Source organism: Carcharhinus amblyrhynchos, unplaced genomic scaffold, assembly GCF_965287045.1.
Source record: "Carcharhinus amblyrhynchos unplaced genomic scaffold, sCarAmb.v2.hapA chromosome_274, whole genome shotgun sequence".
NCBI lineage: Eukaryota > Metazoa > Chordata > Chondrichthyes > Carcharhiniformes > Carcharhinidae > Carcharhinus > Carcharhinus amblyrhynchos.
The window spans coordinates 15,001-120,000 of record NW_027650014.1 but is presented as its reverse complement, the minus strand read 5'-3'; the positions used below and the strand labels follow the sequence as shown (position 1 = coordinate 120,000).

Here is a 105,000-nt window from a genome sequence, read left to right as displayed (position 1 = left end):
GAATGGACCTACCTTATATTAAGTTGATCTTTCGCTACACCCTATCTGTGACTGTAACACTACATTCTGCACCCTCTCATTTCTGTCTCTATGAACGGTATGCTTTGTCTGTATAGCGCACAAGAAACAATACTTTTCACTGTATCCCAATACACGTGACAGTAATAAATGAAACCCAGTCTCCTCCCACAGTCAAAAGATGTGGGCAGCACGGTGGCACAAGAGTTGGCACTCTGCCTCACAGTGCCAGGGATCCAGATTCACACTATCTGTGTGGAGTCTGCACATTATGCTTGTATCTGCATGGGTTTCCTCCAGGTGCTCCGGTTTCCTCCCACACTCCAAAGATGTGTAGGTTAGGGTGGATTGGCCATGCTAAATTGCCCCTTAGTGTCCAAAGATGTGCAGGTTAGGTGGATTGATTGGCTGTGCTAAATTGTCCCTTAGTGTCTAAAGATGTGTAGGTTAGGAGGATTGGCCATGCTAAATTGTCCCTTAGTGTCCAAAGATGTGCAGGTTAGGGTGGGTTGGCCATGCTAAATTGCCCCTTAGTGTCCAAAGATGTGTAGGTTAGGAGGATTGGCCATGCTAAATTGTCCCTTAGTGTCAGGGGGATTCGTAGGGTAAATGCATGGGGTTACAGGGATCGGGATTGTTGTTCCTGCAGGCTCAATGGGCCAAATGGCCTCCTCTTGCATTGTAGCGATTCTACAAAGTTCTATGAAATCAAATCATGCCACCCAACAGTGAAGTTACTGATGAACGAACTATTGACCTTGTCAAAGAGCCAACTGCGTGCAATTTTTTTTTATTGCCCGTTGCATTTTCTGAGCAAGTTTGGGAGGGACTTTCGGGCAGTTATAACTGGGCAGTATGTATGGGCAGGAGAGAAGATCTGCCACCAGGACCAAGGCCTCACTTACCAGTGGGTAGCGCTGGCAAAGGTGGCACCATCTGTTTGTTTTTTGAGTCCATTTTTTTCCGAGCCTTCCTTCAGCTAGAACGACAGAGTCATTACTCGGAACAGAGGTATCGAGCTAATCTGAGCTCATCAGACAACGTCAGCGTGGATCCATCAATGATCCGAGTGATATTTTTTGAGGCCTCGATTGTGCGTGAAGGTTATTTCTGTGCGCCTTTGAAAGGCATTTGAGATACAGATCAGTGTCAAAACGAAACCACAAATCAAAAAATGGTGTCCCAAAAGCAGCAGTTCTACCACAGTGATATCACACGGAACAGGCCACAAGTTGCTTCAGTGGAGTTTATTTCCCAGTAATCAGCACGGTGACGCAAAACATACAGCTGACTTCCTGCCTCGGAAATACTCGAGTCCCATCAAAGGAAACGAAAGATTGAACTCTGTAAGCTGGCAGCAATCAGATTTATCCCCTACTCACTTCAATGTATCACCCCAAGCGCTCAGGTCTGTTGGCAAGTGGACAGTTGTGTGTTTTTTTTTGAGTGGGACTGGCAGTCAAAAGCCAATCTTTCAATGAGCAATGGTCAATCCACCCTAACCTACACATCTTTGGACACTAAGGGACAATTTAGCATGGCCAATCCACCCTAACCTACACATCTTTGGACACTAAGGGACAATTTAGCATGGCCAATCCACCCTAACCTGCACATCTTTGGACACTAAGGGACAATTTAGCATGGCCAATCCCCCTAACGTACACATCTTTGGACACTAAGGGACAATTTAGCATGGCCAATCCACCTAACCTACACATCTTTGGACACTAAAGGGCAATTTAGCATGGCCAAACCACCCTAACCTACACATCTTTGGACACTAAGGGGCAATTTAGCATGGCCAATCCACCCTAACCTACACATCTTTGGACACTAAGGGACAATTTAGCATGGCCAATCCACCCTAACCTACACATCTTTGGACACTAAGGGACAATTTAGCATGGCCAATCCACCTAACCTACACATCTTTGGACACTAAGGGACAATTTAGCATGGCCAATCCACCTAACCTACACATCTTTGGACACTAAAGGGCAATTTAGCATGGCCAAACCACCCTAACCTACACATCTTTGGACACTAAGGGGCAATTTAGCATGGCCAATCCACCCTAACCTACACATCTTTGGACACTAAGGGACAATTTAGCATGGCCAATCCACCCTAACCTACACATCTTTGGACACTAAGGGACAATTTAGCATGGCCAATCCACCCTAACCTACACATCTTTGGACACTAAGGGGCAATTTACCATGGCCAATCCACCTAACCTGCACATCTTTGGACTCTGGGAGGAAACCGGAGCACTTGGAGGAAACCCACACAGACATGGGGAGAACATGCAGACTCCACACAGCCAGTGACCCAAGCTGGGAATTGAACCCAGGTCCGTGGCACCGTGAGGCAGCAATGCCAACCACGGTGCAACTGTGCCACCCTATTGGCTAACCTGAGGAGAGAAGGCGGTTGGTTATTAGTTTGGTGGAAATCAGGTTGAGGGGAATGGTGGTGGGTCTGGGAGGGGGGGGGGGGGCGGGTGGGTGGAGAGGAGTTGGACTGTGTCTACGGATAGAAACGAGGCCAGATCTCGGGCAAGGAGAAGCACGTGTACTGGTTGAGCTAATACAGGTCAGGTTTGTATTATTGGATGAATATCCTTCACTATTACCCGGACAGAAATGAAAATGTGGCATTGTAGGGGCTCTGGTGATCATGACACCCAGTGTGACTCAGGAGATGAGGGGGGAGGACAGGGCTGGCTGTCTCACTGCAGTCTGTCATGGGTTAAATGATTATTTACCAAGCGGTTCAATAATCTACAAAAAGATGGATCAGACAGGACTTAGCTGCTTGAAAGGATGAAGTTAAACAAGAGTTGAAGTGTAAAAGTACACATCCCACCCAGGCTCACAATGATCACTGTCCAGCAAGCCACATACAAATCCCAGCAGATTAAAAAGCTTTTCAAACAGGGCCACATCAGAGTCAAGGACTGCAATGACACTCATCTCTCACCTGAAAACATCAGTGAACCATACCTGCACTCCCCTTCCCCTTGTGTGCTCTGTCCTATGCCACTGGGATCGTGCACAGTGGCACTGCAAGGTTCAGCCAGAAAAGCTGGCACCTTCTGCCCGTGGTGGTTTGCCACCTGGGCACTCAAAGGCGATAGCTACGCCCATCTCATGGGCGGCATGGTGGCACAGTGGTTAGCACTGCTGCTTCACGGCACCAGGGACCCGAGCTCAATTCTCGGCTCGGGTCACTGTCTGTGCGGACTCTGCACGTTCTCCTTGTGTCTGCGTGGGATTCCCCCCGGCGCTCTGGTTTCCTCCCACAGTTTGAAAGATGTGCTGGTTAGATGGATTGGCCGTGCTAAATTCTCCCGTGGTGTACAAAGATGTGCAGGTTAGATGGATTGGCCATGCTAAATTGTCTCTTAATGTCCAATGATGTGTAGGTTAGGTGGATTGGCCATGCTAAATTGTCCCTTAGTGTCCAAAGATGTGCAGGTTAGGGTGGATTGGCCATGCTAAATTGTCCCTTAGTGTACCTGAACAGGAGGGTGGCAACTAGGGGATTTTCACAGCAACTTCATTGCAGTGTTAATGTAAGCTGACTTGTGACGCGAATAAATCAACTTTGAAGCTTGAAACAGAGGTGGAATCACAGATGCTGACGCCTGTGGATGCAGCATTCTCAATGCCCTGTTCACTCCGCACCATCGCTGGAACAAGCGCTTTCGCACTTCCCCGAGCGAGAGACGAAACAAAGCGAGTCAGCGACACGTCGCAATACTGCAGGAGATGTGGCTCGTCTGTGACGAGGATTGTTGTCTCACTTTCCCTATCATCCTTACATTTACACACATTGTATTCCTCAGAGCCAGAAACCAAAGGGTTAATGTGTTACATGCAGACAGCTCACTGTTGTTAGATCCTGCGTTTTACAATGCATTGAGATATGAGGGTCAAACAACAAGTTTTATGTAAGCTGTTGCAACATTGCAAAAACCCAAATGACAGCTGTGTTAACAATCTGGAATGTGTGCAGCGTCACTGGACTGATTTCCTCTCTTCGCAGCACACCTATTTTTAATTGCACGCTGAGTCACCACAGTATTACACGATCCTCAAACACTTTTGTCCCTGGCCTGTTCTCGGGAATGTGAGTTGTATGGCCACATGCCATACACACGGGTTGACGTGTGCGTGGGTGTGGACACATCGCCCGGACTCGCTTGTCAAGGATGAGCGCTTGAGTTACATCCAGGACAGTGCAACGAAATAAATCCCTCGGTGGGCCACATTTGATTGATACAATCCATTGAATCATGGAATCTCTACAGTACAGAAGGAGGCCATTTGGCCCATTGAGTCTCCACCGACCACAGCCCTACCCAGTGATGCCTCACTGTGCCAGGGATCCGGGTGTGATTCCTGGCCTTGGGTCGCTGTCTGTGTGGAGTTTGCACCTTCTCCCTGTGCCTGCGTGGGTTTCCTCTGGGTGCTCTGGTTTCCTCCCACAGTCCAAAGATGTGTAGGTTAGGTGGATTGGCCATGCTAAATTGTCCCTTAGTGTCCAAAGATGTGTAGGTTAGGGTGGATTGGCCATGCTAAATTGCCCCTTAGTGTCCAAAGATGTGTAGGTTAGGGTGGATTGGCCATGCTAAATTCTCCCTCAGTGTTACCCGAACAGGCACCAGAGTCTGGCAACTAGGGGAATTTCACAGTAACTTTGTTGCATTGTTAATGTAAGCCAACTTATGACACTAATAAATAAATCAACTTTAAACTTTCTTTCCATAACCTCACACATTTGCCCTGCTAATCCCCCTGACGCTAAGGCCAATTTAGCATGGCCAATCCACCTAACCTGCACATCTTTGGACACTAAGGGACAATTTAGCACGGCCAATCCACCCTAACCTATACATCTTTGGACACTAAGGGACAATTTAGCACGGCCAATCCACCCTAACCTATACATCTTTGGACACTAAGGGACAATTTAGCACGGCCAATCCACCCTAACCTATACATCTTTGGACACTAAGGGACAACTTAGCATGGCCAATCCACCTAACGTTTCGGACTGTGGGAGGAAACCGGAGCACCCGGAGGAACCTCACAGAGACACGGGGAGAATGTGCAGACTCTACATAGACAGTGACCCAAGCCGGGAATTGAACCTGCGTCCCTGGCGCTGTGAAGCAGCAGTGCCAACCACTGTGCCATCATGACACCCCCTCGATATCTGACATCAGGAGCCCACAGGTCTGATGGTCTCCTTTTAACCCGTTCTTGGTTGAGCAGGGGAGTTCCCATTGGTGTCCTGGTCAATGTTTATCCCTTAAACAACATCACTGAAGCAGATGATCTGCAAATGGTCACGTAGCTGTTTATGGGATCTTGCTGTGCGTACGTCAGCTGCCACATTTCCCACATAGCGACGGCGACTGCGCTGCCGTAAGGTGCTTTTGGGATCTTTCCAAAAATGCAAATCGTTCTTCCTTTCATGATAACTGCGTGCTTAGATCCCTCCTGAGGCAAGGCAGAAGCCAAATTCGATGCTCCTTCAGCAAAGCTTTCCGGAGGCGGGAAGGGGATTGGAATGAGATGCAGCTGCCAGCTTTTCAAGTTGAAACACTGCCTGGAAGAGGAAAAATGAGAAAAGAATCTTTCAAAAGCAATCCGTCCAAGCCAGCTGTCCTGGGGAGAGGGGTGGGAGGTGGTGGGGGGGGGGAGCATGGATGACTGCTTTCTCAAAGTAATCGAAACACTGCAGGGTTTGCTGGCTTGAGCTAAAACAGCACCCTCTCTTCAGAGTGGCACGGTGGGACAGTGGGTTAGCACTGCTGCCTCAGAGCGCCAGAGACCTGGGTTCGATTCCCGGCTCAGGTCACTGTCTGTGTGGAGTTTGCACATTCTCCCCGTCTCTGTGTGGGTTTCCTCCAGGTGCTCCGGTTTCCTCCCACAGTCCAAAGATGTGTAGGTTAGGGTGGATTGGCCGTGCTAAGTTGTCCCTTAGTGTCCAAAGATGTGTAGGTTAGGGTGGATTGGCCATGCTAAATTGCCCCTTAGTGTCCAAAGATGTGTAGGTTAGGTGGATTGGCCATGCTAAATTGTCCCTTAGTGCCCAAAGATGTGTAGGTTAGGTGGATTGGCCATGCTAAATTGTCCCTTAGTGTCCAAAGATGTGTAGGTTAGGTGGATTAGCCATGCTAAATTGTCCCTTAGTGTCCAAAGATGTGTAGGTTAGGGTGGATTGGCCATGCTAAATTGTCCCTTAGTGCCCAAAGATGTGTAGGTTAGGTGGATTGGCCATGCTAAATTGTCCCTTAGTGTCCAAAGATGTGTAGGTTAGGGGGATTGGCCATGCTAAATTGTCCCTTAGTGTCCAAAGATGTGCAGGTTAGGGTGGATTGGCCATGCTAAATTGCCCCTTAGTGTCCAAAGATGTGCAGGTTAGGTGGATTGGCCATGCTAAATTGTCCTTTAGTGTCCAAAGATGTGCAGGTTAGGGTGGATTGGCCATGTTAAATTGCCCCTTAGTGTCCAAAGATGTGTAGGTTAGGGTGGATTGGCCATGTTAAAATGTGTTTATTGGCCATGTTATTGGCCATGTTAAAACTGTGTGCAGTTTTGGTCGCCGTACTTACGCAAGAGAATACTGTGTGCAGTTTTGGTCGCCGTACTTACGCAAGGATATTTTGGCCTTGGAGGGAGTGCAGAGGAGGTTTACTAGGCTGATACCGGAGTTGAGGGGGTTGAGCTATGAGGAGAGGCTGAATAAACTAGGCTTGTACTCGTTAGAGTTTAGAAGAATGAGGGGAGATCTCATTGAGACATATAAGATGATGAATGGGATGGATAGGATAGAGGTGGAGAGACTCTTCCCGCTCAGAAAGGACAGTAGGACTAGGGGGCACAGCCTCAAGATAAAGGGGGTGCGGTTTAGAACGGAGTTGAGGAGGAACTTCTTCACTCAAAGGGTGGTGAATCTCTGGAATTCTCTGCCCGTTGAAGTGATGGAGGCTGCCTCGCTAAATATTTTTAAGACGCGGGTTGATGGGTTTTTGATAAGAGAGGGGATTAAGGGTTATGGGGAGAGGGCGGGAAAGTGGAACTGAGCCACGACAGATCAGCCATGATCTTATTGAATGGCGGGGCAGGCTCGAAGGGCTAGATGGCCTACTCCTGCTCCTATTTCTTATGTTCTTATGGAGGGGGTAGGGCAGGGAAGAGGGTTAGGTGGGATCCTCTGTCAGGGAGTCGGTGCAGACTCGATGGGCTGAATGGCCTCTTCCGAGATTTTGATTTTTTACTCCTTTGAAGGCATTTTTTTGAATGCAAGTTGTTGTGGGTAGTACAGTAAAGAGGACAGCCTTCCCCCAGAATCCCACTTCACTAAAATATCCCCCTGACGGGGTCTGGTACACGGGGTGGGATTTTCCAGCTCCCTCCACCTCATGACCAGAAAATCTCACCTGAGGTCGACGGACCTTTGTACGGTCTGTGTCCCGCTCCGCTACGATTCCTGAGGCGGGCGGGAATGGGAGAATTCCGGCCTGTGTTCGAAAGCCCTAGAGATCCTCTGGGGCTTGTTGGATTAAACCAGAAACGCACGCACGCTTTCCAGCTGTTCTGGTGTGCACCCAGGCTATTTAATCAATGTCAGAGGGACCGCAGCCCACAGGAAATCAATCCCATTTCCCTGGCAATAGATCTCCAAAATCCAGGAAATTGACAGGATGTGGGACGGTGAAACAATCTCAATGCAGTGCACGCGTGTGAGTGAGAGAATTTATAAGATTGCGTGCACGAGTGTGAGACAGCTGCTGGGATCCTACCACCCCCGCCTGCCACGGAAACGGAGCGGGCGAGGGGCGGACCACGGAACTGTCCGTCGATCTCAGGCGGGAACGTACAGTCTCGCCCGAGCGAGGTTGTAAAATCGTGAGCGCAAGTGGCAACTTGCGTTAGCTGCGTGGCCTTGCCCATTCAAATCCTCCAGCCCCCACTACCCTTCGCGATCACTGCGTTTCAGCAGCTGGATAAGGCTCACTGGCTCATTCAGAGCGATAGCTGAGAGACAACCACATTGTGTCTGGAGTCACATATACGCCAGGCCAGGTAAGGACGGCAGATTTCCTTCCCTAACGAGTGGCACAGTGGCACAAAGGGGGCACAGTGGTTCGCACTGCTGCCTCACAGCGCCAGCGACCCCCGGGTTCGATTCCCAGCTTGGATCGCTGTCTGTGCGGAATCTGTACGTTCTGATCCGTGTCTGCGCGGGTTTCCCCCGGGTGCTCCGGTTTCTTCCCCACAATGATCTTTTTGCCGAACCAATTAAACTAAATCAAATCAGCTGAGGGACAAGTTAAACGGGCAGCCCCCGAAAGGAAGGGAACCACCCGAAACAAAAAGCAAAGTGGAAAGGAAACTTAGGTTTCCTCCCACAGTCCAAAGATGTGTAGGTTAGGGTGGATTGGCCATGCTAAATTGTCCCTTAGTGTCCCAAAGATGTGTAGGTTAGGGTGGATTGGCCATGCTAAATTGCCCCTTAGTGTCCAAAGATGTGTAGGTTAGGGGGATTGGCCATGCTAAATTGTCCCTTAGTGTCCAAAGATGTGTAGGTTAGGGTGGATTGGCCATGCTAAATTGTCCCTTAGGGACCAAAGATGTGTAGGTTAGGGTGGATTGGCCATGCTAAATTGTCCCTTAGTGTCCAAAGATGTGTAGGTTAGGGTGGATTGGCCATGCTAAATTGTCCCTTAGTGTCCAAAGATGTGTAGGTTAGGGTGGATTGGCCATGCTAAATTGTCCCTTAGTGTCCAAAGATGTGTAGGTTAGGGTGGATTGGCCATGCTAAATTACCCCTCAGTGTAGGTTAGGTGGGAGGAACCCAGAGCACCCGGAGGAAACCCATGCAGACATGGGGAGAACGTGCAGACTCCACACAGATAGTGACCCAATCTGGGAATGGAACCTGAATCCCTGGCGCTGTGAGGCTGCAGTGCTAACCACTGTGCCACTGTGCCAATGTTCCTGAGACCGGGTTTGAAATCCCACCACAGCAACTGATGGAAGTTGAATTCAGTTAATAAATCTGCAATTGAGAAGTGAGTCTCAGTAATGGTAACAGGGACCATGGGGGGGGGGGGGGGGGGGGGGGCGGGTGTGGGGGGGGGGGGGCGGTGGGGTGGGTGGAACCCTGCTGTGCTTACCTGGTCTGCCTGACAGACCTGCAGGAATGTGGCTGACTCTTCATTCTGAAAAGGCCAGACATGACATTCTGTTGTAGCAAACCTGTTACAGAACGTAAAAAATAAAACTGAGTGGAATTTTACCAGCACGCCTGCTCGAGGTTCGTACGATCCCGCCCGAGGCCAACGGAGAATGCTGTTCTCCGAGCCTTGCCCACCTCCCGGAATCGGGGTGGGCATGCCGATAAAATTCCAGCCATCGATTTTAATACGGCAGCTCACTGTGACCTTCACAGGGACAATTCGGGATGGGCCCGAGTCAACGCTGCTTACAGCCCATGGAAGAATTGTTTCAGAGTCACATCTCGCTCGATAACCAACGAATCGCTTTTGAAATGTATACGATAAAGAATCTTTACAGTGCGGAAGGAGGCCATTCGTCCCATTGAGACTACAACGACCACAATCCCACCCAGGCCCCATCCCCGTAACTCCGAGTATTTCCCCTATGTCAAAATCCTGGAATTCCCTCCTGAACAGCATCGTGAGTCAACCCACAGCAGCCATTCATAAAGGCAGCTCACCACCACCTTCTCAAGGTGGTGGGCAGCATGATGGCACAGTGGGTCAGCACCGTTACCTCACAGTGCCAGGGACCCAGGTTTGATTCCAACCTAGGGTCCCTGTCTGTGTGGAGTCTGCACATTCTCCCCGTGTCTGCGTGGGTTTCCTCCGGGTGCTCCGGTTTCCTCCCACAGTCCGAAAGACGTGCTGGTTAGGGAGATTGGCCATGCTAAATACTCCCTCAGTGTACCCGAACAGGAGTGTGGCAACTAGGGGATTTTCACAGTAACTTCATTGCAGTGTTAATGTCAGCCAACTTGTGACTAATAAATAAACTTTAAACTTAAACTAAACGGCAACTCGGGATGGGCGATAAATGCTGGCCCACAAATCAATGAAACAAAATTCCCCTGACACAAAGGGACAATTTAGCATGGCCAATCAACCTAACTTACACATCTTTGGACTGTGAGAGACATCAGAGGACACCCACATAGACATGGGGAGAACATGCACACTCTGCACAGACAGTGACCTGAGGCTGGAATTGAACCCGGGTCCCTAGCACTGTGAGACAGCAGTGCTAACCACTGTGCCACCATAGTCACTGAACCAACCAACTCAAGAACAGCTTCTTCCCTGCTGCCGTCAGACTTTTGAAAGAACCTACCTTATATTAAGCTGATCTTTCTCTACACCCTATCTGTGGCTATAACACTGTTCTGAACCCTCTCCTTTCCTTCTCCCCTCTGTACTCTATGAATGGTATGCTTTGTCTGTATAGCGTGCAAGAAACAATACTTTTCACTGTATCCCAATACATGTGACAATAATAAATCAAATCAAATATTAAGCTGATCTTTCTCTACACCCTAGTTGTGACTGTAACACTATATTCTGCACCCTCTCCTTCTCTCTATGTACTCTATGAACAGTATGTCTTGTCTGTGTAGCAGGCTTGAAACAATATTTTTCATTGTATCCCAATAAATGTGACAATAATAAATCTAATCTATTATTAAGCTGATCTTTCTCTGCACCCTATCTGTAACTGTAACAGTATATTCTGCACCCTCTCCTTCTCTCCTATGTACTCTATGAACGGTATGCTTTGTCTGTGTAGCGCACAAGAAACAATACTTTTCACTGTATCCCAATACATGTGACAATAATAAATCAAATCAAATATTAAGTTGATCTTTCTCTACACCCGAACTATGACTGTAACGCTATATTCTGCACTCTCTCTTTCTCTCTATGTACTCTATGAACAGTATGTTTTGTCTGTATAGCAGGCAAGAAACAATACTTTTCACTGTATCCCAATACATGTGACAATAATAAACCAAATCAAATATTAAGCTGATCTTCTTCTGCACCCTATCTGTAACTGTAACACTATATTCTGCACTCTCTCCTTCTCTCTTTGTACTCTGTGAACAGTATGTTTTGTCTGTATAGCAGGCAAGAAACAATATTTTTCACTGTATACATGTGACAATAATAAATCTAATCTAATATTAAGTTGATCTTTCTCTGCACCCTATCTATAACTGTAACATTCCATTCTGCACCCTCTCCTGCTCTCCTATATACTCTATGAACGGTATGCTTTGTCTGTATAGCGCACAAGAAACAATACTTTTCACTGGATACATGTGAGAATAATAAATCTAATCTATAATGTTGAGCTGATCTTTCTCTACACCCTGTCTGTAACTGTAACACTATATTCTGCACACTCTCCTTTCCTTCTCCCCTATGTACTCTATGAACAGTATGTTTTGTCTGTATAGCAGGCAACGAACAATATATTTCACTGTACACATGTGACAATAATAAATCTAATGTAATATTAAGCTGATCTTTCTCTGCACCCTATCTGTGTCTGTAACACTCCATTCTGCACCCTCTCCCTCTCTCCTGTGTACTCTATGAATGGTATGCTTTGTTTGTACAGTGCAGAAGAAACAATATTTTTCAGTGGATACATGTGAGAATAATAAATCTAATCTAATATTAAGTCGATCTTTCTCTGCACCCTATCTATAACTAACACTACATTCCGCACCCTCTCCTCTATACTCTATGAATGGTATGCTTTGTCTGTACAGTGCATAAGAAACAATACTTTTCACCGGATACATGTGAGAATAATAAATCAAATCTATAATGTTGAGCTGATCTTTCTCTGCACCCTATCTGTAACTGTAACACTATATTCTGCACCCTCTCCTTCTCCCCTATATACTCTATGAACAGTATGTTTTGTCTGTATAGCAGGCAAGAAACAATACTTTTCACTGTATACATGTGACAATAATAAATCTAATTTAATATTAAGTTGATCTTTCTCTGCACCCTATCTGTGTCTGTGACACTCCATTCTGCACCCTCTCCCTCTCTCCTGTGTACTCTATGAATGGTATGCTTTGTCTGTACAGTGCACAAGAAACAATATTTTTCACTCGATACATGTGAGAATAATAAATCGAATCTAATATTAAGTTGATCTTTCTCTGCACCCTATCTGTAACTAACACTACATTCTGCACCCTCTCCTCTTCTAGGTACTCTATGAGCGGTATGCTTTGTTTGTATAGCGCACAAGAAACAATATTTTTCACTGGATACACGTGAGAATAATAAATCAAATCTATAATGTTGAGGTGATCTTTCTCTACACCCTGTCTGTGTCTGTAACACTATATTCTGCACCCTCTCCTATATACTCTATGAACGGTATGCTTTGTCTGTACAGTGCATAAGAAACAATACTTTTTACTGGATACATGTTAGAATAATAAATCGAATCTATAATGTTGAGCTGATCTGTCTCTACACCCTGTCTGTGACTAACACTACATTCTGCACCCTCTCCTCTTCTAGGTACTCTATGAACGGTATGCTTTGTCTGTATAGCGCACAAGAAACAATACTTTTCACTGGATACATGTGAGAATAATAAATCAAATCTATAATGTTGAGCTGATCTTTCCCTACACCCTGTCTGTGTCTGTAACACTATATTCTGCACCCTCGCCTATATACTCTATGAACGGTATGCTTTGTCTGTACAGTGCATAAGAAACAATACTTTTCACTGGATACATGTGAGAATAATAAATCGAATCTATAATGTAGAGCTGATCTTTCCCTACACCCTGTAGCTGTCACTGCACGATCTTGGCCGGGTATTTTTCAGCGAGCGCTGCCACTGGGAGGGTTCCGAGTCTATTTGAAATCATGGAAAGGTCAATGGTGCCGGCCCCGCCCCTCCGGGCAGGGAGGGCGGAGTGATTCCTTTTGGAGCGCGGAGTGTGTGAGACGGCTGCTGCTGCTGCTGAATTTGAAGCCAGTCTCACCTCCGCTGCATCTCAGGCAATGGCAAGCTGCAGGAATGGCTAAAAGCTACCCCTTCTATCTGGCCTTGCTGTTCCTCAATCTCAGCACCGGGGCCGGTAAGTGCTTGGGAAGTGTGTGTAGGGGGGGGGGAAGGTGAGGGAGGGGGGAGAGAGGAAGAGGGTTCTTGTTTTGTAAATGGAAGTGTTTATTCGCAACATGGCGTCTAGAATTGGATACAATGTTGTCACAAGGGGCTTAATTGTTTCTGTGGTAGAGTGATCCTAAATGAGAGAGAGATAGCCAGTGGATTTAACCTTTCCTACCACTAGTCTAACCCTGTGTTTCCCCCCCCCTTTCTATTTACCTCAGCTTACTTTCCCTTCCATTTCCTTCTTATATTTTCACCCCCCCCTTTTGTTGTTGTTGTTGTTTTGATTTCTGGGTCTTTCCAATGGTGGAAAGGGAGAGGTGGGGGGGATAATTTTAATCTATCTGTTTCCCCCCCCTCCCCCTCACACACAAACGTGACAGGTATTGAAACCCTGGCTTTTGTCTAGTGCCGCTTAAAAAGAAAAGCTTATCCAAAAATCAACACACGTGCAAAAAAAAACCCTTTTTCAGTGGCAGAATGGTCATAAATTTTGAATTGAATGAGTTTCGGAGGGCTCAAGGCAAAAGTGAGGCTTGCAGTAAACACATTGCTATATTAATCTTCTCCCTCCCCCTCTCTCTCTGTGTGTGTGTGGATTGAATTGGAATGTGTCCTGCTCTGACCCGCGATATTGTAACTTTCTATGGGGGAGATAGCTGGAAGTAATTGGCCCACCAACTTTCTCATCTATCTGCTTATAGTTGAAAGTGACCATCTTTTTAAATTATTTGTTCTGTTTACTAGCTGGTGAGTGGGTTACTGGAGCTGTATTTGATTTTTTTTTCTTTTGAGGACAGGGCAAGGGAGGTCATTACTGAGAAAGCAACCCATTCCACAGCTGCTTTCTCTCCAGAAACATTTCTTACCCTCCATTAGGAATGTTGAGGTCAGTTGCACCATCTCACTAAATGATCCAGAACAGACTGGACAAGAGTGGTGGTGTGTGTCACACACACACACAAGATGGTCTTGCCACTTAAGCTGATGTGACCTAATTTAATAGTGACTGCTCCACCAACAATGTTTTGGTGAGAGAAAGGGGAAAAGGATTCAAATCCCAACACAGTGGTCAGCACCAGGGATCTGGGTTTGATTCTGGCCTTGGGCGACTGTCTGTGTGGAATTTGCACATTCTCCCTGTATCTGCATGGGTTTCCTCCAGGTGCTCCGGTTTCATCCCACAGTCCAAAGATGTGTAGATTAGGGTGGATTGGCCATGCTAAATTGCCCCTTGATGTGCAGGTTAGGTGGATTGGCCATGTTATGTTGCTCCTTAGTGTCCAAAGATGTGTAGGTTAGGGGGATTAGTGGGGTAAATGTGTAGGGCTTGGGCAGGTTTCTATTGGAGAGTTGGTGCAGACCTGATGGGCCAAATGGCCTCCCGTGGAGATCCAAAGTCCAAACCTAAGAACATAAGAAATAGGAGCAGGAGTAGGCCATCTAGCCCCTCGAGCCTGCCCCGCCACTCAATAAGATCATGGCTGATCTGTCGTGGCTCAGTTCCACATTCCTGCCCTCTCCCCATAACCCTTAATCCTCTCCCTTATCAAAAACCTATCAACCCGCGTCTTAAAAATATTTAGCGAGGCAGCCTCCACCACTTCAACGGGCAGAGAATTCCAGAGATTCACCACCCTTTGAGTGAAGAAGTTCTTCCTCAACTCCATTCTAAACCGCCCCCCCCCCCCCCCTTTATTGAGGCTGTGCCCCCTAGTCCTACTGTCCTTTCTAAGCGGGAAGAGTCTCTCCACCTCTATCCTATCCATCCCATTCATCTTATACGTCTCAATGAGATCTCCCCTCATCCTTCTAAACTCTAACGAGTACAAGCCTAGTTTATTCAGCCTCTCCTCATAGCTCAACCCCCTCAACTCCGGCATCAGCCTAGTAAACCTCCTCTGCACTCCCTCCAAGGCCAAAATATCCTTGCGTAAGTGCAGCGACCAAAACTGCACACAGTACTCCAGCTGCGGCCTCACCAGTGCCCTATACAGCCGCAGCAAGACCTCCCTACTTTTATATTCAATCCCCCTCGCTATGAAGGCCAGCATCCCATTCGCCTTCCTGACCACCTGCTGCACCTGCAAGCTGGGTTTTTGCGACTCATGCACAAGGACCCCGAGGTCCCTCTGCACCGTCGCCTGCTGCAGTTTTTCGCCACGTAAGTAACAGTCCTTCCCACCATTATTCCTACCAAAGTGGACCACCTCACACTTGCCAACATTAAATTCCATTTGCCAGTTCCTGGCCCATTCGCCCAGCCTATCTAGATCCTTCTGCAGACTCTCCACACCCTCCGCGCAATTTGCCGTTCCACTGTTCAAGGTTCAGAGTCCACTTCAATATCGTTTGGGAATTTGGATTTTTAGTAGCAGGGGGTGAATAGCAGCTGAGTGGGAAGTCCTCCTCTCTCTTTCTCTCTTCCCCCCACCACCACCACCACCACCACCACCTCCCAGGTGCAAGTTGCAGCTTGGATGTAAATGCATGGCTGAGAACTACTCGTTGTGCAACTCCCTCACCTGATCCCATTTCCAGAACCCATTAGAGGTGGTGGTTTGTGGTTTCTTTGTGTGAAGACGATTAATATGAAAGACTTACAATTAAGAAGCTCCTTTTGCAGATTCAAGCTGGGATAGACCCAAAAGGACTTGTTTTTATATAGTGCCTTTTAGAATAGGAAATGTCCCCTCGATGCTTATAAGGAGTGCTTTTGTCCAAAATTTGACACGGAGATATTAGGACAGATGACCGGAAGCGAGAGTTAAACGCTGGCTTAACTGAGGTGCAGAGGTATAAAGATGCAACTCCAGTTTCTGAGACCCAGTGCAGAGGACACGGCTGCCAGTGGTTTAGGGAAAGAAATTGAGGATGCTAAAGTGGCCCGAATTGAAGGGGTGTAGGAGTCTCGGAGGGGTGTGGGGGCTGGAAGAGGTTGCGGGAGTCTCGGAGGGGTGTGGGGGCTGGAAGAGGTTGCGGGAGTCTCGGAGGGGTGTGGGGGCTGGAAGAGGTTGCGGGAGTCTCGGAGGGGTGTGGGGGCTGGAAGAGGTTACGGGAGTCTCGGAGGGGGTTGCAGGAGTCTGGGAGGGGTACGGGACTGGAGGGGGTTGCAGGAGTCTCGGAGGGGATTACAGAGATAGGGAGAGGTGTCGGAGGTTAGGGAAGGTTGTAGGGGGGCTGCAGGAGGTTGCAGAGATCGGGAGGGGTGTCAGAGGTTAGAGAGATGGGTTGGAGGAGGTTACATAGGGAGGGGTGGAGGGGGCTGGAGGAGGTTACAGAGATAGGGAGGGGCTAGAGGAGGTTAGAGATAGGGAGGGTGGGTATACGGAGTGGAGGAGGTTACAGAGATAGGGAGGGTGGGCATACGGAGTGGAGGAGGTTACAGAGATAGGGAGGCTGGGCATACGGGCTGGAGGAGGTTACAGAGATAGGGAGGCTGGGCATACGGGCTGGAGGAGGTTACAGAGATAGGGAGGCTGGGCATACGGGCTGGAGGAGGTTACAGAGATAGGGAGGCTGGGCATACGGGCTGGAGGAGGTTACAGAGATAGGGAGGCTGGGCATACGGGCTGGAGGAGGTTACAGAGATAGGGAGGCTGGGCATACGGGCTGGAGGAGGTTACAGAGATAGGGAGGCTGGGCATACGGGCTGGAGGAGGTTACAGAGATAGGGAGGCTGGGCATACGGGCTGGAGGAGGTTACAGAGATAGGGAGGCTGGGCATACGGGCTGGAGGAGGTTACAGAGATAGGGAGGCTGGGCATACGGGCTGGAGGAGGTTACAGAGATAGGGAGGCTGGGCATACGGGCTGGAGGAGGTTACAGAGATAGGGAGGCTGGGCATACGGGCTGGAGGAGGTTACAGAGATAGGGAGGCTGACCTGGGGAATGAATGTGTCAGCACTGCAGATATCGGTTTCCTGTTCCCGGAGCTGGCAGTGTGGGGAGTTCCTGCTCTTGGCGCTTGCTTCATATCCGTTCGCCTGTGAACTTGGCTCTGGATTTCACCACTCTCTCTCGGAAGCGTGATGCTATCTTCCCAATTCCCTTCACTTATCCTTTATCTTTCTCCTCCTGTCTCCTTGCCTGGAACACGCGAGGCATGCTGGGAAATGGCACTCTCAACCCAGTAGTGTAAGCACAGTGCTGAGGCCATTCGGTCCATTGTCTGTGCTGGCTCTGAAAGAGCTATCCAATTAGTCCCATTGCCCCTTTCCCACAGCCCTGCCGATTTGTCCTTTGCAAGTCTGAATCTCATGTCCTTTTGTATCTGCATTGGCCACCGTTTAACAGAAACTAGAAGGTGGCCATTCGGCCCTTCGAGCCTGCTCCGCCATTCATTTTGATCATGGCTGATCATCCAATTCAATATCCTGATTTTTTCCCCCCCTCCCCCTCATATCCCTCAATCCCTTTAGCCCCAAGAGCGATATCTAATTTCTTCCTGAAATCACACAACGTTTTGGCCTCAACTACTTTCTGTGGGAGTGAATTCCACACATTCCCCACCCTCTGGGTGAAGAAATTTCTCCTCACCTCAGTCCTAAAAGGTTTACCCCTTATCCTCAAACTATGACCCCTAGTTCTGGACTCCCCCCACCATCAGGAACATTCTTTCTGAATCTACCCTGTCTAACCCTGTTAGAATTTTATAAGTTTCTATGAGATTCCCTCTCACTGTTCCAGGTAAAATTCTCCCCCTTGTTGCTTTTTTTTGTTGGAAACTTCCTGGGGTCGGCATCACAGCTGAAATGGCACTTCTGAGTATCTTGGTTATTATTATCTTGGTCCGCCCCCTCAGTTCTCTGCTGTCGCTGGTGAATCCCACCCACCCGCTGTTTCAAGGCTGAGCCTTCAGGTTGGGAGGATGCAGTACCGTTCTGCCGGATGTTTTTGAGTAGTTCAAGAAGACGTTGTGTAAACATTTGATCTGTGTGCCATTATTCTTTGCTGAAGTCCTGGTGTTACCGAAGTGACAAGATTGTGTTATTTAATTGCTGAGGTAGCCAAGCCCTGCAGTCGCTTAACACTCTGGGATTCTGCCTGAATGAATGAGGCATTTGGATGGAAATTTCCCTCCTGCTGTTTGGTGAGAGGATCTAACCCCCCCCCTTAATATTTCAAACCAGTTGATGTCTCCTTTTCATAGAATCGTAGAAATTAGGGTGGCACAGTGGGTTAGCACTGCTGCCTCACAGCGCCAGGAACCTGGGTTCAATTCCCAGTTTGGGTCACTGTTTGTGTGGAGTCTGCATGTTCTCCCTGTGTCTGCGTGGGTTTCCTCCAGGTGCTCCGGTTTCTTCCCACACTCCAATACACGGGGTTACGGGATGGGGCCTGGCTGGTTCTTTGATTCAAATCCCTACGATGCAGAAGGAGGCCGTTCAGCCCATTAAGTCTGCACCTTTCCCTGGCCCACCCTGCCCTATCCTTGCAACAGCCACAAATTAACCATAGCTCATCCCACTAACCTAAACATCCTGGAATGTGAAGGGGCAATCCATCTACCCTGCACATTGTCGGATACTGAGGGGCAATTTAGCACGGGCAATCCACCCTAACCTGCACATCTTTGGACTATGGGAGGAAACTGGAGCGCCTGGAGGAAACCCACACAGACACAGGGAGAATTTGCAAACTCCAGACAGACAGTGACCCAGGCTGGCAATCAAACCCAAGTCCCTGGTGCTGTGAGGCAGCAGTGCTAATCACCGTGCTGTTGTTTCAAATGGGAACTGAGGGGAGGATGGTTGGTGCAGAATAGCATGTGAGAAGTTGTTGGAAAATTACTGGCAGTTGAAATGATGTTATTTTGGAAACTTCCAGTTCCTCCCCCTTTGACATTCATTTCTTTATTCTGGATCTGTACAGTGGGGGGGGGGGAGACTTGCATTTCTATAGCACCTGTCAATGTGTCAGGATCTCCCAAAAGAAGCACTTTCTGGCCAATGAGTTACTACTTGGAGTAAATTCAGCCCATTTGTGCACAGCAAGATCCCACAGACAGCAACGTGCTGATGCCCACGTCACTGACGTTGATCGAGGGTTGCAAGCCACAAATGATTCCCTCGCTCGTGGTCGTCAAGTTCCAGGAGTTTGTCTCGCATCTGCCTGTGAATATTGAGCCCCTGGGGGTGGGCGTAACGTCTTCTCTGAAAGATGGCGCCTCTGACGGTGTGGGACTCGAGTGTCCACCTCGCGTTTTGGCGCTCAGGCTTCCAGTGGGACAGTCGAGCCAGCAACCTTCTGACTCCAAAGTGAGTGCTGCCACAGCACGTGGAGGGGAATGAATAGGTCATTCATGAATAGGATAAGCCCTTTGTCATTGAGACCTAACTACACGGTTCAGTGCCCTGTGACAGGGTTCTGCTTTTGGATAGTTAGGAATCACCAAAGCAAGAATACACAAGTTGTAAACTTGACTCTCGGGTGCGTACAAGGATTTGATTTATTGTCACGTGTATTGGGATACAGTGAAAAGTATTTTTTCTTGCACGCTATACAGACAAAGCATACCGTTCATAGAGAAGGAAAGGAGAGGGTGCAGAATGTAGTGTTACAGTCATAGCCAGGGTGTAGAGAAAGATCAACTTAATATTTGATTTATTATTGTCACGTATTGGGATACAGTGAAAAGTATTGTTTCTTGCACGCTATTCAGACAAAGCATACCGTTCATAGGTTACTTACGGGAGAAGGAAAGGAAAAAGTGCAGAATTTTTTAAAGTTCATTTATTAATTACAAGTAAGGCTTACATTAACACTAATGAAGTTACTGTGAAATTCCCCTAGTTGCCACACTCTAATCCCTTTTTGGGTCAATGCACCTAACCCGCACATCTTTGGACTGTGGGAGGAAACCAGAGCACCCGGAGGAAACCCATGCAGACGTGGGGAGAACGTACAAACTTCATACAGACAGTGGCTCAAGCTGGGAATCGAACCCGGGTCCCTGGCGCTGTGAGGCAGCAGTGCCAACCACTGCTGCCCATAGTGTCACAGTTATAGCTGGGGTATAGAGAAAGATCAACTTAGTGTGAGGTAGGTCCATTCAAAAGTCTGACAGCAGCAGGGAAGAAGCTGTTCTTGAGTCGGTTGGTACGTGACCTCAGACTTTTGTATCCTTTTCCTGACAGAAGAAGGTGGGAGTGAGAATGTCCGGGGTCCTTAATTATGCTGGCTGCTTTTCCCCGTGGCAGCAGGAAGTGTAGACAGAGTCAACGGATGGGAGGCTGGTTTGCGTGATGGATTGGGCCAAGCCTTTGGTCATGAGGTAGATTTTAAAAGGAGCATCTTCAAGGAGTGGAGAGAAAGGTGGAGACGTTTGGGGAGGGCCTAGGTGACATGGCCCATGAGTGATTCACAAAGGGCTGGAATTGGAGGAACATCAAGATCCCAGGGGTTTGTTGGGCTGGTGAAGATTGTAGAGGTGGGGAGGTGAGAGGCTGTGGAAAGAGTCCAAGGATGAAAATTTTAAATCTAGGAATTACCCAGAGACTGCTTTGGTCAGGGCTAATAAATCTTGGCCCAAGTTTTGAGCTACAGATGGGAGGTGGATAGCGAGTCACGCCGCACAGAGACATTTCGGAGAGAAATTGCTTACCTGCGGTCAATGATATTCCCAATGGAAAAATGCCCAAGGTGGGAAACTGATTTAAACAAATTACACTCAAATTCTCCCAAATAGGGAAATCAAGCAAATACCAGTTGATCTGCTCACTGTTCCAGCCCCAAAGCGCTTTTCTACTTGATGTAGCAGCCAGCTCTCTTCCCGTTTACACCACTTTTTTTTAAAAAAGAAGCTTCAGTCAATACTCCCAACTGATTAGGCAGCGGAGAACCAATGGCCAAACCATCATGTTTTGATTTAGAATTGCTTAGTAATTCACTAGCTCTGCCTCTGGGCAAGCGACCTACAGACAACCCCGGATTCGGAGGGTGGATGGGGGACACGTTGTCACGAGTATGGGTGTGTGGCAGCATCTGATCTGGTCTCCAGACAGACTGAGAGAATCTGCAAAATCTGGGTGATGCCATAACTCGAGAGGTTATACCCATGGGAAAGTCAGAATAGCTGGAGGATCTTTTCTCCAGGGGGACAAAAAAAAGGTTGACTTTTTAAAAATTATGAAAGAATTGGATTGAGTAGATGGAGTGACCTGATAGAAGTCACCAAGATTACGAAGGGCGTGGACAGAGCTTTTTCCCAGCGTGGAACAGTCCATTACTAGAGGGCACAGGCTCAAGGGGCAAGGTTTAAAGGAGATGTATGAGGCAGATCTTTTACACAGAAGTGGTGGGTGCCTGGAACTCGCTGCCGGGGGAGATAGTGGAAGTGGATACAGTAGTGAGTTTGAAGGGGCATATTGACAAATATATGAATAGATGGGTCCCCGGAAGGATAGGGGGTTTAAGTTCAGACAGACAGCATGGCCGGTGCAGGCTTGGAGGGCGTATTCCTGTGCTGTAACTTTTTGTTTTCTTTGTGGGAGAGATTGGAACCCTCTTTCAGGTAGCAGGCCCTAAGAGGCCATTGGCAACCATGGGCGTCAATGGGATTGGTCCACGATTGTGCTTGGTCAAGTGCTGCAGCGGTTTGCCTTCTGCAATGTGGCCGAGCAGGGAACTCTCCCACTCTTACTGCCTGGGAAGGATTTACAAGCTGATAACCGTACTGTTTGGCCACGTTACAAACACCCCTTCTGTGTCCATTGAGCCCTGAAAGTGGGACTTGAACCAGAGTTAAAGACGCTACCCACCGCACCACATGAGCGGGAGTGAATCCAGGACTGGGGGAAGGGTCCTAAATACAAGATCATACAAACTAGAATTGGGAGTAGGCCATTCGGCCCTTCGAACCTGCTCCACCGTTCATCTGGATCACAGCTGATTGTCAAATTCAATATCCTGATTTCACATCCCGCCCCCCCCAATATCCCTTGATCCCTTTAGCCCCAAATTTTGGCCTCAACTACTTTCTCTGGGAGTGAATTCCACACATTCACCACCCTCTGGGTGAAGAAATTTCTCCTCACCTCAGTCCTAAAAGGTTTACCCCTTATCCTCAAACTATGACCCCTAGTTCTGGACCCCCCTCCCTCCCCCCCCCCTCCCCCCCCCTCCCCCCTCAACATTCTTTCTGAATCTACTCTGTCTAACCCTGTTAGAATTTTATAAATTTCTGTCAGATCCCTGCTCACTCTTGTGAACTCCAGCTTATATAATCCTAACCGACTCAGTCTCCTTTGGGGAATTATTTACCCAGAGCTTGGGGAATGTGCATTTCACTCCCAAAAGGTGTGCTTGAGGTGAAACTGGGTAAACAGAGGGAGAGGGGAACAGGTGGTTATGCAGGTAGGGTGAGGTGACATGGGTTGGGGAGGGACTAATGCAGGACCTAAATACTGGCGTGGATTAGATGGGTCAAAATGGGCTGCTGCTGTACAATTTATAGAATTCTATAAAATGACTCTCCATAAAGTGCAGCACGATAAAAGGTGCTTCCATAGGATACATGCCAGACCCAAAGTCAGCACTGTCATGGCCTAACCACTCATACCAGCTGCTGCACCAAGCATGATTCTGAAAAAAAAACTTCCGAGTGCCATTTCTCAACAAAACATTGAATCATTTCCCTGACCCCACCCCATCACAAAGCAGGAATCCAGAGCATCAGTGGCTCCATTGGTCAGGGACAGTGGGGTGGCACAGTGGTTAGCAATGTTGCCTCACAGCGCCAGGGACCCGGGTTCGATTCCAGCCTTGGGTCACTGTCTGTGCAGAGTCTCCACATTCTCCCCATGTCTGCGTGGGTTTCCTCCGGGTGCTCCAGTTTCCACCCACACTCCAAAGATGCACAGGTTATGTGGATTGACCATGCTAAATTGCCCTTGGTGTCCAAAGATGTGCAGATTAGGTGAGATTAGTGGGGTGGATGCATGGAATTGTGACGATAGGGTGCGAGGAGGACCTGGGTGGGATGCTCTGTTGGAGAGTCGGTACAGGCTCGATGGGCCAAATGGCTGCCTCCTGCACTGGAGGGATCCTACGAGAGGGCAGCAATTCGTCCCTTGAGGCATTGAGGAACAGGCTTGAAGACTCAATTGCCTAATCATACTTCCATTTCTTGTGGGAGGTCTGACGGGACAGTCGAGAGTGTGCGCCGAGGGGCCTGTTATGCGTGACTCCCTTGCTCCCCTTCACAATGCTGTTGTGGGAAGTTTTCCAATTCCCCTGGGGTTGTGGGGATGGGGAGGGGGGCAGTGACAAAGACAGTACCTCCAATAATGCAGCAGACAAGAGAGCTACCCATTGAGCCATGTGTACCAGCTTGCTGCAAGAACCATACCAGTCCTCCCTGCAAATCCATAGTCCACTATTTTTATGGGTTTACGACCCGCTTGCTGGGATGGGAGCCAGATGCTTGCGGAAGCGCAAATCCAATATGATATAGGGAGGGTGGGGGTGCGGGGGGGGGAGGAATTAATACATTTCCAAAGAAGTTATTCTGGACGCGAACACAATTATGGAAATATTGTGCATGAGTTTGAGAATATGTTCAGCCTGACCTCTGATGTGTGGGATCAGATTGGTATCAGATTGCTATCAGTTGCTTTTCCCATTAGTGCTTCAGCACCCAAGAACAGTTCCAAGGCATGCAGGCAAACGAGACTCAATGCCCTTGGTTGGTCTGACACCCAACACGTTTGAATTGCCTTCCGACACAAACGCTTCAAATGCCGCTTCTTATCCGATTTCAGCTGAATCAGAATTTCCAGTCCAAAAACTCAACTGCAGACAGGAGCTGTCCATCGTCGGACACAGTGCTGTCCAAATCTCATCCATCACCCGTGCCCTCGCTGACTTGCACTGGCTCCCCATCTCCTCAGACACTGCCTCGCAGCGCCAGGGACCAGGGTTCGATTCCCAGCTTGAGTCTGTGCAGAATCTGCGCATTCTCCCCGTGTCTGTGTTTTTCCTCCGGGGCTGCTACAGTTGGAAAGATGTGCAGGTTAGGTGAATTTGCTATGCTAAATATGTACTCTATGAACGGTATGCTTTGACTGTATAGTGTGCAAGAAACAATACTTTTCACTGTATCCCAATACACGTGACAATAAATCAAATGAAGTATTAAGTTGATCTTTCTCTACACCCTAGCTATGACTGTAACACTACATTCTGCACCCTCTGCTTTCCTTTTGTTCTCTATGAACGGTATGCTTTGTCTGTATAGCGTGCGAGGAACAATACTTTTCACTGTATCCCAATACGTATGACAATAGTAAATCAAATCAGATCCTCCTGCATGGTCCAGTTCTGTTCAGTGACGCTCCTGTCTTCTTGCTGTATTAGAAGTGTGAACATGTTGCTCGGTAAATTGTGCAAGAGGGTGCCCCCAGTCACTCAGCCCCCCGCAACACTCTTCTGCCTTTGGTCACCTGATACCTCTGTCCTTGCGATGTCCTACTTTCCCTTGTCAGTTGGAAAGCAAAGTGACATGCTAGGCTGAATAGATGAATTGTGTGCTGCACTTTGATCCCTTTACACGTCTGTCTTAGCGTGGAAGGAGCACTCTTTCTTCCAAAAAAAGTCTCTAATTCCTGAAAACCCAAGGGAGATGGAGTTGGGAACACTTTGTGAAGGAAAGCAGGCACTGGGCACTACGATCGCCCCACTCCTCTCGGTCTCTCTACCTTGCTTTCCTCCTTTCCGACCCTCCCAGAATGGCCAGGAGTCGAGCCAAGTCGGCAACAGAATTGTTCCCGGGATATTTTAAATCGGTCACGTCGTTGGTCATCTGTGAGTGCCGCAAAGGCTGAGAAAACCGCAACTGCCGTCGTCATGAGGCGTGGCCACGCGGTGACATCACATCCAGCACCGTGCCACCCACCCAACCAATCAAATTGCAACCTTAACCTAAAGGGGAAAGTCAGGAGGACTCAATTGGCTGAGATTTTAGCGGCAGGATCGGTAGGATTAAACACAGAAACTAGAAGCGGGAGGAGGCCATTCGGTCCTTCCAGCCTGCTCCACCATTCATTATGATCATGGCTCATCATTGAATTCAATATCCTGATTTCTTCTTCCTGCCTCTGCCTGCACCATATGACTTTACCCCCCAAGAGCGATATCTAATTTCTTCTTTTGGCCTCAACTACTTTCTGTGGGAGTGAATCCCACACATTCCCCACCCTCTGGGTGAAGAAATTTCTCCTCACCTCAGTCCTAAAAGGTTTACCCCTTATCCTCAAACCATGACCCCTAGTTCTGGACTCCCCCCACCATCAGGAACATTCTTTCTGAATCTACCCTGTCTAATCCTGTTAGAATTTTATAAGTTTACCCCTTATCCTCAAACTATAACCCCCTAGTTCTGGACTCCCCCCACCATCAGGAACATTCTTTCTGAATCTACCCTAACACTGTTAGAATTTTAAGTATTTGTGAGATCCCCGCTCGCTCTTCTAAAATCCAGTGAATATAATCCTAATAGATTTAGTGTCTCCTCGTGACATCCCCCTGGGGCCCAAGTCCAGTGTCTGAGTTGGTAACCCTACCTTTAAGCCATCCCTTAAATCCAACCTCTCTGACTGCACGTTTAGTTATCTGACTTGCAATCTCCTGTAGCTCACTGTTAAATTTTGTTTGGTTAGGCTCCTGTGAAGCACCTTGGAACATTTCATTCTGGTAAAGATGTTACTGAAGTGACTGTCCTGTGTCTTGTGCCAAACCGTTCTCTCAGAATGCACAAAAATAAAGGCAGCTGGATTGAGCAGTTCAAACCAAAATATTAGCGATGCCATGCGGGTGGCAAAGTGGTTAGCGCTGCTGCCTTATGGCGCCAGGGACCCGGGTTCAATTCCTGGCTTGGGTCACTGTCTGTGTGGAGTTTGCACGTTCTCCCCGTGTCTGTGTGGGTTTCCTCTGGGTGTTTCTGTTTCCTCCCACAGTCTGAAAGACGTGCTGGTTAGAGTGCATTGGGCTGTGCTAAATTCTCCCTCGGTGTAACCCAAACAGGAGTGTGGCTACTAAGGGATTTTCACAGTAACTTCATTGCAGTATTAATGTAAGCCTACTTGTGAAACTGATTACTAAACTAAAAAAGCTATCTGTGGGTTTTCTCCCACAGTCCAAAGATGTGCGGGTTAGGTGGATTGGCCCCGTTAAATTACCCCTTAGTGTCCAAAGATGTACAGGCAAAGGTCTTGAGGTCACGTTCCAACTGACTCAAGAACAGCTTCATGTCTGCTGCCATCGGACTTTGCTTTGTCTATATAACATGGAAGAAATCATACTTATTACTGTACACTAATACATGTGACAATACTAAATCAAATCACCAAGGTTAGATGGATTAGCCGTGCCTTAGTGTCTAAAGATGTGCAGGTTAGGTGGATTGCCTAAATTGCCCATTAACTGTCGGGGCTAGCAGGGTAGATGAGGGTTATGGGGGTAGGGCCTGGGAGGGATTGTGGTTGGTGCAGATTTGATGGGCCGAATGGCCTCTTCACTGTAGGGATTCTCTGATATGAACAAGTTAAATACACAACAGCTTTGGTTTGAGAATGTTTGAGGTGTGATCCTTTTATCTAAATGTGTATTCTGTCTCCTCGCCTGTCCCACGTGTATTGTCGGCTGGGGAGGGGGAAGGTTGATGTTTGGCGACTGGCTGATGAAAGTGCTGATTTTTTTTCTCTCTCTCTGGTTTTGCCTCCCCAGGCTATGTGCTGGAAGTTCTCACTTTGTGTGTGTGGTGGGTGTGTCTGGGGTAACTGGTTCTGAATGAAGTGCTGATTGTTTTCTGTGTGACCTTTTCAGACTAATACTCAGAGCTGTTGCTTTGTTGCGAGTTTAGGAGCCGTGAAAGGATTAAGCAAGTGACGGGCTACCAGAAGGGATCCAACGCCGAGCAAACAATCGGTGTCCTGTTTTCAGACGAGTCTTAAGTAGACGTCAATCCCGAGAGAGCCTCTTGGGTTTTTTGAGTTCTCACCTAATCCTGGATCAGTGCAGAATGAATCCAGATAAGAGAGAGGGGGAAGGAGAGCAGTTTGCGTCAGCAATGTACACCTTGTGTAACTCCAAGTTAATTCTGGCCCATTCTGAAATTCTGACAACTTGTGACAATGATTTAAAAAATCTCATACTCGGCTCACCCTCTCTTTCTCTCTCGCCTCTTCCAGCCCTGTGAGATCTCTGCACTCCTCTAATTCTGGCCTCTTCTGCGTCGCTGATTTTTATTGTTTCAACGCTCCACCATTAGCAGCCGTGCTTCTAGCTGCTCTGGAAATCGCTCCCCAAACCTATCCACCTCTCCTTGTTTAAGATGTTCCTTAAAAACTCTTGCACCAAAAACCTTTGGTCACTGGTTTGTGTCTCTCTGTCTTTCAGTGTCTATTTATATCATTTGATTTATTATTGTCACATGTATTGGGATATGGTGAAAAGTATTGTTTCTTGCAAGCTAAATAGACAAAGTTTACCGTTCATAGAGTACATAGGGTAGAAGGAAAGGAGAGAGTGCAGAATGTAGTGTTACAGTCATAGCTAGGGTGTAGAGAAAGATCAGCTTAATATTTGATTTATTATTGTCACATGTATTGGGATACAGTGAAAAGTATTGTTTCTTGCATGCGTTACAGATAAAGCATACCGTTCATAGAGAAGGAAAGGGGAGAGTGCAGAGTGTAGTGTTACAGTCATAGCTAGGGTGTAGAGAAAGATCAGCTTAATATAAGGAGGTCCATTCAAAAGTCTGACAGCAGCAGGGAAGAAGCTGTTCTTGAGTTGGTTGGTACATGACTTTTGTACCTTTTTCCCGATGGAAGAGAGAATGTCTGGGGTGCGTGGGGTCCTTAATTATGCTGCCTGCTTCTCCGAGGTGGAGGGATGTGTAGACGGTCAATGGATGGGAGGCTGGTTTGCGTGATGGACTGGGCTACGTTCACGACCTTTTGTAGTTTCTTGCGGTCTTGGTCAGAGCAGGAGCCCATACCAAGCTGTGATACAACCAGAAAGAATGCTTTCTATGGTGCATCTGTAAAATTTGGTGAGAGCCTTAGCTGACATGCCAAATTTCCTTAGTCTTCTGAGAAAGTAGAGGCATTGGTGGGCTTTCTTAACTATAGTGTTGGCATGGGGGGGATCAGGACAGGTTGTTGGTGATCTGGACACCGAAAAACTTGGAGCTCTCGACCCTTTCTACGTTGTTCCCGTTGATGAAGACGGGCATGTTCTCCTCTAGGCTTCCTGAAGAACTGTAGGGCACTTTTAGTTTGCTGATAATGTCAGATAAATGCAAACTCTCTTGTGACTGAGTTCTAGTGCGTCAGTAAATTTATCTCACTCACCCATGCAGACAGGAGCAGAACAGGCGCTGAGGTGTGGCGGCTAGGGATTTTCACAGTAACTTCATTGCAGTGTTAATGTAAGACCACTTGTGACACTAAGAAATAAACTTTATCTCATAGGAGGCCATTCAGCTCACTAAGTCTGTACTGAGTCTTGGATAGAGCATCTTACCCAGGCCCTATCCCTGTAGCCCCATGAATCCTACACAACTTTGGGCAATTTAGCATGGCCTATCCACCTAACCAGCACATCTTTGCAGCTGGGAATTGATCCCAGGTCCCTGGCGCTGTGGGGCAGCAGTGCTAACCACTGTATCACCGTGCAATCAAACATTGATTGCAAAATTCTGAGCCATTTACTTGTGGCTCAAAAGTTGTGTGTGAGGATGAGGGTGTTGGGCGGAATGGAAAGAAAATCCTGGTGTATTTGATGAAGTCCCTTTGTTCTGTCTTGGAGGTAGTGTTGCGAGGCTGGATTAGCACCAAATAATATGCCCCTCCCTGGTTGCATTCAGAGGAATGGGCAGTAAATACCAGCCTTGCCAATGTTGCCCACGCCCAGAGAGTCTCCTTAATGCATTAACTTTGTAGGACTTTGGCGTCTAGATGAAGTTTGAAGAGAGACATGCAACAAGAGTGACTCCGAGTAATGTAACCAGCCACATGGGTGGTCAGTGCAGACCAACACTTGTTCTCCATCCTTTATTTGCCCATGTGAAATTGAGGACAGGTTATCTTGAGCTGGTGTATGTGTGCTTTCTCACCAGTGTGACTCTGATCTTTGCTGCCTCCCCCTTTTTTTGAGGTCAGTGAGTGTGCTGCTGCAGTCAATATTACCAATTATTTCACTCAGATCTGTTAAATGTGGATTGAAACATGACCAGACTTGTCTTCTATCGTTTACTGGCAGCATGCTTAGCTGAGCAGAGGATTGGGCTTTTTACCATTACGTGGAAACCCACCACCACCCCCCTCCCCCGGCAGTTGTTTGAACCTCTGACTCGTGTGTTTTTTTTGACCCTATTTGTCTCCTCGTCTGAAGATGCTTACTTTTACTGCAGTACCGTTGCACAACCATCTCATAGCTTAAGGATGTGACCACATGCTTAGGCGGTGGGTACCCGCAAGGGCCCTGGCTTGTCTTTTTATGGGGTATGTGGAACATTCCTTGTTCCAGGTCCACATCTTTCCCGGTACACCGATGACTCTTTTGGTGCCGCTTCGTGCTCTCATCCAGACCTCAAAATTCATCAACTTCGGTTCTGCTTTCCACCCCTCCGTCACCTTCACCTGGTCCGTCTCGGACACTTCCCTTCCCTTCCTTGACCTTTCTGTCTCCATTTCTGACAAACTATCTACCAGTACCTTACAGATGCTGCCAGACCTATTGAAATTTTCCAGTATTTTCTCTTTTGGTGACCACCTATCTGACTAGGCATTCCAGCAATAGAATTGAAGACTTGTGCTCCAGAACTTGTCACTCCCCTAGCCAAGCTCTTTCAGTACAGTTACAACACTGGCATCTACCCAACAATGTGGAAAGTTGCCCAGCTGTGCCCTGTACACACACAATCCAACTCGCCCAATCAGTCTACTCTTGATCATCAGGGGAAGGAAGGAAGGAGGGAATCCCTCTGCTGGTTGAAGTCATACCTGATACAAAGGAAGATGGTGGTGGTGGTGGTTGGAGGTCAGTCGGCTCTGCTCCAGGACATTTCTGCGGGAGTTCCTCAGGACTAGTATCTGAGGCCCAACCATCTTCAACTGCTTCATCAATGACCTTCCCTCTGTCATAACTAATCACGTGAGGCAGAAAGGGATAGAAGGAATACGGTGGCACAGTGGTTAGCACTGCTGTTTTACAGCACCAGGGACCTGGGTTCAATTCCAGCTTTGGGTCACTGTCTGTGTGGAGTTTGCACGTTCTCCCTCTGTATGGGTTTCCTCCGGGTGCTCTGGTTTCCTCCCGCAGTCCAAAGACGTGCCGGTTAGGTGGATTAGCCATGCTAAATTGCCCCTTAGTGTCCAAAGATCAAAGAAAATTACAGCGCAGGAATAGGCCCTTTGGCCCTCCAAACCGTACACTGACCGTGTTGCCTGACTTATTGGTAGAGGGATTGAATTTCGGAGCCGTGAGGTCATGTTGCAACTGTACAAAACTCTGCTGCGGCTGCACTTGGAGTATTGCGTACAGTTCTGGTCACCACATTATAAGAAAGATGTGGAAGCATTGGAAAGAGTGCAGAGGAGATTTACCAGGATGTTGCCTGGTATGGTGGGAAGCTCTTATGAGGAAAGGCTGAGGGACTTGAGGCTGTTTTCGTTAGAGAGAAGAAGGTTAAGAGGTGATCAAATTGAGGCATACAAGGTGATCAGAGGATTAGATAGGGTGGACAGTGAGAGCCTTTTCCCTCGGATGGTGATGGCTAACACGAAGGGACATAGCTTTAAATTGAGGGGTGATAAATATAAGACGGATGTCAGAGGTGGCTCTTTATTCAGAGGGTAGTAAGGGTGTGGAATGCCCTGCCTGCAGCAGTAGTGGACTCGCCAACTTTAAGGGCATTCAAATGGTCAGTGGATTAACATATGGATGATATTGGAATAGTTTAGGTTAGAGGGCCATTAGATTGGTTCCACTGGTCGGCACAACATTGAGGGCTGAAGGGCCTGTACTGCGCTGGAATGTTCTATGTCCATGTTAACTAAAACCTCCTACCCTACCAGATGTGCAGGTTAGGTGGATTGACCATACTGAATTGCCCCTTCGTCCCCCTGACACTATCAAGGTAAATACGTGGGGTTACAGGAACAAGGCCTGGGTGGGGTTGTTGTCGATGCAGGCTTGATGGGCCGAATGGCCGCCTCCTGTACTGTCTGGATTCTATGATCTGTTGGTGGGTCAGATAGAGGGTGGGAGAAGGTTTGTGAGGAGCTTAAATGTAAGATTTGGACCAATTAGGCCAAATGGCCTGTTCCTGTTCTGTAAATGTGAGCACAGACAAAGGCTGGAGAAAAATTTTGATTTGATTTATTATTGTCATGTATTGGGATACAGTGAAATGTATTGTTTCTTGCACACTATATAGACAAAGCATACTGTTCATAGAGAAGGAAAGGAGAGGGTGCAGAATGTAATGTTACAGTCACAGCTAGGGTGTAGAGAAAGATCAACTTAATACGAGGTGGGTTCATTCAAAAGTCTGAATGCAGCAGGGAAGAAGCTGTTCTTGAGTCGAAATGGTCCCCCGTCCAGCAGCACAGCAGTATTTGTGGGAGAAATGTAGTCATGGTAAAGAGTGGCTGCTGAGTGGGTTTTTAGATTGTTAACGTTGATGTGTAAAGTGCCTGGGTTTAATGTACAAGCCTGACTTTGGAGACGTTCAAAGCTGGACCAGGCTAATGTGAAAAGTGAAGCGTGCGATCCTGTTGTTATCTCTGACGGATCTGAAACGGAATTGGGATTGTCGCTGTACCCAGGAGTGGGTGCCTGGGAGTAAGGAAACTCAGTATAACGCTGGCATCTCCACATCATGAGTAAGGAAGCTGCCAGAGCGGGCAGTGTTGCTGTTGAGCCAACTGTTAAAAGCGTGGGAGATGCCAGCCTTTCCTTGGATCTTTGTGCACAATACACATTAAGATAAAATGTGTAATGTTTCCAAAATGTTTTTGTCCTCCCTTTGTTTCCTGTTCTTGTTGCGTTTGGTGGGGGGGGTGCGCCAATTCTTGTCAAGAAACGTGGCCATCTTCATGGACTTGGCACTGTTGCCATCTATTTAGCCCACCTTTTAATGTCTTATTCATATGTGGGTGTCACTGGCTGGGCCAGCATTTATTGCCCATGTCTAGTTGCCCTTGAACTGAGTGGCTCGCTAGGCCATTCCAGAGGGTATTTTAAAAATCAGCCTCATTGCTGTGGCTCTGGAGTCACGTGTAGGAATGTAATTGGTGGTAACCTTGGATCTGTTGGAGTGTGACCAATGGTAACAAGCTGTAAGGATCAGCTGACCCAGTAACCCAATGACAGAGTGATGTGATGATCAGCTGACTTGGTATCAATAAGAGCCTGTTGGGAATTGTGGGAAATATGGAATGGCCCCAGGTGGGGCCTCAAGTTGGGAGTTACAAATCCTTACAGTGCAGGAGGAGGCTATTTGGCCCATTGCGTCTACATTGATCACAATCCCACCCAGGCCCTATCCCCAATAACCCCATGCATTTACCCTAGCTAGCCCCCCCGACACTAAGGGGCAATTTAGCATGGCCAATCCACCTCACCCACACATCTTTGGACTGGGAGGAAACCCACGCAGACATGGGCAGAACGTGCAGTCTCCACACACACAGTGACCCAAGCCGGGAATCGAGCCTGGGTCCCTGGTGCTGTGAGGCAGCAGTGCTAACCACGGCACTGCATAAATTGTGACGAGTGCTTTGAGAAATTTCTCTCTCTGCTCAGGCAACACTAAAACAAAAGCCCTGAGGAGTTTTGACTATCTGCAGAGAAATCAGTTTGATGAGTTCTTCACAGAATCACTGACCTTAAACTGAACCCGACCAGCTATATAAATACTGTGCCTACACAGGTCAGAGGCTGGGAATCCTGCAGTGAGTAACTCACCTGCTGACTCCCCAAAGCCTGCCCACCATCTACAAGGCACAAGTCAGGAGTGTGATGGAATACTCCCCACTTGCCTGGATGGGTGCAGCTCCAACAACACTCAAGAAGCTCGACACCATCCAGGACAAAGCAGCCCCGCTTGATTGGCCCCCCATCCACAAACATTCACTCCCTCCACCACCGACGCTCAGTAGCAGCCGTGTGTACCATCTACAAGATGTACTCACCAAGGCTTCTCAGACAGCAACGCCCAAACCTGTGACCTCTCCATTGAAAGGACAAGGGCAGCAGATACACAGCCACCTGGAGGCTCCCCTCCCAAGCCACTCGCTATCCTGACTTGGAAATATGGCGGCTTCACTGTCGCTGGGTCAAAATCCTGGAACCTCTCCACCCGCCGCCGCCACCACACGGCACTGTGGGTGTACCTACACCACATGGACTGACTGTCCAATAACAATCCTGGAACTTCCTCCCTAACAGCACTGTGGGTGTACCTACACCACATGGACTGATATCCAATAACAATCCTGGAGCTTCCTCCCTAACAGCACTGTGGGTGTACCTACACCACATGGACTGCAGTGATTCAAGATGGCAGCTTGCCACCACCTTCTCAAGGGGCAATTAGGGCTGGGCAAGAAATGCTGGTCGAACCAGTGACGCCCAAGGAAGATCAGAAAGAAATGTCCTTGTAGAAAATGGTGAGCTGTTGGGTGGCTTGCTCCGGCAGTTAAATCAGCCCTGGGACTGGACCAAGTGTGGTTGGCTGGTTTCTTTCTGAAAGTCCAATCATTTCCTAGTCTCCATTATGAGTAGCAAATGTTTTATTCTAGATTTACTTGGTCCAAGATACTGGGTTATCAGTGCACTAGCATGACCATCATCCCTCCGACTACAGACATAAGGACCGATTTCCCCCACCCCACAATATCCAAGGGTCAAGTGGGAAATGGGTTGCCAACTTTGGGTGGATGTTTTACCGGAAGCTTCCGTCATAACTACCTGCTGCAGACCACCCACTTCTGAGGAAGTTCACCAGATTGATTCTGGGAATGAAAGGGATGACGCAAAGGTTGGCACAGTGGTGATCACTGCCTTGCAGTGCCAGGGGCATGGGTTCGATTCCCGGCTTGGGTCACTGTCTGTGTGGAGTCTGCACGTTCTCCCTGTGTCTGCGTGGGTTTCCTCCCACAGTCCAAAAGACGTGCTGGTTAGGGTGCATTGGCCATGCTAAATTCTCCCTCAATGTACCCGAACAGGGGTGTAGGTGACTGGGGGATTTTCACAATAGATTCATTGCATTGTTAATGCAAACCTACTTGTAATAAAAATCTCCTGAGAGCATCAGCCATGATTGCATGGCGGAGCAAGTGCAAAGGGCTGAATTTGCCTGCCTCTGCTTCTAATTCCTCTGTAGACATTGGGCTCAGTCTGGTGTTTCCAATATACAGTGTAAATATTTTCCGTAAAAAGGAATTACTAAACTAGTCACCTGAGCTCTCCACCCAGTTTTAAAAGCCCTACCACAGAACAAAGTTTTCGTATCAGTTCCTTTTGGCTTATCTTGTTTAAACAGAATTGGCTGAGCTGCTTGCTTACACAAGTGAGGTTGGTGAGTACACTTCAAATTCCTGCCCAATTCTCATTCCCTAAAGTGCAAGATTTTCTCTCCTTTTTCTCTCACGTCCCTACCCACCTCCACCCAGGGGGCTGAGTTAGGCAGAAGCTTCAGGCAAAAACAAATTGCTGCCCCTCTTTTGACTAGTGCCATGGGATCCTTTTAAAAGGAGATTTGAGTTTACTTATTAGTGTCACAAGCAGGCTTACATTAACACTGCAATGAAGTTACTCTGGAAAATCCCCCAGTCGCCACACTCTGGCACCTGTTTGGGTACACTGAGGGAGAATTTAGCACGGCCAGTGCACCCTAACTGCATCTTTGGACACTGAGGGGCAATTTACCATGGCTAGGGTGGCACAGTAGTTAGCACTGCTGCCTCACAGTACCAGGGACTCGGGTTCAGTTCCCGGCTTGGGTCATTGTGTGGAGTTTGCACATTCTCCCCTCGGTGTCAACATGGGTTAGCTCCAGGTGCCCTCCAAACCTGCACTGACCATGCTGCCCGACTTGGCTAAAACCCCTTACCCTACCAGATGTGCAGGTTAGGTGGAATGGCCGTGCAAAATTGCCTCTTAGTCCCCTTGACACTATCAGGGTAAATACGTGGGGTTACGGGAATAAAGCCTGGGTGGAATTGTTGTTGGTGCAGGCTTATTGGACCTAATTCTACACTGTAGGGATTCTAATGATTTAAGAGTGCCTCTATTCTAGAACTTCTCATTCTACTTTTCAAATCCGTCCGGCTGAGCCCTGTAACCACCTCCTGTCCCACAATTCTGATTTCGGCGTTCCCCCAGTTCTGACTTCTTGAGCATCTGTGATTTTCATATCTGCCTCCACTGGTGACTGTGCCTTCAACTGCCTGAATGCATAACACTGGGATTCACTCCCTAAACCCCTTCATTAAGATCTTCCTTAAACCAAACTCTCTCACTGAGTTTTGGTTGTGTGTCTTAACATCTCAATGTGGCTAGGTGTCAAAGTTTTGTCCTGATAACCCTGCTGTGAAACACTTTGAGGTGTTTTGCGATATTAAAGGCGTTATATAAATGCAGGTTTTCTGGAGTCTTGCTTTTGACTAGAATGTCTCTCCTCCTCAGTCAGAGGACCTTTGGCCTGAAGTGGTGTTTTGACCTTTGACCTGAAGTGCAGTCGGACAAGCACACAAGGTTTGAGGTGTGGTTCATTGGGTTCAAGGGTCACTAGTTTGGCAAGCCGTGCACTTAACCTTTTGTTTACAGGCTGTGTAGCTGTCCTGAGAACCTCGCTGGAGCACTACTCCGATCTCTGTAACTGGCCTGCCTGTCTCTTGGCTTCAGAGACGGGCCGACTTTTTCACAGCCTGGCCTTGAGCCATTCTGTTTCAAGCCTGGTAGCCAGGTTTTGTGGCCTCTTGACTAACACTGAAGTACTTTGAACAGGGTGTACTGCATCTAGTATGAGGTGTGAGCGTTCCTACACTGAGCAGGAACTTGTGCAAAGAAACAAGCCGAATGTTCGAGTATAAAGCGACAGTGGGCGTTTGCATTGTGTGTGTTTGTCCACTTTTCCTATATCTCAATGGTGGATGTAAATTTATATTCTAATCCTTTTCATTGAGGTGAAAGAGAAGTATGGTGTAATTATAGACTCCCTTTCCAAAGCCTTTGTCTGTCTGTCTGGAGAAAGCATCTTGGGGTGAGCAGTTTAGATGGTATTGCTTGGTGTGCTGTGAACAGTTCAGTCTCCACATTGATTGAAGGGCGAAAGAGGTACTGGGCAAACAGCAAGAAAGACCCAGCTGAATAATCCATACAATCCTTACAGTGCGGAAGGAGGCCGTTCAACCCATCGGGCCTGCACTGACCACAATCCCACCCAGGCTCTAATCCCGTAATGCCGCTAATTCTCCTGACACGAAGGGGCAATTTAGCATGGCCAACCCACCTAACCCATACATTTTATCTTATTTTGTTATTAGTGTCATAAGTAGGCTTAAACTAACACTGCAGTGACATTACTGTGAAAATCCCCTAGTTGCCACACTCCTGTTTGGGTACACTGAGGGAGAATTTAGTATGGCCAGTGCACCCTAACCAGCAAGTCTTTTGGACTGTGGGAGGAAACAGGAGCACCTGGAGGAAACCCACGCAGACACGGGAAGAATGTGCAGACTCCACACAGACAGTGACCCAATCCGGGAATTGAACCCGGGTCCCTGGAGCTGTGAGGCAGCAGTGCTAACCACTGTGCCACCATGCTACCCATCACCAGGTAACAGAGCTAAGAGCTAATATTGGTCAGGAGACAGGTTACAGGTCTTGTCTCTAGAAAGGACAAATCTGAGGCTTCGATCAGAGGACTTTGAAATGATCGAGGTGTTTGAGAGGGGAAATGATGTCTCAAATTGTGGGCAAGATCAGACTTTGGGGCCATCAATGTAAAGATGGTGATTCCATCAAGGAGTTCAGGAGATGAAAGACCCTGCGATGCAGTGGGTAGTGTCACTACCCCTCACCCCCTAGCTCCAGGCTTGAATCTCCCAAGATTTAAATCTTAGACACTGCTCCGAGTAGCACAGGAGAAAATTAATAGTCGCATCTTTTTCAAAGTGTTTCTTGGCATTAATTGGTTGTTAAAATATTGGAATTTTTTTTTTAGGGGGGGTGGGATGGGGCTGTGTGATTAACCAATTTTGATTTTAATTCACTATTGTCACATATTGGGATACAGTGAAAAGTATTGTTTCTTGCACACTATACAGACAAAGCATACTGTTCATAGAGTACATAGGGGAGAAGGAAAGGAGAGGGTGCAGAATGTAGTGTTACAGTCATAGCTAGGGTGTAGAGAAAGATCAACTTAATCTATGATAAGTCCATTCAAAAGTCTGACAGCAGGGAAGAAGCTGTTCTTGAGTCAGTTGGTACGTGACCTCAGACTTTTGTATCTTTTTCCCGGTGGAAGAGAGAATGTCCGGGGTGTGTGGGGTCCTTGATTATGCTGGCTGCTTTTCTAAGGCAGCGGGAAGTGTAGACAGTCAATGGATGGGAGGTTGGTTTGTGTGATGGATTGGGCTACATTCACGACCTTTTGTAGTTCCTTGTGGTCTTGGGCAGAGCAGGAGCCCATACCAAGCTGTGATACAACCAGAAAGAATGCTTTCACCAAATTGAAAGTCATCTAATTGGGTAAATAAGATTTTGGTTCACTTTCAAGTTGCCTATGTGTCACAGGATTGTATCTGAGGTTACTGTTTCCATTTGAGGCATTGGAAGTGGGAGGTCATGTGATGAAACCTCCAGGAATTTGGCCAGATAGCCAGGCTTGCCAAATCTGTAGGAGTTTGGGGCGTCTCCGTCTGCCTAGGATAGGGGCACAGTGGTTAGCACTTATCTCTCAGCGCCAGGGACCCAGGTTCAATTCCAGCCTTGGGTGGAGTCTGCACATTCTCCCAGTGTCTGTGTGGGTTTTCTCCGGGTGCTCCAGTTTCCCCCCACAGTCCAAAGATGTGCAGGTTCGGTGGATTGGCCATGCTAAATTGCCCCTTAGTGTCAGGGGGATTAGCAGGGTAAATACGTAGGGTTACAGGGATAGGGCTGGGTAGGGTTGTTGTCGGTGCAGACTCGGTGGGCTGAACGGCCACCTTCTGCACTGTATGGATTCTGTGATTCAATCCACCTAACCCGCACATCTTTGGAGTGTGGGAGGAAACTGGAACACCCCGAGGAAACGTGGGGAGAATGTGCGGAATCTGCACAGACAGTCACCCAAGCCAGGAATGTTCAGGGAAGGAAATCTGCTGTCCTTACCTGGTCTGGCCTATTGTGGCTCCAGGCGATGTGGTTGACTCTTAAACTTGCTCAATCATTTCAGAGGGCAGTTAAGAGGAATGGAAATGGGCAGCTAATGTTGGCAGCAGCCCACGTCCCATGAAGGAAGAAAACAAAAGGGAGAAACCTCATAGCAACAGAGCATATTTTAATCAAATGCCCCAGTGATTTTGTTTTTCAACAAGTAACAGAGTTCAGATGTGGATCCAGCCATGGCGGAACAGGTTAAAGGGCCTGCACCAACCTTAGCAACCCCTGTTCAGCCTAGCAGCTGCCGCACTCTGCCGAGATGTGCTCGCGGGATCATCTGTAGCAACACGTGCAAGCAATCAGACACTGACAGTGCGCAAAATAAAAACCACACTCCAGCGACCAGACAAAGACTCGCTTTATTCATTCTTGACCAGAAACACACAAAAAAACAAGATAAATGCCCTTCAGAAAAATTCCTTTGCGGCGCAAGCAAGGGTATACAAAGAGTTGCTGAGGCACTGTCAAGTTCTCACAGAACAGGGTTGGGCTAGAAAGCACACTGTTACAGCAACAGCTGAGAACAGCGGAGTCAGCAGTTCCCACAGCAACAGTGTTGGCTCGGAGTGCAGTCAGAAGCGAGGCAGCTGACATCCGCTTGCAAGAGGGGCAGGAGGAGTCCTTCCAAACTCGTTGCAGTCAATTGAGAGGCAGGGGAGAAGAAAGCAAAGCACAAGCCAATGCTTAATTGTTTTATCCCTACATCTCACCTCCCCCGCAACACCTCGTAAACCTGGGAAGGATGGTTTTATAGGCACTGCTGGTCCCTTTACTAGTATATCACAGAATTCCTACACTGCAGAAGGAGGCCATACATACCTTTGGTGATGCTAAATCGAGTGGCACAGTAGTGCAGTGGTTAGCACTGCTGCCACAAACCTCAAGAGGCCAATAGCAAAGTCAGACCTGCCTCACAGCGCCAGGGACCTGGGTTCGATTCCCGCCTCGGGTCACTGTCTGTGCAGAGTCTGCACATTCTCATCGTGTCTTCTGGGGTATTCGCCTGTTGCTCCGGTTTCCTCCCACGCTCCAGAGATGTGCGGATTAAGTGGATTGGCCATGCTAAATTGCCCCTTAGTGTCCAAAGATGTGTAGGTTGGATGGATTGGCCATGCTAAATTGCCAGTCAATGTCAGGGGGATTAGCTAGGGTAAATGCTTGGGGATAGGGTCTGGGTGGATTGTGGTCAGTGCAGACTTGATGGGCTGAATGGCCTCCTGCACTGTAGGGTTCTACGATTCTAAATTCTCCTTCAGTGTACCCGAACAGGAGTGTGGCGACTAGGGGATTTTCACAGTAACTTCATTGCAGTGTGAAGTAAGCCTACTTGTGATACTGATAAACTAAATTTTAAAGGATGCTAGTGAAGCCGATGGGGTTTTTATGGTAGTTGTCATGGTCACTGTTACTGAGACCAGCTTTATATTCCAGATTTTATTCACTGAATTTAAATACCACACTGGGATTTGAACCTGTGTCTTAGAGCATTAGCCTGGGCCTCTGGATTGCTAATCCAGTCACTGTACTGCTGTCTCCCCTCATTGCTAAATATTGGAGATTTGGGGCCAAAGGGGGTTCTCGCTCTGTGGAAAATGCTGAGGTGATGAGATGAAACCTCCAGGACGTGTTTGCCTAGAGTTTGTGGTTAGTGTTACGTTGGCACCTCCTTTTTCTCTGAAGCCTCACTGTGCACCCATCCCAAATCCGTTCTGCAGGCGATGCATTACACATCAACTGGGGAGGTTTTCTTGCTCCCACCCCACCCATCAACGGATTCTCTTGGCTCGTGAAGGTGATGATTCCTCAGATGGAGCAGCCAAGCAACATTCGTTCATGTGTGCACCCCTTGACTTTGGCCCCATTTGGCATCCTTGCCTGATCCACTTCACTTGTGCCACGCACACACAACTGATTCCAGCAACAGGTCCCTGGCTACAGAGCGGCATGGTGGCACAGTGGTTAGCACTGCTGTCTCACAGCGGCAAGGACCCGGGTTCAATTCCGGCCTTGGGTGACTGTCTTTGTGGAGTTTGCGCATTCTCCCCTTATCTGCGTGGGTTTCCTCCAGCTTACTCTCTGTCCAAAAGATGTGAAGGTTAGGTGGATTGGCCATGCTAAATTAGACCTTAAGACATTGGAGCAGAATTAGGCCACTTGGCCCATCGAGTCTGCTCTGCCATTCAGTCGTGGCTCATTCCCATTCTCCTGCCTTTTCCCCATAACCCCTGATCCCCTTATTAATCAAGAACCTATCTATCTCTGTCTTAAAGACACTCAATGACCTGGCCTCCTCTGCGGCAAAGAGTTCCACGGATTCCCCACTCTCTGGCTGAAGAAATTCCTCCTCATCTCTGTTTTAAAGGGTTGTGCCCTCTGGTTCTAGTTTTTCCCACAAGTGGAAACATCCTCTCCACATCCACTCTATCCAGGCCTCGCAGTATCCTGTAAGTTTCAATAAGATTCCCCTTCATCCTTCTAAACTTGAGTCCTCAACCGTTGCTCATACGACAAGCTCTTCATTCCAGGGATCGTTCTTGTGAACCTCCTCTGGACTCTTTCCAAAGCTCTTGGTGCCCAAAGATGTGCAGGTTAGGTGGATTGACCATGCTAAATTGCCCCTTAGCGTCAGGGGAATTAGCAGGGTAAATATGTGGGGCTACAGCAATAGGATGGGATTGTTGTCAGTGCAGGATTGATGGGCTGAATGGCCTCCTTCTGCACTGTCGGGATTCTATGATTCTTCTAAGTTGGGAGCAGAAATCTTGCCAATCTTTGGCTGAGGGAGGGGGAGGATGCAAAGAACCAAGAAGTACCAAGGTCATCTCTTAATGAAAGAAGATTGTGTGACGGAATTATGCCACCAACCAGGACCACTTCGCACTCAGTAACCTTCTGTACGCCTTTCATCTCCATGTCGGCGCAGAATTTTGAATATCTTTACAGGAAAAGGTTCTTGGCAGGTGCCTGTTCTAAGGGTGTGTCTTGCAGCCCACCTTCACACTGCTCTTTGTATTTTTTTTCTCCTTGAGGCAGCCGAGCTCCTTGTTTGGGGCCCTGACTCATGTGGTGCGCTGGCAAATTAACTTTGCACTTTATTCTTTGGGATTTTCTTTAGCTGGCTTTCCCAGGCATGCGAGACAATTGACAGCTTGGGCACAGAATGGGGTAGTACTAATCGGGCACCCTGTTCTGTGCCCAGTTGGATATCAGGGCAACAGTTTTGGGGGGGGAGGTGAAGTGGGTGCAAGTTGGCATTGTGTCGGTTCTGGGTTGAGGGAAAAGAGATGCTGTTGCATGGCTACCAATGTGTGTTGGAGGGGGTTGTGAATTATGGGAGCCAAGGTTGGCTCGGGGCACGGATAGGGTGAGCAGCCGAGGTCCTTTCCCCCAGGGTAGAGGGGAGCCCAAAAGCAGAGGGCACAAGTCAAAGGTGAGAGGGGAAAGGGGACCTGGGGTGGGGGGGCAACTTTTTCAGAGGATTTCCCCTCCCCCAATCAGAATCAATAAGTCAGAAAATTGACACTCCAGCCAGGGGAATGGAGAATCCTTCCAGTGGTACTGTTTCCAGGAAGGTTTAGCACTACTGTCGGTTGTTAAAATGTGTTTGAAGAGGATTCTGTTGTTAGTTTTACTTTTCATCCGTGGGACATGGGCATCGCTGGCTGGGTCAGCATTTATTGCCCACCCAAAGGCACTTAACAATCAACCACATTGCTGTGGGTCTAGAGTCACATGTCAGCCAGACTGGGTAAGGACGGCAGATTTCCTTCCCTATAGTACATTAGTGAACCAGATGGGTTTTTCCAACAGTGGTTCTGTGGTCATCAGTAGGTTCTTAATTCTAGATATTTTTTATTACATTCTGCACGCTCTCCTTTCCTGCTCCCCTAGTACTCTATGAATGGTATGCTTTGTATAGTGTGCAAGAAACAACATTGTATCCCAATACATGGGACAATAATAAATCAAATCAAATATTAAGTTGATCTTTCTCTACATGCTAGCTGTAACTGTAATACTACATTCTGCACCCTCTCCTTCTCTTCTGTGTACCCTGCACGCTATGCTTTGTATAGCACGCAAAAAGCAATACTTTTCACTGTATCCCTAACAAATCAGATTACGTGTGAGCCTGGATTGAGGGGAGGTTACAGTTTATCCCGATCACTCTGAAAGCCTGTGGGCCTAGTATGCCAGAATTGACTAAAATCTAGGTTTTTCTACAGTTTCACTCCTGTTTTGCACGTGAATTACAGACAATCGATCAACATTCCACCTTTTGGGATATGCGAGGGCGAGAAATATACAAATATTGGGAATAAACAGTGAGCGAATCAGTATCTGGGGAGAGAGCTTGATGATATGGATGGAAACCTTTTATCAGACTTCAGTCAGTTCTGATACTAACCTTCAATGTTTGCCCATCCTGGCTGCCACGTGTGGATGAGTCTCCGGTGTGTTTCCAGTATTTACGTACCATTCACACCACATTCTGCTCATCCATCACCCCTGTGTTTGCTAGTCTGCATTGACCCCCGAGCCACCGACGCCTCATTTACAGAATTCTCACTCTAGTGTTCCAATTCCTTTTTGTAATCTTGCAACCACCTCCAGCCCCACGCCTCTGCGTTCCTCGAATTCTGACCTGTTGTCCGTCACCTCTCTTCCCTTTGTCCAACCATTAATGACTTCAGTTGTTTTGGACTGGATTTCCCTCTTCCTTGAGACACGTACCTCCTTTGACCAAGCTTTGACCCCCCCCTCCCTTTCTGGTTCCGTGTCAACTTTTGTGATGGTTTTTTTCGCTTTTCTGAACTGCCTTGGGGCAAGTTTTAACTTTAATATATCAAACTGTATTTATTATTGTCACATGTATTGGGATACAGTGAAAAGTATTGTTTCTTGCATGCTATACAGACAAAACATACTGTTCATAGAGTACATAGGGGAGAAAGAAAGGAAAGAGTGCAGAATATAGTATTACAGTCACAGGGTGTAGAGAAAGACCAGCTTAATATAAGGTAGGTCCATTCAAAAGTCTGACAGCAGCAGGGAAGAAGCTGTTCTTGAGTCGGTTGGTACATGATCTGAGTTTTGGATGTTTTGGTGCAGAGGGACCTCGGGGTCCTTGTGCATGAGTCGCAAAAACCCAGCCTGCAGGTGCAGCAGGTGGTCAGGAAGGCTAATGGGATGCTGGCCTTCATAGCGAGGGGGATTGAATATAAAAGTAGGGAGGTCTTGCTGCAACTGTACAGGGCATTGGTGAGGCCGCAGCTGGAGTACTGTGTGCAGTTTTGGTCGCCGTACTTACGCAGGGATATTTTGGCCTTGGAGGGAGTGCAGAGGAGGTTTACTAGGCTGATTCCGGAGTTGAGGGGGTTGAACTATGAGGAGAGGCTGAATAAACTAGGCTTGTACTCGTTAGAGTTTAGAAGAATGAGGGGAGATCTCATTGAGACGTGTACGATGATGAATGGGATGGATAGGATAGAGGTGGAGAGACTCTTCCTGCTCAGAAAGGACAGTAGGACTAGGGGGCACAGCCTCAAGATAAAGGGGGGGGCGCGGTTTAGAACGGAGTTGAGGAGGAACTTCTTCACCCAAAGGGTGGTGAATCTCTAGAATTCTCTGCCTGTTGAGGTGGTGGAGGCTGCCTCGCTAAATATTTTTAAGACGCGGGTTGATGGGCTTTTGATAAGCGAGGGGATTAAGGGTTATGGGGAGAGGGCGGGAAAGTGGAACTGAGCCACGACAGATCAGCCATGATCTTATTGAATGGCGGGGCAGGCTCGAAGGGCCAGATGGCCTACTCCTGCTCCTATTTATGTTCTTATGTTCCTGATGGAAGAAGGTGGAAGAGAGAATGTCCGGGGTGCATAGGGTCCTTGATTATGCTGGCTGCTTTTCCGAGGCAGTGGGAAGTGTAGACAGAGTTAGTGGATGGGAGGCTGGTTTGAGTGATGGACTGGGCTTCGTTCACGATCCTTTAAGTATTAACTATGAGGTGAGATTGAGTAAACTAGGGTTGTTCTCCCTGGAAAGACGGAGGTTGAGGGGCGACCTAATAAAAGTTTATAAAGTTACGAAGGGCATAGATAGGGTGAAGAGCTGGAAGCTTTTTCCCACGTCAGAAATGACAAACATAAGGGGTCGCAAGTTCAATACAGACATGTGGGGGTCGTATTTTACACAGAGGGTGGTGGGGCCTGGAATGCATTACCAAGCAAGGTGGTTGAGGCAGACATGCAAGAATCATTTAAGACTTATCTAGGTAGCCACATGAACAGACTGGGAATAGAGGGATACAAACGGATAGTCTAGTTAGGAACGTATGATTGGTGCAGGCTTGGAGGGCCAAAGGGCCTGTTCCTGTGCTGTTTTGTTCTTTGTAGTTCCTTGCGTTCTTGGGTAGAGCAGGAGCCATACCCAGCTATGATACAACCTGAAAGGATGCTTTTTATGATGCATTTGTAAAAGTTGATAAGAATCTGAGATTTGTGTTAATGAAACTAGCTTTTCAGGTAAGCATTTGTGGCCTGTTCACTGTCAAGTCTCCAAGAATTTCTTCTTTTTTGATGAATTCTGAGAGAGCTGCTTCAAGGCACCTTGATTTCAGTCTGCAGCCTTTGGGGCATTTTAATCCTTAAAAAAAAAACTCCCTTCCTTGTCATCTTTTTCACTGTCTGATCTCCCTTTGCCCTGTAACCCCTCCCTTCACCTTTGCCCTCTGACCCCACCCTTCCCCTGCCAGTGCACAGCAACCTCAGTTGTAATTCAGCTAACTATATTTATCGCCAGCCTCTTCCCTGGGCTTCGCCTGGAGTTTGAAGGTTGTCTCGCTAACAATTCAGTGCCAGCCAGTCAGATGATGAAGAATGTGTTTGCTTTTTGTTCGTTCTTGAGGATGGACATGTCACGTGGCCAGTGTGTGGGGGCAGGGCTGTTGACAGCAGAAGGTCACCTGATGAAATGCATCCTACCCAATACACCCTCTCCAAAGGGCATGACCTCACTCTGTTGGAGGTTCGATTCCCGGCTTGGGTCACTGTCTGTGTGGAGTTTGCATGTTCTCCCTCGGGTGCTCGGTTTCCTCCCACGCTCCAAAAATGTGTAGGTTAGGTGGATTGGCCGTGCTAAATTGCCCCTTCGTGTCAGGGGGACTAGCAGGGTAAATACATGGGGTGACGGCAATGGGGTTTGGGTGGGATTGTTGTCACTGCAGACTCGATGGGCTGAATGGCCTCACACACTGTAGTGACTCAGAGGGCTCACTGCTGAATGGAAAGGGCTTTGACCAATACCAGGGATCTTAGGTTAATCCCTCATCTGATGGATGGATCTGTGGAAAGGCAGCACTTTGGCTTATGTTAGACACTAAAGGTTGTGGTGTGGCTTGAACCTTCTTTCAGGTGAGCCACAGTTGACTGTACTTGTGACTTCTGCGCCTATTTTTTCACTCGACCTTTGTTTGCGTGGGATCATTAATGCGGAGAATCTGTGGCACTGAAAGGGTTTGATAAGCATTGTATTTAATGTGGAACCTCCTAATTATAAACCTCTTAAACATCTAAGCAATAATCTGCCACATGCTGTGCTCCTGAGCACCCGCGTCGAGCACCGTTGATATGAATTTTCCTGCTTGTGTTTTTGCCAGGGAGTGGAATATTTTCCCATTTGTCACACTGAGTGTTGGCACCAAGTAATCAAAGTCCCATCACCAGGCAGTGCGAGAGTCTTTGTAACTTCACGTCCGAACATTATTCACTCTGGTTTTTTTCCCCCCTTGACACCTGACATCCTGGTTTGCAATGATAATACTCGAATATAAGAACAGGGATGTACTGCTGAGGCTGTACAAGGCTCTGGTCAACCCCATTTGGAGTATTGTGAGCAGTTTTGGGCCCTGTGTCTAAAGAAGATGAGCCCTGGAGGGGGTCCAGAGGAGGTTCACGAGAATGATCCCAGAATGAAAGGCTTGATGTATGAGGAGTATTTGAGGACTCTGGGTCCGTACTCGATGGAGTTTAGAAGGATGAGGGGTTTGCATTCAAACTTACAGAATACTAATCATAGAATCCCTACAGTGCAGATGGAGGCCATTTGGCCCATCGAGTCCACACCAATGACAATCCCACCCAGGCCCTATCCCCATAACCCCACATATTTACCCCGCTAGTCCCTCTAACCTGCAAATCTTTGGACGCTAAGGGACAATTTAGCACAGCCAATCCACCCTAACCTACACATCTTTGGACACTGAAAGGCCTGGACAAAGTGGACGTGGGGAAGATGTTTCCGTTAAAAATTTTTAAAGTTTGTTTATTAGTATCACGAATAGGCTTACATTAACACTGCAATGAAGTTGCTGTGAAAACTCCCTCTAGTCACCACACTCATGTTTGGGTACACCAAGGGAGAATTTAGCACGGCCAGTGCACCCTAACCAGCACGTCTTTCAGACTGTGGGAGGAAACCGGAGCACCCGGAGGGAACCCATGCAGACACGGGGAGAACATGCAGACTCCACACAGTGACCCAAGCCGGGAATCGAACCCAGGTCCGTGATGCTGTGAGGCAGCAATGCTAACCACTGTGCTACCGTGCCGCTGTTTCCAGTGTCTCCGAGGAATGGGATCCAAGGGCACAGCCTCAGAGTAAAGGGACGTCCCTTTCGAACAGCGATGAGGAGGAATTTCTTCAGCCAGAGGGTGGTGAATCTGTGGAACTCATTGCCACAGAGGAAGCCGGGTCACTGAGTGTATTTAAGACCGAGATCAGCTCTTGATTGGTAAGGGGGTCAAAGGTTACAGTAATAAATCAAGTCCTGCCCAAACACTGGAAAATCCCTCCTGATGTCAATGGTCCTTTGCGTGGTCTGTGTACCGCCCACTATGATTCCCGTGGCGAATGTGACACAAGGATTCTGCCCATTAGCTTTGGTCTTCCCGTTATTTAGTTGATGGAAATTCCGGCTCAACTTGTGGATTTTAATGGAGTAAGCAGTTCAGAGACAGTGCAGGAGTTGAGATATGAGTGTCTTCATACACCTTCTGTAAAAACAAAACAGGACAAAATTTTGATTTATTATTGTCACATGTATTGGGATACAGTGAAAAGTATTGTTTCTTGTGCACTATACAGATAAAGCATACCATTCATTGAGTACATAGAGGGAGAAGGAAAGGAGAGAGTGCAGAATGTAGTGTTAGTCATAGCCAGGATGTAGCGAAAGATCAGCTTAATGTGAGGTAGGTCCATTCAAAAGTCTGATGGCAGGGAAGAAGCTGTTCTTGAGTTGGTTGGTACGTGACCACAGACTTTTGTGTCTTTCCCGATGGAAGAGAGAATGTCCGGGGTGTGTGGGGGGGGGGGTCCTTAATTATGTTGGCCGCTTTGCCGAGGCAGTGGGAAGTGTAGACGGAGTCGATGGATGGGAGGCTGGTTTGTGTGATGGACTGGGCTACGTTCACAATCCTTTGTAGTTCCTTGCAGTCTTGGGCAGAGCAGGAGCCCGTACCAAGCTGTGATACAACCAGAAAGGATGCTTTCTATGGGGCATCTGTAAAAGTTGGTGAGAGTTGAAGCTGACACCCAAATTTCCTTAGAAAGTAGAGGCATTGGTGGGCTTTCTTAACTATAGTGTTGGCATGGGGGGACCAGGACAGGTTGTTGGTGATTTGGACACCTAAAAACTTGAAGTTCTCGACCCTTTCTACTTTGCCCCAGGGGCATGTTCTCCTTTTACGCTTCCTGAAGTTGATGACAATCTCCTTCATTCTGCTGACATTGAGAGAGAGATTATTGTTGCCCCAAGGTTGGTTAGTGTTTGTTAGAACTGGTACTGACATCCAAATCAGTTATCGCAGAATAAATAAGATTCTAGTGTGTCACCAGCAACATTTCTGCTTGCTGAAGCTGAGACTGGGTTGAGACATTCTGACCTAATTTCGACATAACACCTTTACAGTTATAAGCATGATATCATCTTTACCCATCTGGGCTGGCTTTGGTGAGAGAGAGCGGCACGATCTGCTCGACACAGCTTGCAATCTCAGATTAACAGGACCTTTTAACACTCCTTGTGGCTGGGCTCTGGGGAGCTGCTATCTCCATATTCATACTGTGTAAATTCGAGCTCTTAGTGGTTAGCACTGCGTCTCAGCGCCAGGGACCCAGGTTCGATTCCTGGCTTGGGTCAGTGTCTGTCTGTGTGGACCCTACATGTTCTCCCCGTGTCTACGTGGGTTTCCTCCGGGTGCTCCGGTTTCCTCCCACAGTCCGAAAGACGTGCTCGTTAGGGTGCATTGATCCGAACAGGCACAGACATGTGGCGACTAGGGGAATTTCACTGTAACTTCATTGCACTGTTAATGTAAGCCTTACTTGTGACTAATAAATAAACGTTACTTTTTATCTTTACCAGGGCAGACCTATACACCTGGGTGATGTGACCAAAACTGAATTTAATAGTCACAGCTCAGTAGTAATGTACACTAAATATAACTAGAAGCAGGAGGAGGCCATTCGGCCCTTTTGAGCCTGCTCCACCATTCATAACAATCATGGCTGATCATCAAATTCAATATCCTGATTTCGCCCCCCCCCCCCCCCCCCCCATCCCACCCATATCGCCCTTGGGGCTGAAGGTATCAAGGGATATCTGATTTCTTCTTGAAATCACACAACATTTCAGCTCTTTGATTTGATTTATTATTGTCACATGTATTGGGATACAGTGAAAAGTATTGTTTCTTGCGCACGATACAGACAAAGCATACTGTTCATAAAGTACATGGGGAGAAGGAAAGGAGAGGGTGCAGAATGTAGTGTTACAGTCACAGGGTGTAGAGAAAGATCAGCTTAATATAAGGTAGGTCCATTCAAAAGTCTGACAGGGAAGAAGCTGTTCTTGAGTCGGTTGGTACGTGACCTCAGACTTTTGGACCTTTTTCCCAACGGAAGAAGGTGGAAGAGAGAATGTCCGGGGTGTGTGGGGTCCTTAATTATGCCGGCTGCTTTGCCGAGGCAACGGGAAGTGTAGATAGAATCAATGGATGGGAGGCTGGTTTGTGTGATGGACTGGGCTACATTCACAACGCTTTGTAGTTCCTTGTGGTCTTGGTCAGAGCAGGAGCCCATACCAAGCTGTGATACATCCGGAAAAGATGCTTTCTATGGGGCATCTGTAAAAGTTGGTGAGTTATAGCAGACGTGCCAAATTTCCTTTAGCCTTCTGAGACTTTCTTAACTATAGTGTCGGCATGGAGGGACCAGGACAGGTTGTTGGTGATCTGGACACATAAAAGCTTGAAGCTCTCGACCATTCCTACTTCATCCCCATTGATGTAGACAGGGGCATGTTCTCCTCTACGCTTCCTGAAGTCTATGATAATCTCCTTCGTTTTGTTGAAGTTGAGGGAGAGATTATTGTCGCTGCACCAGTTCACTACTTTCTGTGGGAGTGAATTCCACACGCTCCCCACTCTGGGTAAAGACATTTCTCTTCACCTCAGTCTGAAAAGAACAGAAAAGTTTAGCACAGGAGCAGGCACTTTGACCCTCCAAGCCTGTGCCAATTAACGTTTAGTGATTGGTGTATTTGATCTTAAAGATTTGCTTTGTCCTCCTCTCCCACTTGGATTCACACTCCCAAATGGGACCTCCCTATTCTTTCTACTAAAATGTACCACACCCCACTTGGAATCACAGAATCCCTACACTACAGGGGGTGGTGATTTGGTCCATCGAGCCTGCACCGACAACAATCCCACTGAGGCCCTATCCCCGTAACTCGCCACATCTAACTGGCTAATCCTAATAAACCTAATACTCCCTCTCAGTCTACCAAACCAGCCTCCCATCCATTGACTCTGTCTACACTTCCCGCTGCCTGGGAAAAGCAGTCAGCATAATCAAGGACCTCACACACCCCGGACATTCTCTCTTCCACCTTCTTCCATCGGGAAACAGATACAAAAGTCTGAGGTCCCGTACCAACCGACTCAAGAACAGCTTCTTCCCTGCTGCTGTCAGACTTTTGAATGGACCTACCTCACATTAAGCTGATCTTTCTCTACACCCTCGCTGTGACTGTAACACTACATTCTGCACTCTCTCCTTTCCTTCTCCCCTATGTACTCTATAAACAGTATGCTTTGTATAGTGCACAAGAAACAATACTTTTCACTGTATCCCAATACATGTGACAATAATAAATCAAATTAAAAGTTTGAGACCTGGAGCGCTCCTGTGATCTCGCTGTAATTCTGAAACAGGATGCAGCTTCTGTTTCTCTGCTCTTATTTTCTAAGCTCCCATTTATAAAATGCACGTGCATGTTTCAAGGGATGGGAAATGTTATCAAAGGCTCCTTTGTTTATACACGAGCCTCCAAAATTCAGATGAAAATAATTTTTCGATCCTTTGCCCCATCCAGTCCACAATCCTGGTGTGGGAGTTTCATTCATAAGTGTGCAGGTGCAGTGGGCGGTAAAGAAGGTAAATGGTATGTTGGCCTTCATTGTGAGAGGTTTTGAGTACAGGAGCAGGATGTGTTGTTGCGATTATACAGGGCCTTGGTGAGGCCACACCTAGAGTATTGTGTACAGTTTTGGTCTCCTTTTCTGAGGAAGGATGTTCTTGCTCTCGAGGGAGTGCAGCGAAGGTTTGCCAGACTTTTGCTGGAGTTCAGACAAATGAGGGAGGGAATCGCATAGTGATTTATAAAATTCTAACAGGACTGGACAGGGTAGATGCAGGGAGGATGTTCCCAATGGTGGGGGGAGTCCAGAACCAGGGGGTCTGAGGATTCGGGGTGGACCATTTAGGATGGAGGTGAGGAGACATTTCTTCACCCGGTGAGCCTGTGGAATTCATTCCCACAGGAAGTCATTGATACCAAAACATTGAATGTATTCAAGAGGCGGCTGGATATAGCACTTGGGGAGAAAACAAACAAAGAACAACACAGCACGGGAAACAGGCCCTTCGGCCCCCTCACCCTAAGCCTGTGGCCCCTTGTAATTTTGTATCCAACCTAGGGAAAAAGCTTACCACTGTTTACTCTATCTATACCCTTCATAATCTTATACACCGCTATTAGATCTCCCCTCATTCTCTGCCTTTCTAAGGAAAACAGCCCCAATTTGCCCAATCTCTCCTCGTAGCCCAGTCCTTCCATACCAGGCAGCATCCTGGTAAACCTCCTCTGCACTCTCTCCAGGGTCTCCATGTCCTTCCGGTAGTAAGGTGACCAGAACCAGACACAGTACTCCAAATGCGGGTGAACCAACGTTCTATACAACTGCAACATTAATGGGGTGAATGGGATGAAAGGTTATGGGGAGAAAGCAGGATTAGACTATTAAAGAACAAAGAACAACCCAGCACGGGAAACAGGCCCTTCGGCCCAATGAGCCCGCGCCGCCGCATCACCCTACACCTATTCTACCCTGCGTGTCTACGAATGGAACCCCTAACTTAGCCAGATTCGGGGGAGAATAGTGTCAATTTGGTAAACCAATCAGCCTAAGAGCACATCTTTGGGGTGTGGGAGGAAACCGGAGCGCCTGGAGGAAACCCACGCAACCACAGAGAGAATGCGCAAACTCCCACAGACACAGGCCCAAATCCATGTATCTGCACAGCTAGCAGTGCTAGTCACTGAGCTGTTGTGGCGCCCGTCTACCGGTCCAGGATCAAGCACACACACCGACACGAAGTACTAGGCCACTCCCGGAACCTCCAGGAGCAGCCCACGCACGACCCACCGTGTGCATGCCCCTCGTTTGACACGAGGTGGACCTCCACCTGCGGAGTGAAAAGACAAAAACGTTAATCTTACAAGCCTGCTTTTCCGGTGTCTCCCGAGGTTCTAACCTTATTTAATAGCCCCTACCATAACCCTCCATCCTCGTTTCACTCATGTGTCTATCTAACTGAACCTTAAACGAGTCCGACGTTCCTGCCTCCACCACCCTACTCGGTAGCGCGTTCCATACCCCCACAACTCTCTGCGTAAAGAACCTTCCTCTCACATCCAAATTATACCTCTCCCCCCTCACCCTTAAATCATGACCTCTCGTGTTTGTACCCAGTCTAGGGAGCAGTCTCTCACTATTAACTCTATCTATTCCCTTCAGTATTTTATATACCTCTATCATGTCCCCCCTCAACCTCCGTCTTTCCAAGGAGAACAGTCCCAGTTTCTCTAACCTTTCCTCGTAACCCAGCCCCTCCATGCCAGGCAACATCCTGGTAAACCTCCTCTGCACCCTTTCCAGAGCCTCCATGTCCTTCCGGTAGTAAGGTGACCAGAACTGGACGCAGTACTCCAAATGCGGTCTAACCAACGTTCTGTACAACTGAAGCATTAGACAGCAGCTTTTATACTCTATACCCCTACCTATAAAGGCTAACATTCCATAAGCCTTCCTAACAACCTTCTCCACTTGTGACGCAACCTTCATGGATTTGTGAACCTGCACTCCCAGGTCCCTCTGTATGTCTATACTCCTAATCGGTCTACCTTTTATCACATAGCTCCTCTCTGCATTATTCCTTCCAAAATGCATCACCTCACATTTGTCAGGATTAAATTCCATCTGCCACCTATCTGCCCAATGCACCAACCCATCTATATCCTGTTGTATCACCTGACATTCCACTTCAGTACCCGCCAACCCTGCCATCTTGGTGTCATCTGCAAACTTGCTGATCACACCACCTACGCTCTCTTCCAAGTCATTTATGTATACTACAAAGAGGAGAGGTCCCAGTACTGAGCCCTGCGGCACACCACTGGTCACTGGCCTCCAGCCCGAAAAGGTCCCCTCCACAACTACCCTCTGTTTCCTATTACCCAGCCAGTTCTCAATCCACCTAGCTACCTGGCCTCGTATCCCATGCGCCTTAACCTTTTCTACCAGCCTACCATGAGGGACTTTGTCAAACGCCTTACTGAAATCCATATAGATGACATCAACGGCTCTCCCATCGTCAACCGTTTTTGTCACCTCCTCAAAGAATTCCACCAGATTCGTAAGGCAAGACCTCCCTCTAACAAAGCCATGTTGCGTATCCCTAATCAGATCGCAACGCTCCAAATGCTCATACATCCTACCCCTAAGTATTTTTTCCATTAACTTCCCTACCACCGATGTCAAACTCACCGGTCTATAATTTCCAGGGTTATCCCTACTACCTTTTTTGAACAGCGGTACCACATTTGCTACCCTCCAGTCCTCTGGGACCTCACCTGTGTCCAAAGAAGAGACAAAGATTTGCGCCAGAGGCCCAGCAATTTCATCTTTCACCTCCCTAAGCAGCCTGGGATAAATACCATCAGGCCCCGGAGCTTTATCCGTCCTTACGCTACCTAAAAGCCCTAGCACTTCCTCCCTTGTAATAGATATTTCCTGCAACTGATCCTCCGCTCCCTTCAAGAGACCGCACGATTCTGAACCCCTCTCCTTCGTGAATACCGACACAAAGTATTCATTCAGGAGCTCCCCCATTCCCTCCGACTCAATACATAACTCTCCACTCTTGTCCCTAAGAGGACCAATTTTCCCTCTAACCACTCTCTTGCTCCTAATATAGGAATAAAATGCCTTTGGATTTTCCTTAATCCTACCAGCCAAAGCCATTTCATGCCCTCTCTTCGCCCTTCTAATTCCCCTTTTTAGCTCCCTCCTACTCTCTCTATATTCCTCCAGCGCACTCTCCGTACCCAGTCGTTTTGACCTAACATACGCCTCCCTCTTCTTCCTGACCAAGTCTTCAATACCCCCTGTAATCCACGGCTCTCTAATCCTACCTTTCCCATCCTTCCGCTTAACCGGAACATACCTCCCCTGCAACCATTTCATTTTGCCCTTAAAAGCCTCCCACTTGCCAACCGTGGACTTTCCAGCTAACAGTCCCTCCCAATCAGTGTCCTGCAGCTCCCTCCTAATCCTGCCATAGCTTGCCTTTCCCCAGTTCAGCACACTCCCGTTCGGCCGGCACTCGTCCCTTTCCATTTTTATCCTAAAGTAGACGGACTTGTGGTCACTGTTAGCCACATGTTCGCCTACCTCTACCTCACCCACCTGCCCCGGCTCATTACCCAACACTAAATCCAGTATAGCCCCTCCCCTAGTCGGGCTAGTTACATACTGCTCTAGAGACCCTTCCAAAACACATTTCACAAACTCCTCTCCCTCCGTACCCCCAGCTCTAGGCCCCCTCCAATTCACTCCTGGAAGATTAAAGTCACCGACTACAACCACCCTATTCTTCCTGCACCTGTCCAAAATGCCCCTGCAAATGCCTTCCTCCACCGACCTTGGGCTGTTGGGTGGCCTATAGCACACTCCTAGCAATGTGATCTCTCCCTTTTTATTTCTCAACTCCACCCACAGTGACTCAATTGAGTTGGATGATCAGCCATGATCGCGATGAATGGCAGAGCAGGTTGGAAGGGCCAAATGGCCTCCTGCACCTATCTTCTATGTTTCTAATTGATGGTCACCGAGGTCACAGCGCAGCAATAGGTGACTGAGATTGTGGGCAGGAAGGGGGAGAGGGAGCGTGAGAGGACGCATTAGGTGGGCCTAACCCTCCACGGTTTAGAGTCACAAGAAAGCGCTGGAGGGGGCGGGCAGGCTTGTCGCAACTTGAAATTGCGAACAGTAAAAGCTGCGTCTTGCTCTCATTTGGAGGATTGCCAGCTGACAGGAGCGAGCGGTGTTCATGAGGACCAGGGAATGGATTTGCATTGCTCGGTCTCTGTCCAGTCTACTGGGGGTGAGGGGTGCTTGAGGCAGTGGAATCATTGGCTATCTGCTTCTGGGTGAAGTTAAGGTGACGCACATTAACAGGAATCCCAACCCAGCGTTCAGTCACTGGTGGACTTTGCCTGCTGACCTACATCTATGCAGCAAGGCCTCGCATCAATTCTGGCCTCTTGCACAAGCCTGTCGTCTTCATCCCACCATTAGTGGCTGCCTGGACCCTAATGATTCCCCCTCCCTCATACTTCTCTGCCCTCCCCCCAGAAACATCTTTAAAAGCTTGCCTGAGCTTTTGATCTTTTATTAATGGGTGGGGTCGGGGGAGGGGGTCAGGAGGATGGGTGTGGGGGCTTCTCCAGTCTCCTGCTGACTTTTGTTCACGTTGACCCCTTGCGATGGATAAATTCACTTTGTTCTGCTTTCACGCTCACTGCATTTTTCAAACTTTTTGTTCACGTTTTCCGTTTGTCTCTCCCTCCCTCACGTTTTTCTCCCTTTTTCCTCCCCTTGTCTCCGAACATCTGCTCCCTCTTTCACTATCGCACTCCCACTCCTGCCTCCTCTTGCTCCCTGTCCATGCCTCTACTCCCGTCTCTCTCTCTCTCTCTCTCTTTGCGCTGTGTGTCTCTCTCTCTCTCCTCTCCTGCTTTCTCTCTCTGTGTGTCTGTCTTTTTCTCTGTCTCCATGTGTGTGTGCACGCTGTCTCTCTCTCTCGCGCTCTCTCTCTCTCTCTCTCTCTCGCGCTCTCTCTCTCTCTCTCTCTCGCGCTCTCTCCCTGTCTGCGTGTGTGTCTCACTTGCTGTGTATGTGTGTGTGTCTCTTCTTCTCTCGTGCTCTCTCTCAAGTTTGCTTCCCCCCATCCCTGCCCCCACTGATTTTTCACAAAATGTTGGCAGTTGTCCAGTGTGAGTGATAGTGGACTTGCTGCTGAATTGATCAGTGTGGGGGTGGGGGTTGCTGTTGAGATTTACCACTCGGATCTCATTCTGTCCGTGTGTCTGCTCTCTGGCAATGATCGGCTGCAGAACCTTGCCTCTTTCAGTTCTACATTTTGTTTTTGTCCCTTGCGTGGGACTCTGAAACTTGCTGTTGACTGTGGCGCTGGCAGGCAACAAAGAGATTCCTGCTTTGTGACCCAGTGCTACCACTGGGTGCTTGCCAACTGTGCCACCAGGTTGCCCTGCCTGGAACGTGGATCTCAAATGCAGCATGTAATGCGGTCATTCTGGGCATAAGCAGGCATTATGTTGAGAGTAATTCACTGCCTCCTCCCTATACCCTTACCCATCAAAGAGTCAATTAGTTTGGAATTTTCTATTGCCCACCAGCTGTGCCCTTCCGAGGCAGAGTGTGTTCCGGATTTCTGTCCCCTGCTACATGAAGATGATCTACCTGACGTCATGGTAAATGGAGAGCCCTTCAGAGTATTGATAGGCAGAGGGATCTGGGTGTACAGGTACACAGGTCACTGAAAGTGGCAATGCAGGTGGAGAAGGTAGTGGAGAAGGTAGTCAAGAAGGCATACGGCATGCTTGCCTTCATCGGCCGGGGCACTGAGTTTAAAAATTGGCAAGTCATGTTGCAGCTTTATAGAACCTTAGTTCGGCCGCACTTGGAATATAGTGTTCAATTCTGGTCACCACACTACCAGAAGGATGTGGAGGCTTTGGAGAGGGTACAGAAAAGATTTACCAGGATGTTGCCTGGTATGGAGGGCGTTAGCTATGAGGAGAGGTTGGAGAAACTTGGTTTGTTCTCACTAGAATGACGGAGGTTGAGGGGAGACCTGATAGAAGCCTACAAGATTATGAGGGCCACGGACAGAGTGGATAGTCAGAAGCTTTTTCCCCAGGATGGAAGAGTCAATTACTAGGGGGGGCACAGGTTTAAGGTGCGAGGGGTAAGGTTTAAAGGAGATGTACGAGGCAAGTTTTTTTTTGAGTGGTGGGTGCCTGGAACTCACTGCCGGGGGAGGTAGTGGAAGCAGATACGATAGTGAGTTTTAAGGGGCGTCTTGACAAATACATGGATAGGATGGGAATAGAGGGATATGGTCCCTGGAAGGGTAGGGGGTTTTAGTTCAGATGGGCAGCAGGGTCGGTGCTGAAGGGCCTGTTCCTGTGCTGTAATTTTTTGTTCTGTCACCCTTCAGCTTGGCTCGTTTCAAGGTCATGCCTTCTGTCTGTTACTGACTCCCTCCTTGTCCACTCTTATCAGTGTGGAGTTGCTGTCATAGCATCCCTACAGTGCAGAAAGAGGCTCTGACAGAGCATCTTAGCCAGGCCTCTCCCTGGCCTTATCCCCTTAATCCCACACCATGGCCAATCCACCCTAACCTACACATCTTTGGACACTAAGGGGCAATTTAGCATGGCCAAAGATGTGCGGGTTAGGTGGATTGGCCATGCTAAATTGTACTTTATTGCCCCAAGATGTGCTGGTTAGGTTAGGCCATATTAAATTGTCCCTTGATGTCCAATCAACCTAACTGCACATATTGGGACACTAAGGGGCAATTTAGCATGGCCACCTAACCGAGACATCTTTGGAGTGTGGGAGGAAACCCGTGCAGACGCTGGGAGAATGTGCAAACTCCACACAGACAGTGACCCGAGGCAGGAATTGAACCCGGGTCCCTGGCACTGAGGCAGCAATGCTAACCACTGTGCCACCATGCCGCCCTCAGCGAACAGTCACCGGGGGGAGGGGTGTTTGGTTTTGGGGCTGTTCAGACTGTGGTAGGCCCTGCAATGAAGTGTACCGATCGTCCGTGTTTTGGCGCTAAAAGTTGCAATCCTGCAAGCTCAGCACACGCCCGGCTTGAGGCCTACTCAATTTGGGTGTGTGGGAAATGGCCGCAGTGTTGACATTCTCAGGATGTTGTATCCACCCAGTGCTTCCTGGGCCGGTACTGAGGGCTCAGGCAAATCGGGGGACGTCTGGGGAATATTTGTACCTTTTGCGCCAATCTGAGCAGTTAAGTTTATCCCAGTTGTGTGCGGCATTTAAAAAAAAAGGCGCCTAATTATATTTCCTGACTTAAAACGGCTGTTACTCCATAGTTGACTCTCCACCCTGGATGGCTGGGATTGGAGTCGTTTTTTTCAAAATTTTATTTGAGTCTAAACGCTTCTCTTTTTTTCTTCTTTCAAGCGTTGAAGTGCTTTTGTAAGAATTGTGTGAAGACAAACCAAACTTGTGAGACGGACGGGGCGTGTCTGGCCTCCCTCTCGAGAATAGGGGGCGTTGAGCACGAGATCAGAGTGTGCGTATCCCCCCAAGACTTGGTTCTGCCAATCTTCTGTCGGAGCAGTAAAGAGTATGTGACTACCATCTGCTGTTATAAAGACTTCTGCAACAACCTAGAGTTACCTCCTCCGGAAGGTAGGTACCAGGGAAGCTACCAAGTAATTTATTTCCCCTGCTTGCCCTCCCACCCTCTCCCAAGTCCAGGGTCTTGAGGACAATTTCAGTCTCGCTGCTGCCCCCCCTCACTTGTTTTGCCATTGCCCCTTCTGACCACTGTCGAACCTGGTAGCCTCTGATCTGCCCGTGTTATCATCCCACGTTGGCCTAAAAGGGCTGGCCTGTCTTCCATTGGCACCTCAGCTAGTTGGCCCTGCTCTCGTGCCAGCCTGTGGCTGCTTTTTGCCTCAACTGCACAGTTGGGCAGAGGAGGTTTGCCAGTCCCTGGTGAGCAGGATCGGGGTACGCCAGTACCTGGAGGGCTGGGTTGTGGGAATGGCAGTGCCAACTTGAGTGCGTTGATGGAGACTGGCCTGTTGACATTGCCAATGACCGCCAAAGGTCTGTGTGCCAGCAAGGTGCACCTCGTGGGTACCTTGTATGTAAAAGCTGTCAATGTGCTGCCAATGGATTTTCTCATTCCTCCCTGGTCAAACTTTGACCTCTTAACATGTCATAGTGCAGAAAAGGCCCTTCGGCCCATTTAGCCAGCACCAATGACAATCCCACCTAGACCCTATTTCCATAACCCCACGTATTTACCCTGTTAATCCCCCTGACGCTGAGACAATTTAGCATGGCCAATCCCCCTAACCTGCACATCTTTGGACACTAAGGGACAATTTAGCATGGCCATTAAACCTAAGCAGCACATCTATGGAGTGTAAGAGGAAACTGGAGCACCCAGAGGAAACCCACACAGACACGGGGAGAATGTGCAAACTCCACACAGTCACCCGAGGCTGGAATTGAACCCTGGTCCCTGCCACTGTGAGGCAGCAGTGCTAACCACTGTGTTGTCCTTGAACGTATCCTTGATGTTTCGAGGAGTGGGTCATTCAGCCCTTTGAGTCTGCTGTGTCACTCAAGAACATCAGGGCAATGTAGTTGTGGTCTCTGATCCGCTGTGCCGTCGGAACCCCCGTAACTCTTTCTTCCTTGTTTATAGACAGTTGTAATAAACTTGTCCTTGTCCTGGACTCTCCGATCAAAGGAAATAATTCCTCTTTCTACCCAGTCATCTCCTTTCATCCCCTAATAAACTTCTGTTATGTTGGCCAAATGAGCACAAGCCTGGTCTGTGCAACTTCATCTCGTAGCTTAACCATTTTCACCTCGGTATCGTTCTGGTGTACCGTAACCCTGCCAAAGCCAATATATTCTTCTGGAGGTGGGTTAATAGCCAAATGTAACAGTACAAAGAACAGCACAGGAACAGGCCCTTTGGCCTTCCAAGCCTGCAGGGATCATTTGTTCCTAACTAGACCATCCGTTTGTATCACTCTATTCCCAGTCTGTTCATGTGACTATCTAGATAAGTCTTAAATGACCCTAGTGTGTCTGCCTCAACCACCTTGCTTGGTAGTGTGTTCCAGGCCCCCACCACCCTCTGTGTAAAATACACCCCCTACATACCTGTATTGAACCTTCCCCACTCCTTACCTTGAACTTGTGACCCCTTGTGTTTGTCATTTCCGACCTGGGAAAAAGCTTCCAACTCTTCACCCTATCTATGCCCTTCATAATTTTATAAACTTCTATTAGGTCGCCCCTCAACCTCCGTCTTTCCAGGGAGAACAATCCTAGTTTACTTAATCTCACCTCATAGCTAAAACCCTCCATACCCAGGCAACATCCTGGTAAACCTTCTCTGCACTCTCTCCAAAGCCTCCACGTCCTTCTGGTAGTGTGGTGACCAGAACTGGATGTAATATTCCAAATGTGGCCTAACCAACGTTCTATATAACTGCAACATCATGCGCCAACTTTTATACTCTATGCCCCGTCCAACAAAGGCAAACATGCCATAGGCCGCCTTCTCCCCCTTTTCCACCTGTGTTGCCACCTTTAAGGATCTGTGGACTTGCACACCCAGGTCCCTCTGTGTGCCTACACTCCTGTTGGTTCTGCCATTTATTGTATAGCTCCCCCCTATATAGATCTACCAAAATGCATCACTTCACATTTGTCTGGATTAAATTCCGTCTGCCGTTTCTCCGCCCAATTTTCCAGCCTATCTGTATCCTGCTGGATTCTCTGACAATGTTCATCACTATCCGCAACTCCAGCAATCTTTTGTTGTCCACAAACTTACTGATCACACCAGCTACATCTTCTTCCAAATCATTTATATACATCATAAACAGCAGAGGTCCCAGAGCCCTGCAGAACACCACTAGTCACAGACCTCCAACCAGAAAAAGACCCCTCCACTGCTACCCTCTGTCTTCTACGGCCAAGCCAGTTCTCCACCCATCTAGCTAGTTCACCCTTGATCCTGTGAGATTTAACCTTTTGCACCAGCCTGCCACAAGGGACCTCGTCAAATGCTCTTTTGCTCTTGAGAGGTCCAATTCTTTCTCTGGCAACCCTCCTGTTCCTAACATATGTATAAAATGCCTTGGGATTCTCCTTAATCCTGTCTGCCAAGGATATTTTGTGACCCCTTTTTGCCCTAACTCCCTGTTTGAGTTCTTCTCTGTCTGTATTCCTTCAGTGTTTCAGTCGGGGGCTGGAATCTATGTGCTGCTCAGTTAGACCTCATCCCAGGAGTCCAGTTTGCATCTGGAAAGGGGATGGCCTAGTGGTACTACTGCTCGGCTATTAATCCAGAAACTCAGCTAAGGTTCTGGGGACCTGGGTTCGAATCCCGCCATGGCAGATGGTGGAATTTGAATTCAATATAAAAATATCTGGAATTAAGAATCTACTGATTCTTGGGTGGCACAGTGCTTAGCACTGCTGCCTGACAGCGCCAGGGACCTGGGTTCGATTCCCAGCTTGCGTCACTGTCTCTGTGGAGTCTCCCCGTGTCTGCATGGGTTTCCTCCCACGGTCCAAAAGACGTGCTGGTTGTTTGCATTGTCCGTGCTAAATTCTCCCTCAGTGTAACCTGAACAGGAGTGTGGCGACTAGGGCTTTCACAGTAGCTTCATTGCAGTGTTAATGTAAGCCGACTTGTGGCACTGACTAAATGTTCACAGCCTGAAAGATGTGCAGATTAGGTGGATTAGCCACACTAAATTGCCTCTTAATATCAGGGGGTTTAGTGGGGTAAGTACGTGGGATTACGGGGATGAGTAACTGTGTGGAGTTTGTACATTCTCCTTGTGTCTGCGTGGGTTTCCTCCGGGTGCTCCAGTTTCCTCCCACAGTCCAAAGATGTGCAGGTTAGGTGGATTAGCCATGCTAAATAGCCCACTAGTTCAGGGGAATTAGCAGGTTAATACATGGGGTTACGTGGATTAGGGCCTGGGTTTGGATTCTTGCCGGTGCAGGCTTGATGGGCCAAATGGCCTCCTGCACTGTAGGGATTCTATGATTCTCTCCGATGATGACCCCGAAACCATTATCGATTGTCGGAAAAACCCATCTGGGTCACCTAATGTTCTTTAGGGAAGGAAATCTGCTGTCCTTACCTAGTCTGGCCTACATGTGACTCCAGAACCACAGCAATGTGGTTGACTCTCAACTGCCCTCTGAAATGGTCTAGCAAGCCACTCTGTTGTTGCTGGGGGCAACTAGGGATGGGCAATAAACACTGGCCAGCCAGCTATGCCCAGGTCTCATGAGTGAATTTTAAAAAGAATTCCAGATGAGGAATTTGTTGGGTTTTGAGTGAACACCACTGTACAAGACTAATACACGCTGAATTTGGAAATCTGGCCAACAGAAACCAGGAAAAAGTATGGTGTTCAGGCATGGTTGCATTCTGAGACATTTTATGGAGGCAGCTTTGAGAGCTTTGCTCTGCATCCAAGCCCTGTGCTTCCATCGAACTCTGTGAACTCTCATCATGACACCACTACAATGAGGCTCCGAAAGCTTCAGACGTGCTTCGGTTTGTTGAGCCTGAACTGCATTCGGGTCCAAGAAGACTCAGACACGGAATTGAGGGCTGCCATGGCTTGTTTCAATAGTTCTGAGGCGTATGAATGCACTATTTTAAGAAGCGCTAATCCAGGGAAATGAGCTCCTGTTCTGGCCAACACCTTTTTTCCCCTCACTCAATGCTGCTGGAGAAACCTTAACTGTGCGCAAAATCACCATCTGTACCTGTTACTGCAAATGCCTTCGCTGGCCGTGCTGCGGGAAGCCCTGAAGAGGGGCCAGGCGCTAAATAAAGGCATCGTCTGTGCCTGCACTGCAGAGGGACAGCACATTCCTCCCCAATGCAAACTGGCCAGAACTGCGATAATCTGCAAGGCTTGATGGGAATCCTTTTTTATTGTTTCCTGGGCCAAGATTTGGGAGACCAATCTGGTTTCTGACAGGGAATAACAAACTTGTCTCTCTGTGGACCCTGCAGGTGGTTGCCATGGAGTCAGGGCAGGGTGTTAGAAGTTTACCTCCCATGTTCTGCTTGTTTTGCTTGCCTCTCACCTTACGGATGCCAACATGCTGTGGTGTTGGGATGAGGATGTTGGTAACGGGGCCCTTAGCGGACACCTAGGCCCCAGACTGTTCAAATCTGACTGGGGTACAGCAGTTCTGAGGAGGAGGCGCTGACAGTACCAGGCCCTGCTGACAATCATTGGTAAACATGCATTACTGCTCACTCCCTGACCTTTTTTGCCCGTTGCTTGCTTTAACAGCCCTGTGGGGTAGGGACAGTGGGGCAATGTGGATGCAAAACCACCATTTCCTCCTCTACTCAGTTGGACCTGCTGCTCTGAATTGAAACTCTCTTGTCGCGATGCCTCCGGGCCTGTGCTGTACTGAACGTGCGCAAATGCCAAGCTGCCCGCATTGAAGCAATGTTTGGAGCTGCCTCCCTGTGGGTGTTTATTTCCCCACAATGACTGAAGCTTCTCCAATTCTCGTATGTTGCGATGATTAAGGTTTGTTTATTATTGGTGTCACAAGTAGACTAACGTGAAGTTACTGTGAAAATCCCCAAGTCGCCACACTGAGGGAAAATTTAGCATGGCCAATCCACCTAACGTGCACATATTTTGAACTGTGGGAGGGAACCAGAACACCCGGAGGAAACCCACGCAGACACGGGGAGAACATGCAAACTCCACATTGACAGTGACCCAAGCCAGGGATTGAATCCGGGTCCCTGGCGCTGTGAGGCAACAGTGCTAACCACCGTTCCCCAGCATGGTGGCTTTGGAGTTGCTGACCCTCGACTGTGGGCCTCCCTCGGCAAGTTTTGTTGAAGGACAGGCACGCTGCCCCACCTACACTTGGGCCACCCTGGAAACCACCTCATCTCGAGAGGGGTAAGTAAGTGGACTCAGTTCCATGTTCCTCTGCAACTTGTGTTTCTTGTAAATGAAGTGCTTTCCAGCTCTCTTTCTCCTGATGGCAATACTTTAAGGTCCCTTGGTGCGATCCTTCTTGGCGTGTTCTGAGAATGTCCACGGCCTACTCCATTTTGGGCAGCGTCACAGTCCAACACTGGGCATTTGCTTGCTTGAAGTCGCTGGCAAGTGGCCCTTTTTGGTGTGAGTGTTTCCACTTGCCCAAGCAAGTTTGGCAAGCTATCTCTCCGGTTGGGCCAGATCTTGGATGCTGAAAACCGTTTGCACTTGGGGCAGCTTTTCAAAAAAAAATAGCCTGATTGGCACTCTGAACATTTGAGTGATTTCTGTTTTAAAAAGTGCAATTTAACTCTGGTCTCCATGGCAGCTGCCTCAATAGGCCGGAAAAGCCTTTTGAGTAGGCCGAGGAGCAGGCTTCCCATGTCAACATGGGAGATTGGCACAATGGGACGGACTAAGTGACAATAAGAGGGCCTATTGTTGATTCTCAACTTGCCTCAGAGAAACCGAGTGAGGAAAAATGGTCCGTTTTGAAGATTAATGACTTGAGCAGCCATTTTCTATTCTTTTTAAACATTTGATTGTATTAATGGCCTTCTTTTTCTTTCCTCTCCCCCTCCCACATCAGGTCCAAAAGACGATGTGTTTGACGGTTGGGGCCCTGTGGAACTGGCAGCGGTGATTGCTGGGCCGGTGTTTCTCCTGTGCGTCATACTGATGGTGACTGTGTTCCTGTGCCATTACCATCACCAGCGGGCCTACCATGATCGTAACCAGCTGGACATGGAGGAGCCATCCTGTGACCACATGTACATCTCTGAGGGGAAGTCGCTGAAGGACCTGATGTTTGATATGACTACCTCAGGATCTGGATCTGGTAAGGAGAGGCCAGGCCGCTGTGGTCAGGGGATGGCCAACTGATCCACTTGATCAAATCCCCTGGGATTTAGGTATTCCCTTCCATCTTCACCATCGGTTTGATTAAACAAAGGTGCAATTGTAGGTGCCATCACTGGAGTGTAACGTATTCCACCCACCTTGCCGCCTCCTGAAGTTACTCATTCATGCAGTCAACCCATTGCCTGTCAAAAAAGGTGTAGCAAGCTATATGCTCACATCCCTGGACACTAAGGGGCAATTTAGCATGGCCGGTCCTCCTAACCTACACATCTCTTGGAGTGTGGGAGGAGACCGGAGCACCCAGAGGAAACCCGTGCAGACATGGGGGAGAATGTCACCCAAGGCCCAAATCGAACCTGGGTCCCTGGCGCTGTGAGACAGCAGTGCTAACCCACTGTGTCACCGTGCTGCCGGGGAATCGAACCCGGGTCCCTGGCGCTGTGAGACAGCAGCGCTAACCCACTGTGTCACCGTGCTGCCGGGGAATCGAACCCAGGTCCCTGGCGCTGAGACAGCAGCGCTAACCCACTGTGTCACCGTGCTGCCGGGGAATCGAACCCAGGTCCCTGGCGCTGTGAGACAGCAGCGCTAACCCACTGTGTCACCGTGCCTGCTTTGTCTCCGTTCACATTTGAGAGCCCTTGTTGTGGGCAATTTGGCAGAGTGTTTCCCTGATGCCTGCTGCTGCCAATGGCCTTGAGTAGTAATGCCCACGTGCCATGGTTGCTAGCTTAATTCGACAGAATTGTCACCCGTTGCTCACTCCAAGATTGGCGATGTGTTGTGCAGGGATTAACGGGGGATGGTTGTTCTTCCCGTAGGCTTGCCGCTGTTTGTACAACGGACCATCGCGAGGACCATTGTCCTTCAGGAGATAATCGGCAAAGGCCGCTTTGGGGAAGTGTGGCGTGGAAAATGGAGGGGCGGCGACATCGCTGTGAAGATCTTCTCCTCGCGGGAAGAGCGCTCATGGTTCAGGGAGGCGGAGATCTACCAGACAGTCATGCTGCGTCATGAGAATATTTTGGGGTTCATCGCCGCGGACAATAAAGGTATGACGACCCTGGTTTTTTTCCCTTTTGGTTTGCGTAACGTCGGCAATGGTGTGCCCTGAGATTGGCACTCCTGGAGCTCTCTGCCTGATTTGGGGAGGGGAGGGATTCAGGTCCTTGCATCAAGACCTGTGATGGACAGAATGGTCATCATACGTGCTCTTGGCCTCCCATTGGTTGATGCAATTGTCAAAAGTAAGAGTCAAGCCCCTGGCACAGCGGCTCCTTTCCGGCTCTCTGGAGCACCCACATAAAACGAGCTGTCATTCGAAGACTCCTGAGGATGTTGTCCAGGTCTAGCGGGCCTGAGTCAGAGGGGCAGCACAGTGGTTAGCAGTGTTACCTCACAGTGCCAGAAACCTGGGTTCGATTCTCAGCTCGGGTCACTGTGCGGAGTCTGCATATTCTCACCGTGTCTGCGTGGATTTCCTCCCACAGTCTGAAAGACGTGCTGGTTGCATAGGTTGTCAATGCCAAATTGCCCCTTAATGTCCAAAGATGTGCAGATTAGGTGGATTGGCCATGCTAAATTGTCCCTTAGTGTCCAAAGATGTGTAGGTTTGGGAGATTAGTGGGGTAAATAGGTGGGGTTACAGGGATAGGGCAGAGGGGTGGGCCTGGGTAAGGTGCTGTGTTGAAGAGCCAGTGCAGATGGACTGAATGGTCTCCTGCATTGTTGGGATTTGCTGATGAAAGGGGAAGAGAGCTCTTTAGGTGGGCAATTGACAATTATTACAGTGCTGAAGGAGGCCATTTAGCCCATCATGGCTGCACTGGAGTTTTCTCGCGCTCTGGTGAAAGGCGCAGCAATGAAAATCAAGAGACCTCGGTGTTTGGTTTAAGAGCTATCAAGGGGGGGGAGAGAATATGCAGTCTGGTGAGACGAGGCTCGCTGAAACATTTGTTTTAACCTTCTTTCTCTTCTTCCCCCCCCCCCTCCCCCCCATGTCAGATAACGGGACGTGGACGCAGCTATGGTTAGTGTCAGACTACCACGAGCACGGCTCCCTCTTCGACTACCTGAATAGATACACAGTCACAGTCGAAGGGCTGATCAAACTGGCACTCTCGGCAGTCAGCGGCTTGGCACACCTGCACATGGAGATCGTGGGCACTCAGGGTAAGTCCTGGCTGCTCTCCTGTTAAGAGTTGTGCGTGTGTGGGCCTGTGGGAGAGCAGTGAAGTACTTCACAACACCCGTGTTCAGCAATGAGTCAAAATGGCCCATCCTGAAAAGGTCGCTGTTTCTATCTGGACTCCGGAAATTTCCGTGAGGCGGCTCCGGATGTTTGCGAGCTTGGTATCCTTCTGTTAGTGGCAGAGCCCTTTCCCTTGGCCAATGGAAACCCCAGGATGGGAGCAGGGGCCTGTGACCGTGCCACTGGGGGCAGGGGCTGGAATACAACAACAACTGAAATACTCAATCACCTTTTGTGTGGGAGTGTTCCCACTTTGCGGGTGGGGAGTCGGGCAGCATATGACACCTAGTCGTGGGACAGAACAGAGATGAGGAATTGGAGCAGGAACACCCAGAGGGACTGGTGCCGGAGCAGGAAGTCCCGACTGCACGCTAGTGTGTAGCTCAGTGTCTGAGAGGCTGACGCCCCATGTGTACAAACCCTCCCTCTGTGGTCTACTATCTCTGTAACCCCCTCCAGTCCTCCTACACACCCCTCCCTATCTCTGTAATCTCCTCCAGCCCCCTACACCCCCTCCTGGCTTGGGTCACTGTCTGGGTGGAGTTTGCACATTCTCCCTGTGTCTGCGTAGGTTTCCTCTGAGTGCTCCAGTTTCCTCCCACACTCCAAAGATGCGCAGGTTAGGTGGTTTGGCCGTGCTAAATTGCCCCTTCGTGGCAGGGTAAATATGTGGGGTTATGGGAATAGGGCCTGGGTGGGATTGTTGTTGGTGCAGGCTCGATGGGCTGAATGGCAGCCTCCTGCACTGTAGCGATTCTATGAAATGCAAGTTTTTCTGTAAACAGAAACAAGCTCCTTGTGAGAGTGTCACTGATTGTAGCAGGCGTCTGACAGGAAGTGGAGGGAGGGGCTGGAACACGCTGTGTAACCTGCCGGCTGAGATGAACGCTGGCACGGTATCTGTACTGGATATGCTGTCTCCATTCCTCAGGTGGGAGGCGCGATCAGTGGGCCACCTTGCCTGGGCGCTGGCCCTCTCTTGGGGAGTCTCCCTCGGTTAGTGAATCACCCACGCGATTAGACAGCGATGGGATGATAAAGTGCCAGGAAAGTCCCTCTTGAAGGAGGGACCCAATCTAGCGAGCGTCGATCTGAGTGAGATCACGAGAGTCCATACCAGCCCAGGTTGTGGTGATTAATAGTCGAGCCTGATGAGCAACTCACCATACACGGATTTAACATCGCTGTAAATCAGGGGATTAAATTCTCTCTTTCACTCCTTCCCCCTCCTGCACAGACATGTGATTACACAACAGGAAAGCATTAATGTGCTTAAGCTTCTTTACTCGGGGCAGCTAAAGTTTACTTATTAGTCACAAGTAGGCTTACATTAATACTGCAATGAAGTTACTGTGAATTTCCCCTAGTCACCCACACTCCTGTTCGGGTTACACTGAGGGAGAATTTAGCACAGCCCAATGTGCCCTAACCAGCAAGTCTCCCAGACTGTGGGAGGAAACCCACGCAGACACGGGAAGAATGTGTAATCTCCACACAGTAACTCAAGCCAGGAATTGAACCCAAGACCCTGGTGCTGTGAGGCAGCAGTGCTAACCCACTGTGCCACTCTGTTCCTCGAGCCTCTTCCTACCTCCCACATTCCATCCTGTCAAGTTATTCTCATGCATTTCTCTAGCTTTCCCTCAAATGCTTTGCCGGTTGGTAGCAAGTTCCACGTTCTGAGGTGGCACAGTGGTTGGCACTGGTGCCTCACAGCACCAGGAACCCAGGTTCAATTCCCAGCCTTGGGTCTCTGTCTGTGTGGAGATTGCGCATTCTCTGTGTCTGCGTGGGTTTCCTCCAGGTGCTCCAGTTTCCTTGCACAGTCCAGAAGACGTGCTGGTTAGGGTGGATTGGCCATGCTAAATTCTCCCTCAGTGTACCTGAACAATAGTGCGGCAACTAAGGGATTTTCACAGTAGCTTCATTGCAGTGTTAATGTAAGCCTACTTGTGACACTAATAAATAAACTTAAACACCATACAGATGTGTTGGACCGAGTGGCCTGAATCTGTGCTGTAAATTCTAAACTCTGCATTGTTATCGTGCCAACACTTAGTCCCCACCCACTGCAGTCCATGTGGTGTAGGTACACCCACAGTGCTGTTAGGGAGGGAGTTCCAGGATTTTGACCCAGTGACAGTGAAGGAACAGCCGATATATTTCCAAGTCAGGATGGTGAGTGACTTGGAGGGGAACTTGCAGGTGGTGGTGTTCCCAGGTATCTGCTGCCCTTGTCCTTCTAGATGGAAGTGGTGGTGGGTTTGGAAGGTGCTGTCTAAGGAGCCTTGGTGAGTTGCTGCAGTGCATCTTGTAGATGGTACACACGGCTGCTACTGAGCGTTGGTGGTGGAGGGAGTGAATGTTTGTGGATGGGGGGGTCAATAAAGCGGGGCTGCTTTGTCCTGGATGGTGTCGAGCTTCTTGAGTGTTGTTGGAGCTGCTCCCATCCAGGCAAGTGGGGAGTATTCCATCACACTCCTGACTTGTGCCTTGTAGATGGTGGTTAAGGGTTAACAATGGGTATGAATAGTGGGCAGCCTTTTGGTGGGGGGGGGAAGTCAGTAACTCACCTCCTGCAGGATTCCCAGCCTCTGACCGGCTCCTGTCGCTGTAGTATTTATATGGCTGGGACCCGGTTCAGTTTAGTGTCATCGATTCTGATTTCCTGCAAAACTCCTCGGGGCGTGTCAGCTGAGCAGAGAGAGGGGGAAATTTCTGAGCAGATAGCAGGGCTGAATGATGTGCGGGAGAAAATTGTCCTAAAGCAGTAGCCGCTTCCCGCAGTGGAGAATGAGCATCCGTTACCCCCGCCCCGCACCTGAAGGGAGCGATTGATCAGTAATAGCTCCTGAGGTGTATTTCCTTCCCAAAACACACACAGATCCTCTTTCACACAGGATGCGCTGTTAATGCATTTGCTGTTTGATCACCGCAAAAGCTGTTTTAAAAGCTTTTGCCTTTGTTGCTGTCAGCAGCCAGTGTCCCATCGACTGGTGTCAAAAGGTTTTGGTGCCAAAGACAGATGTCTGACTTCCTCTGGAGCCAGTCTGTTGGCTTTGAACTTGGATTTTTATAGCCAATAAGTGGGTGTTTCTCGCAGCTCCTGGCCCTTTCTGTTTTAACTAGCACTGCTCTGCAGGCAGAGTGAAGGGAGGGAGGAGAAAACTGGCAGGATGGTGGGGGGGCTGAGGGGATAATCAGCTTAACAGCAACACGCATTGGTATAGCACCTTTTGCTGGATGGAAGCATTGCTTCACAGGAGTGGACATCCCCCAAAACTGGACTCTGGCCCCATCACCTCATAGGCCAAAGTGCTGGATTGTAAGGACGATGGCATTGCTGCCAGGGACTGGGGTTTGATTCCCGGCCTTGGGTCACTGTCTGTGTGGCGTTTGCACATTCTCCCCATGTCTGCGTGGGTTTCCTCCAGGTGCTCTTGTTTCCTCCCACAATCGAAAGATTTGTAGGTTAGGGGGATTGGCCCCTTAGTGTCGGGGGTAAACGTGGGGTGATGGGGATACGGCCCTGGGTGGGATTACAGCCTGCGGGCTCGATGGGCCGAACAGCCGTCTCCTGCCCTGATTTGAATGTTGCTTTGTGTCTTTTCAGGTAAGCCTGGCATTGCCCATCGAGACTTGAAGTCCAAAAATATCTTGGTGAAGAAGAACGGCACGTGTGCGATTGCTGACCTGGGACTGGCTGTCCGGCATGATTCGCTAACTGACACCATCGACATAGCGCCCAATCAGAGAGTGGGCACAAAACGGTACCAATTCAATTGTGTTCATCCCCGCTATCTGTGTGAGCTTTGCCCGCTGACGAATAGCAAAACATCCCATTCCCCATTTTATATTTCAGTATTTGGGGAGGAAGGGGTGGTGGAGAAGACCTTTTTATTGGTGGCAGGAATTGCATTGGGCACCACATGTTGCCATGGTAACTCCTCCGTAGGCCTGACACAACGGATGGGGTGGTGAGCTATAGAAACTAGAAGTGGGAGGAGGCCACTCAGCCCTTCGAGCCTGCCCTGCCATTCATTTACGATCATGGCTGATCATCAAATTCAATATCCTGATTCTACGCACCCCCCCGCCCCCCCATATCCCTCGATCCCTTTAGCCCCAAGAGCGATATCTAATTTCTTCCTGAAATCTCTCAACGTTTTGGCCTCAACTACTTTCTGTGGGAGTGAATTCCACACATTCCCCACCCTCTGGGTGAAGAAATTTCTCCTCACCTCAGTCCTAAAAGGTTTACCCCTTATCCTCAAACTATGACCCTCTAGTTCTGGACTCCCCCACCATCGGGAACATTCTTTCTGAATCTACCCTGTCTAACCCTGTTAGAATTTTAAGTTTCTATCAGATCCCCTCTCACTCTAAACTCCAGTGAATATAATCCTAACTGACTTAGTCTCTCCTCATATGACAGATCATAAACCATCGGATTTAGAGATCTGAATGCAGTCTGGAGTTGAGGTGATGGAACCGCCTTTCGTGCGGAGAATGGGCCGTGTTGTTACCGGTGGTTATGGCCCCTATTGAACCCTGACTCTATTTTGATAACCTGTTGCTCCAAAAGGAACAAAATAATATTGGCGATAGATGAATTTGCCCAGGACTGCCAAACTGCTGAGTTTTAAGAACATAAGAAATAGGAGCAGGAGTAGGCCATCTAGCCCTTCGAGCCTGCCCCGCCATTCAATAAGATCATGGCTGATCTGTCGTGGCTCAGTTCCACATTCCCGCCCTCTCCCCATAACCCTTAATCCCCTCGCTTATCAAAAACCCATCAACCTGCGTCTTAAAAATATTTAGCGAGGCAGCCTCCACCACTTCAACGGGCAGAGAATTCCAGAGATTCACCACCCTTTGAGTGAAGAAGTTCCTCCTCAACTCAGTTCTAAACCGCCCCCCCCCTTTATCTTGAGGCTGTGCCCCCTAGTCCTACTGTCCTTTCTGAGCGGGAAGAGTCTCTCCACCTCTATCCTATCCATCCTTCTGAGTGGAGCTTTGCAAGAAGCCAGTGAGGCCTACTTTGGAGGCCTCAACCTGTATGGCCATCAGCCAATCCAAACCAATATCACTAAATACAATAACCTAGAAACGTCACAAGCTCTTGAGCTTATTTATTTCTTAAATTTTTAACCATTGCACTGCTGAAAAGTTATTGCTCCCTGAAACCAGAAATCAGGCTGATTTTAGGCCATTTGGCCCATTGAGTCTGCACCGACAACAATCCCACCCAGGCTCTATTCCAGTAACCCCACTTACTTTACTAATCCCCCTGGCACTTAAGGGGCAATTTAGCATGGTCGATCCACCTAACCTGAACATGTTTGGACACTAAGGGGCAATTTAACATGGCCAATCCATCCAACCTACACATCTTTGGAGTGCGAGTGGAAACCAGAGCACCCAGAGGAAATCCCCACCCTGGGAGAAAGTGCAGACTCCGCACGGATAGAAACAGAAAATGCTGGAAAATCTCAGCAGATTGGACGGCATCTGTGGGGAGGGAATACTAATGTGCTACCAAATAAACCTGTTGGACTTTAACCTGGTGTTGAGAGTTCTTACTGTGTTTACCCCAGTCCAACACCGGCATCTCCACATCATGGAGAGAATAGAGCCAATGTTTTGAGTCTGGATGACCCTTCATTACTCTGGTGAAGGGTCATCCAGATTCGAAATGTTGGCTTTATTCTCTCCCCACAGATGCCGTCAGACCTGCTGAGATTTTCCAGCATTTTCTGTTTTTATTTCAGATTCCAGCATCCGCAGTATTTTACTCTTATCCACACAGTCTCTGCATGTTAAAAGGGAAGTAATGTCTCTGGAGAATTTATACGAGTGATTTACTAGAATACTAAACCCAACTTGTTTAAAGCTTTATTTCAGTGTCTCAAGTAGGCTTGCATTAACACTGTAATGAAGTTACTGTGAAAATCCCCCAGTTTCCACACTCCTGTTTGGGTACACTGAGGAAGAATTTAGCATGGCCAATGTACCCTAACCAGCACGTCTTTCGGACTGTGGGAGGAAACCCACGCAGACACGGGGAGAACGTGCAGTCTCCGCAGAGTGTCACCCGAGGCTGGAATTGAACCCGGGTCCCTGGCGCTGAGGCAGCAGTGCTAACCGCTGTGCCAGCCACACCATCCTATCTTTTTACTGGAGAAAAGATCCGCAGCCTGCCCTTTCCCAAAGAATGTGACGACCCTGCCCTCGCTGCGAAAGGACATTGAAATGGGGGAGGCGCACTGTGGGCGAGACCAGCTTCTGAAGAGCTGCTTCCAATGCTTTGTGCAGCCTTCCCCACGAGGCTTGTTGCTGTTCTGACACATTTGGAAGGTCGACCATTTTTAATTTGATATTTGCATCTGTCTGGCTGTAATTTTTGTGCGTTGTGTCCTTGTTGCATTGCCGAGCTGCCTCTGTGTTCTCTTTGAAGGTACATGGCCCCCGAAGTACTGGACGAGACAATCAATATGCAACACTTCGATTCCTTCAAGTGCGCTGACATTTATGCTCTCGGTCTGGTGTACTGGGAGATTGCCCGCAGATGTTCCACAGGAGGTACTGAGCTTATGATTTGATTTATTATTGTCACGTATTGGGATACAGTAAAAAAAGTATTGTTTCTTGTGTTATTCTTCCTTCCATTCATAGAGAAGGAGAGGGTGCAGAATTTAGTGTTACAGTCACAGGGTGTAGAGAAAGATCAACTTCATGTGAGGTAAGCCCATTCAAAAGTCTGACAGCAGCAGGGAAGAAGCTGTTCTTGAGTTGGTCGGTACGTGACCTCAGATTTTTGTACCTTTTTCCGATGGAAGAAGGCGGAAGAGAGAATGTCCGGGGTGTATGGGGTCCTTGATTATGCTGGCTGCTTTTCCAAGGCAGTGGGAAGTGTAGACAGAGTCAATGGATGGGAGGCTGGTTTGAGTGATGGATTGGGCTACATTCACAACCCTTTGTAGTTCCTTGCGATCTTGGGCAGAGCAGGAGCCCATACCAAGCTGTGATACAACCAGGAAGAATGCTTTCTATGGTGCATCTATAAAAGTTGGTGTGAGTCGTAGCGGACATGCCAAATTCCCTTAGCCTTCTGAGAAAGTAGAGGCATTGGTGGGCTCTTCCCCCAGCATAGGGGAGGGGACCAGGACAGGTTAGTGATCTGGACACCTAAAAACTTGAAGCTCTTGACCATTTCTGCTTCATCCCCGTTGATGAGATAGGGACATGTTCTCCACTGGGCTTCCTGAGGTTGATGCTTAACTGAGCGATAGGCTCGTAGGGAGGTGTCATGGCACAAGACAAGTGCAGCATTAAAGAATAAAGGAGGTGAACGCTCCCTTTGTCTTATGTCCACAACATCTTTGTCAGGCTGGTTTAGCTCAGTTGGCTGGATGACTTGGTTTGTAGAATCATAGAATCCCTACAGTGCAGGAGGAGGCCATTCAGCCCATTGAGCCTGCACCACAACAATCCCACCCAGATCCTAACCCCATGTATTTACCCAGCTAGTCGCCCTGACACCAAGGGGCTGTTTACCGTGGCCAATCCCTCTAATCTACACATCTTTGGACTGGGAGGAAACCTGAGCACCCAGAGGAAACCCATGCAGACACGGGGAGACTGTCTGTGTGGACCCTGCACAGTGACCCAAGTTGGGAATCGAGCCTGGGTCCCTGGTGCTCTGAGGCAGCAGTGCTAACCACTGTGCTGCCCCATGATGCAGAGCAATGCTAACAGCGTGGGTTCGATTCCTGTACTGGCTAAAATTACTCGTGAAGGCCATCAGGGCAGGACTTACTCAGTTAATGGTAGGGCGTTGGGGAGAGTTACAGAACAAAGAGATCTCAGGGTACAGGTTCAAAGCTCCTTGAAAGTGGAGTCACAGGTGGACAGAGTGGTGAAGAAGGCATTCGGCATGCTTGGTTTCATCGGTCAGAACATTGAATACAGGAGTTGAGACGTCTTGTTGAAGTTGTACAAGACATTGGTGAGGCCACACTTGGAATACTGTGCACAGTTCTGGTCACCCTATTATAGAAAGGATATTATTAAACTAGAGAGAGTGCAGAAAAGATTTACTAGGATGCTACCAGGACTTGATGGATTGAGTTATAAGGAGAGGCTGGATAGACTGGGACTTTTTTCTCTGGAGCGTAGGAGGCTGAGAGGTGATCTTATAGAGGTTTATAAAATAATGAGGGGCACAGATCAGTTAGATAGTCAATATCTTTTCCCTCAAAGGTAGGGGAGTCTAAAACTAGAGGGCACAGGTTTAAGGTGAGAGGGGAGAGATACAGAAGTGCCCAAAGGGGCAATTTTTTCACACAGAGGGTGATGAGTGTCTGGAACAAGCTGCCAGAGGGAGTAGTAGAGGCAGGTACAGTTTTATCTTTTTTAAAAAGCATTTAGATAATTACATGGGTAATATGGGTATAGAGGGATATGGGCAAATGCAGGCAATTGGGATTAGCTTCGGGGTTTAAAAAAAAAAGGGGGTACGGACAAGATGGGCTGAAGGGCCTGTTTCCATACTGTAAACCTCTGATTCTATTCTCAACCTTGCTTCTTGCCTGAGGTGTGGTGACCCGTACCACTAGTCAGCTCTCCCCCTCAAAGGGGACAGCAGCCAATAGTCACCTGGGACTATGGTGACTTTTTAAATCCAATCTCTCCTGGGCCCCTATCATTGACCGCAGCAAATAGTGATAGGCATGTGGGCTGTTAGTCAAAATGCCAACTCTTGTTACTTCACAGAACAACTCCGAAGGTTTCATCTTTTGAGAATTTGAGGGTTCCTCCTTTTAATTGACGTTTCTTTCCCCCCCTCTGCAGGAATCCATGAAGATTATCAGCTGCCATACTTTGACCTTGTGCCCTCTGACCCCTCCATAGAGGAAATGAGGAAGGTTGTGTGTGAACAGAACCTGAGGCCAAATGTCCCCAATATTTGGCATACTCATGAGGTAAGGTGGTTTGTGTGTTTTGGGGTGGGGAGAGGGAGTTTGTAGGTACTTTGTTTGAGAGGATTCTGCTATTCTGAAAGGTCTTGGCCGTTTGAGACCCAAGCCCTCCTTTGCAGTGAGTTATTGATTCCGTTGCTATGGTGCACCAGTTCTGAGATTGGCCCTTCAACAACGGTGTGACACTGAGGGAGGGTAGGGTGCCTGAGGTGAGATGTTAAACTGAGGGGCCGTCTAACCTCCCGGATGGCTGTCAAAGATGGCACTGTTTTTCAGAAGGACAGCGGAGCTCTCCCCCAGGGCACCAACTAACATTTAACCCTCAATCCACAGAGACGCATTCTCCAGCCACCCCACTGTGGGAGTTTTATAGATTCTGTACAGTGCAGGAGAGGCCATTCAACCCATCCAGTCTGTACCAACAGCAATCCCACCTGGGCCCTATCCACGTATTTATCCTGCTAGTCCCCCCCCGGCTTTAAGGGGCAATTTACCATGGCCAATCCACCTAGCCGACACATCTTTGGACACTAAGGGGCAATTTACCAAAAGAGAAAATGCTGGAAAATCTCAGCAGGCCTGGCAGCATCTGTGGGGAGAGAAGAGAGCTGATATTTCGAGTCCAGATGACCCTTTGTCAAAGTTAAAGGTGGGAGATATTTATACTGCAGGGTGAGAGATGCTGCCAGAGTGCTGAGATTTTCCAGCATTTTCTCTTTTGGTTCCAGATTCCAGCATCCGCAGTAATTTGCTTTTATCCAAGGAACAATTTAGCACAGCCAATCCACCTACATATCCTTAGATTGTGGGGAGGAAACCCCCACAGACACGGGGAGAATGTGCAGACTCCGCACAGACAGTGACCCAAGGCTGGGAATCGAACCCAGGTCCCTGGTGCTGTGAGACAGCAGTGCTAACCCACTGGGCCACCGTGCTGCCCCAGATTACTGTGTGTAAATTAGCCGCTGTCTCCCTGGGTTACGAGAGTGACTGTGCTGTGGGCAGGCTGGAACTAGATGAGCCTGGTTGGGATTGAGTCTGGGTGGCTCTTGCCTCGAGGAAGGTGGTGGTGGGACTTTCTTGAGGAAACAAAAAAAAAGAAGGGGGCTAACTCTACACGTGGTGACACTTGCTGACCCTTGTCCACTTCCCCTTTTGAATGCAGGCACTACGTGTCATGACCAAGATCATGCGGGAGTGCTGGTACGCCAATGGCGCCGCCCGGTTGACGGCTCTCCGCATCAAGAAAGCGTTGTCGCAGCTGAGCATTCAAGAAGATGTCAAGATCTGAGGAGCCGGGGGGAAGGCAGGAGAGAGAGAAGCAGGGCGCTGCGGGGAATCGAACCTACACACCACCTGCTGCCGCTTTGGCCAAAGTCTACCTCACTACACAAAGAACCAATCCTGCTGAAGTGTTGACTGGAAGTATATCCTGTTTTATTTGGCGGGTGGGGGGGGAGGGCCAATGGGGAGGGGGAGGGTTGAGGGAAAATATAAACCAAGGCCATGATAAGTATTAGGAATTTCTTGTGGATCGTATTTTGATGAGGAAGTGGTAATTTTTTGTGACAGGAGAGGGAGCAAAGATGGCTTCCCGACATGGTGAGAGTCAGCGAATGCAAGTTGGTTTTTTTTTTGCGCCAACCTTGAAACTACTTAGCTTGTTTTGAAATTGCGACGTGTTCCTTCAACAGTGGGTCCCCCTCCCCAGCAAGGTGTTTCCTTTGTTTTTATGCATTAATGTAATTTTTTTTTAAGGAGGACGTTTCTGGTTGTACTCGAAATGGAATTGCCAACTAGGTGGGGCAGGAGAAGCCCAATTGATTGAAACCTGAGCTCTCCGATCCCTCGTCTTTTTTTTAGACTAACCGGTTTTCAGATTGTTATTTGTGGCAAGTTTTATCAACTGAAAATGCAATCTGCCGTGAAGCCTGGCTGGGTGCCTCCTCGGCTGTACGCAACACCCTTGAGTTTGTAGCGTCTGGTCACCGCCCCCCCCCCACCCCCCCCCCCCCCCCCCCCTTTCCTGTTGCCCGGGCAGTTGTATGACATGCTCACACTATTGTCCGTGTAGCTTAGCCGGGTGCGTTGTTGTCGATTTGTGGGTCGTCCCAAAATGGTGGCTGTGTGAAGAGAATGAGGCTAAATTGACTAAATTCCGAAGGGAAGTGGTTTGAGGTCGCAGGTTTGAATTGGGAACTGCGTTCAGGTATTGTGTGTCTGTCCCCTCAGCCGCCCCCCTCTGTAGTTTAGGTCCAACCACTGGCCTGGGTAAGGCGGAGGAAGCTCTTCCAAGAAGGCTAAGGTGCTGCTCCTACTCTCCCGGTGGTTGGGTAGTCAACACTCACGTGGGCCATGTTTCCGTCTTCCTCAGGGAGCTTTGGGTCCAGTAACCCTCTGAGCCGAGCCTGGGATGCCATCTGGATCAAGTCCTCCATGCCAGTTGACCCGGGTTGGCGAGGATCAGGTGTTGCAGTGCTCGTCGTCAGCCACTCGAGTCCTCCTGGGTTCCTTGAGTCTTCCTCACAGCTTGGCACTGAAGGAGGGTAGGTGGTGCGCCAGTGCTCCAATTGTATACAAGGGGCAGTTGGCACCTCCCAGAAACCTGAGGCCCATTGCTTCAGTTTGGTAAGGAAGGAAAATGGTGAACATTTTTTTGGTCTCTGCTCTGCCCCCTCCCCCTTTGTCACCCAGCCAGTTCTTTTTTGTCCCGTAACTGACCCAGCAACATTCTTTTGTGGTTGTTGATGGCTTTTTTTAACTTAATACTTCGGGAGTGGGGGGGAGAAATAATCACTAGTTGGCGGCAATTGCAAAATCTAGCATGTGAGGTGAATGTAGACTTGTTTATTGGGCTAGTTGTTCCCCAAACCCCCACCCCTGTTGAATTCACTCCAGATTTTGAAGTGTTTTAATGTACCTCATGAGAGAGGAACTGCATGGTTACTCTCCACCCTTTCTTCATGGTCCCATTTTTAGCCTCTCTTGAGAGAGTATCTTAACTCTTGTGCAGACCGAGAATTGAACCTTAAACCTGATTGAGCTGCAACACATCCGTGTATTTGCTGACTGAACCAACGCCTGACTTTTTTCAAATCAAAACACTGGCCTTGTTTCCCTAACGAAGTGTCGCTGGGCTTGTCCAGTTGTCGGCCATTTTGGAGGCACTTCAGAATCAAAACATGGCAGCTCAGTCACTCCTGATTTTGCTTTTGGAATAATGGCTGAACGGGTTTATTTTCTGACCGCCACACTGAGGGGCCTACTCTTCACCTTTCAAAGGGCACCGTTGTCATAGCGAGACCCCTCTCAACAGGCCTCAGCCGATACAATCACTGGGGAGTGAGGAGGAAATCTCCAATCAAACATCACTCTGTTACCATGGAATCCCAACAGTGCAGAAAGAGGCCATTTGGCCCATCACATGTGCACCAACAGCTATACCACCCAGGCCCTACCCCATAACCCATATATTTATGCTGTTAGTCCCCCCTGACACCGAGGGGCAATTTAGCCTGGCCAATCCACCTAACCCACACCTTTGGACTGTGGGAGGAAACCGGAGCACCTGGAGAAAACCACGCAGACATGGGGAGAACGTGCAAACTCCACACAGACAGTGACCCGAGCCGGGAGTCGAGCCCAGGTCCTTGGTGCTGAGAGGCAGCAGCGCTAACCACTGTGCCACCGTGCCTACCCACTGGGGGCAACAGTGATAAATGTGAACTTAGTGGTCCTCTGCTTTTATTGAGCCTCCCTTCTCTCCCCTGGTTGGCACAGCAGTGAGGTTGGTACACCTTCCTGAGTTGGCATGAGCGTGTAGTTAAAAAGGTTGGCCGATGCTTTACCATGGCAACTGTGCCCTTTCAGCCCCTCTGTGTGCAGGTGGTGACCTGCTGAACACATCCTGGCACTGAAGTGCCAAAGTTGATTGGCATTAACTGCACAAGGGAAGTGCTCGTTGTATTCTAGACTACTGACTTACACCTGTCTTTTTTAAAAAAAATTACCTCACGGTATGCAAATAGAAATCGTTACATTGTAAATACTTTTGTTATGATGTGAAACTTGATATTGTAGAGCTTGTGTTTTGATTTTTGACGTGCTTTAGGCCAGTTGAAGACTACTGCTGTTGTATAAACAAATAGCTTCACCGTTTTGAATATTTTTCTATGGGGCCTCCTATGCTGTTGTGGTTGGTGACGGTATTTGTAAATCTGTTTTCTTCATGCTGCTAATACGATTTCGAATGCTGCACGGCCTCAGAAACAGGGCCCACACTGCTCGATTGACTGGCCAAAGTCTTGCTGGGTGAGGTGGGCAGGCAAGCTGGCATCTGTCCACCTGCCGGGTCTGCACCACTCCTCGGCTTCTGGTGGGGGTGGGAAAGGCCTTTCGCAAATATGGCAGGAGGGCGTACTACAAAGGGGCGATTCTCATAACCCTGGCCCATCGCCCACACACCCCCAGAATGCCTGTTCCCCCTCTGTCTGCCATCTTCACACACACTACCAGAATGCCTCTTTCCTCCATCATTGCCACCCTGCAAAGACTCCACTCCCAAAATTGCCCAAGTTTCCAAAATGCTATGTGCTCCTTCCGAAGTTGCCAACATTTTAGAAACAAGGTAACACTCAGCGCATCTCCTGAAGGCGTTCTTTTATTTATTGGCTGCTGCAGTGCATGCTGGGGCCACAGAGAAGCCATATTGGCTCGTACATATTGGCATCAGCTGCTGATGGGAAGGCCTCTCGATGTTAGCCCTTCCTTTAGGAATTCATGTGGAATTGGAGTGGAGGGCAAAAGACGTGGATTTGTCACACCCAAGCCTCAGTCTGTCTGTTTGCCCAGTGCCCACACATGCAGCAGAGTTAGCAGATTGAGTTAAGTGAAGGTGGTTTAGTCCTTCTCGCCCCCTCTCCAACCTTGCATTCCAACCCTGCACGTGCCAAGTTCCAGCCGGGCACTGCGATCACCAATCACACTCTAGCCAATGGAAAAAAACACAGCCACGTTGATGCTGACCTTGGCACGCCCCAACATCCCTCATGAAGGCTCGTCATGATTGCAATGGTGACAACATGGCTACCATTTTGTCAAGAGCAAGCTCCCACAAACAGAAATGTGACCACTTGGCCTTTTTTGAGCTGTTTTATTGATGTGCGAGGGGGGTGAACGTTGGCTCAGGCACAGTTTCCTCCCGATTCTTGTTTTTTCCACACTGAATCATAGGTTGTTTTTTGTACAAGAAATCGAGGCCCCGTGTGTTTTTCCATCTAAAGATGGCACTGCCAACAGTGCAGCACTCCCTGCAGTACCGCACGGGAAGTGGAGATTATGGACTCGGGTATCTGGTGTGGGGCTTGAGCAATGCCAGTCGCTTTGCAAAAACCAGCAGCCAGACGGGCTTGTTTAAGGGCTCTTCCTGTGACTGATGCTGCTCTGACTCCACCTTCACTTTTTAAACCCTGCTAATCTGACTCGAAAGGCAACTAGGTGGCAGCTCGTCCCCAAACCGAACCCAGCAAGGTTTTGGCACGTCCCACTGGTGTATTTGAACTAACTGGAGTGTGTTTTAACTGATGTATTGCATTCTTCATGGGTTGCGATCCAACTTGTGTGTACATATTGGAAAAATAAAGCGCAATTTTTCACTTGCGTTGGGTTATTGATGTCAAAACGACTCGTGTTGTGGAGTCTCAGAATGTTGCACCATTTGAGGGAGGCCATTCAGCCAGCTGCGTCCATTCTGGCTTTCTCCAGAATGTTTATTCTTGCACAACACGCTTGGGGTTCACTAAATTTTTTCTCCCTAGAGATTCTACTTTTTGGTTCGAACACTGGCCCATCTACAAGATTGAGAGGCACGGACAGAGTGGATAGTCAGAAGCTTTTTTCCCAGGGTGGAAGAGTCAGTTCCTAGGGGGCACAGGTTTAAGGGGCGAGGTTAAAGGAGATGTACGAGGCAAGTTTTTTTACACAGAGGGTGGTGGGTGCCTGGAACTCGCTGCCAAGTGGAAGCAGACAGATACGATAGTGAGTTTTAAGGGGCGTCTGGACAAATCCATGAATAGGATGGGAATAGAGGGATATGGTCCCCGGAAGGGGAGGAGGCTTTCGTTCAGTCGGGGCAGCATGGTTGGTGCAGGCTTGGAGGGCCGAAGGGCCTGTTTCTGTGCTGTAATTTTCTTTGTTCTTTGTTCACTGCTGGTTACACAGCCCAGCTCGATGTTAACCTGCAGTCAGTGGCACAGTGGTTAGCACCACTGCCTCTCAGCGCCAGGGACCTGGGTTCAGTTCCCAGCTTGGGTCACTGTCTGTGTGGAGTTTGCACATTCTCCCTGTATCTGCGTGGGTTTCCTCCCACAGTCTGAAAGACATGCTGGTTGAGGGTGCATTGGCTGTGCTAAATTTTCCCTTAGTCCTTGAACAGGAGTGTGGCAACTGGGGGATTTTTGCAGTAACTTCATTGCAGTGTTAATGTAAGCTTACTTGTGACACTAATACATAAATGTTAGTTCAGTTATGGAAACCTGGTTGGTATAGACGAGTTGGGCCGAAGGGCCTGTTTCCTGCTGGATATCTCTCTGATGAAGTTGCTCTCTCTGGTTTAGGCTGCTTCACCCACCTCCAATCTTCTCACTGAGTGAGTTGTTTTCTCTCAGTAAGAGTTTGAGATTAATGATTCAGTTTGCTGAGGTAAGCAATGCCATGCCAAGGGTTGTTTATGATGTCAAGCGGGCTTTGTAATTTAAGAGCCTAAGAGAAATAGTATTTCTCATCAAGCCATTGCATGCATTGTATCAAATGTAATATCTCCAGAAAGTGCTGCATATTTCCACTGCCGACAGCTGTACAAGTTAAAAGGAGAAGGGTATCGAATGTCAGCCCTGGCTTCCATCTTGTCAGGCGCTGCTGGCCTAGTGCCAGCACCAAGGCAATGTTTCTGATTCTGAAACTGGCAAAACCCTGCAGCCACTGGCAACCTGCAATAAAGGCCGGAACGCGCTGGAACTTTTCAACCGGTCTGGGAGCAGCTGCCGGGAGAGAGAATGGGTTAAAGTTTCACCTCACCAGGCTGACTCTGGAGAGAGTGGGACTGATGTACAAGTCATGGAAACACTACAGTCCAGAAGGAGGCCATTTGGCCCATTGAGTGTGCACCAACAGTAATCCAACCCAGATCCTATCCCCATATATTTGGCCCATTAATTCCTTGAACCTATGCATTCCAGGGCAATTTAGCACGGCCAATCCACCCTAACCTACACATCTTTGGACACTAAGGGACAATTTAGCACGGCCAATCCACCTAACCTACACATCTTTGGACACTAAGGGACAATTTAGCACGGCCAATCCACCCTAACCTACACATCTTTGGACACTAAGGGACAATTGAGCATAGCCAATCCACCCTAACCTACACATCTTTTACTGTGGGAGGAAACCTGAGCACCTGGTGGAAACCCACGCAGACATGGGGAGCATGTGCAGACTGTACCAACAATGACCCAAGCCAGGAATTGAATCTGTGTCCCTGATGCTGTGGGGCAGCAGTACCAACCGCTGTACCACTCCTCAATTTCAAGTTGGAAGCACACCCATTTTATAACAGGTACTTGCAGATGACTGGCTGGTGCCCTGCCCTCAGACTATGCCCTAGGGAGGAAGGGGAGAGGAAGGGAGGTGCGTGGGAACTGGAAAGATATTAAGCCTGAGTAACAAACAAGCTGTTGTTTTTCCCCCCCTCCTAAGCCAAACAGAGTCATCTCGTCATGTTGCCGCTGTATGTTCTCGACCCAGTTCAGGTTGGAGCAAACATTCCCAACACACCCAACCCTGTCTACATGTAGGAACAATGGGTATATACAAATAGAGTCATCAAACAGAACAGGGCCCTGGGCAATGCACCACAGTGAAAGCAATACCTTCATGTCACAACACATCCTCACTTCGAGAACTGCTTACAGGTGGATTTAGCGCCAAAGCAAGTGTGCCTCTTTTCCAAAGTGCTTGCATGTGTGTGTGGTTCTGTGTTTGTTTGCCAGATGTGGGGTTCCCCCGGGTGCAGGCGGTGGAAAAAAGCAGCAATTCATCCACTTCAGTCATGTCTTTGATTTGATTTATTATTGTCACGTATTGGGATACAGTGACAAGTATTGTTTCTTGCACGCTATATAGACAAAGCATACTGTTCATAGAACATAAGAACATAAGGAATAGGAGCAGGAGTAGGCCATCTAGCCCTTCGAGCCTGCCCCGCCATTCAATAAGATCATGGCTGATCTGTCGTGTCTCAGTTCCACATTCCCGCCCTCTCCCCATAACCCTTAATCCCCTCTCTTATCAAAAACCCATCAACCCGCATCTTAAAAATATTTAGCGAGGCAGCCTCCACCACTTCAACGGGCAGAGAATTCCAGAGATTCACCACCCTTTGAGTGAAGAAGTTCCTCCTCAACTCCGTTCTAAACCGCACCCCCTTTATCTTGAGGCTGTGCCCCCTAGTCCTACTGTCCTTTCTGAGCGGGAAGAGCCTCTCCACCTCTATCCTATCCATCCCATTCATCATCTTATATGTCTCAATGAGATCTCCCCTCATTCTTCTAAACTCTAACGAGTACAAGCCTAGTTTATTCAGCCTCTCCTCATAGCTCAACCCCCTCAACTCCGGTATCAGCCTAGTAAACCTCCTCTGCACTCCCTCCAAGGCCAAAATATCCTTGCATAAGTGCGGCGACCAAAGCTGCACACAGTACTCCAGCTGCGGCCTCACCAGTACCCTATACAGCCGCAGCAAGACCTCCCTACTTTTATATTCAATCCCCCTCGCTATGGAGGCCAGCATCCCATTCGCCTTCCTGACCACCTGCTGCACCTGCAGGCTGGGCTTTTGCGACTCATGCACAAGGACCCCGAGGTCCCTCTGCACCGTCGCCTGCTGCAGTTTTTCGCCACGTAAGTAATAGTCCTTCCTACCATTATTCCTACCAAAGTGGACCACCTCACACTTGCCAACATTAAATTCCATTTGCCAGTTCCTGGCCCATTCACCCAGCCTATCTAGATCCTTCTGCAGACTCTCCACATCCTCCGCACAATTTGCCGGAGAAGGAGAGAATGCAGAATATAATGTTACACTTACAGGGTGTAGAGAAAGATCAGCTTAATATTTGATTTATTATTGTCACATGTATTGGGATACAGTGAAAAGTATTGTTTCTTGTGCAGTGCAGAATTGCCATTTGGCCCATCGAGCCTGTACCAGCAAAAACCTGACCCAGGCCCTATTCCCATAACCCCATATATTTATCCTGCTAATCCCTATACCTGCACATCCTGGGACACTAAGAGGCAATGTAGCATAGCCCATCCACCTAACCTACATATCTTTGGACAGTGGGAGGGAATGCACGCAGACATGGGGAGAATGTGCAGACTCCACACACAGACAGTGACCCCAGCTGGGAATCGATTCTGGCTTCCTGGCCTTGTGAGGCAGCAGTGCTAACCACCGTGCTGCCCTTGGGCAAAGCATACTGTTCATAGATAAGGAAAGGAGAGAGTGCAGAATATAGTGTTACAGTCACAGCTAGGGTGTGGAGAAAGATCAACTTAATGCAAGGTAGGTCCATTCAAAAGTCTGACAGCAGCAGGGAAGAAGCTGTTCTTGAGTCGGTCGGTACGGGACCTCAGACTTTTGTATCTTTTTCCTGTTGGAGGAAGGTGGAAGAGAGAATGTCCGGGGTGTGTGGGGTCCTTAATTATACTGGCTGCTTTTCCCCGAGGCAGCGGGAAGTGTAGACGGAGTCAATGGATGGGAGGTTGGTTTGAGTGATGGATTGGGCTACGTTCACGACCTCTTGTAGTTCCTTATGGTCTTGGGCAGAGCAGGAGCCCATACCAAGCTGTGATACAACCAGAAAGAATGCTTTCTATGGTGTATCTGGAAAAGTTGGTGAGAGGTGTGGCGGACATGCCGAACTTCCTTTTTATGTCTTTTCGTGTGTTGTCAGTTGCCAACATAGTCAATCCACCCTAACCTGCACATCTTTGGACACTAAGGGACAATTTAGCACGGCCAATCCACCCTAACCTGCACATCTTTGGACTGTGGGAGGAAACCAGAGCACCCGGAGGAAACCCACGCAGACATGGGGAGAATGTACAAACTCCACACAGACAGTGACCCGAGCTGGGAATCGAACCCGGGTCCCTGGAGCTGTGAGTCAGTAGTGCTAACCCACTGTGCCACCCCAAATCCAAGGAACAAGATCTTCTGTGGCCTGCGAAACACCAGCTTCTTGCAGGGTTGGGGCAATGGACTAGATTTGCATCACGATCCAGAAATTAAATAACACATCCTGCAAACACCTTCCATGGTCGTCAAGTCCCGCGGTTACATTTGAGCCCTGAAGCTTTGGCATGTTGGCTGATTCGAAAATGGCCTCACGGGTCACTCAGTTTAAGTAATTAGGGACAGGAAGTGAATGCAAGTTTTGCCAGCGATGCCCACCTCCCATGAAGAAAGGACACGGGTCGGAATCTTTCCACCGTGCACACCAGCAGGATTTTCCCATCCCGCCGCAGTGAACGGAGATTTGGCTGGCCGCCAAATTCTCCAACCCTGGAGAACAGCCTGTAAGATCGTGCCTGAAGGCCAGAATTCTCCTACGTCGTACGGCCTGTGACCACTGCCAGCAGGAATGGAGAATTTGGGGTTCGGCCAATACTCCATTCACAGCAGCGGGACTGGAGAATCCCAGCCGGGCCGGGGTGGGTGGTGGGAGGTCAGAGAATCTCAGCCGAGGCCTCGGTTTAACAGCTCAAATGGCAATGCGGCACTCCCTCAGCACTGCACTGCAGTGCCAGCCTACTTGAAATGTTTTGTGTAGGGTTTGAACCCTGCCGTAGGGTATTTTGAAGTGGATAGGTACTGTCCTCACCTACAGCCAATACAAAACTCACAAGGTAGATATCTCTGTATAAAGACGTAACATTTATTTAATACAAAAACACAACAAGCAGTTGCTCGGAGATGCCCAAAAGGGTTAAGCAATTCTGGAATGGGGCCACAGAACCTCTCCAATGAATTTAACATGTACAATCAAAAACAAATCAATTATAGAATTTCTTACCGATCGTTCCTGCCTCATTTTAGTTCAAAATCAATTACATTTAGTACACATACATCAATAATAATCCATGACTTATATCTCAGCCAATTGCATTTGCCATCTAGCATAATGATTTTTGATTTGTCTGTTCCATCGGGACACTAACTCCCATCTCGCCTGAACTCTCATCCTTGTTGCTAAAAACTATCATCATCAAGGTCAAAGTGAACATTCCCACTTCCAAGTTGAATAGACATGTGATCCTGCATCCAGATACGTATCTATTCTATATCTAGACAATGAATGCCTTTGTTTATGAAGTTGCAAAATATGTTCACCAGAAATGTCCTGATATGAATCCTGCTAACTACCGGAGTTCCCAGGCTCTGAATTCTTCACATTTTTATTGTCTCGTGTATTGGGATACAGTGAAAAGTATTGTTTCTTGTGCACTATACAGACAAAGCATACCATTCATAGAGAAGGAAAGAAGATGCAGAATGTAGTGTTACAGTCAGAGCTAGGGTGTAGAGAAAGATCAACTTAATATTTGATTTGATTTATTGTTGTTACATGTATTGGGATATTGTGAAAAGTATTGTTTCTTGCACGCTATACAGACAAAGCATACTGTTCATAGAGTACATAGGGGAGAAGGAAAGGAGAGGGTGCAGAATGTAGTGTTACAGTCACAGCTAGGGTGTAGAGAAAGATCAACTTAATGCGAGGTAGGTCCATTCAAAAGTCTGACAGCAGCAGGGAAGAAACTGTTCTTGAGTCGGTCGGTACGGGACCTCAGACTTTTGTATCTTTTTCCCGACGGAAGAAGGCGGAAGAGAGAATGTCCGGGGTGTGTGGGGTCCTTAATTATGCTGACTGCTTTTCCAAGGCAGTGGGAAGTGTAGACAGAGTCAACGGATGGGAGGCTGGTTTGTGTGATGGATTGGGCTATGTTCACGACCTTTTGTAGTTTCTTGTGGTCTTAGGCAGAGCAGGAGCCCATACCAAGCTGTGATACAACCAGAAAGAATGCTTATGATGCATCTGTAAAAGCTGGTGAGAGTTGTAGCTGACAAGCCAAATTTCCTTAGCCTTCTGAGAAAGTAGAGGCATTGGTGGGGCTTTCTTAACTATAGTGTCGGCGTGGGGGCGTGGGGGGTGGTGGGGGCGGGGGGGGGAGGGGGGGGGCGCAGAGAGACCAGGACAGGATGCTGGTGATCTGGCAAGCTTAAACACTTGAAGCTCTCGACCCTTTCTACTTTGTCCCCATTGATGTAGACAGGGACAAGTTCTCCACTACGCTTCCTGAAGTCGAAGCTTTGCCATCATGCCTTGCGGCGAGCTGCTTTTGACTGACGTGAACAATGATTCATACAATAGTTAAAATACATTTAAAAAATCTCGGCAATACAGTTTGAAATCATAATTACTTGATTCTATTACTGCATTTATACATGTGTGTAAACCATTTGCCTCATTAGCTTATTAACTTTGTTTCAAGACTGATTTAACCCCTTAGTGTCAGGTTCTATCTAAAACCTTAGGAGCGGATTCATGACTTCCCCCTTCAAACTCCCGCGCCGTTGACTTCGGGATCAAGAGTGAGTCAAGGCAGCCGCTCCAAAGCAAAGAAGGGGTTTGGCAAATGTTTTTTTATAATCTCTCGCTGTCACTTTGGACGCTGCGGGTTTATTTTCAGAGCTCTAACCGCAAGTCACGAGTAATGTCGGGAACTTCTTAATCTGTGTCGTTCCATGCACAGGGCCAACGGAACCCTCCGGAATTTTAAATCGGACCTGATGCAGACTCTTGTCCTGGTCTTTCGTGGATTCCCAAGCAGCATCAAATTTTGTGAAGTTTAAAATAAATCCACCAGGGGGCAGGCTTTCACTGCTTTTAGAAATTTACTCGCCGCCCAGCTTGGGCTTTCACACAAGCCTCAAATCCCAGCTCTCAACCTGGAGCAGCTTCCACACAGCTCCGTCTCTGTGCCACCCCCACTCGCCAACTGCTGAGCCAACACCCTGAGCTGGGCAACCCGCTGCTTATCCAGCCTAACTTTGTCAAAACCCAAACACTCCACTCCCACTGGCACGTAGTAAGTAAAAACAGAATTGTTACAGTGCAGGAGGAGGCCATTCGGCCCACCGTGTCTGTGCTGGTTGTCTCAAGGAACCCCTCCCCTGCCTTTTCCCTGCAGTCTACACGTTTGTACCTTTCAGAGAATGATCCGATTCGCTTTGGAAAGCCTTTATTGGGGTGGCACGGTGGCACAGCAGTTGGCGCTGCTGCCTCACAGTGCCAGGGACCCGGGTTCAATTCCAGCCTCGGGTCACTGTCTGTGTGGAGACTGCACATTCTCCCCATGTCTGTGTGGGTTTCCTCCGGGTGCTCTGGTTTCCTCCCACAGTCCAAAGATGTGTAGGTTAGGTGGATTGGCCATGCTAAATTGCCCCTTAGTATCCAAAGATGTGTAGGTTAGGTGGATTGGCCATGCTAAATTGCCCCTTAGTGTCCAAAGATGTGCAGGTTAGGGTGGATTGGCCATGCTAAATTGCCCCTTAGTGTCCAAAGATGTGTAGGTTAGGGTGGATTGGCCGTGCTAAATTGTCCCTTAGTGTCCAAAGATGTGTAGGTTAGGGGGATTGGCCATGCTAAATTGTCCCTTAGTGTCCAAAGATGTGCAGGTTAGGTGGATTGGCCATGCTAAATTGCCCCTTAGTGTCCAAAGATGTGTAGGTTAGGTGGATTGGCCATGCTAAATTGTCCTTTAGTGTCCAAAGATGTGCAGGTTAGGTGGATTGGCCGTGCTAAATTGTCCCTTAGTGTCCAAAGATATGTAGGTTAGGGTGGATTGGCCATGCTAAATTGCCCCTTAGTGTCCAAAGATGTGTAGGTTAGGTGGATTGGCCATGCTAAATTGTCCCTTAGTGTCCAAAGATGTGCAGGTTAGGTGGATTGGCCATGCTAAATTGTCCCTTAGTGTCCAAAGATGTGTAGGTTAGGGTGGATTGGCCATGCTAAATTGCCCCTTAGTGTCCAAAGATGTGTAGGTTAGGGTGGATTGGCCATGCTAAATTGCCCCTTTGTGTCAGTGGGATTAGTGGGGTAAATATGTGGTTACGGGGATAGGGCCTAAGTGGGATTGTGGGTCGCACAGCCTCAATGGGCCGAATGGCCTCTTTCTGCACTGTAGGCATTGTATAATTCTCTGACCCTGCCTCCACCACACTCTTAGCCAGCTCATTCCAGATCCGAACCATTCACTGTGTGAAAGAATGTTTCCTTCTGTTGTTATTGCTTCTTTCTCAAATTATCTCCAATCTATAATTGCAGGGGCTCTGACCCAAATTTTTGAATTCCGCTCTGGCCATGGGAGAGGTGCCAATCGGCTGGAGAACAACTAATGTGGTTCCGCTCTTTAAGAAGAGATAAGCCAGGGAGCTACAGAGCGGTGAGTCTCACGTCAGTGGTCGGGAAACGACTGGAGAAGGAGAGAATCTATCTCCACTTGGAGAGTCAGAGGGACAAGAAGATATAGGCAGAATGGTGAAATGGCAGAGGGAATTTAACCCTGAAAAGTGTGAGGTGATACACTTTGGAAGGAGTAATTTGACAAGGAGATACCCAGTGAATAGTGGGACACCAGGAAGTTCTGTGGAATAAAGGGTCCTTGGCATATTTGTCCACAGATCTCTGAAGGCAAAAGGGCAGGTTAGTAGGGTGGTGAAAAAGGCAGATGGGACACTCGCCTTTATCAATCGTGTGTCGGGAAAGAGTTACCCCCAGGCTCTCATACCATCGCAGTTACTGATCTCCAAAGAGAGGGGGGTGGTTTTGCGAGCTGGATAGCAGTGAAAAAGGCGGATGGGACACTCACCTTTATCAATCGTGGCATAGATTACAAAAGCAGGGAGGTCATGTTGGAGTTGTGTAGAACTTTGGTGAGGCCACAGCTGGAGCACTGTGTGTAGTTCTGGTCGCCACATTATAGGGAGGATGTGATTGCACTGGAGGGGGTGCAGAGGAGATTCACCAGGATGCTGCCTGGGATGGTTATAAAGGGAGGTTGGACAGGCTTGGGTTGTTTTCTCTGGAGCAGAGAAGACTGAGGGGCGACCTGATCGAGGTGTACAAGATTCTGAGGGACAGAGTGGATAGGGAGCAGCTGTTCCCCTTAGTTGAAGGGTCAGTCTCGAGGGGACACAGGTTCAAGGTGAGGGGCAGGAGGTTTAGGGGGGAATTTGAGGGAGAACCTTTTTACCCAGAGGGTGGTGACGGTCTGGAATGTGCTGCCTGGGGTGGAGGGGGCCTCACATCCTTTATAAAGTATCTGGATGAGCACTTGGCACGTCAGAACATTCAGGGCTATGGGCTGGTAAGTGGGATTCGGGGGCAATTTAGCACGGCCAATCCACCCTAACCTACACATCTTTGGACACTAAGGGACAATTTAGCATGGCCAATCCACCCTAACCTACACATCTTTGGACACTAAGGGACAATTTAACATGGCCAATCCACCCTAACCTACACATCTTTGGACACTAAGGGGCAATTTAGCATGGCCAATCCACCCTAACCTGCACATCTTTGGACGCTAAGGGACAATTTAGCATCGCCAATCCACCTAACCTACACATCTTTGGACACTAAGGGACAATTTAGCATCGCCAATCCACCTAACCTACACATCTTTGGACACTAAGGGACAATTTAGCATGGCCAATCCACCCTAACCTACACATCTTTGGACACTAAGGGACAATTTAGCATGGCCAATCCACCCTAACCTACACATCTTTGGACTGTGGGAGGAAACTGGAGCACCTGGACATGAGGAGACATGGGGAGAATGTGTAGACTCCGCACAGACAGTGACCCAAGCCAGGAATTGAACCCGGGTCCCTGGCACTGTGAGGCCGCAGTGCTAACCAGTGCTGAGGAAGGTGAAGGAAATCTGTCCGGTTAACACTTATTGCGCTCACACCTGAACTCCGAGTGAAGTTTGTGTCCCTACGTAACCTGCATGGGAGGCTCGTTACAACTGACTGTCAGCCTTTGTGAAGAGGAGGTCCGAGATCTCGCGTTCCTGTGAGCTTGCTTCTGTCTCCCGAGTGTCCTCGTCTTTGTGCCCCAAATAGAACCCAGCGCACTGCCAACAGAGAGGGAAAATATGCCAAGAAACTGAGAGAACACTGCTCGAATGCTGATCATTGGCAACGCTGGCAAAAAATTACATCAAATCTGAGTTTGTTGTGATGGTAATGTTCCACAGACCATTTATTGAGTGGGAGAATTGAAATATGACACAGATGGTTTGACTAAAAGCAGAGATGAACTCACCTAAACCGTATCAAAGCAGCTATCTCGAAATCTGGCCCCATCCCCTTGCAATGACACTAAGCCCTCACTGTAGCATAAATGCACCATCTCCTCTAGACCATTCCTAACCACCCTGTCCTGTGTTTAGTGCGATAGATTTCCAAAAGGGGGGAAGGAAGGTTTAAGGACAATATAGCATGGCTGACTCAATTCAGTTGGAGGCGCGGTGGCATTGTGGTTGGCACGGCTGCCTCACAGCGCCAGGGAACTGGTTAGATCCCAGCTTGGGTCACTGTCTGTGTGGAGTCTGCACTTTCTCCCAGTGTCTGCTGGGTTTCCTCCAGGTGCTCCGGTTTCCTCCCACAGTCCAAAGGACATGCTGGTTAGGGTGGATTGTAAAAAGTCTGACAAATTGCCCCTTAGTCTCCAAAGATGTGTAGGTTAGGTGGATTGGCCATGCTAAATTGTCCCTTAGTGTCCCAAAGATGTGTAGGTTAGGGTGGATTGGCCATGCTAAATTGTCCCTTAGTGTCCCAAAGATGTGTAGGTTAGGGTGGATTGGCCATGCTAAATTGTCCCTTAGTGTCCAAAGATGTGTAGGTTAGGGTGGATTGGCCATGCTAAGTTGTCCCTTAGTGTCCAAAGATGTGTAGGTTAGGGTGGATTGGCCATGCTAAATTGTCCCTTAGTGTCCAAAGATGTGCAGGTTAGGGTGGATTGGCCATGCTAAATTGTCCCTTAGTGTCCAAAGATGTGTAGGTTAGGGTGGATTGGCCATGCTAAGTTGTCCCTTAGTGTCCAAAGATGTGTAGGTTAGGGTGGATTGGCCATGCTAAATTGTCCCTTAGTGTCCAAAGATGTGTAGGTTAGGGTGGATTGGCCATGCTAAATTGTCCCTTAGTGTCCAAAGATGTGCAGGTTAGGGTGGATTGGCCATGCTAAGTTGTCCCTTAGTGTCCAAAGATGTGTAGGTTAGGGTGGATTGGCCATGCTAAATTGTCCCTTAGTGTCCAAAGATGTGCAGGTTAGGGTGGATTGGCCATGCTAAATTGTCCCTTAGTGTCCCAAAGATGTGTAGGTTAGGTGGATTGGCCGTGCTAAATTGTCCCTTAGTGTCCAAAGATGTGTAGGTTAGGTGGATTGGCCATGCTAAATTGTCCCTTAGTGTCCAAAGATGTGCAGGTTAGGGTGGATTGGCCATGTTAAATTGTCCCTTAGTGTCCCAAAGATGTGTAGGTTAGGGTGGATTGGCCATGCTAAATTGTCCCTTAGTGTCCAAAGATGTGCAGGTTAGGGTGGATTGGCCATGTTAAATTGTCCCTTAGTGTCCCAAAGATGTGCAGGTTAGGGTGGATTGGCCGTGCTAAATTGTCCCTTAGTGTCCCAAAGATGTGTAGGTTAGGGTGGATTGGCCATGCTAAATTGTCCCTTAGTGTCCAAAGATGTGTAGGTTAGGGTGGATTGGCCATGCTAAATTGCCCTTAGTGTCCAAAGATGTGTAGGTTAGGTGGATTGGCCGTGCTAAATTGTCCCTTAGTGTCCCAAAGATGTGTAGGTTAGGGTGGATTGGCCATGCTAAATTGTCCCTTAGTGTCCCAAAGATGTGTAGGTTAGGGTGGATTGGCCATGCTAAATTGTCCCTTAGTGTCCCAAAGATGTGTAGGTTAGGGTGGATTGGCCAGGGTAAAATTATGGGGATGGGACAGAGTGAAGGCCTGGGTGGGATGCTTTGTCAGAGAATCAGTGCAGGCTTGATGAGCCAAATGGCCTCCTTCTGCAATGTACGGATTCTATTGTTCATCTGGTTCGATGGTCTTGAAGGAGGAAAGAGAGATAGAGGGGGCAAAAATGTCAACATCTATGGCAGAGGCCGCATGCGGCCTTTCTGAGTGCGGCCCCCATGAGACATTGTGTTGACCGTTGCCCCATTCCGCTGATTCCCGTCCGTGTAGTTTTTTTCCTGCCGGTGTGACTGAAGTGATTCGTACGTAAAGCAAGGGTAAGTGAAGTGAGGTGTCTGCTGATTCCACACAACATTGAGTGTGAGAGCCGTGCGCTCCCTCTGTGTCCAAAGTATCAATAATTCTTCTGTTTTTACCATTGTGAGTTGATGACAGTTCCATTAATATAGAAATGATAACGCATTTTCTATAACTCGTTCTGGAATATTCAGCGTGGATTAAACATATTGAATCTTATTCATGGAGACACGGTTAGTGAGCAAGCCCGGTTTCAATCTCACGGCCACTGAGATGGAGGAGGGTCACCCACACAGCCCATTCACCAGCCCAGGTTGCCCCTCACTGATATCGGGTTGTGACAGTTGAAAGCATGGGCAGTAATGGAGCGAGTAACCAGGGCAACCAGGGATCGATCCCTGTAGTTGAACGAGTAGGCCTGAGGCCTTTCGGGCCTTGATCCTCAACTTGATGAGGCCAGCAAGCTGCCGACTCCTGCTGTATTTTCCCTGGCAGCTCACTGCCAAAGCAGATTTAAGTTTTAATTTCAACACCACTCCCCATGGCAAGATGTCCTGTTGATTTATTCACGAAAAGAGCCATGGATACTGTGTGCGGTAGATTGTGGATTTTCAGCTGAATGCTGTCTGTAATAGTAACTACATTTTAAAAGTCACTATCGAATTGCCCTGCTGGACAGCATCAGTCGGGGCTCAGTGGCTGGTTCCCTCTGACTCGTCTCTGACACAGAAGGTTCAAGACCCCTCTCCAGGGACCGGAGCCCATGGTTGGTCATCTCCGTACAACATGGAGGGAGCGCTTTGTGGTTCGAGGTTTGATTTGACTTGATTTGATTTATTATTGTCACATGTATTGGGATACAGTGAAAAGTATTGTTTCTTGTGCACGATACAGACAAAGCATACCGTTCATAGAGTACATAGGGGAGAAGGAAAGGAGAGAGTGCGGAATATAGTGTTACAGTCATAGCTAGGGTGTAGAGAAAGATCAACTTAATATTTGATTTGATTTATTATTGTCACATGTATTGGGATACAGTGAAAAGTATTGTTTCTTGCGTGCTATACAGACAAAGCATACCATTCATAGAGTACATAGGGGAGAAGGAAAGAAGAGAGTGCAGAATATAGTGTTACAGTTACAGATAGGGTGTAGAGAAAGATCAGCTTAATATTTGATTTGATTTATTATTGTCACATGTATTGGGATACAGTGAAAAGTATTGTTTCTTGCGCACGATACATAAGCACATAAGAACATAAGAAATAGGAGCAGGAGTAGGCCATCTAGCCCTTCGAGCCTGCCCCGCCATTCAATAAGATCATGGCTGATCTGTTGTGGCTCAGTTCCACATTCCCGCCCTCTCCCCATAACCCTTAATCCCCTCTCTTATCAAAAACCCATCAACCCGCGTCTTAAAAATATTTAGCGAGGCAGCCTCCACCACTTCAACGGGCAGAGAATTCCAGAGATTCACCACCCTTTGAGTGAAGAAGTTCCTCCTCAACTATTTGATTTATTATTGTCACATGTATTGGGATACAGTGAAAAGTATTATTTTTTTGCATGCTACACAGACAAAGCATACCATTCATAGAGTACATAGGGGAGAAGGAAAGGAGAGGGTGCAGAATGTAGTGTTACAGTTACAGATAGGGTGTAGAGAAAGATCAACTTAATGTAATATTTGATTTATTATTGTCACATGTATTGGGATACAGTGAAAAGTATTGTTTCTTGCGCGCTATACAGACAAAGCATACCATTCATAGAGTAAGCTTTTTCTGCTATTAGAAATGGATAGAACGAGGGGTCACGGGCTTAGGGTGAGGGGGGCTAGGTATAAGACAAATATTAGAGGGCAGTTTTTCACGCAAAGGGTAGTGGGGGTGTGGAATGCACTGCCGAGTAAGGTGGTGGAAGCAGGCACGCTAGGGTTGTTTAAGAGTCACTTAGACAGCCACATGAGTGGTCTACATATAGGGGGATATAGCAGGCCTTACTAAACATTGTAGGCTTGGGATTCCGTTTTTGCCTCAGAGATGTTACAGTCTTTGCCTGTTTAATAATGAATTTTTTGTCTCCACAGGCATTTAAGTCCACCTTGTTGACCAGCAAGGGGCATGCATGCGGCAGGTTGTAGTGGGCTGCTCTTGGACGTTGCTTCGGGAGTTGCCTATTGCTTCATGTCGTTGGTGTGCTTGAACTGGACCATCTCGAGGGCAACATGACAGCTCAGAGACTATCTCTGTTGCTGTGCGGACACATGGATTTGGGCCTGTGTCTGTGGGAGTTTGCACGTTCTCCCCGTGGTTGCGTGGGTTTCCTCCGGGTGCTCCGGTTTCCTCCCACATCCCCCAAAGATGTGCTTTTAGGCTGATTGATTGGGTAACAAATTGTCCCTATATTGGACCTCCCTGATCCTCGCGCATTAGGTGTAGACTAAAATCATGAACAGGTCACTGAGACAGGGGGACGGCGGCGCGGGCTCGTTGGGCCGAAGGGCCTGTTTCCCGTGCTGTGTTGTTCTTTGTTCTTTGTTCTAAATACAGAAAATAGGTGCAAAATAGATATAGCACTTGGGGTTGAACGGGGTCAGAGGTTGTGGGGAGAGAGCAGGATTCGGTTATTGAGTTGGATGATCAGCCGTGATGGTGATGAATGATGGGGCAGTCTCGAAGGGCTGAATGGCCTCCTGCTCCTACCTTCTATGGCTCCATTGCCGATAACCTCTGACCTCGCCTGGCGCTGGGATTCTCCGGTGAGCGGCGAGTGCCAAAGAAGATGTGAGTCCGAGTGCCGGTTATTGCAGCTTTGCGGCAATTTGCAGCCGTCCAGAAATAGGCCATTGTGTGGAAGCAGCGGGGTAGCAGCGGGCTTTGCCTGCAGCGCGGGGATGAACCAGCCGCTGCCTCCAGACCAACTCGAGAGCTATTTTTTGCACAGTCGCAAATAGAACACTTTATTTTCAGCGAGAGCGACCAGACATCCTGTGTTGACGTGCACACCTCTGCAGGAAGGCAATGGAACAAAAGCCACGCGTGGGCTGACACACACGTGTGTGACCCCCCCCAACCCCACCCCACAACAACCGTTCCCCCAAAAAAAACTGAACTGAGACCAAAACCAGGAGAGATGAAGTTGCTTTTCTGAATTTTACAGGCTAAAAATTTGCTTTGTGTCCCTCACATTACTGACACCATCACATTGGGAGGGGTTACAGTTCTCCCACAAGATTCCTAGGGTCTTAAGGCACAGACGGAGGCCATTTGGCCCGACGATCCTGTGTCAGCTCTCTGGAAGCCCCATCCAATCAGAGAAAAGCCCCTCTGTCGCCCATCGAGTCCGTACCGACCCACTAACAAACACCCGACCTCCCACCTAATCTCATTTACCAGCACGGGGAGCTGATGGCCTAGTGGTATTATCGCTCAACTATTAATCCAGAAACTCAGCTCGTGTTCGGGGGGGGACCTGGGTTCGAATCCCGCCACAGGCAGATGGTGGAATTTGAATTCAATAAAAGAAATATCTGGAATTATGAATCTACTGATGAAACCATTGTCGGAACGTAGAACAGTACAGGCCCGTTGGGCCGAGCTTTGTCCAAACCCAAGATCAAGCGATCCCACTCCCTATCATTCTAGAGTGCTCCATGTACCTATCCAGTTGAAAGTTCCTAAAGTGTCCGACTCACAGCAGGCAGTGCATTCCTCACCTCAACCACTCTCTGAGTGAAGAATCTACCTCGGACATCCCTCCTATATCTCCCACCATGAGCCTTATAGTTATGCCCCCGAGTAACAGCTACATCCACCCGAGGAAATAGTCTCTGCACGTCCACTCTATCTATCCCCCCTCATCATCTTATAAACCTCTATTAAGTCAAAAAACCCATCTGGGTCACTAATGTTCCTTTAGAGAAGGAAATCTGCCATCCTTACCCGGTCTGGCCTACTCCAGAGCCACAGCAATGTGGTTGACTCTCAACTGCCCTCTGAAATAGCCGGGTGAGACACTCAGTTCAAGGGCGATGGGCGATAAATGTTGGCCAGTCAGCGATGCCCGTGTCCCACAAATGAATTTTAAAAAACTTGGCCCATGTCCCTGAATGTTGTGACGTGCCAAGTGCTCACCCAGGTACTTTTTAAAGGAAGTGAGGCCTCCCGTGGTCCCCAACACCCTCTGAGTAAAAAAGTCTTTCCTCACATTCCCCCTCACTTTGAACCTCTGCCCCCTTGTGACTGACCCTTCAACTAAGGGTTTTTGCCAAGGGTGGCACAGTGGTTGGCACTGCTGCCTCACAGCGCCAGGGACTTGGGTTCGATTCCCGGCCCGGGTCACTGTCTGTGTGGAGGCTGCACATTCTCCCCATGTCTGCGTGGGTTTCCTCTGGGTGCTCCGGTTTCCTCCCACAGTCCAAAGATGTGCGGGTTAGGGTGGATTGGCCGTGGTAAATTGCCTCTTAGCGTCCAGGGATGCGTAGGTTAGAGGGATTTGTGGGGTAAATATGTGGGGTTGTGGGGATAGGGCCTGGGGTGGGATTGTGGTCGGTGCAGGCTTGATGGGCTGAATGGCCTCGTTCTGCACTGTAGGGGATCCTATGATTCTGTACACGCAGTACTCTAGCCGTACCAAAGTTCTACACAACTCCATCGTGACCTGTCTGTTTTTGTGAAGTATTCCCCGATTGATAAAGGTGTGTGTACCGTATGTGTTTTTCACCAGCCTATTCACCTGCCTTTCCCCCTTCACAGATCTGTGGACGAACAAGGTCCCTTTATTCTTCAGAACTTCCCAGTGCCACGCTGTTCATTGAATATGTCCTCGTCAAATTACTCATTCCAAAGTACGTCACCTCACCCTTTTCAGGGTTAAATGCCCTCTGCCCCTTATCCACCCATTTGACCATCTTGTCGATATCTTCCTGTAAGCCGAGACGCTCTCGAAATAATAAGTAAATAATTACTTATTTTAATATACTTTGGACAGCGGTAATGAGGTCAAAATTGGAAGATAATTTGCAGTTGGGGGCGCGAGCTTTGCTTCAATGTCAAGCTCGTAGCTTTGGCCTGGCTGTTTAAGAATGTGTCCCCGTTCCATCACAGAACGGTGCGTGCGACGTGCGAATCTTTGCAACCATGACAGCTCACGACATCCCTTCAAAGTTCCTCTTGAAACAAACCTCAAGCACTTCTGCTTTTGCTTACCAAAGCAAAATAACATTCCCAATTCTCCCAGACTACTTTTCCTGCCTCACGTCTCACCTGCTGTGTTCTATAACCTGAAGTGTGGACTGAAAAAGAAATTTCTATTTTTTTTAGGAAGAGAGGTTTTCCCAGTCAGTGTGAGCTGAAGCGAGCAACACAGGCTCCAGCTCTTTGTACAAAACCAATTGTGTCAATTAAACTGTGGGACAGCTTAAAGGGACAGCCCCTTAAAGGGGAACCGCCAATAACAAAAACAAATCACAAGTGAGACTTCAATCGTTAAACTGAAATGTGATTGAAAGGGTCAAAGTGGTACAGCGGTTAGCACTGCTGCCTCACAGCGCCAGGGACCCGGGTTCGATTCCCGGCTCGGATCACTGTCTGTGTGGAGTTTGCACATTCTGCCTGTGTCTGCGTGGGTTTCCTCCGGGTGCTCCGGTTTCCTCACACAGTCCAATGTGTGCATGTTAGATGGATTGGCCATGCTAAATTGTCCCTTAGTGTCCAAAGATGTGCGGGTTAGGTGGATTGGCCGTGCTAAATTGTCCCTTAGTGTCCAAAGATGTGTAGGTTAGGGTGGATTGGCCATGGTAAATTGTCCCTTAGTGTCCAAAGATGTGTAGGTTAGGGTGGATTGGCCATGCTAAATTGCCCCTTAGTGTCCAAAGATGTGTAGGTTAGGTGGATTGACCATGCTAAATTGCCCCTTAATGTCCAAAGATGTGTAGGTTAGGGTGGATTGGCCATGCTAAATTGCCCCTTAGTGTCCAAAGATGTGTAGGTTAGGGTGGATTGGCCATGCTAAATTGCCCCTTAGTGTCCAAAGATGTGTAGGTTAGGTGGATTGACCATGCTAAATTGCCCCTTAATGTCCAAAGATGTGTAGGTTAGGGTGGATTGACCATGCTAAATTGCCCCTTAATGTCCAAAGATGTGTAGGTTAGGTGGCTTGACCATGCTAAATTGCCCCTTAGTGTCAGGGGGATTGGCTAGGGTAAATGTATGGCGTTATGGGGATCGGGTCTGGATGGGATTGTGGTAGGTGCATACCTGATGGGCTGAATGGCCTCCTTCTGCACTGTAGGGATTCAATGATTCTATGATGAATAAGACACCCCAGTTCTTGTGGTGCCCAGTGGGCACGGATGGCCCCGACACTGCCTGTCAAAGACACACTGTTACCTGAATGGGTGTAAATTGAGAGAGGCGGATACTCAGTGAGACCTTGGAGTCCTCGTGCATAAGAACATAAGAAATAGGAGCAGGAGTAGGCCATCTAGCCCTTCGAGCCTGCCCCGCCATTCAATAAGATCATGGCTGATCTGTTGTGGCTCAGTTCCACTTTCCCGCCCTCTCCCCATAACCCTTAATCCCCTCTCTTATCAAAAACCTATCAACCCGCTTCTTAAAAATATTTAGCGAGGTAGCCTCCACCACTTCAACGGGCAGAGAATTCCAGAGATTCACCACCCTTTGAGTGAAGAAGTTCCTCCTCAACTCCGTTCTAAACCGCCCCCCCCCTTTATCTTGAGGCTGTGCCCCCTAGTCCTACTGTCCTTTCTGAGCGGGAAGAGTCTCTCCACCTCTATCCTATCCATCCCATTCATCATCTTATACGTCTCAATGAGATCTCCCCTCATTCTTCTAAACTCTAACGAGTACAAGCCTAGTTTATTCAGCCTCTCCTCATAGCTCAATCCCCTCAACTCCGGTATCAGCCTAGTAAACCTCCTCTGCACTCCCTCCAAGGCCAAAATATCCTTGCGTAAGTACGGCGACCAAAACTGCACACAGTACTCCAGCTGCGGCCTCACCAATGCCCTATACAGCTGCAGCAAGACCTCCCTACTTTTATATTCAATCCCCCTCGCTATGAAGGCCAGCATCCCATTCGCCTTCCTGACCACCTGCTGCACCTGCAAGCTGGGTTTTTGCGACTCATGCACAAGGACCCCGAGGTCCCTCTGCACCGTCGCCTGCTGCAGTTTTTCGCCACGTAAGTAATAGTCCTTCCTACCATTATTCCTACCAAAGTGGACCACCTTGCACTTGCCAACATTAAATTCCATTTGCCAGTTCCTGTCCCATTCGCCCAGCCTATCTAGATCCTTCTGCAGACTCTCCACACCCTCCGCACAATTTGCCTTTCCCCCAATCTTGGTGTCATCAGCAAATTTTGACACCATACACTCGGTTCCCTCCTCCAGATCATCTATATAAATGGTAAATACCTGAGGCCCCAGCACCGACCCCTGGGGCACTCCACTAGTCACCAACCGCCAATCCGAATAGCACCCATTGACCCCCACTCTCTGCCTCCTATTTGACAACCAATCCTCTATCCACGTTAACACCCTACCCCCAACTCCATGTCCCTCGACCTTCTGCAATAACCTCTTGTGAGGCACCTTGTCAAACGCCTGCATCAGTTGTTGAAAGTAAGCGTGCAGGTACAGCAGGCAATAAAGAAGGCAAATGGTATGTTGGCCTTCATAGCGAGAGGATTTGAGTATCGGGATAGGGATGTTTTACTGCAATTGTACAGGGCGTTGGTGAGGCCACACCTGGAGTATTGTGTGCAGTTTTGGTGTCCTTATCTGAGGAAGGATGTCCTTGCTATAGAGGGAGTACAGCGAAGGTTTACCAGGCTGATTCCTGGGATGGCAGCTCTGTCATATGAGGAGAGACTAAGTCGGTTAGGATTATATTCACTGGAGTTTAGAAGAGTGAGAGGGGATCTCAGAGAAACTTATAAAATTCTAACAGGGTTAGACAGGGTAGATTCAGAAAGAATGTTCCCGATGGTGGGGGGAGTCCAGAACTAGGGGTCATAGTTTGAGGATAAGGGGTAAACCTTTTAGGACTGAGGTGAGGAGAAATTTCTTCACCCAGAGGGTGGGGAATGTGTGGAATTCACTCCCACAGAAAGTAGTTGAGGCCAAAACGTTGTGTGATTTCAAGAAGAAATTAGATATCGCTCTTGGGGCTAAAGGGATCGAGGGATATGGGGGGGGAGGGGGGATCAGGATATTGAATTTGATGATCAGCCATGGTCATAATGAATGGCGGAGCAGGCTCGAAGGGCTGAATGGCCTCCTCCTGCTTCTAGTTTCTGTAACTCTGCATGCTCGGTCTCCAGGGACCCCTGGCCGTGAATATAGCTGCGGTAGACCCTCCTCGATCTCCGGCTGCCCGGACCTGTTGATGGCGAGGAGCGGGTTTGCGAAGGGGTCTTTCTCCTTCCCTGCTACCCCCTGTGCCCGGAGAGGAGGAACGTGGGCCTGAGGTGCAGACAAAGCTGGAACTGAAGGGTTTTGCCTTAGCCACAGAGGCTCCACGCGGTCGTTGTTTAGCTCATTGCAACCAGATGCTGTCAGCACGATTCCCTCCTAATATCAAAGGCAATAAACCACCCACTGCGGCTAAACAGAAAGCAATTTCAGCAGGGGGCGCTAACAATTTAAAATTGACCGCACTCCAAACCCTCAATGAGAAACACAGAAGGGGGGGCTTGTCGCTGTCTCTCAACTGTCCCCATTTTTAAACGAGCAAATCTTCCCCTTTGTTCCATTTTGTCCTTCTGATCAATTGAACGATGCATCGTGACATTTCGCCACGCGGCATGGTCAACTCGACGTTCGCACCAACCCGCCAATCTTCCAAACTCCTGTGCCCGCACACACTGCTCTGAGGAAATGCCCGTCAATGTGTAACCGAGGGTAACTAGCGCCACTGGACTTTCCAGGCACTTTTGGCAATCACAGTTCACAGGCAAAGGGTGGCACAGTGGGTTAGCACCGCTGCCTCACAGCGCCAGGGACCCAGGTTCGATTCCCGGCCTCGGGTCGCTGTCTGTGTGGAGTCTGCACATTCTCCCCGTGTCTGCGTGGGTTTCCTCCAGGTGCTCTGGTTTCCTCCCACAGTCCAAAGATGTGTAGGTTAGATGGATTGGCCATGATAAATTGCCCCTTAGTGTCCCAAAGATGTGTAGGTTAGGGTGGATTGGCCATGCTAAATTGCCCCTTAGTGTCCAAAGATGTGTAGGTTAGGGTGGATTGGCCGTGCTAAATTGCCCCTTAGTGTCCAAAGATGTGTAGGTTAGGGTGGATTGGCCGTGCTAAATTGCCCCTTAGTGTCCAAAGATGTGTAGGTTAGGGTGGATTGGCCGTGCTAAATTGCCCCTTAGTGTCCAAAGATGTGTAGGTTAGGGTGGATTGGCCGTGCTAAATTGCCCCTTAGTGTCCAAAGATGTGTAGGTTAGGGTGGATTGGCCGTGCTAAATTGCCCCTTAGTGTCCAAAGATGTGTAGGTTAGGGTGGATTGGCCGTGCTAAATTGCCCCTTAGTGTCCAAAGATGTGTAGGTTAGGTGGATTGGCCGTGCTAAATTGCCCCTTAGTGTCCAAAGATGTGTAGGTTAGGTGGATTGGCCATGCTAAATTGCCCCTTAGTGTCCAAAGATGTGTAGGTTCGGGTGGATTGGCCATGCTAAATTGCCCCTTAGTGTCCAAAGATGTGTAGGTTAGGGTGGATTGGCCATGCTAAATTGCCCCTTAGTGTCCAAAGATGTGTAGGTTAGGGTGGATTGGCCATGCTAAATTGCCCCTTAGTGTCCAAAGATGTGTAGGTTCGGGTGGATTGGCCATGCTAAATTGTCCCTTAGTGTCCAAAGATGTGTAGGTTAGGGTGGATTGGCCATGCTAAATTGTCCCTTAGTGTCCAAAGATGTGTAGGTTTGATATCTCTTTAAATTTCAAACAGGCCAATGTATCTTTCAAGTCATTGGTGTGATGCAGCCTGGAGTACTGTGTGCAGTTTTGGGCGCCGCACCTGCGCAAGGATATTTTGGCCTTGGAGGGAGTGCAGAGGAGGTTTACTAGGCTGATACCAGAGTTGAGGGGGTTGAGCTATGAGGAGAGGCTGAATAAACTGGGCTTGTACTCGTTAGAGTTTAGAAGAATGAGGGGAGATCTCATTGAGACGTATAAGATGATGAATGGGATGGATAGGATAGAGGTGGAGAGACTCTT

General features: G+C 48.5%; 1 protein-coding gene across 3 annotated transcripts; it reads left to right on the top strand.

The window, feature by feature from the left end:
• Nucleotides 1–13,088: 13,088 nt before the first annotated feature.
• Nucleotides 13,089–81,996, top strand: LOC145338970 (activin receptor type-1B). 3 transcript variants are annotated; one of them, XM_080183381.1, is made up of 9 exons: nt 13,089–13,221; nt 58,625–58,855; nt 64,835–65,083; nt 65,928–66,158; nt 67,111–67,278; nt 70,971–71,127; nt 73,815–73,939; nt 76,211–76,341; nt 77,504–81,996. In XM_080183381.1, exons 1-9 carry the CDS (start codon nt 13,161–13,163, stop codon nt 77,627–77,629), a joined length of 1,479 nt encoding a protein of 492 aa, XP_080039507.1. In that variant the 5' UTR covers nt 13,089–13,160; the 3' UTR covers nt 77,630–81,996. The 3 variants fall into 3 exon arrangements, with proteins under 3 accessions (XP_080039507.1, XP_080039508.1, XP_080039509.1); XM_080183382.1 differs by lacking the exon at nt 58,625–58,855; XM_080183383.1 differs by lacking the exons at nt 13,089–13,221; nt 58,625–58,855 and adding an exon at nt 64,045–64,164.
• The last annotated feature ends 23,004 nt before the right edge of the window (nt 81,997–105,000 follow it).

What these genes read in the sequence shown, in the direction of transcription:
- LOC145338970 (XM_080183381.1), top strand. Translation starts at nt 13,161, where the DNA reads ATGGCTAAAAGCTACCCCTTCTATCTGGCCTTGCTGTTCCTCAATCTC. An exon ending in TACCTCAGGATCTGGATCTG is followed by an intron (nt 65,084 to 65,927) that starts GTAAGGAGAGGC and finishes TTCTTCCCGTAG; the next exon opens with GCTTGCCGCTGTTTGTACAA. An exon ending in CCGCAGATGTTCCACAGGAG is followed by an intron (nt 73,940 to 76,210) that starts GTACTGAGCTTA and finishes CCCCCTCTGCAG; the next exon opens with GAATCCATGAAGATTATCAG.